Genomic DNA, 139,246 nt, shown 5'->3' on the forward strand with positions numbered 1-139,246 from the left:
TTTTTGTGACACCCTGCAGTAAAAACGTAAAAACGTTCAAATTCTCCACCAGGTGTCAAATTTAGATTTGTTGCGTCATTCATTTAAGTTACCGGTGAGGGAGATATTTTAAATTATTTTTGAAAGAAGGACCAACGAAATGCAACACTTCTATACCAATTTGTTTGGGGCCGAAGCAAAAAAAACATGTGTAACTCACGTCTTTATTCTTCTATGAAAATCCCAACATGGTAGTGGCCATTGAGATATTTTTTTACAATCAAAATCATTCATTTTCTAAACCGCTCTTTTTTCATCATTTGAGTGAAAAATCATTGTTTGGGCACCGATAAGTGCGTACTCCACAAGTAGGAGTATAAATTAGCACCATTCATAAAGCCGGGGTGGTGGCCCTTGCGAATCCCCTCAATGTAGTTCTGCCCCTACGACATAAGATCTGCCGTTACAGTTTTCCATGATATCATTTGAACCTTCTATGTTTGACTTTATAACTTTAACACCAAAAAAAAGCAAAACATGTATGCGGAATGGATTTTCATTAAATGTTTCGATTAACTTTACTCGTTGACATATATAATTGTAATTACTAGTTACACACTATTAGTAATCTTTGGCATGTGTGACATTTAGTTACACAAGAGCTTTAGAAAAATGAATGATTGAGATCATTAATGCAGATGTTAATGAATTGACAACTAGGACTCTAATAGTGATGAAGTGGGGCACTAGCATGACCCTAAATCCAGACTAAACACACAAGCCAACAGCATTGACAAACATAAATTCCCCAACATCTAACCCTCAAGCCAATGAAATGTATAGACGTATACACTCCAAAATTCACACAAGCCATATCACTGATATCTATATGAAAACCCGAAAGAAAGATGAGGCAAGATTGCAAAATAAATTGCCTCTTACAAGTGTCACTTCGATCCTCTTCTCACCAAAAAGAAAGATGATCATCATATGTTGTTTAGTCAGACTCGAAGCTCCAGGTTCATTAAATCATTTAGCAGATCGACGCTCAATTCTATTGACCATGCAAGTAGCACGAGGTAGCAAGCCTAGGTAGCATGTCGAAATTTGTTTGTATTATTGAACTTAACAACTGGTTCACTAATTCATCAACAACAAAAAAATTGAGATAAGTTTAGTTCCTGGAGACAAGTGGTGAATTTGCAGTCTGATCAATAATAAGCATCTCCTATAACGTTAGTTTTACAGCAAGTTCCAAGAACACAAGAACGTTAGTTTTACAGCAAGTTCCAAGAACACAAGAATAATTCGAAAGAACCAAAAGAAATAAAGTGCATGGTCAAATGTAGATATGATGTTCTTGATCATCTTTGTTGCTCCACTATTCAAGTCAGTATTTGCATCCACCGTAGCCTGGGAAAATTTACACAGAAAACCTTTCAGTCAATCTCAAACAGATCATAACATCAAGAATAAGATTACTGATGTCATGTAGGAAATACTCTTTTCATCCATATCGATCGTTTGTCTTTTTTGAGTTTCAAATTTCTGGGTGACACGTACTCAATCAATGGTACTATTATTATTCTTAGTATCAACCATTTGTTTCTGCATAAAGATATATTTAAAGCTAATGAGAGAATTTCAAAAACTCATGAAGTCTAGGATTTGAGACAAAAAAAAAAAAAAATAGAAGAGCCAGAGATCCGCTATACAAAAAATTTGGTATATCCTTATAAGAGCAAGTCCACCCACACATGCCAAAATGGCATAACCAAAGCCATTTTTTTTGGCTGTCTACAATGTCATTTTGCCAAAAAAAAAAATCAAAAAACGACAATGTTGCTCCACCAGTGCAATGCCAATGCCATTTTGGCAGCACCACCTATTTAATTCGTGCTTTTGGTTAAAAATCAGAAAATGTAATGATGAAATCCTTCATGTGTTCTTCACTCTTGGCATGAAACCAATTTTTGGGATTTGGTGTGGGAAGCTTGTGTTTTTTGTTTGTTGATCTCAAATTGGAGGTTGGGGCGAGGACTGGCTTTTGCCTAGAAGATGGTATTCCTTGGTGATTGAAGCTGATGTGGCGACATTTGACAACGCCAAACTTGCTGCCAATATGGCAGCTCAAACCAAAATTTGGCAGCAAATTTGGTTGCCAAGTGGAGATGGGTTTTGCCGAAACCTCAGCTAAAATTTGGCTTCGGTAGTGCATATGGGTGGACTTGCTCAGAACAAGTGAATTTTTGGGCACATGACGAAGAGGGCCAGAAAGAAGTTTCAAAGGTGACGAGCAACATACTTGGATCGATATTGGTGATGGCTCCAGTCTGCTCAAAATCGCAGTCGAATTTACTCCTTCCCATTGCTTGGTAATATGCATTCATGGCATATTCCGCATGCGCTCGAACGGTGTTAGGGAAAAAGCAATCACCCCCTTCTTGTATAGCTCTGCAGTATTCCCAACCCAACCCACATACATAGTCTATGTTCCGCTGCAACGCTGCAGCCTCAGCTCCTGATTTTGGAACACACCACTGTTTTCCTTTAGCTGCCGGAGAAGGTCCCACTGGCGGCGCAACTACCGGTGCTGGGTTTGAGGGAAGATCAGAGCTAACCTGACAACAAAGCAAATTTCACAAACTAAATCAACCACGTCTATAAAGGGGGTGTTTGTTGCGCTATTTTAGCCGCACTTAATGGTTTTTTTATTTCAATTTTGTCTCAGAAATTGTGTCAACTTATCTGCTTTGCTCTCCTTATCAGCAAAACACAACTTAAAAATGCTGAAAATAAAATAACTTTCTAGAAACTCTATGAAATTTTCCTAGCAAACTTTATGGTGAAATTTGCTCATTAAACTGCAGAAGTCAACGAAATCTGAAACTTCTAAAAACTGAGTGTTTTTTTGATAACTTATACTTCTGCTTCTAAATATTTTGTTTTCATCATCAAATAAACTAGCTGATCACTGAAGTACCACATTCAAAAAGTATGAAACACAGCTTCTAAAAAATCAACTCTTTTCAGTTACTTTTAAGTATTAAGTTGTTTTTACCTAGCAAAAAACAGAAGTTAAATAGGTTGACACACCTTTCAAGCCAAAAAATAGACATATTTTGTTGCTAAAATGCCGCAATAAACACCCCCATGATCATCAAGAAAAATGGAGTACGGTAGTCATCCGGGGCGGAAGCAACTACCCTTTGCCTCATTATCCCGACATCGTAAACGGGTTTCATGTCGGGCTCGAAAAGCCCGAAATTCCTCTCACTTGTTGGCCCTGGCTTTAGATCTTCATTGAAGAGCGCAAAAATGTACGTCTCAAACGTCCTGTTTGGCATTAACGGCGTGCCCAAACCAGACATAACATGTTGAATTAATTTTGAATTGAATTCAGCTGCACTCTCCGCATCAACACCGACCTGACCCGGATCGCCTTCCGATGGCCACCCTGTCTCGGCTATAACAATGTCGACGTCGGGAAAATCAAGGAGTTTCATTGCTGAGAAGACGGCGTCTAATTGCGCATCTAACATGTTTGTGTAAGTTTGTTGTGTCGTTTCATCGAACACCCCGGGGTTGGGCCGAAACAGGGCGTAATCGAGAGTGTTTTCGGAGCAACCGAAAAAGGGATACGGGTTGATCATGAATGGAGAGTTTGTGGCCCTTAAGAAGCTGAGTAATGGCTTGATCACATGTGTGTCGTACCTGTTGGGGATTTATCGAAAGATTGTCATTACAAGCATAAATCAAGTGAACAATCAATATCCATTAAACTACATTAGACCTTCAAATTTTCAATCATACCCTTGTCGGAATTTTCCGGAGGACGGTGGTGCTGAAGAGGAAAGTATGCCGAGGGAATTTGGTGTTGATACTTCAATCCGGCGATCGAGCGACTCTCCGACAAGGACCGTGTGGAGGGTTTGCATTGCAGGCACGAGGGTTGCGATTAGCAATTTGTTGGCTGTGGATATCACTTCGTTCCCGACCAAGACCCTGACTATATTGACGGCAGGGACGTGAGGGGTGATGTTGATTTCCACCCATTGCCGAGCAAAAGAACGATTGGTGAGGAGTGGTATTTGATCGTTTGGTATAGTAATTGAAAGGGCTATTCCGGTGTGAGCGAAGGCTTGGATTATTTCCGGGTTGGCGTCGAAGAGCCTCACGCGGTTGATAATGGTGGATTCTAGGAGGAAATGAGCGACTTGGGATGGCGGCGGAAGGTTGTCCGCCACCGTCCCGTAGTTCACCCCGAGCGTTGCTTCCACTCCTGACACAAAAGCAAAGCAAGATTGTATTCAGTTTTTCTTTTCCATATGATATGAAAGTAAAAAAAATACCGGTCATATAAATTTTTATACAGGAAGAATTGACATACAGTGACATTTTAGCAAATTTGATGAACTATATGAAGGACATTTTCGTAAGAGGAAAAAGTTCATGCAAGAACAAAATGAAACTCGTACATGATGATATGGCAGACTGCTATTTTAGCAAATTCACCTTTTTCTTTTCATGACAAGGCCATTGCCTGGATTTGGCTCGTATTTGATGCATTGCTAAGTTTGCTATTTTTCTTCGTTTGGAAATGTTGCTCTTTCGGTTCAATGTTGTCTCAGCGTAACATTTTTTTCGTTAGCTCAGAAGCATTAGAGATCAAAACATGACTGATTATGGGATAATTGGCAATGCCAAACTTACTGTCAAATTTAGCTCAAGAAAGGAAGTTGTATTTTGATACGAGATGTACCTGGAATAAGGATTGAAGCAAGGAGAAGTGCAATTGCTGCACTGAATATAGAAGCAGCGTTGGCAGCGGCCACAGCAGCATTGTTCTTCTCCATGAAGGTGGGTGGGAGTTGGTGAATGATTCTTGGCAGCCCCTTGATGAAGAAGAATACCCCAGAAAATTCCTTACTTTGTGCGTGGGAAATGTAAAAGGTTTGGAGTGCAGGTTGAGGAAGGTTTAGTTTGGACCTTTTGAAGTTTAGCCCTTTTTCTTTGAATCTGTTCTTTGTACTTCCTCTATATCTTGCCATAAAGAAATGCAGCCGATCAAAGAATTGGTAACCATTACAGACTGCTTTCTCCACTTCTCACTTTTTATATTTCATTGTTTCGTGTTGTTTTGTTTTGGGAGACGTTGAATCCTTGAATTAGTGGAGTCGACTGCATGTAGAACACAATCTAGAATAGATACCCTATTCAATAAGTACCACTACCCTGCATATAGTCGATGCGACTGCTAGTAATTGAGACAACGACGTGTCGTATTGATTCGGTTTGTTGATGCAACTGACCCCAAGATTCTGCGAACAAGCCACTGAACAGTTTTAGAAGCAATGTTCTGTGTACAGAGAGAGAATATAATCAGTGAAAACCTTACAAAAATACAGTACAAAACAGCGAAGGCCAAAACCAATCTCAATTCCCCTTCACCATATAGAGTTATTTCACTATATTAGTATAATTTCAGCAACTTATTGCAAAAACATTGCAGCCTAAATCTTCTATAGTTTAGAAAGTGCAACAGTTCATCGGCATCCCAGTTCAGCTCTTCCATCAGGACTGATAGTAGTGTTTAAACAGAGCTTTTTAAGGTCATCGTAGCCTATGATGGTGTCCTCGAACACGGCATCTTCAAGTTGAGCTTCGTCAAATGTGGAACCTGACAGAACAGCATTCCTAAACACGGCTCCTTGGAGGTTAGCTTTCGCGAAATTAACCCGATCCAAAACAGCATTTGAGAAGTCTACACCTGCAAAGAATTTTGTTCACCCCCATCATTTATAGTATATGATATAGAACTTAGAGTAAAGTAACTCCAATGAGAAACAGGCATTTCAGCTATTCATCTTTGGTTTGCTTCGGGATTTAAGACAACAGTTGGAGAAGCATAATTGGGTCTCCTCTAAACATGAAATGATAAACAATGCGTAATATCAACAGAGACTCAAACATATAAATGCCTACCAGCAATTAAAGAAATTAGAGCAGAACCCAATGATAAAATTGTTAGGAAAAGCTTTTCTCGGTTAGGCATCTAACCGGGTGGGCATTAAGTTTTGTTATCGTGAATAGTCAAAACTCGTTGGGAAAAACACCAAACGGCAAAGGCAAGTGTCCTAAGGCTGTGTTTAGATTTTGGATTTATGCAGGCATTGCGGAGCTAAAAGAAAAGGAAAGGGGAATTGTGAAGCTACTAAATTTTGCCATTCTACTATACTTTTCTTTTTCTTCTGCAAATCCATCCACATGTTGCAGATGAAGCCCTATTAAAACAAGTCCATAGATAATCATAATCGTCTGAGCCAGTGGGAATTCTAAACTAGGAAAAGAAAAGAAACAGATAAAGGAAAATGCAGGAACTCACCCTTGAAGCTAGCTTTAGCAGCATAAGCCTTTGACATTACAACTTCCGTCATGTCTGCACCATCAAACTTGGCCTCTGACATGAGTGCTGCAGAAAGAGACTTTCCCTTGAGATTGGATTTGTCATTTGTATAATCACAAAAGCGGAGATCAATTGCCTTGTCATAAACACCATTCGCTTGACCTATTGTGTTACCGACAAATGCACGCTCACACCGGTTGGGCTCATTTGATAGAGGAGGGAGCCTGACCTGCAAGGCAAACTCTCAATTTATTCTCTCATCTTATCATAAAACCAAAACCTATTGCTATTGTTAGTACGAGGAACCATAATTGAAAAGTAACCACATTTACCGAAACTTAGATGAAAAAATTCAACATTTAGGGAGTCAAAGTTGTTCCAGAGGGATCCAGACCATCCAGTTGATCTAGTAGCTAGCTCTGGATGCCTAAGTGTAGTGTAGTAAAATACAAAGTTCGGGCAGGAGGTTGCAAAAAAGTAGGTGGCACCATCAGAATATTGATAAGATCATTCGCATCTAAGGTATTATATAGGTTTGACATGAATATAAGAAGCTGGTCCGTATGTGGTACAGGAACTTTCAGCATATCAACATCTGAAACTAGTCCTTGAAGTTATTTTTCCCCTCACACAAGGTGTTTGACAAGAAGGAACTTGTTCAAAAGATAGAGTTTCTTGGCATATGCCCCATACCATGCACCAATTAGCTCTCGACTGTTCTTCAATCCACAATAAGTGAGAGCCTTTCTACAGTTAGGTAACTTAGGTCACTCATGAGTCATGATACTAGAACAGATTCCACAGTAGCTCATATTAACCTAGCGACTTTTGCTATGTTTAATCAGAACATGGAATAGGAGGTAGCCTTTTGCCGTTGTTAAGTCATTTACTGGTTAAGCTGTGTTCTTTTGCACATAAACTTAACTTAAATTGTTCACTTAAGTTGAGGTCATTCCTTTTAACTTAAACTTAAATTCTTGTCTTCCCAAACAGCCTCAACCCAAACCCAAAATGTCCAAAATACCCCTATGGGTAAAAAAACCCTACATGCCTCACTTATCCCCTTAAAGGGCAATATTGTCATTGTGTGTGAGTTTGGGAATTAAGTTTAAGTTAGAAGAACTCACCAAACTTAACTTATTTGCATTTAAGTTTGAAAAGGGTCAAAAATTTAAGTTAAGTTTAAGAGCAAAAGAACAAGGCCAAGCGATGTGCTTTTGTCCAAATATCATTTCTATCAACTTAAACCCAGAAGGAAGAAAGAGATTGATGGACCATAGTATCTAAATTGCAGTGAAATGTAAAATGAGGTGATTATATTTCGATGGAGTACAAAGAGCACATGCGATAGCGTATATGCTGAACATCACGAAATGATTGCAGGGCTGGCTCTGAATGATTGAATAGTGACAATCCTTGCACAACACCACCAATATTACAATATATAGTGAATTATATGGATTGTAGATTTTAATGCTGACTAAACAGACTCGCAAGCATATACCCAGATGGAAAGATAACCAAAAAAATTTAAAATGCTACAAGCCGAACAAAGGACTCGTATTTGACAAATTCCTGCTCCAAAAGTTTGGAGATAGAAATTGCAGCCGGTCAAAACACATAAGAGATTCCACTAAAACCCCAATCACCATACAAGCAACTAAACGCTTCCCTTAAATAGATGTGGATTTAAAATGCAGAGATGTCCCTTTAATTGAGATTTCCTTTTAATTTTAACGGGTTTCAAGTGGTATACCTGCAAGCAAGCAAGTGAAACTAGAGTGGATGATGATTAAGAGATGGAAGAGATGCATTTTCGAGGAACCCTTGTACATCTAAAATCTTTGATACAAAGGATTTCAAATCACTCCTACTAAATAGTTAAATCAACATTCATGATAAAGCTCCCAAAGTCAATGCTGATATCCACGTGTAACTTACATTCATGACGTAAGCTATTAGATCCAAATTTGAGCTACTCTCATTGAATAATAACATCATATCCCTTGGTTTCGAGTTCACTTCTATCCAAAGGGAGGTTCAGGCAAACAATAAATAAGGTCACAATGTGCATATGCTGATGAGTCCTTGGTAAGGAAATAGAGAATTTAAATTGAACGAGGCAAGGAAAGAAAGAATTAAATTGGATGAAGGGTTCAGTCATAACCTGATTAGCAGCAATTACAGGGGAGACAGTAGTCACGGCCCAAGCAGCAAGAATGCCACAAGCCACATTCCTCATTTCCCTCCAAGTAGCTGAACTTTCCTCTGTTTTTTCACCCTCCCTGGAAGCTGTTGTCACATAAAAGAAACATAGAAACCATTGATTAGCCCAAAGGTAGCCCATATTACTTGATAGACTGCTCAGTCAATCCAATTTGGATTTTTGGGAAAAGAAACGGACAAGGGAACCACGACTAATGCAAAATCCTCTCTTTCATCACTCCAAAGAGTCACATAACATAATTCAGCAGCTCAAACAACCATTGCAATCCATAACCGGAGGTATTGGTCGAGACAGCAAGTTATCACTGGTGGCGAAAAACCCTTAGGCTACTGGTGGTTTAGGTGATTTATCCGGTCATTAATTTCAGAATTTTCGTGCATACCGATGCTCTGGACTATCAATGAAAAAAGCATGGTAATGTGCACATAAATTGAATTGGGTCTCTAGGCATCCCCTCTAATGCCATTAGGCTTTGATTCGGGAGCATGATTCCGCAGCAAAACAAGTATAGATGGGCCACTGTTTCAGTAGTTTTTTGAGAGCAACTACATTGTTCATATTGCCAAAGGTTAGGTCTGTCTCCAATCCTCTCCACCCATACCCCAATGATTGGGAACTACATGGTTCTGTTGTTGTTGTTGTTGTTGGTGTATTAATTTCAGAATCTAGAATTAGTCCGAACCCAGAATTAGTCTGAGCTATAAAAAAAACACTAACATTGCAGTTCATAACAGATATATATTGTCGTGTGGAATTTTGTAAAGGGGAGTGGCATTATTACCGGAGCAATTGATTCGGATCGGCGGATGAGGCGGCCCAACACTTGAGTGGTGGTGTGAAGGTTGTCGCTGAGATAAAACGTTTTGAAAGCGAGGGAAGGTAAAGGTCGCCATTTTCTATTGTCTGTGTGCGTCTCTCTCTCTCTCTCTCTATGTCCTTCCAAATTCATCCATGTATATCAGTTGGAAAATCTTCCATTTTTGCGACTTATCCATAAGTAGCTGGCAAGACACGTAGGAGGACAGGAGAGATGTTTGGATGCGGGGCTGCATCAAAGGTTGGCGTGCTGTGAGCACTGTGCTGTGCATATCCAGATAGTTGATCTCGGCAATCAACGGTCTAATTTGCATGGTATTGTGTATAATCTCAACCGTTCAATAATTCTACAATTCAGAACATTAATTACCGAGATCAACAATTCAGATGTACACAGCACGGTGCGCACAATACCATCCCCAATCCACATTAAACTGCAAAAGATTCTTATGGTTTCTCTCCTCTCCCTATTTTGTTTTGTTTTTGTTTTATCAGAGTTTTTTTTTTCCATTTTTTTTTCAAAATTAATAACTTCGATAGATAAATAAAGCAATTTACAGAAGGAACAACGATACAACAAATATTGGCTACAAAGAGGTATTAGACTAAGCACTAGCTCTATCCGAAAAACATTGGCCTCCTCGAATTGGATGTTCATAATTCACGGGATTTTTTGTGACGGGACAATTCACTAGGTTGTGCTTGAGAAAAATGTTACTACGTACTAGTAAAATCAAAAAAACCAAATAAGACGCATTTGGTTGTCATTATTTAATTGTTTATTTTGTATCTAAATATTTGTATATTAGTTACAAGATTTTAGTACTTTCTCATGTGATTGTGAATTTGTCTTTCGGTCTCCTTTTGGTTTTTTACTCCTTTTCTCCCTCCAATGGTCACATTACAAAGCGCGTATGGGTTTTCATTTTGTAATTAATTATTTATATTTGATGTTGTTTTATGCTCTATATTATTTGATTTGGTATTTTGAAAACCTCGTACCCGCATGTAATTCATCATTTCTAAATGGGAAAGCATGCGCACTGACGTTGGAGCACAAATTTGAAATTTTGAAAGCAAATGCGTCTGAAAATCATCCGATGTACGGTGCGTCCAAAAAATAATAAATTTTTCTAGACCTAGGGTAATTTTCTGTTAGGTAAATTTGTGTTCGAATTTGAACACCAATGTCTGCGCACGAAAATTGTACTACATTTTTAATCCACCAATTCGGAGGTTATAAAAAAAAAATTCCACCAATCAGATGAGCCCATGGGTCACCATTTGGATTGGAGAGGGTTATGGTTGGGCGGCTTGGGCCCATGGTAAACGACCATGAGACTAGGCCAGCAGGTTTAGTCCAATGGGCCGGTTGAGTCCATTGTTTTGACTTTCTCTCTCCGGCCGCTTCGCTCTCTATTTCTCTCTCTCTCTCTCTCTCTAAAAATTCCTTGATCAGATCAGACTTCATCCCGTGAGTCCTCCGATTCTACCCAAAGAAGATGGATAACTCAAGCGGCGTCATGAACGACAAGATCGACGGCTGGGCAAGCTGGCTGGGCATGAGCGTCGCCTCTGCCTTCTTCGCATCGCTCGAGCGCTGCTCCTGCGTTAACCTATCCACTTCCGATTCCGACGACGAGAACGAGGAAGAGGCCAAAGATCGCCCTCTCATGTTCACCAACTACCAAATCAATCAAGATAACACCAAGAATCCTTCCTCCGTCAACGATCTCCCCGTCTGATCCCTCAAATCTCCTTCTTTTGGTACATCCTCTATGTCAAATCGAAAAAAAAAAAGTGTCGTGATTAGTCGTTAGGAAATGGAAGAATTCAGGAAATTGTGTTGTGTTTTTTCTGATTGCTTGCCTTCTTGATATGACTGTCTGTTGTTTGACAGGAATTTGAATCTGTTTGTTTTCGTGATTGCGCCTCTGAATTGATTTGTGATATAAAGTATTTTTTTTTGTGGACTTCATGTATCTTGAGGATCGAATGCGCTTGGAAATTTGTTTTTAGCGGTTAGTGTAAGGATTTGTTGATTGCTTTTCTGATGAGAATTTAAGAATTGTTTGGGGTAAAAGATTTCCCTTTTTTTCTTTTCGTTTTATTATGCATTGTTCTTCATCATGTCTCCCACTTGTAAATTCCATGTCCGTCAAAATGAGAATTTTTCTTAGCCATCTAAGATAAGAAAAGGGTAAGGAGATTCTATAGTAAGATCAATTGTCTGTATGATTAAGGGGGGAAATAGGGCATATGTTTGTTTAGGAATCATGACCATCCAAAAGGATAAAAATAGGAATCATGCTGGCGATGGTTAAGTAGTAGCTTGTGATATTTGGTTATCAATCGGGGAAGGAAGAATAGGGCCACTGACCGCTTCGTTCGGTGTCAAAAATAAATTTATAAAAACTTGGAGTTAACTACTATTCCGTAGAATAGTTGTCAAGACCGAGTGTCGATCCACAGGAACAGTATGGCTAAGTTACTATAATTTCGATTGATTTCTAGATTAATTCAGAGGAAAAAGATTTGGGTAGTTTAATTTCAGAAAACTAATTAATTAAGAAAGCTACTAATTATTTGATTGGAAAACTGATGAGAAAAAGACCTAGGGTTTCGAATCCACCCCGACCACGTAACAACGCTATGCATAGGCTAGGTTTAACATTCGAATCATTAAAGACTATCATTAGAGCTTGCAATCCCTTCCGATCATCGTCAAGAAGATAATTGAGTTGTTAAAAGGCATAGATTATCCCATAGCACAGACCGTCTCACTAGCCCGGTCTGGCCGCCTAACGGCACGATCCGTCTTACGAGTATAATCTATCTCAGAACTCCAACCACAATCAAAGAATACCATTGTTTAACTCCGTATTTGAAAACCGTGAATATAACTACGGAACAAATTGAAAGTATTAAAATCATTCCATATAACTGAAATGAGTTCTAGTTAAACAATCGATCCGAATATTGAAACCTAAACCTATATATATACAAAGTTACTCAGTACGGGGCTTCATCTTCCCCCTAGATAATGGAGTTAGCCACTCATGGTAACCGGGTGTTCCTCGCGAAGTCGTGATCATCCAGCCGAACTCCTCTTCTTCCCTTTATATCATTGATGCCGATTATTTTTTCCATGTCAAAAGAAAGACTTCTTTTCCTATTCCAACTCCCTCTTTTATGGTAGTACTTTCCAAACCAATCTATCCCTTCCTTTGGGTTTTCCAGCACAATTTTGGCAAGGCAATTACATTGGGATTAGTTTTTGATTGCCGAGATTCCTCCATAACCGAAATTGGATTTCACTAAACATCTTTTATTCATATAATACAGCTGGGGCCATCTCCTGAATTAAGTGATCGGCTCCACTTTGTTTGCACATCGCTTAAAATTGGACTTGTGCGCTTATTTTTGTACCAAATCCTCCAAATACCTACAATCACCACAAAACACTAAAACTCGTCAAGTAACAATGTAAACGGGCCAACAATGCATACTTTAGAAGGATTAAATGGGTGCTTTTGAGCACCTATCAGCCACTATAGATATACATTATCTGTTACCGTGCGATCAAAAGTAGGCAAACGATCATGTTTTAGAGTTGTGATTAGCTCAATGATTACATTGACCATCCTTTTTGCCAGCATCATTAATTTTCTGGCTAGGTTTTATTTGGTGGGTTTCCTAGTTGCAAGGCTAGTCAGTCATTCAAAGGTGTTTGGCTGTAAAATTATTGTGTAGCTTATCTTTGAAACGGTTGCTTGTAAGTAGCTTGTCATCAAGTTCCCTTGCGTGCCAATAAGTTGGCTATCTATAAGCTACAAGTCTCTATGTTGTTTGAGTGGCTAAATGCATGACAATTGGCACTTGAATTAAAAGTCTGTGTGCGCGCCACTTGTTGCCTTGTTTTTTTATCTTCTAGCTAGTTAGCTCCTTTGTAATCCCCCATGAAGTGATTGAATATCCTGTTTGGACTCATTTCTAATAGCTTAAGCCTTGGGGATAGAAATGATCTTAGTTCTCTGATGTGGTGTTAGAAATTTTGCTTATGCAAGGTATGGATTTTTTCCTCTTTTGTGTTGGCGTTTTACTTTTCAAGAAATGATCTTAGAGGCGTGATTAGCTTGATTATCATGTTGACTTTCCTTTTTGCCAGCATCATTAATTTTCTAGCTAGGTCGGATTGTGTTTAGTTTCCTAGTTGTAAGGCTAGTCATTCAAAGGTGTTCGGTTGTAAGATTGTGTGTGGCTATCTTTGAAACGGCAGCTTCTAAGCTTGTCACCTTGTTCCCTTGCATGTCAGTAAGTTGGCTATCTATAAGCTACACATCCGGATGTTGTTTGAGTAGCTATATGCATGACCTTTGGCACTTGAATTAAAAGTCTGTGTGCGCGCCACTTGTCTCCTTGGTTTTCTCTTCTAGCTCCTTTACAATTCACCATTAAGTGATTTTATATCCTGTTTTGGACTCATTTTTCTAATAGCTTAAGCCTTGGGGAAAGAAATGATCTTAGTCATCCGGCATTGGAAATTTTGTTTATAGGAGGTCTGTATTTGTTCCAAATTTCCTTTCTTCTTTTGTGTTGCATTTTGCTTCACCGAATGCATGCCAGAAGCGGTTGCTCATGGGGATTGTTAGATAATTGGGTACATTGCTTTAGCCTATTTTCCTTACAACTTAAGCTTTTCTGATAAATGGCTGTTTAGTGAGATTGTACTCTATCGTTTCAGGGAAACTAAAAATATGAATGCAGGATTATTTTGCTGCAACTTAAGAGTTTGATTTTGAGCACCGTGACTCGTGATCTTGTTTGCAAAAATAGCACCGTTACTGGAGTTGCAGCCATGATCCGGTTCTTGTTTAGGTCTAGCCCGTATTGTAAATTTGAGACTATTAGAACCTCCAATTGCCTTCATTATAATTTCATAGGTTTGACCCTCATCGAGTCTAGGTACGGGGGGCATGTGCACGTCCAAGATTTGAATTCTTACAGGTTCAGCTCATTTAACATTGTAAGGGCTTAAATGAGTTGGTTCTTAACAAGAACAAAGAAAAGAACAAATTAAGAAAAGTGAGATAATTGAGTGAATAACATCTTTGAATGACTGGTAAATTTATGTTTAGATGGTAGGATTCGTTCTAGAGGGGAATTTATGGAATAGGGGCAAAAATTTACTCTGCCCTTTTTGTCTGCTTGCGATTAATATTGTTAAAGTATTCTCTCGTCTTTTCTGTACCCAAAGAGCGTAGTTATTATTGCTGATGTCTTTTACATCTGGATCACCTTTCTATCGTTTGTTTTTACTTGAGTAGTAAACGAAAGTGAAGTTTGCGCTTTCCCATTTGCACTATTGTTGTGGAGTGAGAATTACAGCTACGAAGAAACTCTTAATAGGAATGCTCTGTGAAGATGTGCTGTTTTATGAATATGGAGAACAAAGTTCACGTACTTATAGACACTATTTGCTTGTGGGAAAAGAGCAGAAAGATTTTTTACGGGGTGTGAACCCTTTCTCGCACGACCCATACACCAGCTGAGGAAATTTTGTTAGACAGGTAGCGAAGAGCATGCTCTTACGGCTACTGGCTCTCCTCGTTTAGTTTTCCCAAAGGCAGTCTTTTGTGAGATTGAATTAGGGTTTGCTTTTTTGTGTGATTGTTCCTCTTGAATACGATTTTGTTCACACCCGTTTTTTGGATTTACGTTGTTCTTCTGAGAGAAGGAACTTGCATACAGTTTTATGAGTTATCAAGAATGCTACATACACAACTTCAAACACAACTTCTCACATACATGTGCTACCTACATATAGTAGTGTGTGTAGAGCCTACATGTATGTGAGAAATTGTGTTTGGTGTTGTGTTAGGATTATTATGTGAGTAGCATTTTTGCTAGAACTAAAAGCACTGAAGTACGAACTCAATTCCATTTTCGCAGCAAACAAGTACTTCAGCTTCTTTTTTTTTTTATTGGTGGGAGGGTTTGTTCTTGGAATCAATTGTCATTTGGTTCATGGATAAAAACGCTGAAGTACGAACTTAATCTTTTGTTTTTTTCTGCCCTGCTCTCATGGCGAGTTTGGCATATGCATATGTATGTAATCTCCCGTATTGTTGCGAGATCTGCAAGCGAATCACATCATATGCAAGAAAAGAAAAAAGTTGTGTCAGATGATAGTACTAGTAGTATAGTACTATAAAAGTAGATGCTCTTGTTTGGTAATTTCTGGAGGTTCACGGTACACCCATGGATCTCTAATGAAAAAGGTACGGAGTACCTCATTTTGCTCAACCACACAGGTAACAAGCATGTGAGTTAGCGGAGTAAAACAACTCTGGGAGCACCGAATGATCACTCGAACGGGAATGACATGACCATTAATCTCCAACTAATTGTCAAATTAATCTCTCGTTTCGACATGACAAAAGAAGACGGGAAGAGGAAGAAAATCAGCTAATTAAACCCTTCTATTTTTTGGTAAATTAGCTTGAAATTAAAAGAGGTTAATTAAACCCTTCATAAGAAGCAAGCCAATACAATTGCAAAAACAAAGCAGCAAGTTACTACTATATGAAAACAGCAAATAAGCAAGCCAAAAAATGGGTATTCTTCATGAAACCAAAACAGTACAAAGGCTAATGACATTCCTTTCTCTCTCTTTTTCCTCTTGGTACAAGTTATTGGCCTTCTAAGAGCAAGTTTACCGGTTATTATGTAAAAATGCTAGTGAACAGTGTAATTTTTTCATTTTACCTACTCACATATCTTTTAACATCACATCAATACTATCTATTTTACCTATTCTCTATTAAAATATCATTCTTTTTCTTTTTCTGTTTTCTTTTCTTGTTCTTCCTCCCACTTTGGGTTTGAAGCCCCAAAATATGCGCAAGATGCCCTAGAACAACACCACACCAGATCTGGATTTTTGGAATCAAATGGCCAACAAAAATTCCCCCTACTTGAGGAACCCCAAAAATTATACACAGGCTTATATGTCTATATATACATGTCTATATATGTATATACATGAACGAACCTATTTTTCATTTTCTCAGCCATTTTTTTGGCCGCCCATGTTGACTAGTGACTTGCTGAAATTGGGCGATTCTTGGTGGGGGAGATTAAAGGAGGATGTCTTGGTCGGCGAGATCGAAGTCGATCGATCGTTCCGGATCGAAGCCTTTCTTTGTTCGTTCTAGTACCATTTCTTTCTTCGGTGGAGAGAGAGAGAGAGAGAGAGAGAGGAAAAAGAATTAAAAAATGGGAACCGGGTGTACAATCGTTCGGTAGAATAAGCGAACAACTATAGCCGAAGGAATTCTACAGTGTGGTTGTCCTATGCTGCTGGTGAAAATTTCTCTCTTTGGTTAGCTAGAATAGCTTTTTCAGTTGTTTCCCTCCGCTGGTAAACTTGCTCTAATGTAGGAGTAGCATGCACAAGGAAAAATAGCTAAAGAAGAGATCTTTTTCCCCTTTTCCATTTTTCTTTGATGATGCAATAGAGAATCTGTACATAATAACAGAGATTACACATACATACTGGAATAGAGAATACATTTTCCTAGTAGAACCCTAATAACCCATTTACTTCTAGTCTGAACTCAGACTGCCAAATGTGAGAAACACATTTATGGACTTTGTTAGTGAAACAAAAAAGACTACCGCCACGCCGTCCGAGACTGCAAGAGCATTTGACTGGAAAAAAAGTGATCTGGAATCAAAGACGAGTCATCCACACTCGAGCAAATTAGAAGATGAACAACAACCCGATTCTGTCCAAAAAAAAAAAAAAATAGCCCCACCCACCAGCAGTGACTGGCTCCACCATCAAATGGCAGACAAAAAAGGCTCAATCATTCAGACCATCCAACATCCCATAAAAGGTCAAGTGTCCCATTTTTCCCACACCAAACGAATTCCAACCACCAGCTCAACTTTCTCTCTCATCCCATTTTCGAGAACCATATGAAAGGAGGTTAAACCAGGTCCCACAACCCACCTCTATCATGCAAGATATGGATCCCAAATAGGCCCTCCTCACACATGCCCCCTCCAACTATACTCTCTGGATCAGCAGACATTACTTCTCCAGCCAAATTAGAGAGATCCTAAATCAAAATGGCCATTCATGTTGCAGATAAGCCAACCTCAACCACATAATAACCACCACCCAAGAATTTATTTGTTGAAAAACCCAAATCCTAAGGTTCTGTTTGGCTCTTAAATTTTCGAACTATATCTGGAGAGAAGAAAGAAAAGGGAAGGAACTTGTGAAGCTAATTTTTGCCCGCCTTTAATTCCACCAAAAACACCCCAGAAGATCACCCCACATTGCAATGAGCCATCCCACCCCATAATGATATTGGTACCAAGAGCAGGTACTCCTAATTATTACGTGTGCTTAACCGAAGCGGCTATCCAATTCTTAACAAATCTACGATTTCAAACAGCCACTGGTAAGCCGTAATTGTGGAACGATCTAATCCGTCCATCCCAACCAGCAGTTACAATGACCAAATCCCACGCATGAGAACTTGATGCGCTCTGGCAATTTCTCAGAAAATTGTATTGTGATTTATGCATAGCGGATGCCACAGCCCGTGAGCTTGACTTAAGCAGCTTCTCCTCGGGCCAAGTTGCCGATCCTCTGGGGAAAGATTCTAGAATGAACTCTTGGCCCAGAGAGAAATAAGACGGAGAAGAGAAAGGCAATGGAACTTGACATACGTTTTCAGACTCTCCAGATTTTTTCAAGCCAGACCAAGGGACGGCGACCGATGCATTGGTAGAGAACCGTTCCCATGATCTTATCACTTTCTGTTGGGATGGAGAAAAATCTTCATGACAATTGCAGTTCCAAATGTATACATTAGAATCTTCAGATGTAGATACAATATGCTTTCCATCTGGCGTGAAAGATGCGTACGGTTGGCTTTTTGTACTACGAAGGCCTACAGAGAGACAGAAGGAGAAATTAGAATTAGAAATGTTCAAAGAGGCTGACATTCGTAATAGTATTGCAGAGGATCACTCATGTGGTTATTATATTGCTGATACAAAGTAAATAGGCCTTTTGGTCTCACAAAATTATCTCACAGTAAAGAGTGTATCAATGTTCAATTACAGAATCAAATCAGTGCCTATGGAAACAGTGCAGAAAGCGGGCATCGAAATGATTCATTTGTACAACAAAAATGGATTTTGGCTGCATTTGGAGCCGTTACCCTCCAATTTTTCTGTTTTCATTTCCTTTTTCTTACCTAAAGGCTAAAACCTTGATTCCAATACAGCCAAAGAAAAAAAAAACAAGTAGTCAAATATGCCAGCTACAAAGTATCTGAGGCAGGAGAGGATGATCGTACCCCTATATTTTCCCACCACATTAATCCCATGAAGGACTCTGACTTGTGAATCCGCACAGGTGACCATCAGTTTGCTCGGATCTTGTGGGAAGAACTGCACATAGAATTAAATGAAATCAGCGTGAATTGTGCACAATATAAGAATGAGTTCGGAAGAAATGTAGGCAACAAGAAAAGCATAAATGGGTGAGAGATGACCACCTGGAGGCCAGTTATCCTTTTGCATGGTGCCTTTTTCTTATTGTGCAAGTCTATATGAGCTTCTAGCTGGAAGTGATCACCTGATCCAAGCAAGCACAAAAAATTGGTTAATCTGAAGTTTCTTCACAACTCATGGGGTTTAAAATCATTATACAAACCTATAACAGAGAAGGACATTGTGTCAAAAGCATTCCAATCTACTGTCAAATCTTAGTAGTACTCTTCTAGTTTCCTTCCGAAATTGAAGACATTAAGTCAGCCGACTGTTGCCAAGGCCTACATTTCGAAATTCACAACTAGGTGTCAACATGGAATTGTGAATTTCGAAATGTAGGCCTTGGCAACAGTCGGGAAACATGTCCACTGCTTTTTAGCCAAAATCTGAAATGCATATCCAGAAATCTCCACGGGACTGACAATGCAAGTTCTCCATGGTCCACTACAAGACCTTAGTTACCAAAAGTGCGAACAAACCGAATTGCATGCCACAATAACATTTTTATTGGAGCTTACAACTCCCCATACCACAACCCTGCAACTTCTCACTTGCATTAAACTATATCCTTCCAAACCTAGAAACTAATCAAATGTATGTACACAACCTTCTAGGATTGCATCAAATAGCAAGTGATCAAGTCCATGAAATGCTCATCCACTTAGTATAGCACAATGAAAAGAGCAAAATCCATCAATGCAAAAAGCCTACATTATGACAAACTAAACAAGAAAATCATAAATTAAATCCACACATATTGAACGACCATTACACCTAAAAGGCTAAAACTGCTAAAAGAATCTCGAATTGATAAGCACGCAAATAAGCTGTCGTTGCAGTACACAGCATCACAATTCAACCACCATATGCATGCTGAAAAGAGTGCACACTTATTGCAATTTCCTTAGCATTGTAAACAAAAGCAGTGATAAATACAATAAAGAGTGGCTTACTGGATATGTCATAAAAACGGCAAGTCCCCGTAATGGAGCCAACAATCACACCCTGTACCAAAATGAGAAAATCCTTGATTAAACTCTCACAGTTTATTTTAATTACATTCACGCAAGCAAAATGAGAACATGAGACAATCATCAAACCTTTCCATTAGGGCGATAACACACAGCAGTGACAATATCTTTTATGTCTGTCCAATCAACAACTTGGCAACCAGTAATTTCCCAAATTCGAACTTTGCCATCGATTGAACCACTGACGAAGTGACTATCGTCCACAGGGTTAAACTGAATGCATGTCACTGAATGACACAAAAACATGAAAAACAAAGCTAATTTAATGCTATATAGAAAATTAGTAAATTCGTAACATGACCCGAAGTCATAACTAACCTAGTAAGTAGTAACAAACACACAAAAAGTAAGGTACGCACCGTAGTTACTATGTGAAAAAACTTTAAGGCAATGCTCGCATCCCACTTTCCACAAGCGAACAGTTTTATCAACAGAAGATGACAGCAAATACTGCATCAAGAACATGAACACTGAAAATGCTATTCAATTTCAGCCGCGTTTGGGAAACTTAACTAATTTTTCAAATTACTTACATTGTTCTTCGACCATGAGAGATCTAAGATCTCATTGCTGTGCCCATGGAGCTGATGCAGTGGCTTCTCCAATATCCGAAAGACCTTCGGTGGGAAAATGACACAAGCTGAGTCTGCTGTTTTCCTCAAACTCTTCAATTTACCCAATTTGTCTTTCGCCACAACAAGGGGTGCCAGCTCAGAAAGATGATTCACTGTAAAATAAACACACGAAGGATCAATTTCTGGAATGTCAATCTCATTTGATCTTGCATCCTCCACCACTTGCCATACACACACAATACCATCTTCGCCAGCAGTGGCAAGGTACTGCCCATCAAAGCTGAATTTCATGGTCAAAATTGAACCTTCATGGGCCTTTATATCTTGTCCCATAAATAAAGCAGAGAGTTCCTTCCACCGTTTTCTGCTATGGCGAACCTTAACCCTATGTACCCTAGCCCCCTGAATCGGTTTTGATGGAGTGCGTCTCAAACTACGACCTACCCCTTCCCTATCTACCATACATGTAAACGAACGTAATCTACTCAACCATTTTTTCTTAACCATATTCCTTGACCCCGCAAAACTGTCAGCAACCTCAGTTTCTCTGGGTTGCGAAACCAATGTAGATGAAGCAAAGTTGTTCTTAACCTTCTCAGGCATCACCAATCGGTCCAAACTAGATACCTGAAGTTTATTCAGCGTAGCTTCATTTCCCAATTCGTCTACATTGCTCTCTGTTCCACCACCCAAATTACCAGTTCCGCCTAATTTTGAGTGCAATTCTTCTTCGGACATGCCCGAAGCATCATTAGACCAACTTGACCAGGAAGACCTGCTTGAAGAAAACTCATCTTGAAATATTTGGGTCCTCAATACTGCCCCACTATTCCTCATTATTCTATCCATCTCCTTTGTTAGCAGATCACCACATTCATCTCCCGGATCATCCAACACTACCCTGTTTGAATTCAACCCCATCCGGTTCAAGAATTTACTACGGCGCTCTTGAACACTTTTTGGGCTTCTGGTCCATAGCTCATATTCAAAGCTGCTTGATACACTATTCTCAATTCTAACTCTACAGCTCAACGAATGAAAGGAGCTGCCTGGTGATGCAATGCCCTCGTGGGCATCAAAGAATTGATACTCTTCTTCTTGGTCAGGGAAGCTGCCCATCATCCCTTGAGTTCAACCCATGAATCCCAGGTAAAGAACCAACTTATTAAGCCGTGGGTAATGTGCTATATTCCTTCCTAAACAAAAACCCAGAAAGATAAAAGGAACAAAAACACAGAAACCAAGATCAGTATAACAGCAAAAGAAAACAGTCAATAAGCCATAGGAAATGTGTTAAATTGAATCCCACGCAAAGTCCCAGAATAACAATAGGAACAAAAATACAAAAACCCAGATCAGCATGATAGAAAAAAATTCATTGAATTAAACAAACTGCAACAATACAATAATAATACTAACAATGAACAAGGACACAATAGATCCAACATAGATCCCAATCCAACCCCACTGAACCTGGTCTCCAGTACAATAAAAACTCATACTTTATATCATCAACCCTAGCTTCTCTGACAAATTACTGGTACCCAAAACTTCACCAATAATTTTTCTTAAGAATTCAAACCCATTACCAGTATGACGTGTGCGAGGACGTAGGTGAACAAATTTGCTCTCAAAGCAATTAATTAGAAAAATAAAAAATAAAAACTTTTCAACGCATTCAACATTTGACACGGATATAAGATCGATTGTAAATTAGGTGGGGATGATTTGCTCACATGGGTATGTTGAAACGAGTGCGGGGAAGGCATCGTTCGATCAATCCATCGCAATCTCTCTCTTTCTCTCTCTATGTATCTCCTCCCAGTTTGAAGCAACGGGGAGAGAAGTAGCAGGAATTAGAAGTAAGGGAGTCGAATTAAGGAATTACTACGGGAAAGAAAGGAGGGTGGGGGGGGTGAAATTGGGAAAGAAATTTCATTGATAATGGTGAAGGGAAGGGGATGGCCCGAGAAACGAGGTTTCGAGAGAAGTACTGTATAGATTGTAGGATGTACTAATAGAGGGAGGGGAGGATACGATACGATACGATCACGATTAGCTGTGTTTTCGTATTTTTTTGTTTGTGCGCCAACGTATTGTCCTCGCTTCTCTCTCTCTCTCTCTCACTCTCTTTCTTTCTAATTTTATTCCGATTCTCTCTTGCTATAACCATTTCTCGTCAAGGAGACTGAGGGAAATGTACCTACCGTAAAATTTTATTTTATTTTTTATTTTTTTCTTAATTTCTGTATTAATCAAATAAGGGGTGCTAACTCTAACACCCTCATTAACTCCGCTGATGTATATCGCCATGGAAAAAAAAAGGGGAGCGATTTTTTTTTAAATTCTCCTTCCTTTCCTTTTTTATATATGTTCCAATTTTTTTTTTCCTTTCCTTTCATTTTCACAAGTTTCAAACAGACCTGTTGTAGGAGTACATTTTTGTAATTAGTGTGGTATTTTTGTCTTCTTTCATATAAATTTGTAAACAAATTTCTTTTACATATAAAATACTTACGCAAAAATAGTTAACATTGTAATTTGACAAGTTACTTCTACCTTGATTCAAATTTGAACATGTTAAATTCTTTTGAAAGTTTATGCGAGAATTTGTCATCTCTAAAAGCGCCGACTCCAACAAAAATATGTTTAATTTGTTATTTAATAGTATATTAATTTTGTCTTTAAAACTTGTTTTTATGTGTATTGAGTATTTTAAAGGAATGGGATTAAAGAAAAGATTTGAGATGTTACTTTTTCACACATCAAAGATTTGAGATCAGACAACATCAAATACTATTGAGGCAATTGACATCTTGGAACAAGTTGGTTCAATTGCAATCCCGTTCACTTGGCATATCATGTCGATTTTGACACATTTGATTGGAAGATAAAATGACCAAAAAAAATAGTGTAATCATAGAAGTGTCCTTCTAGTGGAAGTTCACATCATCAAAATTAAGAAAAAAAACACATACTGCAATAAACATTTTACATTGTTTAGTGTATTTTCGCAAATTTTAATCATTTTTCATACATTTCAATACGCTTTTTAAAACTTAATAACAATCGAGTGATATGTTTTTAGCATTTTCCATTAGTATAAAAAATGAGGGGGCCGGTCAAATCACTTCCATTCATATACTGTGCATAATCTGCTAAGAATTCCAAACGGAATGATGCCTTCTGAAAACAATCATGAATTCCAGATCAAATGAGATTTTTCGGGCAATCACTTGAACGGGCGGGGGATTGATTGATTCGGTCCGAGCAAGGGCGGAGCTAATATGAAGGGAGTGGGATGGGTCACCTACGATTTCTTATATAGTGTTATCTTATTTTGACCCATATCAGTATCAAAACAACATGATTTTTCTCACACACTATAAATAATAGCAATTGTAAAGATGAATGGTGTAGATATTTTTTTTTAAAAAAAGCCTTTAATTATTTGTTTTTAACAAAAAACAAAGATTATTCTACTCATGACTTTACACTTGACCTTTCTCTTCATCTTTTTACGAAAAATATTTAACAATATGAGTGGACTCCCATTAAATAACGCCATCTCCATCTTAACCATGGCTCCGCCATTGGGTTCGAGTATACCTTTTGTAAGAGATTAAGTGAAAAAATCAACTGCACTGGACATAGAAGTGCTTCTATTTTCTACTCTTAACAAATGGAACCGTCTAGAAGTTTCTAAAGGGTGGAGGGGTTTAGGACACCATGTGATTCTGATAGGAGCAACTCAGTTATAGAGGATTGAGAGTTGTTGTAGTGCGGCGGATCCGAGTGTTCATTTCAATATGAAGAACTCGGATTTAATCAGAGCTCCTACAAATTTGAGTCGTCCATTGTTCAGATGAAAAATCCAAGCTGTCCATTACCGAAATGGACGGTCGGATTGGCCACACTACACATGTAGTGCGGGGGTGCACTGCAGCACCCCCGGATATAGAAGCCTTAAAGGTCAAAACGGTCCTTTTACAAACTCCATACCTATATTCTATGTTGGTCAGCCAAGAATACTTTGAAGTTTGAACTCAAAAGAAGGCTTTGACGCAGTCCAAATTGAGGGCTACTCCGATAGATTATAGGGATCGGATCCTCTCCGGTTTAAGTTTCAAATTACAAGAAATAGTTCGAATTTAGATCATAAATTGAGAAATTAAATAAATAATTCGGATCTGCTTAAAGACTCTTAACGCGAAGAATCTTTGAGCATATCCGAATCATTGGCTGGAGTATTGGACAATTCGGATTTCGACTGTTTCCTCCGGTCCAAAACATGAACCGGAGATGATCCGCTTCCAAATTGCAATAAAATCAAGGAAATTGAATTCTACACTCCCTTTTTTGACATCTACACTTCTTTTTTTGTCTTCTAAGAAAAAAATTACATACACTTTTAACACTAAAATCCAAAAAAAAGAGTGTAGATGTCAAAAAAGGGAGCGTAGAATTCAATTTCCTAAAATCAAATGGAAAACAAACACTATAAATTGTTCTCTTGTGTCAGGCAAAATGAACTTTTTTGCGAGTATTTTTTTTGGAGGAAAGCAATTTTCGATCGATAAACTTAAGGAGGGAAATGGTCCAAAATAGGTTACTATTTCATACGACTGCAAATGCATATTTGTCGAAGTTGTTAAATTATTGATGTGATCATACTGTACTTATTTTGAATTTTTTTATTTTAAAAAGAAAAGAAAAGAAGGAGTCATGCACATGTTTGATTTATTTCGTTTTGGACAATGGAATTTTGTTTCTCTTCAACTTGTGGACCAACAAATATAAATGAAATCTAAACCCTTTTGAATCCGTACGTTCCTATCTTTGAAGTCAATTAAAAACGGCCCATTATAAATCAAGTAATAAGCTCATGATTTACCCAAAAAAAAGAAGTAATAAACTCATACAAGGTGTGAAATTTTTCTGTCTCCATAATCTTTTCTGGCACAAAAGGTAAGAACATACGAGTATAATATTTTACTTCAGTTTTAGTTAATTTTTTTGTTCCCTGAAAAAAGAGGTGTAGATGAAAAAAAATCAAAATAAAACTGCTTTGATAAAAGTGAACTTGAAGCCGGCTCACTTGATTTTTTGTTGTTGTCTCTATTCAATTTTTTCATCTTTATTAATTTTGTGTTAAGTTTTTGTGGATTATTAGTTCATACCGACGAGATGACTCTTCCTCGGATCCCAAAAGATCTTGAACGACCGATCCGGCAGAACAACTGAAAAGATAAAGAAGTCTCGTTAATTACTTCATGTTTGTTCAAAGTTGGAAAAATAGAATTATTATTCAAACCCGGATTTTTAGAATAAAGACAAAAATAAGTTAATAAGACAGATTTTTTAATCTTATATTTTTGTCTTTATTAAAAAAAAATTGAGTTTGGACCATAACTTTTTGTTTTTCGATTCAATCAATAATCCACAAAAAAAAAATGACGTTAAACTAACAAAGGCAAATAAAAAAAATTGAATAAGGGCAAAAAAAAAAAAAAAAGAAGCCAAGTGGCTTATATGCACATTAAGCCAAACCTAGAGTTTAGGGTGCCTTTGGACTAACTTTTTTGAAGTTTTTTTGATTAATTAGAGAAAGTTGTCTTTAAGGGGAAGACAACATGTTGCTAAAGGGTATGTATTTTGGACTCCTCAAAATACCCAAAAAAAAAACACAAAAAAACTTAGCCCAATGGTTTTATATTTTGGAATTTTTAAAAATACCAAAAAGACTCTAATACCAAAAATATCAAAAATACCAAAGCCCTACCTAAACATAGAACTCAGAGCATTATTTATCGGGAAAGTCTACAATACACACCCCTTAAAATGGTGTACTATATGCACCTATTTTATGGTTCATTCATAACATTTTAGCGTGTTTCGTAACTTTTGTTCTAGAATTCATAACTTTTCAGTAGTACGATTCATAACATTTTCAATATGATTCATAACATTTTGGTGTATCTTATAACATTTATACGATTACGATTCGTAACTTTTTAACGATACGATTCGTACCATTTTCTCTATAATTTATAACATTTTGAAGGGTGCATATGATACACACTCAAATAAGGGGTGTGTATTGTAGTCTTTCCATTATTTATCAAGTAAATAATTGCAGTAGTCATGATTATGTTTACACTGAAAAATTATACCAATAGATTATCCCTATGCCTCTAGAGTGTGGATTTTTCTATGAGCCTTTTCAACCATACCATAGAAGTATAAAAAATTAATAATGGTAATCAAATTGGGAAAATCTTTAATTACGGAGGTTTCGTAAATAAAGTTTACGAAGGCCAATCTCGGTCGTCCAAAAGTGTTTTGGACGATCTAGATTAAAAACAAACTATTAACGATAAGAGATATTTATTACCGATCAAAAATTAAAAACATATCTCAACCGTTGATTGTCAAAATAGACGACTGAGATTGCTCGTTTCTTTTGAATAACTTATTCACGACTTGTCCGTGACAAGGGATAAGTGTCGGCATAGGACAAAAGGCGTTGTTGGGTCGTTGGCAGTCACGGTCTCCAGTCGTATGTGTCTAGCTTTTTGTTGACCAAATATTTTTCTAGTATTTTTTTCAATGAATTAAATTAATTTATATATTTATAAGTGGTATGAGATTGATCGATGTCACTCCTGTTCTTGCTAATTTGACCCAGCAGGCCATGCTATTTTTCTGTCCTCGCAACTGTACCCTCAAGAGCTTCCGAATCGAGAATTGTTACTTATGCTCCGTTTCAGAACCACAAATAAGTACTTATTTTTTAATAAGATAATTTCAAGCTTAAAAATAATATATTTACGCAAATAATTTTCCTATCAATATAGATCTTGTTTGATAGATCTCATCAAGATCTTTTATACGGTGCAAAAAAAATAAAAAAATTATTTTTCATTTATATTATTTTTGAGTTTGAAAATGTGAAATAAGCTGCTTATTTTTTAAGAAGGTTTCTGGAACGGGGCCTTAGCTTACTACTACAGTAATAATGACCGATTAAAAAAAATACATTTAATTCCGGCTAATTACAAGTATGAAAATTTATTAGTAATAGGTACTCCATTTGCTATGGTTGTGTATCAACGTTTTTAAGTCTGTTAACAGCATAGGTGGAGGTATATAATGGGCCGAATGGGATCCTGACCCGGAATTTTAAATTTTCCAGTAATATATGTACTAATTTTGAGTATTTTCTATGTACTATTAGTATATTGACTAGTCTCTTATAATCCAAATAAGTTTTTATTAGTGGTCTTACATTATCATGTGAAATTTTTTCAATTTCTTTTGTAGATAAGAAATACTAAATGCAAAGGTGTTTTAGTTAGTTAAATGAAAAACTAAAAAAATTCCATCCAATTATTGTGTAATGGTCTGAAATTATCTGTGCGAATTTAAAATATTATACTAAAACACACAAACTACAAACTAATGCATTCGGCTATCGTCGAATTGAAATCCTAGCTCTTGTCAGCAAAATGAGTTTGAATATTACCCAACTTATCCGTGTGAAGGTCAAAAGTCCATTTATATATTAATATGACAAGCATGCCGTCTTTTTGACCTAGCTATAGAGATTTTGTCATAAACCATCGTTTTTGAATTTTATGAACTGTGTATTAAAGTCAGACGCTCATAACTAATTCATTTCGCTTGAAGTATATTCTTTTTGTTTGTTTACCAATATTCCGAATGGTCATGCTGTATGAAATTCATTTCGGAAAATTATATACTATATTATTTATATGCTCCTTTTTCGAGGTATGACCAATAATAATACCCATGATAAACTAAAAGCATCGCTAATAGTTGGAGTCAAAATAGATATTAATTATCCAATCAGTTTTTTACTTGCTACATAATTTGAGGCCCGTTTTGCCATAATCTATCATTTTCTTATGATAATACAAATTAAAATGTGTTGATTGTCTGTTAATTGCTTATGTATTCGGTTAAATACTAAAACCCACCAACTACAATAAAAGGAAATAATAAGCACATGAGTATTGCTCCCCCATGGTCGGTACTCATAGGTTTTCTGTTTGTGAGTATTGCTATATGGGCCGACCATGGGGGAGGGAAAATGTACCGACGGCCGCCGGCGGGCCATCTCCGGCCACCGGACGGCCGATCCGAACCGTCCAAAAATTTTAAAAAAAAAAACTGATGGGCCTTTCGCGGGAATCAACGGCATCCGAGCTGTGTAGGGTGCTTGATCCGAGCACCCATTTTTCGTGTATATACATACGTGTATATACACGAAAAATGGGTGCTCGGATCAAGCACCCTACACAGCTCGGATGCCGTTGATTCCCGCGGAAGGCCCATCAGTTTTTTTTTTTTTAAATTTTTGGACGGTTCGGATCGGCCGTCCGGTGGCCGGAGACGGCCCGCCGGCGGCCGGCGGTACGTTTTCCCTCCCCCATGGTCGGTACTCATAGGTTTTCTGTTTGTGTTTGGCTTTCATATTTGCACGTAAATAAACAAATAATTAAGCAAGATAAGCAAATAACAAGGTTTCTCAAATAGTGCTGGGGTTGAGCCATACCTCAACACATCGGTGGAAGAAGAGAGATCTAGACCACGCTCGTTCTTCAATTGTAGAGAAACTTTTGAATTGCGAGGCTCTTTATTTGCGGGGCTTATTTATGAATTAAAGCAGCCTCCAATTTAGTACTTTTATCCCATAATATAATCTCAGAAATATCGCTCACCAAAAAAAAAAAAAATCTCAGAATATCAATTCGGAATTTTAAAGGTTTAGCAAGAAAGGAAGATTTGTGTGAAGGGATTTACCGAATTAGGTTAAAATAGAGAGCGGAGCCTCGTTCCTGTCGCAGTCATTGTCGTTATCATTGCCACAATTAATTAAAAGCTTGGCTAGTACTACTAATTTAACAAAGTCTATGTTTGCATTAAAGCCCAACCAAGATTAAAAAGTCAAAAGGCAATTGTGGCCAATGTTTCCATTATTAACAGCAGCAATTACTACTACTTTAATTAATCTAACGTACGTCGACAACCCAAAAGAAGTAGTACTATTGTTTTTTCCACTTTACTAACCTTGTGTCATCATAATCTGAAGGGTTAAGTACAGACATTGCACATTAATCTAAGGATGTTGTCCAAAGAAAAAGGAACATGCTGTATGTTTTTTTTACCAAACTTGTGGTGGATTCATGAAATTGACAGTTGATGTCTTCAAACGTTGTCTCGTGTAATTATTATCACAGACTAATTAACTGGATTTATTAATTAATCACATATTCACATAGGAAGAAAAGAAGGGTTAATATGTGCCGACCTTTACTTTTGTGAGATAATAATGTATTTCCCTTAGTCTCCATCCTATGAGTGTGTGAAAGGAGAAAAAGAAAAAAAGGGGAATTGTTAAATTGGCCAACGAGCAATTGTCTGAGAATGAGCCGTCGAAATTAGTTGTCCGGTGACGAGATGATTGTGAGCCCGTGATGTTCGAGAGTTGATTTTCATATGGTTGTTGAAATGGTGGACCAAGAATATTGCCTCGTTCGGCGACTAACACCTTCGACGTCAATAGTCAACGTATCAAGGAGAACGCCATGCCATGGTTCGAAAAGGAGGAGGGCCTTCTTCTCGAACAGTTCTTCTCGGACAGAAAAACATAAAGTGATTACAATACGGCCACCAAGCTGTAGGGTTTAGACCTTCGAAATGGTAGCATCAAGTCACATTTTTCAATCAAGCATGGGGCCTAACGACGGGTGGCCATATGACCTACTAGAGCTAAAAAAGAACTTATAGTAATTGTTCTGTACGGTATAATGATTTTCATTATTACAATGAATTTTTTCATCATTAGCTCCAACCCTTCAAGGCTTCAACAGTCAGCAAATTAAAAGCTAAATGGACCTTTTCATTCTGGAGGACAAAATGATGATGTCTTTGTGTAATTAATGACTCAAATTTTCGGATCGGTTTATGTAGACTTTCTAATTAGGCCAACTACAAATGTGTATCATGTATGCATACGATAGATAGATAGTGATGAGATTGCCTTATTCTTAAGCAACAAATCGTTCTCTATGAAAAATAAAAAACAATACCCTCTGATAAGGATTCCAAAGAAAAGATATAAAATGGATGGTGCATGCTTTTTGTTCTTCTGAGAAACAAGCACCCAGATTCTCCCAAGGGTTGTGTTTTACTATTTCCACGTCACGTGACATGATTCCAGGTTTTTAGGTATTGGGTTCCCCCACGTTAATCAACCCATGGTTTGCCACCCCATTTTTACTATTTCCACGTCACGTGACATGATCCCAGGTTCTTACTTTGTAAAGTCGATGACTATTCTCTTTTCTGATTAATGATCAAAATAATGGGATGCGTTCCACTTGGACAAAAGAGAATCAGTGTTGTTTAGTATATCACCGTCGCCTGATAGATGATGATCAACGAGTAATTTAATGCTTTATCCAGACAGTTCCCTATCCCTTCTCCTGTGGGTGCTAGCTTCATCCTCCACACACATACAATGACACAAAGATGCTAATAAGAGAGGAACTGTTAGGATTGTCACACACACATACGATATACGAGTATAAACAGTAAAAAAATCAACACAGAAATATACGTGGTTATTTAAAATCGGGTACGTCTACGGGAACGAGAACGGTTGCTAGCTGTTGTATTACACAGTATGGAATAGGGTTTACAACATAAAATATTTATACCTACTCTGTTCTAACCCTAGCCGGATTTGGCCTGTATTCCAAAAATACCCTTGTACGATACCGTACCATACATTCAGATACAAATATAATAATTGGCCTGTATCCCTAGCTCTCATCTCTCTCTCTCTCTCTCCCTCTCTCTCGATCGATGTGCATATGCATATTCATATATTCAGATACAAATATAATAATTGAATTGTTAATTCTTGTAAAAAAGTGGACCTAAATGGTTATGTCACGTACTTTTGTGGTTGTGTCCCAATTAACTCACTTTCATTGTTGGTACCTAATGCATTTTAAAACTCTTAAAGACCATCAACCGTGCCAAAAAATTATGTTCATCGGTTGTGGATCAACACTTGATTTCAACACATTTATCTTGAGATAAGTGAGTTTTTACATTAGTGTGTCAGTTTTCTAATTATATAAAAATGTTACAATATCATATTTATCAATACTTGATTGAAATGATATTCAACAATGAGAATAAAACTCTTATTTCGCTGAGAACAAGAACATGATTTTCGACAAGATTGGAGAACACAACCAAGTCTAAACAGTGGATTTCCGTCATTTAGGATTTCATGAAAAGAGCCTAATAAGGCCCATAACTGGACCGTCCAGTTCAGATGGGCATAAACTAGCCCAAAAACCTGGTTATCAACAAAAAAGAGAGAGGAAGTGCTGATAAAATAAATAAATTGAACCGTCCGGTCCGAAAAGGTGAACAATTAGAATTTGACCTCCCTAAAAAATTGGAGCTCATTTTGTGTTGTCCAAATTAACACTCTCTCTCTCTCTCTCTCTCTCTCTCTCTCTCTCTCTCTCTCCACACGTATATATACATTTTTATACTCCAAAAGATATGGATTGAACCATGGTCCACGTGAATGGTTCCTTAATTGGCTCCACAAATTAGTAACCGACTTTATTTGGAGGGGCATTGGTGACTATGCATAGAGTACTTTATGTTACTCTTTCAATCCAAGTGACATTTACAGCTTAAACAATATTGGCTTGACGCTAAATTATGAAATAAAAGTGGAAATTTTTATAAGCCGTTGATGCGATATGTTTAATAAGCATTCGTCAAATCAAATCATGGTCCGCAATTCTAATATATATTCCTTTCTCTATCAACAATAATGCATCTAAATTATTGACTGGCTATCTTCTTTTCAAGTGCTACGATCGTCTTAGAGCATCCACAGTGGATGATCAAAAGTTGCCACATCAACTTTTGGTTATCCATTTAAAGGGTTGATAAAGTTACAATGTAGAGGTCCACAATGGTACAATCAAAATTGAATAACCAAAACTTCCCACATCATCTTTTTAACTTATAAAAATCTAGAAATTGTGACAGAGAAAATAATTTTTTAAAAATAGTTTTCAAACTAATAAAAATAGGTTATTAGAAAAAGAGAAAATAGTTTTTTGAAAATTTTGACTAAAAAAAAAGTTTTCGGGAAAAAGTTAAAAAAAACAGTTTTTGAATAGAAAAAGTTTTTTTTTTCTTCAAAAGAACAGTTTTTGAAAAAAAAAATTTAATAAAAAACTGTTTTGGAATAAAACTTTTCAAAAAAAAAAATGGGAAAAACAGTTTTAATTAAAAAAAAAAAACATGTAAAAACACTGTTTTTGCAAAAAAATAAAAAACTGTTTTTAAAAGTATTTTTGTTATAAACATGTTGGAAATGGAAGAAAGAATGTTTTTGTGTAATATTGATGGTGTACTTGATTGAGGAAATGTAAAGACAATTAAATTTGATTATTAGCAAAAGATTGGTAGTTTTGATTATTCAATGGCCAAAATTTGATGAGTTGCTAAGATGTTTCTAAGTTTTGTTATTCAATGTGAGCTCTTTTTGAGCAAATGTTGCTAACCTTATAAACCTTTTTGTTTTGATTATATCACTGTGGATGCTCTTATACGTATAATAACATCGTAGCAATTTTTTTGTTAACTCGGGAGTCCCAACCAACTTGTGCGCACCTCGATTAATTTTGGGGAACGAATTCTACCGCTCACTTGCGGGAATCTCAATTAAAGCCAAAGAAAAGCTCTATGTGAACTGGTCGAAGCTGATATCTTAGGTGGAAACAAACTCCTCCTAAGTTAATTACTAATTTAATTTTGTGCTCGATCGTGCTCTATCTGTGTATGTGGATCTAGTGATAGTTCAGACCTTATTGGTTTCTTCTGAAAACAAGATTGCTTCCCAAAGATAGGACGGAGTGGAGTACTTTGGACAGCAAGATTGACTCCGCTGAAATTAGTTAATGCGCGTGTATGTAGTTATGAACTTGTACGATTGAGCATAGGGATTCAGCAAGTTCAATTCCAGGTTCCCAAGAATCGACTCCTTTCCTAAGACATCATTTCTCTCCCTGTTCGAGATAACAAAAACACTCTTTTCGTTGATTCATATGATCGGAAGAAGGATTTCAGGCCAATGTCACCAAAAATCTTGCAAATGGGATAAATTCTTTCCCTTTCTTCAAAATCCAAACCAAATCCCTTTGGCTTTGAAAATTAGCTGTTTGCCTACTTCCAAACATGGTCAAAACCCACACTATTTGAGAATCTAAAAAGTTAAAATAGTTCATCGAGTTTTTTGTGTGCGGATAATGCAGGGTACCCCAGGCCAGTTTGCGCGCACCTCGGACTAATCCCTACAGCCCCTCCTACAGCCGTTTCACATGCTTACGCATGTAGGTGAGGTAACTCCAAGAGTTGTTGGCAAGGAGAATCGAACCTAAAATATTCTTCGGATGTAGCAACCACCTAAATCTCAAGCCAAGACCACTTGGCCAACCCCTTGGGGTAAATAGTTCAGCGAGTTGTTAGTAAGGTTCCAACACTAGTGTGGCGGTATTATGTGAGAATTAATATGTGCAATTAGTGTATGGAAATGTGTAAAGCTAGCTAGCCAGCTGTGTCTCGAGAATACAGAGAAGTAGAAAAACAGCTAACAAATCTGGTTATGGAATGGTAGGGGAAGCATTCATTAACACTAACTCATTAAAATGTCGGCAATCGTCCTCCTACCGGTTTGACTTTTGGGTTTTGAGGTTCTGATATCATCTATTTATATGTACAAATATCGATCGGAGTATCTTTGATCTGGATCGAGGAGCGTACGTACCTCATTCTTTCTGTTAGTAAACACACAACATTTGCACTTTTTTTCTTGGACTTTCACCTTCAGTGTTTCTTAAGCTTTCAACGTGGAGTAGTACTTCCGACTCCTTTTTTAAAACAAGGTAAAAAAAGCCATCTTTCTCAAAGAATCATGATAGCTGCAGACTCGTTAACTTCAAAACCGCGACATTAGTTGAGGTGCACACAAGTATGGCTCGGATATCAAATCATAAGAAAAAAAATGAACTATAATACTCTTTATGACCGAAGCTAACCAACAGAGAACTTGGGTTAGAGGAAAGATGGGCTAAATTGGAATCCACCATATATATCGAGCTGGTTCTTTTCATGTACTATTAGGTTAGGTGTGGACGTCTTTTACAAGACCGGCTTACTTGAAAAATACATCATTTGTATATCGTCTATTGGGAATGGTTTTAATCATGATCATTCGGAAAAATACATACAATGTTTCTTAAAAAAGCACTTCTGCTCGGAATTTAAATGGTGCGTTTCGGTAATCGTCATCCAAACAAGTGACTAATAAAATGCCTGCGAAACTAAAACAGAAATAACTAAATGGAACAAAAACATTTTGCATGTGCTGAGATGGGCCTCATCATCAGAAAATGGGTTGAATATCTTGGGAAATCTAAGTGCAGAATGGTCTGAGCGGAGGTGTACCACATTGCCAACAATCAAGCTAGCTGGTGGGTGGGAGGTGATCAAATAAAAATAAAAAACTGGTGGGTGGGCCTAATGATTGGAGCAACTCTATGAACCAGTTTTAATTGTAATTAAGATGGCCACCCCTCTATGAACCAGTTTTGTCCTTAAGCATGCATGGGCTGGCCCTTTTCCAACCTCTTCAAGCTAGCTCCTTTTCCCTTTCTCTCTTGGTTTTGGACAAATCTCCGAATTGATGTATTCTGCAGCTTAGCTAGCTAGAGTACCATATTATAAATCGATTCAAATTACATATGATGTATTCTGCAGCTTAGCTTAGCTGCAATATATTCCTTTTGATGCAAAATAATCCGTAAATGTTGTCTTACTTCTTATTGGGTTTTTTTTTTTTTTTTTTCATCTTTCAATCATGATCAAGATTTTCTGTTCCAATAATCCTTCTCCGGTGCCACATTATCGATCTCCCCAACATTGTGACAGGGAAAAAATGTAACGACAGTAAAGGAAGGAAGATGGGGAAGGGACCAATGATCAGTACTGCGTTTTTTTATTTGCATTAATGGTGTCTGGGATTGAAAATTAATTGGGTTGGCCCCAGAATAACAAGGTGGGCTTTTAGGTAGGCTTATGGGGATCCGAGGAGTCCTGATCAAAATCTCTTGTTACAGGCACTTGTGCTTGGCCTCATCATGTATATATAGTACAATGAGAAAGACTTATTCACGGAGCTCCGTGAATAAGTTTTTACGGAGGTAAATCCGTACCGTCTAAAAGTGTTTTGGACGGTCCGAATTTAAACAAACGCTTTCTTAGAAAAATTTCATTAAAATCCGGACCTTTCAATACCGAAACGGAAGAGCGAGATCGCGTGGCTCAGGGAATCACTGCCCCTCGGTGAATAAGTCAATCTCATAGTACATAACACGCGAAGATATACAAGTACTCTCCTACATGTTTTTTCCTGCACATCATTGGGGTGAGTGGGACCACAGTTTGTGGGGAAAAATATGATCCGGATCCGATCATGATGTAAAAATATGTTTGGGGCAGCAGAGTAAAAGTTATGTGTTTTGTGGGGGTGTATCTGATCTGATCCTAGCCTAGCCAGCCTCATCTCTGTGGTGTTTTGCATGAATGCTTCGCCAGCTACAGTAGTGATTATGGTACGTACCCTCTAATATGGACCACCCTATATGGTTTTATCTCTTTGTTTTCTGATTTTTAGGGTGGTCCTGTGTTTGATCATTAATCACAAGCTTTAGAATATTGTTTTTTTCTTCTTTTTTTTTCCCCCTGGGAATCTCTTCTGACCGATTTTGAGGTACTCGTGACATGAATTTATTCAGTGTAGCTACCCGCTTGAATGATTATTTACCACTTGTTTGGCGTGAGTAAGCAAATATTAGAAATTAATGTTAGAAACAATAATCGTACATACTATGTTACATGAATATTTTCACTGTGCTTTCGATGATTCAGAGATTGTGCTCTCTTACTATCCAAATTGAGGAAACAAAGTAAAATGAATAAAGTAAAATGGATATTTCTATCCTCACTGATATTTGTAAACCACAATTTCTTTATCTTTTCTTTTTTTATAACTCTCATTTTTTACAACATATATATAATTAAATTAGGTGAGTTTAACATTTGGACCAAGAACAGGCCCTTTTTTGTTGGGTTCCACAGATATGCTGAAAAGTATTGGACTGAAACAGGCCTCATTATGTAAGGGTTGGGTTATTTGAAAATAATTTCAAATCTTGAGGACTATCAGCGAACGTTTATTGCCTATTGCTTTTGGGTTGGGCTTTATAAGAAATTGGGCTGTTTTCTTCGGTCACTTTATTTTCTCTATCTATTTTAAGGGAAAATGACGGCTCATGACGTGTTTTGATAATTAATACCCACCAAGGACATGCTGAGAACAATTGTTAATGCTGAAAATGTTCTTGGCAGATATTAATTATCAAAACACGTCATTAACCGTCATTTTTCCCTATTTTTATGAGGTGTTTTCACTAAATTAATTGGACTAAAGCCCATATTTTCAGGAACTTTTAGGTAGGTCATTTCTCTAAAAAAACCATTTAGTGACTTCTTCTTCTTTTTATCAGCTTGAAACCCAAAAAAATTAGCTGAAATGCACCTTTAGTCATGTTTCAATCGAATAAGTTAAATAGACCAGAGCATCATATTTTTTTGTCTACGGTTAAATTTTATCGTATTATTTTTTGAGTACATATACTCTAGTCTAGAGACATTTTAAAAGCTAAGAATATCAAAATTTTATAAAATATGTGCTTGAAATGAATAAATTAGCAAATTTGAATTTGACATTTTGACTTCTTTTTGAATCTTTTTCACCGGCCACAGTGGTTGGATGTTATTCGGAATTGGAAAGGTCATGTAGGAGCAGATGGGGGACGTTATAATATGAGATTTTTTAGAGTAATAAATAGAGAATGATAACCAAATCAAACCAAACAATGTCTAAGAATTTTGAGACCTCAAAACGAACAATGCATGTGCTGGGAATTTGAACAAGTTCGGAGGAGTATGACCCATTCGGTTCCGAAGTAAGTACAATCCAGCTCCGATCCGACCCATTGCCATCCGTACTGCAGCTGCCGGAATCACTATTTCCTGCGTCTCTCTCCTCTCTTTTACGTAAGACCCAAATATTCTCCATGGCGTCTGCCGCTGCCTCTGTAAACGTTTCATCTTTTTATTGGCCTTCTGGGGGGCCCCCATGTCGCCTCTTACCACTTGTCAATATCCAATTCCCACTCCATAGCTTCAATTTCAAGCCACCGTCAACCCCCGCCAACACCTTTTACGGCCTACCTCTGTTCTGCGCATTGGATGGACGATATCTTTCCTCCCTCCGCATATCTTAGGACGCTGTTATTCGCAGCTTTTTATTTTTTTTCATAGTCCGTTAAAAATTTTCAATTATATTCAACAGTTAGTTACCGAAATTGAGATATATTTTCAACATTCAATTACCGAAATATAATATTTTTTTCAACAGCTATTTACTGAAAATGTATGTTCGGCAGTTATTTACCGAAAGTTGAATATATTTTCAACATGTAGTTATCGAAATATAATCTTGTTTTCAACAGCAATTTACCGAAATGTTATTTATGATTTTTAACAATCATTTACTGAAATGTAGCGGGCTATGGGAGAAAATAAAAGGTTGCGAATAGCGGCGCCTATATCTTATTTACATTCTCTCTCTATGACTCAATGGTAAAATTACATTGACCTCCCCAAGTACTCGTGAACTATGATACTCTATCTATACCTTTATAATTTTTGAAATGACACTAACTTCTCGTCTGCTTCATTTTCACATGGAATTTATTTAATAGTAGGTTGAACATCATCGTGTCGCTACTAAGGATGTTGAAGCGTTACGTAACTTTGCTGATCAAAAGGACCCATCAAATATCCTATGTTGTAAATCGTCTTTTGTTACTTTAGTTATCCTTTATCCCGTATGTTGCATATAGTGCATAAATGTCCGTTGACTCCCCGCATTCCCTCTTTTTTATCATAATCACACCAATGTATGACTATCACCATGCCCTTAAACCAATAGGTCATGAGAATAACCATGTCATGTACTATCAAAATTGAGACATATAGGTGGCATGCATGTTGGTAAAGTCAAATGTCAAGTGTAGCTATTTTCACAAAATGAATGGGCCCTTTTGATTTTGAAGATAATTAAATTACATGAAACAATTATTTGCAGATGTAATAATCTCAATTTTTTTTTCACTCAATTTTTTTTTCACTGATGTTCCAATGCGTTCTCTATCATAGAATCGCATGAGAATTAATGTAGCGGAGAAATGAGAACATTACACTTGATGATCCTATTAATATCGGAAACATTTTTTTCCCTAGTACCGGCGAAATGGGGTTCAATAGTACTACTTCAAATTTATTTATTTTTACTGTTTACTCCTTCAATTGTTTGAAACATAATTTCCCTTGTCGATTTGAACTGCAAAGGATTTAATGAGGAGTATGGAACAATATAACCTTACAAGAGATATGAAAGTCAAGAAAAAGGACAGGGAAAGGAGAAAAATATATATATAGATCCAAAAGAAACTTTTTTATGGACAAAAGGTGTAGCATCATTTTACTACACAATGTAGTTAGTTAGACATGAAAAAGGGATTCCCATCCATAGAAAATTTAATTAGAAGCATATTTAATCACACCTAATTCCTCCTCATAATTCCCTTGTAAGAAAAGAATCCACAACAGTCCACATTTCATACCCACAAACAACCCACTAAGATTTGGATTGACCAATAATTATTGGAGAATACTAGTATTAAAAAGGAATATGCAACATTCTCCAAAGAAGGGTACGAGAACAAGAACAGTAGGGCAAATATATATACGTACAACTAGTAAGTGATCGAAGTAGACGAAACTAACCCTCTCTCTCTCTCTCTCTCTCTCTCTCTCTCTCACACACACACACACACACACACATCATATACGTACTAAGCCACCACATGTATACCATCATCTTAAGTGGCCTCTCTTACTTTTAGACCCAGTTGCTGCAAAGTGGTTGATTTTCCTTTCTCTCTCTCTCTCTCTCTCTGAGAAGACTCATCAAATTGCTCTTTTAGCTTTCCCTTTTTTCCTTCCCTAGCTCTTTGATCTATGGATGCAGCTCAGTGGCCACAGGTAAAAGCATAATAACATAAGTACATGTTTTCTCCATTTGAAATCATGATATGCTTTCTTTTCTTGCTAGGTTCAACGTACAATAATCTGACTCCTATCTTTTACTACTTTGTAATTCTCTCTCTCTCTTTTTATGGAAATTTTCTTTTGCATATAGGTCTACTTTTAAAGGTAACTTTTGTAAAGAGTTGCTGATGTTGCTCACCCGCCACTAATCTTTGGATTTATGTTGCTTTCCTCTTGAGAACTTTCAATTTCAATCTTTGTGCCTGAAAGTACTGTCACTTTTCTTTTTCTTTCTTTTTCCACCATCTGATCATATCATAATTAAAGTAGCCGAAAAGAAATTATAATTTGTTTGGATGATGTAAATTGTTATCCTCCTCCAAAGTGTAAAGGAAGTTGGCCTAGCTCTTGTTTTTCTCTGCCTTAGCTTGTTTGATTGCTATTTTGCCTTGTAGGGTTTGTTTGGATGTTGTAAATTGTTTTCCTCCTCCAAACTGTAAAGGAAGTTGGCCTCTTGTTTTTCTTTGCCTTGTTTGATTGCTATTTTGCCTTGTAGGGTTTGTTTGGATGTTGTAAATTGTTTTCCTCCTCCAAACTGTAAAGGAAGCTGGCCTCTTGTTTTTCTTTGCCTTGTTTGATTGCTATTTTGCCTTGTAGGGTTTGTTTGGATGTTGTAAATTGTTTTCCTCCTCCAAACTGTAAAGGAAGCTGGCCTCTTGTTTTTCTCTGCCTTGTTTGTTTTCTATTTTGCTTTTTTCTAGGTTTTATGATCAGGTTAGAGTCATCTCTCTCTCTCTCTCTCTCTTCTTTTTTCTTTACTACTTTTCAGGGGATAGGAATGGAAGGATCAAGGGGTACTATAATAACAAGTGAAAGCAGGAGGCCAAGGCCAGAAAAAGATAGACAAGCTTTGAACTGTCCAAGGTGCAATTCTACCAACACCAAGTTTTGTTACTACAACAACTACTCACTCTCCCAGCCAAGGTACATATGCAAGACTTGTAGAAGGTACTGGACTGAAGGTGGGTCCCTCAGAAATGTTCCAGTTGGTGGAGGTTCAAGGAAGAACATCAACAACAAGAGTAGATCATCACCACTGCCACCATCTTCATCAAAAAAGCAGCTTCCTCATCACCACCATGATCTGACCGCACCTGTAAATAGTACTTTTCCGCAATCTTCTACCGCTTCTCAGACGTCTCAGAAGTACCCTAATAATAAAATCCATCAAGGCCAAGACCTAAACCTAGCTTACCCACCACCACCACCAACTACCGGTAGTTACAAATATACCCCTTGTTCTTCATCCCAGATTTCATCAATGGAGCTTTTCAATTTCAAGAAGTATGAAATTGCGTCAATTTACTCGTGTGGATTTCCAATGCAAGAATTGATCAAGCCGCCTAGCCTTAATTTTGGTGTTGATGGGTATGGTAATTTGCAAGGGGTACTTCAAGAGGGCGGTAGTACTAGTAGGAGTAGTGGTAGTACTAATAATTCTAGGATGTTTTTCCCTTTTGAGGATTTGAAGATTCAGCAGGCGGCACAAAGCAGTACTACAAGTACTAATATAGCTGATCATGAATTTTATGACCATGAGAAGAAAGATATTATTAGTGGGGAAGCCGGAGATGATCAGCAGGCAATTACTGGGTACTACTGGAGTAGTAGTGGGATGTTAGGTGGTGGTGGAGGGTCATGGTTGGCATAATAATATAAAAATGGAAAGCAAAAGCATGAGGAATATTTGAAGGGTACTTGTTTGTTTGTTTGTTTTTGTCTTTGTTTTTGCTTTCATTTGGTGAAAACTTGTTTGAGTTTTATGAGAAAACAGATAGATGCTCAGCAAATTAATGAATATTCTTTCTTTGTGTTTCTCTAATTCTCTCTTTGTTGATATTATTGGTAAATTTTTTTGGGAGAGTGATTTTCGCATTTACCAAATTTTTAACCGCATTGATTCCCAGTGGGAGTGCGAAAATTAATTATATATTGATTTTCGCACTCTTAAAAAGGGTGCAGTTAACAATTTAGAGAGTGCGAACCCCCCCTCCCGCGATTTGTACTTTCATTCTATGGTTTTAACTCGGTATTGAGTCATATATCAGTTAATATTATATGCATTTCCATTAAAATACGCAAACAATATTTTTATCGAGTGTTCCTTAAATGCAGGCTAATTAAAAAAATCTATAATTTTGTTTTGTCAATAAAAAAATTTCCTTCCAGTAAAAAAAAATGAAAAATGTCTTTTTTTCTACCCATTCCAACATGTTACTTTTTTGCTTTTTCTTTCTTTCTTGCAAAGATTGTCAGGTCAATAGGTCATACTCGAGAGAAACTTCTTTCCGGTTTACACCGCCGCCATGTACGGACCCTATCGGCACTTTATTGCAATAATCTGTATCGTTTATTTTGTAGGGTCCATAGAGTAATGTATATAGGAAAAAAATCAGCTTGACTTAACATCGATAAGTATATCAAAAATTAAATTTTAGTTTATAAAATCAACAGCCGGGATTCTATCAATAATTTTTAAGTTAAAATGATTCAAGCTGTTGATTTTATAAACCAAAATTTAATTTTGATATATCTATTGATGTTGAGTCAAACTGATTGTTGCATATATACACTACTCTGCAGGCCCTACAAAATGAACGATTCAGATTATTACGATAAAGTGTTGATGGGGCCCGCACGTTGCGACGGTGTAAACTCCTTGTTTCACCTCACCCGGAAAGAAATTTATCTCGTCTCGTCATTGCATATATCAGCACTAATATCTGTCTTGAGATTCTTCCAGCCATTAAAGCAGCTTCCCGAAGTATACACAGACAAAGCTATCTTTACCTAAAGTACTGTACGTAAGAAAAAAATCCGAATTTCTTGCAATGTTTAATTAGAATTGAGAATTTGTGATCTTACATCCTCAACTTTTCTACTACAATGTTTTTCTTTTCAGAACTTGACCTGATAAAAAAAAAAGATTTTATCGAAGATTTATCTTTAAACTGGTTAATTCCTTGCATTTTCGCAACATTTCTTGTATCAAATGAACATATACGAAAATATCGATTTTCTTACTTCACTGTACTTTTCTCTCTAGAATAATTCAATGGGAGAATAGTAGGAGAGTTTAATTTTATGAATACAGAAAATTAATTATGAGTAAGAACACTGGAGGAGACGTGAAGATTAAATGAGATTAACTTGCATAGTTAATTTATCTATGATAATTAGGTAATACGATGAACGCTATACTTCACAAATCCGTAATTTTCTTGAAAACAAGTTTAGTTGGATTACTAGCAGATTGGAGGTTGCTTTAGTGCAAGGGGGCACTATCATGGTCTAAAACAACGCAATTTGTTCCGTTCCACTAAAGTTTTTATTTTTTAAATACTACTTATTTTTCGCTTTATAAGACAGGTCATTCTTTCATAATACATTACATTTAATTTAAAAAATAAATAATTATTTTTCTTAGCGGAACGGGGCCTTAATCCCCATCAAAGCTGTTAATTAAGAACTAAATTAATAAGTTTTAATTTTATATAATGTCTAAATAAATAGGTGTTTATATAGCTAATCTTCCCAAAGGTTGATGGGTGCTGATTGCAATTTGTTTTGCATTTTCCGTGGCCCTGCCATTAATTTTACTTCCATTCAATTCAGGATTCCTTTCTTTATTTAATCAGTTATACTTTAATAAGTACCATAAATAATCTAAAGCATATATAGACCCTAGCTCAGACTATTAATAATCGGTAGTACTCCCTGATCTTTAATTAATTTATGGGTAGACCCACAAACATTCCCTTTGACAACAGTGCAAATTTATTTATCCACTTCTGACTACTCCATCGGTTTATTTGAAGTGGTTTACAGAGAGGTTCACTGTTGTTCTCCTCTCCACCCATAAAAAGGGGGTCCCTTTATTGCCAAACTTAGCCAATACTATATCTCCCATTTGGCCATCTCTCAGTGTCCTCTCCACTCAGTTCGTTAAGTGTAGGGACTAGGATGTCTCTGTTTAATCCAACTCCCCACTACTAGTAGATGGTAAGATTGGGTTCAAAAAAATCAGTCAAGAAGCGTAAGTTGGCCAGAATATCATGAGTTATCAAAAATAAAGTTGTTAGACACGAGGTCCATTACTTCTGGTTATTTGTTACACCCAAAGTTATTTTTTGACTATGAAATGTGAATGGCATTAAAAAGCTAAAAAGTGATCATGCCGAAACTACCTAGATCATTGACCTTGAGGTCCTTGAGAGAGTTGAGATCCTGCAAGTCTTGGATGTACACCCTGAGTCTTATGGCCCTATTCGGTATGACTTTTGAAAGTAATGAGTAGAGAAAAATAGAGAAAATTTGTTGAAGACTATGCCCAAGAATTTTGAGACCCTAAAACGAACAAGGCCAATGACGATATAGTTTTTGTGTGGAATATTTTGTCCTAGAATTTTGGACTATGAAACTAGTTGAGTAGCGTATTTACACGGAAAGACAATGATTTGGGTACAAGTTTGCCAAATTCAATTTTGGAGTCATAGTTGACCTAAAAATGACTTGGCAAAAGTTTGGCAAAGTATTTTTGTCTTTATACTAAATTTTGACTACTGGGGACTCCAACCCATCGCAAGTGACATTGACATATATGTAGCAATAACACTCTCAGAAAATACATTAAAATTTTGTACATCCTCATAATTGATGATCCATCGACAGATCTTGGGTGATAAACTTCCATTCAAGTGACAACAATTGTAACAAACTTTTCGTTTTAATTCTTTAAATTCTGATACTTGGTACAGTATCATTCGACGTCACGCTCGTAATAATCAAACAAAACAAACCTAGCTTACATATTTTGGAACTCATTAATAAGAGGAACTCCCATATACTCAAGTTGACGATTGACTTCATTGAAATTCGTTTGAGATCAAGTGAAAGTAAAACAATTTGTACAGTTTTTTGTTTTTCGAACAAACAAATTATTGAGCTAGTTATAAGAGAATTGATTTTGTCATTTTCTTTTTTGTTAATGGCACTTTTTTTTTCTCATAAAATAAATTATATAATGAGACACAAAGAAAAGTGACATTGAAAAAAAAAAATTGACAAAATCACTCTCCGTTAAATATTACTCCGTACTAACTCAGCAGCCCAAAGCATCGATTTGGACCACAAACGGAGTCTTCGAGAATTCACGCATCTCTCCACTAGCTCAACCTCCATCACCTCCCAAGATTCCGAGCCCACTAACCTCCCCTTTCATCAAACAAGACAAACTCTAAAACCAACTCAACTACGAAAACAAAACCAGAAACAATTCATCTCTCACTACCCATTCATTGATTTCCTCAGCGGCCCTGTAAATTCAAGAACTTATGCTTCCATTCTCGAACCCTGTGAATACCCTAGTCTTGGAAAACAAGTCCACGCCCTTAAAATGGGTTTTCACGGGCACGAGTTTGTGCAAACCAAGTTGCTTCAGATGTACGGAAGATGTGGTTGTCTTGATGATGCAACTCAACTGTTCGACAACATGCATGCTAGAAACTTATATTCATGGGCTGCCATTCTGAGTTTGTATGTGGGTCATGGGTTTTTTGAGGAAGCCTTTTTTTTTTTTTTTGATAAGCTGAGGAAGCCTTTTTTCTGTATAAAGAATCGTTGTTTGAGGACGTTGGCTGGATTGGAATTCTTTGTGTTTCCAGTGGTGTTGAAGATAAGTAATGGTTTTGGTAGGGGTGAATTGGGAAGGCAGTTACATGGGTTTGTCATAAAGAATGGGTTTGTTTGTAATATAAACGAGGGGAATCCTTTGATTGATATGTATGGTAAAAGTGGAAGTCTAAGCGAGGCCAGGAAAGTTTTCCATGGAATGCCAGAGAGGGATTGCGTGGGATTGCGTTTCGTGGCATTCTATTGTCACTGCTGTACTGCTAATGGAATGGTTTATGAGGCATTGCAGTTTTAAAAGAAAATGTCAGATAAATCAACACCAAATCTTATTTCATGAAGTGCTGTTATTGGTGGATTATCGCAAAACGGGTATGACGAAGAAGCGATTGAGGTGATTTATGAAATGCAAGCAGAGGGTTTTGAACCAGATGCTCAAATGCTAGCTAGTGTTCTTCCTGCTTGAGCAAGATTAGAAAAGCTAAGCCTGGGGAAAGAAATTCATGGGTATATCATGAGTGATGGATTTATGTCTAATCCTATTCTCGTCAATGGATTACTTGATGTGTATAGGAGGTGTACCAATATGGTAAGCGCTCTGAAGATCTTTAGAATATTTTCGGCAAAGCATGCAGTCTCTTTAAATACGATGATTGTTGGGTACTGCAAGAACTGGAATATTTCTAAGGCAAAGGAGTTGTTTATTCAAATGAAGCAGGGGATCGGGAATGACATAATTTTGTGCAACTCAATGATTTCGGGTTATGTAGATAACTCCATGTTCAATAAGGCTCTGAGTATGTACAAGAGTTACTAATGGAAGGAGGGGTTCAAGTTGATTCTTTTACTTTAGGGAGTGCCCTAACTGCTTGTATTGAAATGGGTTCTTTTAAGTATAGGAAAGGAGGTACATTCGCATGCCATTGTCAGAGGCCTGCAGTCAAACCCTTTTGTTGGTAGAGCAGTGGTAGAGATGTATTGCAAATATAAAGACCAAAACGCTGCTCGGAGGGCTTTTGATGAAATAGCAGAAAAGGATATTGTCACATGGAATGCACTGATCTCAGGCTATGCTGACTGCAATCAGATGGAAGTATTCCACATATTCTTCAAAGATGGAAGAAGATGGATTTGACCCAAACATATACACGTGGAATGGAATTATTTCACGTCTTATCGAAATGGTCATTACAAGTTAGCTATGCAAGTGTTATCTGAGATGCAGAGTTCAAAGATGGGACCTGACATTTCATTCTACCTGCTTGCTCAAAGTTGGCAACCATTGAACAAAGGAAGCAAGTTCGCGCACATGCGATAAGAACCAGGTTCGAATTCGATGTCCACATTGGCGCAGCCCTTGTGGATATGTATGCAAAATGCAGAAACATAAAACATACATTGGCGGCTTACAGTAGGTTCTCACACCCTAATTTGATTAGCCAAAATGCCATGCTTACTGCATATGCAGTGTGTGGATATGGAGAGGAAGGAATTGATTTCTTCCATAGGATGCTACAAGATGGTTTCAAACCAGACAGTGTAACTTTCTTATCTGTTCTTTCTTGTTGTGTTCGTGTAGGGTCTGTTGAGAGAGGAAGAGAGTTATTCAACATGATGGCGGATTACAGTGTGCGACCCACGTTGAAACACTACATGTGTATGGTAGACCTACTTAGCCGTGCAGGCCACATTCTCAAAGCATACGAGGTTTTTGGGTAAATGCCCATGGACCCTGATTTGGTGATATGGGTTGCCTTGCTTGGGGCATGTGTGATGTGGGGTAATGTTGATATAGGAGAAATTGCAGCAGAGAAGTTGATAAAACTGGAACCAGCAAACATGGGGAATTATGTGATGTTGACAAATTTGTATGTTTCTACAGGGGGTTTGAGTGATGTAAGTAGGACAAGACAGTTGATTAAGGAAAGGAAAATGCCGAGGAATCCAGGATGCATTGAAGATAGAAATCAAGTTCATGCATTTGTTGCATACTTGCATGAGACACATCTCGCTGGAGAACAGAGGATATCTACGAAACTCTGGATCTTTTAACATCTCATATGAGAATGGTGCAGTTCGAACAAATGTCATTAATTTGTGGGATTGGCATAAAGTTTCTGTTATACTGTACCAATTCAGAACAGAAGACGATATTGCCTCTCTAGAATTCTGAACCATTCCCTCCTAATAGCTCCGAGAACCTGTTGGATTTGATGATGCACCTCCAACGTGTATGGCCGTGTCCTGAACAATTTTATTGATTGCCTATTGGAGTAAATATTGGGTATTGGGCATAATTATGATACCAAGTCCTGTAATAATCAACCAATGGAAAATCTCACACTGTGGCAGTACCAAGTACTATTTTTATCTGATCAAAGCAATTGGTAGGTAGTTTGTCAATGGATATATTGTAAAGGAGGTTATTCTCGTGAGCAAGAAATAGAGGAACTTCTTGATAGTTGAGTTGGTTTCCTTGTGGAGATTAGGCTCAGTAGTTAGTTACAGCTGTGGTGTATAAGTCATATAGGGGTGAGAAAGAGAAGTCAGTCTTGTAATCCGAAAAATAGTTGTGAAATTTCTACCGTGACTTCGTGGAGAAAGCTTTGAGAGTTTCTTTTTCCTTCAACTCCATGTTCAATGACAGAGAAAGAAAGAAAGAATATGTGGTGGGATTTCTTACATTTTCTTGCATTCTCGATTCCCTCAATGAATCATATGTTTTTATTGCGTTTTTCTTTTATCCACAAATTGCGTGAATCTTGGATCCAAACCCAATTGAGGAATATTTTTCTTTCCACCTGAAACTTATCTTCGCCCTTAGAAGGATCCATACACGTTCATGCTACCTACCATACAGTCAAAGGCAAGTATACTGCCCACGATCTTAGGAAGCTCAAATGCAATGAGTTTAGACAGTGAAATTCCACATTTTCACTTGCTTAATGTGCTAGCCCACAAAGGAATGGAACAGAACGAGGCACAAATCAGACTAACCAAACTCCGAAAGTTAAGTTATTCATGTTGACTGAGGAAAGAAAACACAGTTGTGCAAATTGCAGAAAACTTTCATTCAAATCAGCTCTTTCTTTCCCCTGGTTTCCTTGTGCACGTCCAGCGTGTTGATTGAAAGAGGAAGGGAGACATACAGACCAAAATACTACATCACATTCCCCAAATGCAAAAGCAAGACAAGCGCGGGTAGTCCATATTCTTCCCTTCTCCCCTCTACAACCGTTTAACCAACAAACTCGCCTCAGCTGGGAATACCCCTTTTCCAGAAAGACTGCTCATGTTACCTCTAGCTTCAGGAGGATGGAGGAACGAACACATTATCAAATCTTAAAATGGCCAGCAAACCCACCAAGAAATAGTAAGACTCTAATTGGCAATCAAATTCATACAATGTCACGGTGGGAAGACATATCCATACATCAAGATGGCGCAAGCCTTAATTTGTCATCTATTTCAAAAAAGACTTCTAAAACGCATCGCAACACTCCCTTCAAACAAGCATCAAAGGAATTACGGGAGAGTATTCACTTCCTTGGGTGCGTCTGGTTTCGTTCAAGCGTCGTGTGTCCAGCTAGTCTTTCATTATTGCTTAAATTCGCAATATGTGAGTTTTGACCCCATAGTGCAGGGTGTACAAAAGATAGCTCCTAACCTTCTCCCCATTCCTCCAACTCGAGTTGGCCAGACCCCACTTCAGTTGCCAAAACAATCATAAGTAAATCTTTGGAGTGGCATTTCTTGGTACAACAGAGAGCTTTCGGCCACAAAATTGATATTCTGGTGGGATGGTTTCCTCCAAGGGAGAATTTGTAAAGCTCAACAATGATGGAGCTTTCAACCCGACAATGGGCATGACATAACATGTACAGGAGTGCTATTACATGATCACTTTGGAAGATGGTTAGGAGGTTTTCATTAAACCATGATAGCAAACTCAAGCCTGATGGTGGAAGTTTAGGCCTTACGAGGCAGACTCGTTTTCGGAAAGGCTGAAAATGTGAGGAATCTGGAATAGAGATGGATGCATTGGTTGTATTTCAGCTTCTGAATGATCAGCATACGATAATTCATCCACTTGATAGTATTTTACTTGACTGCAGGTCAATAATGGAGGCATTTGAAGCAATGTCTATCAAGCATGTCTACCGCAAAGCAAATCATTGTGTAAATGCATTGGCAGATGACCCGCTGATTCGGTGAAAGATTTAATCTACCCTTGTTAAGGGTTGTATGCCCTCAGCTTGGAAACTCTTAAGTTAAGTCTTTAATGCATCGTTCAGTTACCAAAAAGAAAAATGTAAAACCACATGGGAATTAAAATCTGCAATGACATTCAATCACACCTCTTTTACCAGGTAAGCAAACATAGAAAATAGACAGAAGAAATAAGCCAAAAATACATACTTACAGTAGCAAAAAAACAAAACTTCCCACTACAATGAGTTGAGTTTTGTTCACCCTCCACTTTAGAGGGTGAACATTACCCTCCTTCCTATTGGTTGAAATGATGTGGACCCCATTAAGCATGACATTACTTTGTGATGGGATCCACACCATTTCAACCAATAAGAGAAAGGGTAATGTTCACCCTCTTTTAAGAAGGGTGAACAAAATTGCACTCCACTACAATGGTTGAGAGAGAATCAAATGAGTAATAAAATGAATACCCACGAGAAGTAGCAGCAAGCATATTTCTAAAAAGGGCCCAACGGCCAAGAATAAGGTGAAAATTTCAAGAATAACCACCAGTTTGATCACATCTCAATGTTTTTACAGAACTACAGAAACTAAAGAAAATCCTCAACAACCGGAAGCAACTCAGCTTGCATTCTTGGAAATTTCTCCGGCAAAGCAAAGACAGGTTCTTCCCCGGATAAGCCCTGGGCTGCAATAGCTAGGGCATATCCCAATGCCCGAGAAACAGGAACTGCGACCGCATTCCCTACTTGAATGTACCTGGAGCATCCCCGAGTTAGATTATGTAAAGAACAATATTAAAATTAAAAAGGGAAATAAGGGAGGGGTGTTTTCCCCTAAAGCAATGGTAATTTCAAAAAAAATAAAGTTGAATTTATCCTGGGAAAAAAAACAATGGTAAATCGAAAAGCAAAGAGTCATTTATCATAAAGCACATACAAACAGGGACACAAAACGTGACAAACAAATGCTAATAATCGGAATTAGTAAAACAACCAAATAAGTACTTTCTAATAGACTAAGATCCATGGCTATTTTGACCTTGACATAACTTTTTAATATTACTATATTCTAATCTCCGATTGTGTCCCCAACTTGTCCTAGCATTTTCTAAACATGTTTTGACATGTCCCTAGTGCATCGACTAAAAGATACAATAAAAATAATCCAATGCACATTGAGACATATCTGGAGTGTGTATAATACATACATTTTGGCATTGATAAGTGAGGTCATATACGAGCGTCTGTTATTCTTCGCTTTCGATTTCCATTGCTACACTAACGTTCAAACGCACAACTTCAACATTTAAATGTAGTGGAATGTGTCACGTCACATGTTGGACAATTATCTATGCATAAATGTTCCATGCTTGTAAAAGACGTTTATTTCATATCATATGGAGTACAATAAAAGAATATACAGAACTTAAAAATTTTACAATATCCTCGTGCCTTAAGACAATGAGTTTGGCACTTATATAACATAATAGGTCTACAGTGCTTCAGGCAAGTAAAAAGAAAAAGCACGCATCAATTTTATAAAACTGTTGGACTGCTCGAAATCCATTCAAGCACTCATCTCGAATACATCTGATATTTGTCCAACATTTGAAGCAAAAAATTCTATAAGATGCATATTTATTAGATGAGCCTACCACGGTGACATATAAAAACTATACCAAAAAAAAGAACTCTCTTATTACGCATAAAATGACCTAACACCTTGTAAACGCTTTCTACCCTTGAAAACAATATATTATTGAGGAATATGAATGTTTCAGGCATGTCCTAGTGTTCTTGATAAGGGAAGTGGATGAATCCAACACCCATGTAACGCACCCAAATCTTATACCCAGCCTTGTGATATAGATCACATCAATTTCAACAATATCTTTCCTCGGATACAGTCCCATGTGAAACATCTCCATTCATCTCCCCTTATTTCATCTTTTCATTTTTTGTTACCAACTTTTCAATCTATTTCAGAACATATTTTTTTCCACAAATAATATACTACTTGCTAACTCATTTTGCAATTTAAAGAGTGACTTTATAGTGCACTTCAACGCTCAACAAAATTAGGTTCTACTACTTTTTCGCATTTTGCTACCTTAATTGTGTACTCTGATATACTCTTCTAATACCAAATCACATTTTGTAGCATGATTTGGTTTCTAAAATTTGGAGAGAGATTTTACCAAAAATAAAAAAATAAAAATTGGAGAGAGAGAGAGAGAGATTGATGATGATATGATGTATATTAAAGAGTATGTTAGAGCACCTTTTTTTTTTTTGACATTTGACATCCGATGCATCTGCTGCCTGCAGGAGACTCTCTTTTAGAGCATGAACACAGCACCATCCCAGTATAGGATTACAATTGCTTTCAGAGACGGACACAACAAAAGCCAAAACTGGCCGACCTTTAGCTGTGTCTTTTATCATGGTTCCCTATGCATCTCAGAGAAACATTTACCTCTCTCTTTTTTCATCTACCCTTTTCTCATCTTTTTTTAATTCAAGGAATCAGTCATCACATAAAACATGGATAGCATTGTTTTCAGACTAGAAAGAGATCAAAATACCAAACTTTTCAAGACCTTGTTACGGTGCAGTTATGATAAGTCTTATGTAATTATGCAAGGCAATGCAATTGGGCAATTAGTTTCGTTAGCCCTCCAGGACAGAGAATACCTTTCTTTGATAGTGCCAAATAGCTTGTAGTAGTCTGGAAAACCCTGTAGTCTAGCATTTTCACGCACTGTGAGAACCCTATCTTGTTCCGGATGCAATATAACCTGACAAAAAAATCAAGACAAGGTGTTGGGCTAGAAAAATGGAAAACGTACCTACATATTTCTTGCACGTTTGTATCCAGGATATGTGATGAAATATAAATGCAAAGAGAAAAGAAAGTGACTAGAAGAACTTAAATATCTTCTCACATATTCGGCTAAGTAGATGAACTTAAATATCTTCTCACAAGGTGTTGGGAAGTATCAGACTTTAGTTCAGTAATTAATCAGAAGAAATGATCTAGGTCATGGGATTGGACAGGTTACTCCGAGATGATAGTTCTATGTTCGTTAATGTTTATTGAGTCCCAGCCTCCCAAGGGAGAATTGGGAGTTCTAATACGGGAAATGGGATGATAGGATTACCATGGAAAAAGTTATACTTACTCTTCAAGATTTAATTTCATGTAGAAAATGTAGTAACATTAGTTTCTTTCTTTCTCTTCCTATCGTTTCAATTATCTTAACTCCATAAACAAACAAAAACTCCATAAACAAACAAGCAACAACATTAAATTGTTAATTAATCTTACTTTTTTAATTTAGCCATCTAAACACAGGTTGTCTTTCTCTCGAGTCTTCTAAATTAAACATGGGATACACCATTATACAAGATAAGACAAGGCCATCCATCTAATCCAATAAATTCCCAAACAATGACCATCCCCCTAATCTTATCCAATGAAACAAACGAGCTCCATCCGTTTCAAGGGGAGGAAAGTGACCTGATTGTGAGGTTCTGCCCTTGTAACAACCGTCGGCACCGTCTCATCCCACCATAACCGGCCAAATGGTCTGCATGATTTCGCACAATGAATATTCGAGAAACAAAAGGAAAAAGTGGGAAAAAAAATTAGAAACCCTTACTTAGATGATGTCCCACCGACAAAAGTCATTGCATAATTAGGGACCTGTGAATACCATCGACGCAGTCAAATCCAAGCATCAACTAGCAGAAATGTTAAGAATGACCACAAAAAAATAGCACTCTTACCAAAGGCTTTCCTGAAGCTAGATACACCCTTTCAACATCAGGGTCCCATTCAACTTTATTATTATCAACACAAACCCTAACACCTTTCAAATCCCTGAAGTTTGCACCCTGAAACAACAAAGAAATAAACCAATATGATGTTTCAAATGTATTGGGCAGGTTATGTATTACTGGATAGTATTTAGTATAGTTACAAAACCTTTCTCTTTGGAATTTGACGGACACGCTGATAATCATCAACATTCAATCGAAGAGGACGGTGATCAAAGAGAAAGCAGTTCAATGGTTCAGACCGTGCTGCCGAACAACTCAAAAGTTCTACAAAGGACAATAAGAAAACCAAGTAAAAATAAGCAAATAACCAAGAATACATATCAAAAGTATGGAATTTGCTCATGCAATTTAAATTAAGGAAACTATGCTGATAATGGAACTCCCCTTTGACCATTTCCATAAGATAAATAACAGGTCATTGCCAGAAGTGAATTGAACCGTGAAACTACAGGATTGTTTTTTGAATTGCTAATGAAAAACAACTAATGAGCAACTGAAACCACAAATATTAAGATAAACAACTGAAAGGTAAAAAGTGCAACACATGAAGCATTTTTCCGAACATCAAGTTGTTGAGAATGACTGAAAAAACACTCTTGACTAACAGAATGTTTAAAAATTAAACTAATATTCGTTAGCATAATTTAACCAAAAGTTATGCGAGCTCACCATCTTTCCCCAATCTAATAAATTGCTGAAATTCCGTCATAGCTTCACTCTGATATGGCATTTGATCCCTCGCTTCTTCATTCTCAACCTTAAGAACAAATTGAAGACGAACAAATTATAGAAAGCCTAGGCCATAACCAATAAAGGCATAAAAGCAAGAAATATCAATCGATTTGTTCGTATACAGGTGGGAGATCAGAAATAGCGTCTTTGAGCAAAAGTTCCTTTTTGAGATCAGCGCGTCGACCTTCTTCATAAGCAACAACATTCCCCTATACATAAAAGGTAAAACTTTAAGAGAAATCATCAACACATACTCTAAAATTGCTAGAAACACTTGGATATTCCAACATCTACCTCAAATTCAGTTGGACCACATCCCCTCAAAACAACATTGTGTGTCGGTAAGGGGTACTGAGGCAATTTCTGCACACCGAAACAAATAATTATTCAGTTTAAAAGCAAAAAATAAGGAGCAAGTATGTAATATGTTGGTGTCTTATTAAATCACCTCTGAAGAATGAGCACCCCACAAGAAGACCCGCATTCGAAATTGGGGCAGTCCATAAGCACCAGCTGCCATAATACCTAATCGTGCTTGATATTTCATGCCAACAAGACATCCTAAAGAGTATCGTCCAAGAAATCCACCAGCGAACTTTAACATGTCAACTACATTTTCCATCAAGATAAATCTTGGTTTCAAGTATTTTACAAAGTCCATGAAAACAGTAAGTTGCTTATTCTTCAGGTCTTGTAAGGGATCGTTTTTGTTCCTAAAACGATTAAATCCACTTATTCCCTGACATGGGGGACCTCCGCAAATCACATCAACATCACCCTACATGACATTCAGGAAAAAAACAGTTGAATGTTAGAATCAAATTTAAACCATGGAATCAATAGCAAGATTAATTACGACATCGAAACTTACAGGTAAAGGTAAAATCTTGAAGCGGTACCCATTAATTACAAACTTTTTCATCGCATCCTTGCAAGTACTGATGAAAACATTGATTCGTAAGATGACAAAAAATAACATAAAAATTAGCTAAGGCTGTTTTGCTTGTGGTGTCATACCCCAAACCATCTTGAGGTTCCCAAGTGTCTTCATCTGACCCATAGCCCTTCCAGTGGATCTGCAAATGCAAAAGCCAAAAAGTATCAATAAAAACAAACAAAAGAAAAAAAGAAAATCAAGAACTTAAGAGTAAAACAATTCAAAAATGGAACTAATACTTTTTCCTAAGAAAAGACAGTTACTAGAAACTAAGGGACCCGTAAACTGATAAACTGATTAGTTGCAAATCTGGTCGCATTTTGAAGTGACCTAATCAAGATTTTTGTCGGACGCAGGCACATTGCAAAAAACGTATGGGACATGCCATGTGATGTATCCATTACGTTAAATTGATTTTTTAGTGGGGCACAAACAGTGGGGACACGTAGTAGGACACATCAGTGGTTAAATATGCAAATTTTTTTAATTTTTCCGGGTAAAAGTGAATTACTTCAAATATTTTGGGTTAAAAGTGTAACATGATGTGTATATGATTCTTGTTCATATATTTTGATGCTTCTACATATAACTATGCTTCCACTATTATAGAATACATTTTACATCCATTTATTTATTTTTGTCGTGTCCCCTGCTGTGTACGTGTCCCCATTTTTTTGAAAAATCATGTGTCTGTCTATGTCCATATCAATGCTACATAGGTACTAAGGATAGTAGGATACAGACAACGTTCATTGATCAAAAGCAATTTTTTAGTTGACATTGCTTTTAACTGAGTTTCAGCATGCATAAGACATTATATCTACATAGTTCCAACACCTTTTGCATGGCTGGTACACAACCAAGCAAATCATAATAAATTAACACAAACATTGACAGCTTTTGTTCTATAGGTGAAAGAATGTACCTAATGTACCAAACATTGACAGCTTTTAGTGCAGTGCCACCGATCTAGAAATGCAAAATGTACCTAATATTGCATCTACTGAGCTTAATTTGTCTTGTCACATACACTTTTGGAATAAAAATTGTTTCTTTCTTCTATTTCGTAAGTAATGATAATGATATGTAAACTGTGTTTGGAAAATGGAAGTTTAACCACCTTAAAATGAAGTCCCCTCTTCTTACTCCCTTTTGGTTTCCCATAACAAATTGCTAGAATTTTTTCAACTTCAAATACTTCGGAATCATCAGATCCATCATCATCATCACTTTGTTCATTTGGACAGTCATCATCGTCTTGTTTTGAAGACTCATTATCTGTCAAGGGGAACAAGTCGCAGAGTTTCTTCCACTCTTTTAAAAGAGCCAGAAAATCTTCTGCATTTTCATTCCGCACCTGTGAAGTGACCATAATCAGTCAAGAAACAACCACTTAAAGTGACAAAAAGAACAAGATAAAAATCATTTCAGAGGATTATACCTCAGTCTCGGGATGATTGGATCTGAGGCTTTCACATGCATTTGAATTCTGATCAACTGCCCATTTCTACACAGATAAAGAAATGGCAGAAATTCAATAGGAAGAACAAAGCACAGCGTAGAAAGAAAATAAATGACCCCTAATTTAACCATAAAATGTGAATATGATGCACAAAGATTGAAAAACAGATACATTTTCCAGTTCAAAACATAAGTTACTAGTAAGCCCAAAAGGGGCAACAATTGTCCAAGAGTTACAACAGCAGGACAACACTTTCTTGGCATAAGAAGTGCAATGTTAAATAGTAATTCCACATTCTTGAACCAACAATGTTATGCAAAGGGATACATGTCACATTCTCGTGACAGCTTTTAGTCAACCTTCATATCACATTCAAATTGGAATTGAGCAAAATTCCATCAATGAGCAATATGATTGACTTCTTGCAGCACTAAAGCTTCAAGGATTCAACAAATCTTATGAGCTGCTGCAGCAGCATGTATGTCAAATCCACTCCCAATAATTCATCTTTATCCCAATTCGTTGTTGATGGCTACATCAACCATTCTTCTTTTTCCTATTTTGAAATGTGAGATTTTTACAACTAGCAAAAGAATACATATCATGGAGAAATTTTGCACCCATAAAAACAATGCAAAGAAAGATAGAACAACTCAAGACTGGTGGTGCGGAAAAAATTGGAGATGCGCCAATTATCACACAAAACAAGGGGAACATTTGTTGCTTCCACAAGTGAAAAATGCAGCTCTCCAACATAACGGCATGTTTAATTGGGACTAGAAAACAAATTTAGTGATCCATCCTTTGTCGGTTGTGAAGTTCTCATACAAAAGGGCAGACCGTGCAAGAGTTAGCCCAATTCTTTAGGCAATTGGAGAATTGTTTCCCACCAAATATCCCAAAGAAGTTAAATTGATTTCAGTATGCCAAGAATGCTGAGGTTTGGTAGCATTATAGAGCACCATTATGATCTAGGATAACAAGAAGTTAAACATAAATGCAGTGGACTCTCATCTGTTGCATGCAAAGAGAGCAAATCAAATTATCAATACTTACACAATCTCATAGGTTAGCCTTAATTATAAACTTCCCTTGATCATCATTCAAAAGTCGTGTTGATTTTAAGACACCAGGAAGTGATTGAATCAATCTCAAACTATATCTAAGTGCTAGATTATCGAGAGGAACAATTTGAAGAGAAAGTACAACTGTGTACAGCAATTAACTTAGAACTTACAGTAACGAGATTAACACCACCCATGTTGGCACCTAGGCAAAGGCCTGTTGACATTGCACCACAGCCACAATAGAGATCCAAAAGTGTCATTTCCACTTTCTTCTTCTCGTTATGTCTTGAAACCTCTGCAAAATCAATCTTGGCTGCGACATCAGAGTCACTAGAAATAGCTGAACTAGCATCACTTATTGAGGATGCATCACTATGTGCCTTCGAGTTTTCAGGAGCTACAAATACAAACAACATAAGTTAGAACGCTTTATCTAATACAAGATGACCGATCACAAAGCTACTACACAATTGGTTAACATGGATAAATGCCTATTACTTTTTTCAAATAGTTATCTCTCCAAAACAAAAACACAAGAACCAAGTATTCGATGATGATCAAAGAACTACATACTCCGATCTGTTGGAGAAACATACTAACCATTGGTTGCATTCAAAGTGGTGAATGAGAAGTAAGGCAATGAATATGCCATGTCACAATAGAAATCTGAAGATGAGATTAGGTTTTGTTTTTCAGCCAAATCCACCTGTCGCGTGGAAAAGCTAGTGATGAACATTGGAATAAATAGGACTAACATTACAAAAGAAGTAGATACTTGAAGGTGTGTTTGAAGATCATACATTGGCTGGAAGCTGAACAATTGTTATTTTTGAAACAATAGAGCCCAATGGATTATCATCTCTAATACCCGAGTAAAACACCCGTTTTTCGTCGATGAACTTGGATTGTTCCTTAATTGCCTAGAAACAACCAAATATGTGATGAGTAATGAATGAAACATTTTCAACATCAGCAATACCAAAATTAGTGAGTGAAGAACAAATTATCTCACAGTATCTGCGGCTCTATAGAACCACTGAGCAGAAAAATACAAATCCCCATTGACGGTTTCAAAGAACTCCACAATTTTGGCAATATAATCAGGTATACCTTCTTCCGCCGGCGCCTAGTAAAACCACCCAAACAAAAGAATAATAAGTTTGTATTTAATTACTATAAAATCACATACATCTTGTAGCTATTTCCTATGAAACCACGGCCCATTATAATAGACAAAACAAAGCATAATACACAAAAGTATACGGAATAATGATAGCCTATTGAAGTCTTAAATTGGATAAGGTTCCATCAATGTCCTTATAGCATGCCAACCTCTTCTTTACAATTCATCAAACTTTAAAGACTATGTTAAACTTAATATAGCTAGAGAATTAAAGACCTTTAAGATGTGGAAAATAACCTTGCTTGGTATGTACTAACTGCTAACAAAATTAACTAACAAATCATCCCAAGACTAGACCTTCTGCAAGGAGCTCTCACTAGACAAAAAAAAAAATTCCATTGACACAAGGAAGATTCTAAGGTACCACCCTCCTTGTTTGGGGATACCTTATCAAGGTTGACCTTCACAATAAGAAAGTATTACTTTAACCATATGAAGGCATTATTAAAATATCCCAAATGGCTTAACAAAAATCAAAAAACAACACCATAAAAGGGCATAACATTTTCAACATCACCATATTTACCATGCCTCCCATCATAACATTCACCACAAAATGATAATTCAATCACCATGAAAAGCATAACATTTTAAGGTTTGGTCAAACAATAAAGGATACTACAAAAGTTTCCTTAAGAATAAGAAAGGATTAGCAAAGCAGAAACAACATGCCATGAAAACTCCTATCCAAAAATGATATCTAAGTTTTGCTACAAAGTGACTGGCAATTGTAACATTTACTTTACAATCTATTTAGCTATAAACCAAAGTATAAGCAAGATATATGATATCTTCTAACCTGTAACTGATTGCATATAGAAGGAAAAAATAAGTGATAGTTGTACTGAAACAAAAAGGGTACTTGCAATGGAAATTAAACTAGTCAAGGGCTTGTTGCAACAGTTATAACAAGCTTACCTTTACACTATCACCACCATACCAATTTAAAATCCATATTTCCCACATTCATTCTCATATAAAAGGAAACAATAAGTGATACTTGTACTTGGTTACATAAGAAAACTTGAAATTATATATTGTCGAGGCTTATTCTTTTAGATGGTTTTGTAATTTCTCTTCAAATACCAGTTCTCCATCTTATATTTACTCTTGACAATGTAACATACAACACAACACAAATCCAAATTAAAATTGAAAAAAAAAAATACATTCAAAATGCAAACAAAAATATAAAGATGTAGCTATGCAATGTTGAAGTTGTAATTTGTAACAGAATTTGGCTAAGAAAAAATGTGTATCATGTTAAAACTTGGGCATTATTTTGATGTCATAATTATAAAATAAAATAAAAAAAACATATGGTGACATAATCATGACAACAGATTCGTACATCAAAACACACACTACCACCACACGTCTAGATATCATGAGAGATGTCTATGAGTGAGTATGCATATCCCGGTAATCGTTAGTAGAATGTCCAAAAAGTTACACAAGCACTTAGATAATTTTCAAACAAATAAAATAAAAATAAAAAACAATCACTTAGCTCACCTTTACGTGCACATAATCATAAAGGTTGAATATGCATCCATCAACAACAGCTTGAGTATAGTGAGACTTTGCTTGTAAAACTTTATTTACGCTTGAATCAGCACTACAATCAGATTAAGAAACCACAAAGACAGTCACATCTTTTCCTTTAACATGCTTGAGGTTTTAAATATCATTCTTTGGGTATTGTATCGGTGGTGGTTACTAAACGGTTTTTGAGCCATCTCACCGCTGCATCTCAATATATCCATGAGATCAAAAATCTCGTGCATATTGGCCTATTTCCTTTACGCATCAGTCCATTACTCATTCTTTCGGGTAAAAAAAGATTTTTAAAAATTCATGTTTGCGACAATCGATTCCCGTTACTTTTTTTTCAATACCACCATATCTTTACACTGGGACCGTTGGATTATTAAAACCTCGATTACATGTCAAATCCTTAGGTTATGTACATTGTAAAAATCTTTAAACATAAAAGAGAATAACTTACCCATATCGACTGGGCCATCTTTCCCTCGATTCGTCGGCCGGCACTGGTTTTCCGGCGAACCTGTCGTCCGGTTCCTGCGGCGTCGGCGGTGGGGGCAACTTGGCCTTTTTCGGTGAAGACGGGTTTGGGGGAGAGGTTTTCCCCACTCGCTTGGTTCCTCCCATTCTCGCACAGAGAGAGATGCGGGGAAGATGAAGAGATGAGAGAGAGAGGCGCGTAGTGTTGAATTTCAGCTACTTGCTTTTACTACTGACCGAAAGAGCTTGGAAGAGTTTTGAATAAATTCGACTTTTGACAGAAGCGGGAACTGGTGAGATAAAAAATTAGGTTATATGGTGGGCTTCCAAGGCCCAATAAGAATCATATACGTATGATAAAACAGGATGGGCTTGGGCTTCTGAGGACGTCCAGTAAAATTTTGAAGCAACTACAAGTCAAGTGAAGGAATATATGGGGTGAGTGAGTTAGGCCTTGTTCGTTTTGGGTCTTAAAATTTTTGGGCAAGTTGTTTTAGCTGGCAACCTTTTCCGTGGGCAAGTTGTTTCAACAGGCAACCTTTTTCCGTGGACGAGTTTGGCTAAGGAAATAACTGTGGCCGTTTGCGCTACATCAGATGTTCTCTCCAATTTCAACTACCAAATAAGAATCTTACCCTAGACACTATCCCAAATTACATTTGTGGGAAAATGTGAGAGCAATGAGAAGAGACCAAGTTATCGCGAAGCTTTCCAAGACAAACCAAAGGTTTTGATCAATTCAAAGGCTTTGATTCTTTGAAGATTATCCTAGGGATGTGATTACTTGAGATGATTCAATGGTTGTGATTGCGTAGGAAAGATAATTTTTGAAAAATAGTTGCAACGCCATTCGAGAAACTTAGCCAAAAGTTGAAAATAGCTCTAACTCAAGAAATATAGTTTGTTGGAGTTGAGCTTAAGAAAACAAGTTTTCCCAAAATCTTGTTGGGGAGGATTCGGCGAGTGCTCCTACTAGACTTACCATCAAGGCATCCGGTTGGAGTTTGGCCGGAATACCACCCCAATAAACTTTTAATCTAAGATAGGTTATCTGGGATACACTCTGGTCCCTATGCATTCGGAGCTTCGCCCTTATCTAGATACCATGTAATACTAATCAAGATAACTTTTTCCAAAGTGAATTGTCTTTTTACTCAATTAGGTCTCTTCTACCACTCTTAAGCATTTTCCAATTTGTCCTGGTCAACTAGTCCTACACATTAGTACGGGACCAAGGCGAATGCCGAAAGGATTATGGCACAATCTGATTCCACTAGAGTTGCCTCAGAAGCAAAGAATACATTGGAAATGGATTTGGTATCTAAAACTCCAATCTTTTGGCATGTGGGAGTATTTTTTCTCCTTTTTCTTGTGTGTGAATGAATGCCCGAATCAGGTTAGGTGGAAAAATAGAAAACAAAGAGACAACAAAATCATGGCGTTTGGAGCTTCGCCGCAAGCCTCTCTATACCATAAGCAAATGTCAAATAGCTCTATAAAACCTCCAAAGTATGAATAGGTTTTTTTTTTTATTTTTATTATCGATAGAAGAGATCATTTACAAAGTGTAAAACTGAGGCAATATATCAACATCAATGGTGAGAGTCCACGAGGCAACCAAGTTCCACAATTGAACTAACGCAAGAAATAACCCCATCACATGAAAGAAATAATTTGTAAAGTCACTCTAAGGGAATAACACTTATACGCATGTGTAAGAAGATTTTAACTATTGATCTCTGAGCGAGATGCATAAATCCTAACCAAGAGTATCCACAATGCTATAATTAAAAGTAAAAGATTTTTAAAGTTAACAACGTTAGTGCAAAATATGACTTATAATGCTATAATCAAACTTAACAACCTCCTTATAAATAATCAAATTTTTGGTTTTGAATAACTAAAACTAGCGATATTTTGACAATAATCAAATTTAATAGACCCTATATATTCTCAATCAAATACACCAATTATTATACAAAAATGTTCTATCTCTCTTCTCTCTTCCTCTCTCTCTTTCTTTTTGAAAAATATTTTTTTAGAAAATAGTTTTTTTCCAAAAAAAGTATCAAAAACTATTTTCTATTTCTAGTACTCTCTCCGTTCCTTTTTAAGTGTCCTGCTTCGTAACTCCAACTTATTAAAAAGACATCATCATTACACCTTTCACATCAACTTTTTCCACCACTTTCCCTACTTACCCATCATCATTACACTTTTACTCACTAACTTTTCAAAATGAAATCTATTTTTAGGGATAAAATAGATAATGCACCAACTTTTACCTTCCTAACTTTACAAAATGGACACTTATTAAGGAACAGGCCAAAATGGAATACTGGACACAAAAAAAGGGACGGAGGGAGTAAATAATTTTCTATTTTTAGAAAAATTATTTTCTACTGTTCACGGTTTTTAGTTTTTTGTAATTTGAAAAGATGATGTGACAAGTTCTGGTTATCCATTTTTTATTATGTTATTGTAGACATCAATATTGCTAATCTTAACAATCTCTTAAATGAATAATCAAAAACTGATGTGGCAACTTTTGGCTATCAATTTTTGATTATAGCATTGTGGATACCTTAAGTGAGCTACCCCAATTTGATAAAGTGTCAATAGTTTAACCTCCCAAAATTTTGAACCTATGTGGCAATCCTCCGTGGCTCAACTCACTTTCTTCTCTCCTATTTTCTATTCCTGATTTCAATCTAAAAAGAGAAAATTAACTTTCCACTATCGCCTATCCTTCACAAGTTCACGTCCCAATTTCTCTTGCGGCTTTTGTATCTTTCTTTCTATTTTTGTTGGTGTCAAACTCTAATGCACAAAAGGCTTGTATCATGTATAGTGTACAAATTTTTATGCACAGGAGTTTTAGCATTATTATTACCCTTTTCTCTACTCGTGTTGTGCCCCTTCAACACACAGAAAATTGAAAAAAATATCCATGCAAATTTTCATTCATTGTCTCGTGCATTGACGGGCACTACGCTAGTAAATCCGTTAGGTAATTGCAAAATCATCGGAACAATCAAAAAAAGTTGGGAAAGTCTACAATACACACTCCTTAAAAGGGTGTACTATATGCACCTATTTTATGGTTCATTCATAACATTTTAGCGTGTTTCGTAACTTTTGTTATAGAATTCATAACTTTTCAGCAGTACGATTCGTATCATTTTCATTATGATTCATAACATTTTGGTATATCTCGTAACCTTTATGCGATTTGTAACTTTTTAACAATACAATTTGTAACATTTTCTCTATAATTTATAACATTTTGAGTGGTACATATGATACACACCCAAATAAGGGGTGTGGATTGTAGTCACCTTGAATAACTTTAACAGAAGTTACAGATACAATAGTATGGAATAATAGTGATCCATATATGTTGCAAAATTAGAATCATATCCTTTGATTCAAAGGCATAATATCTGTATGATAATCAAATTAAGCGAATCAAATGCTAAACAGCGATTTGGAGAAGCCAATCCACTAAAGTACTTCTTTTCATTTCGAAGAACACGTTGGAGAACAATGCGACAAACAAAGTTCAGCCGGATCGTCAAAGAGAAGCACGAAAGCTAGGATGAACTGATTGAGCGTCCTTTAGACGGGGGAGAATCTGGTATACGATGCTGAATATATCGCCTAGAGTTGGATTGATATTTGTAATAGGAGGATTGATGTATAAGAGCTAGCATTGAGTAGGCGATGAACATCGTCCATTGATTCCTTGTATCTTGTTTTTCATATCTGTTATGGCTGCTGAGATGTTCAATGAAACAGATGGATTATAACTGGACAACAGAGTTTTTGAGAATTATGGTTATGTATAGGATTGTTTTAGCAAAGCCAGGGAGAAAAACAAGTCTCCAGGTCATCTGTCTCGTGTTATTCATTGTCTAGTACCGGTCTATAGTCACATTACCAGAACCCATGTACAAGAGAAGGGGATGAACGATTCAAATTTTGCTCTCGAGGAATAATGCAATGCTTTTTGATTCCGACGAAAATAGCAGAATCAATTTGGTGCTTATAAATGATGGTGTAGATGTGGGATTCAACAAAAATAACCTCTCTCTTGTCTCGCTATCATAGTCTTATGAGAGTTCCTATTTTTAAGGAGACGTGAATTTATGGCATTTATATTTGCATTGGAAGACAAAATTTCAACATTTTGTGCTTCATTCACTTTTGAATACGAAGAGAGCGCTTTCAAATGCTAAAAGTTACATACTTTTTAACCTTGCAAAAAAATCCAAATAATCACCAACTCTTGGAGTCGGGAGTGGAAGCAAATATCATGAAAGAATCGGAAGGATTCACGAAGGGCAATTGGCAACAAAGAATTCAATTAACACCAAATCCTATATATCTTTAGTAAGAGTGCCAGTCTATAGCAATTGATGTCGACTCGTTAACGGCATGTGGTCTGGTGATAAAATTCCCTCTCACAATTCTTTCTGGTACAAGACATTCCCATAGGCAAACCCAAATCGAAGCTCACAAATTTGAGTAAGCATTGTTGCAAAACTCGATTTGGTACATGTTTGAGTAAAGAGGTGGAGTGAATTTTTGGGGAGTTCTACTCAAATTTTGAGAGTGAAAAACGTGTAAACATTGGAGATGATCTTTAACGGCTTATGGTTGAAAATTGGAGTAGATTAGAAGGTGATGACGAACGAAGAGTAGAAACCATGGCTGCCAAATTGGCAAGTGGTTTCTCCGGCTCCTTAATTGATAAGAAAAACCAAAACTTTCAAGCTCAGAATCTAACCAAATTAAGATTCACCACCACCTAATCAATTTCGAGTTCTTTCGAAATGTTATCGAAAACTTATCCAAACAGTTGAGATTATTACTCCATAAAAGTATCGAGAGAGATTAGATAATTCTTGGACGACGACTGGTGTTGGGATTAGCTACTCCGACGTGGTGACGGTGTTGAAGCGGGGCAGAATGCGTGTTTGAGGCTTCGGAAAACGACGTCGCATAATGACCTCGCAACATGTTGAACACTGGAGGTTATTTGAAACGACGTCGTCTCGAATTAGTTAATACTTCGCATCTTCAGAGTGAGAAGTCTTTCAAACGCCATTCCCATTCGAAGTTCCCGACTTCAACGTGGAATTTGGTCGATTGTAAACTCATTCCATCTCGATCGGAAATGTTCAAGTTGTAGAGATTTTCAAGAAGATAAACCCAGTTAAAAATCATATAAATAAAATACTGATTAGTACATAATCGAAATTGATTTTGGTGATTTTATTTTTATTAAAGTAGATTTCACTACACTGGATCAAACCCAATATTTCGCATACACGACTTCTTTTTTCGATTTGGCTGAGGAGAGAGGGAGAGAGAGAGAGAGAGAGAGAATGTGGGTGTTCAGCAGAAAAGGACCGTCTGTCTGGATTTTCATCACGCTCTACAGCTGAGGAAGTTACTGAAGGAATCGATGGGACTGGTCTCACTGCCATAGTAACAGGTCTCTACTAATCTTCCTTCTCCCTAACTGATAACCAGTCCGCTAATTTCGATTTCGTATAGCTTTCATTGTTCTTTGGCAACATCAATTAGGAAATGTCAATACGTTTTACCAAAAAAAATTTAAAAATATCGCAATTAGGAGACAAAACACGAACGTCACTACTCCATCCTAGTTTGATAACAATTGTGTTCATATGAGGTTTCATGGTCTTGAGATGGTGTTTTTACACATATTAATCTGCAACAACACCAATTTTGCAGCGGTGAGGTAAATGATTGACGCGATGATGTTTTTGTCACCTCAATATTGGATATTTTGGTTAGAATTTTTGTACAATAGTAAAAATATCGAAGAAAAGTGTTGAATGTTTGTGATTTGGATTGAGTTTTTAGCAAATTAGAGTGTTTAGGTGGGAGTTAACATGAATCGTATGATTCTTTAAAATGACTTTTTTTTGTCTAAAATATAGTGTTTTGTGACGCTCTCCAACCAAAGAGGTCTTTAATAAAAATAAAAATAAAAAACCCAAAGAGGGCAAAAGTAGAGATGTCAAATCATTTTGAAGGCTTATGTGGTAATTTAAGTTTTGGGAGGTAAAGTAATGAAAGAAAACATTTGACATCACATGTCAAAGTTGACATGAGAGAGGAAAGGTCAAATTACACCTAAGCAATTGACATATGGGTGAAGTTGGTTCAAATGCCAATTCATCCACTTGGCATGCCATGTCACATTTGACCTCCGTGGTTGGAAATAACGAGCAATTGGAGGTAAAAATAGAGTATGGGGTTGGAGATGCTCTTAGAATGAAAATCATTGATTGCTGAAATTAGGATCTCAGAATGGAAAAGATTATTTTCAGGATCTTAGAATGGAAGTGATTGCGTTCACATTGAATTCCATCCCTTGGAGATACCTTCTTGGGTGAAGTTCTAGTTTCCCTTCTGTATAAGTAATGTAAACAATAGACTTCACATAAGAAAAAAGAGTGAGTAAAGCCTTCATGTGGATCATTACAAAAAACATCCAGTATAGAACTACATCGTCATTTTACTTACCAAAAAAGGAGGAGAATATCCTGAGTTGTCCAAAAAATTTCTGAAAGTATTTGTTTGTGCTCGCCTGCGCGGACTTGAGAAAATTTCCTGTTCTCTCAATTAGCCAAAAGTATGTATTACGATGGCAGCGTGGTCTGTTGGGAAAGACACCTTGCATAAAGTAGTAAGTTTAACTTCATTGAACCATTTTGCTTATACACTTCACAGACTACTTTTATAAGCAGTGGGAGCCACCAGAGAGCAAATCTCTCTAACTTCTGGAAATACCATTTGTAATCGAGAATAAGGCATGATATTGAATGTCCCTGAAGTTGGGTTCTGAGTTTTCCCTGTTGAATCTGTTGTTCATATTCTGCACTGCACAAAACAACTACTACATGAACTTTGTTGGCTGAAGTAATATATTGTTCTTAATCCTTCTTCTTTCTTTGCTCATTTGCATTTGGCACTTGAATTTTTGGCGAATACTTATCGTGTTGCTTTTATTCAGGAGCATCAAGTGGTATTGGCACCGAAACTGCGCGTGTTCTTGTGTTGCGTGGTGTCCATGTAGTAATGGGTGTCAGAAATATGACTTCTGGAAAAGAGGCTAAAGAAGCTATAGTTAAGGAAAGCCCAACTGCAAAAATTGAAGCAATGGAATTAGACCCTGGTTCATCGGAATCAGTGAGGAAGTTTGCATCGGAATTCAATTCATTGGGACTTCCTTTGAATATCCTAATGTAAGACATGTCGGGGATAAAGATTTAATTTTCTTCTCTCTCTCTCTCTCTCTCTCTCTCTCTCAGTCAGTTTACCTTTGTTCTTGAAGCTTGATTTTCGTAAGTTAGATGGGTTTATGCTTGCTCATGAGCCTAAAATGCCTTTCTATCATTTCAAGGAAACAATCAGCCAAGGGGTAAATACATTGCAAAAGCAGCTATAAGCTACTCCGCCTCTCTCTCTTAATAATGCTTGACTGCCCCTTGCAACTTTTTAAGCTTTGAATGCAAGGAAATACTTGATATTCTCCTGTACAAGGTTTGATTTTTTCAACTTATATGCGTAGACAATGCTATTTGCATTTGTCTTGGCTTTCTTTTAAGTTGCTATTTTCAGGTATAGCAGTCTATCTGCGTACGGTCAGTCAAAGCTTGCTAACGTTCTTCATGCCAATCAACTTGCGAGGGATTTGAAGGTCTGTGCCTTACTATGGTGGAATATCTGTTTAATTATTCTTTTAAATTTTCCACTTTTATTCCCTTCCTGCTTAACATGAATTCATAATGTGCTCTCATCCTCACTGGCTCTAAGATGCTTATATGGTGTTGTATGGCATTTCATCCATGGAGTATAAATCATATGAGACTATGAGAGTTATATGCATAGTTTTATTGTAAACTTGGATTACTAAATGTTACATAGATAAATATCCATTCACATCCTTAATCAAGTTCATACATTTGGAAGAGATCATGTAATATATGTGGGTATGGAAGTTTGTGTGGAGTGCATTTGACTATTTGAGGAATGGCCGTGTATAAGGGATTACATGTTTCTGTATTTTATTGTTCTTCTCATGGGTGATGTTGCCTATATTGTCGACTTGAAAAAGTTTTGGCTTCATTCCTAGCCGCTGTTCAACTATTTTTTAATAAGTTCCTCAGTTCCCTATGGGCTTCTTCAGCGCAAGTCAACATTAAAGGCAAAAGTGACTTGCATATATCCAAGAAGATCCCATATGCAAGAAAATTGGTCATCCTGAATGACTACCTGGAACAGTCTAAAAAGTGGAATTGTTAACAAGTTTTTTTCCCTTGTCAGTTGAGTAGTTAATTTGTAATGAATTTCTTTTTGAAATTAGTTACATGATGCATGGAAGTGGTGCATAACCTAATGTCCATGTTGCTTTTAGTACTACTTATGCATTTATCATTTTGTTTATGGACTTTTGCTTTGGGTGGATGTTTAGGTTCAAGTAGGAGGATCACCAATGTACAAAGTTGATAGGAAGTTGGGTAAAGGTGGGTTTGGTCGGGTATTTGTTGGTCGCCGTGTTTCCGGTGGACATGGCCGGAGCGGAGACCCAGGGGCTGCAGAGGTAAGTTTATTTTGAGTTCCCATACGTGACCAATTACATTCACCGAGTCAGTTATTTTCTTTTCCTTTTTTGGGTGGGCATTGTTTTTCTCTTATTACTCATGAGAAAAGAGGTCGGTTTCACTTTGTTTTGTTGTGATTTTAGGTCACTCTGAAATTTGAGCATAGAAATAGCAAGGGGTGTAACTACGGTCCTCCATATGAGTGGCAAGTGTACAGGTAAGGATGATAACCTCCTCAGTATGTTTCTATGTACGTTAGGATCTTATTTATGTTGATTTGAACTTTTCATTCTTTGGGTGAACAGTACTCTTGGTGGTAGTCATGGAGTGCCTGAGTACATTATAAAGGAAAGCAAGGAGACTATTACGTAATGGTACGTTGAACAACTTCATGCCCAATCGTGCAACGTTTTTCAAATAGCATAACTTGTTTACAAATGTAGGTCATGGACATGCTAGGGCCCTTCTTATGGGATGTATGGAATTCATCAGGACAATTGTGAGTATCCCATGCTTGTTAATTCAGCAGGCTTTGCTTTTGTGGCACATTGTATATTCATTGCATCATTGAGTGATCAAGTTATGCTTCAGTGTGTAAAATATTTGGTAGTTAGAGGTTTGGGTTCCCCTTTCATGTTTACAAAGTTTGTTTTGATTACTTCTTAGTCACTCATGCAACACTTTTATATACATCAAAAGGAAATAATCAATCTCACAGCTGGTTTGCTCAGTTATAATGCAAGCTCATTACTTTCTTTTTTAGAAAAAGAAAATTCTACAGATAGAGTTTCACTCCCTTTTTTCAAGTAATTATTTTTTTTCCAATCAGTTACGTTACTTATGTATGATTTTATACGCTTGTGCCCTACAGAATCATTTGGTGCTGGTGTCTGTTTCTGACGCATTAGATGATTATTTTGATAGAAAGCGGGCTTGTTGGCTCTGGGCATCATAGTCGTTTGAATTAACCTATTATCTGCACAGGATGTTGTCTGAAATGGTAGCGTGCGTTGCAGTCGAGTCATTATCTATCCTAGAGAAGATGCACTCTCGGGGGTATGATTTAGTAAATTTATCATTGTTTAACTCTATAATTTTACTGGTAAATATCCATAGTATACTACAAATGGGATGCAGATAACGGGGGTTTTTCCCGAAGTACTTTCTAGTTTTCATTTTGCTTTTTGTATGCCATATGTTTCCCATCATAACTTTTCTTTGTTATGGTTATGTGCACGGAGATGTAAAGCCATAAAACTTTTTACTTGGTCAGCCATCTACACTGCAAGCGAAGAAGTTGTTTCTCGTTGACCTTGGGTTAGGTAGGCAAATAAACATCACGACTTCATGTATTTTTTTCATTTAGGTACTTCCGTAGTCTTTCCTAACTTCTTATCACCACATGAATTGCAGCAACAAAGTGGAAAGGCTTTTGGGCAACCTTCTCAACAACCAAGAGATCTATTCGAGAAACATGGGGTCTAATTGAAGTAATGAGATAATGAAAAATCATTTCATCTTTTTAGTTAGAACTTTAAAGCTCAAGCAGCCAGCATGTTGATTATGACCAACGTCCTGATATGTTCAGGTGTACTATTACTTGAGCTCCTGGTCATGGCTTTGCAAATTTAACTCTTCTTCAATCATCTATAAGCCTTTATTGCATTTTCAGAGGAACCGTCCGATATGCTAGTGCTCATGCTCACTTGGGTAGAACTGCCAATAGAAGAGATGATCTAGAATCTATTGCGTATACACTCATTTTGCTTCACTGAGGCAGACTTCCATGGCAAGGGTATCAGGTAGTGCTGGGATTACCATTTTTAACTTGCATATTTCTAGGCCCATGTTACCGTTGCCAGTGTTGCTCTATAGATAGCTATTCAATTTTCCTTATGTTCACCTTGTTCTTGTTTTCCTTTTCCTGAAAGGGTGATAACAAATCATTCCTAGTTTGCAAGAAAAAGATGTCAACATCTCCTGAAGTGATGTGTTCCCTCTGTCCTGCTCCCCTAAAACAATTTCTTGAGGTTGTGGTGAACATGAAATTTGACGAAGAGCCAAACTATTCCAAGCTGATCTCTCTGTTTGAGGGACTGATTGGACCAAATCCTGCTATAAGGCCAATAAACACCGATGGTGCTCAAAAGGTAATTCTTTTAATATTTGAAGTTATGACATCAGGATCTTTTGTTGGTTTTTGTACTAACAGTTCGTTTGTGCAATCATTTGTAGATTATATGTCAAGTTGGTCAAAAACGAAGTAGATTGAATGTTGAGCAGGAGGAGGAGGATGGGGTGCCTACAAAGAAGGTTCGTTTAGGGGTTCCTGCAACGCAATGGATTTCAATTTACAATGCAAGACAACCTATGAAGCAGAGGTAGAGTTGTGTTTTATAATTTTTTGGTACATCTTATTTTCACTTTAAACTATTGATTTGTCTTATTTTGAAGTGGGTGTCTACAATAACTGGTGCTGTATTTTCCAAATATTAAAACGACCTGCTGATATCCATGTTGCTGGTGGAAAGCAGTGGCTTTGAGTCGTGTTTTAGTTGTAATGTTTTCACGAGGCTAGGGCTCTTTTGTGTGAAATGACACCTTTTAATCACGGGAATTGAATGTCTCTTAAGTAGTATTGATTTAGTGGCTTGAAGATGTATCTTAGATCCTCAGATCCTCACATAGTTGTGATCTAATTGTCAATCCTTCATTCTGATCTCTGTGACGCCGAGATGTTGGTAGTCTCACATGGAAGGAGTTTTTCCCTTGTTAATTTCACTGAGGGAATAAAACACCTAGTAAGAAAGGATTCTCGTTCAAATCAGCTCTTTCTTTCACCTGGTTTCCTTGTGCACGTCCAGCGTGGGTTGATTGAAAGAGGAAGGGAGAGACATACAGACCAAAATACTACGTAGTACATCACATTCCCCAAATGCAAAAGCAAGACAGGCGCGGGCAGTCCATATTCTTCCCTTCTCCCCTCTACAACCATTTAACCAAAAAACTCGCCTCAGCTGGGTATATGAACACCACTTTTCCCCAAAGACTGCTCATGTTACCTCTAGCTGCAGGAGGATGGAGGAACGAACACATTATCAAATCTTAAAATGGAGAGCAAACCCACCAAGAAATAGTAAGACTCTAATTGGCAATCAAATTCATACGATGTCACGGTGGGGAAGATATATCCATACATCAGGATGGCGCAAGCCTTAATTTGTCATCTATTTCAAAAAAAGACTTCTAAAACGCATCGCAACACTCCCTTCAAACACATCATCAAAGGAATTACGAAGAACACAATCATTATGTAAGGGAACTGGAGAACATCAATTGTAACACAATTAAAAAAATTTGTAATGCTGTGCGCTCTCTCTCTTCTTTCTCCCTCTAAAAACTTTCTCCAGTTAGAACCCCACCCATTTCCGAGACCGCTGGCCCTGGATCTGCCTTTCCTCCTCTCATCCGGCACCGTAGATTCCAGTTTGACCCACTCTGTTCGGCGTGGCTTTGCTTCTAGCGGCTCGTGCGGCGTGGTGTACCATCGACGGTCTTGGAGCTCGTTTTTTCGGTTTTTCTTTGTTAGCTTTCACCGGCTAGTCCAGTTTTTGCGGCTGGATCTTCCAGTTCGGCCGTGTATCAGCCTGTTTCTTCAGGTTTGATGGGTGCTGGAGGTGGGAGAATAATACTCCTGGGCTTGGCCCGTGGAGGGTTTGTCAGTTTTCAGCTGTTGGGATTGAATAGGTAAGCTGCGGTACCCCGTTTCATCGGCCACCGTGGTCACGTGTGGTTTGAAATTTTAGCCAGGAGGATTTCTTTTCCATTCGTCGTGCCCGGAGCCTGTCGTGCCAGCGAGGGCTCGCCGGAGTTTATAACTCCATTGCTTCGGCTTTGGTCCGTCCATGCATCAGGTGGCATCAGGCGTGCATCCAACGGTCGGAGCAGGCCAGCGTGCTTATTGGGGCTACCCAAGGCGGCGCAGCAACCGTCCTGCTTGTGTTCAGTCTGTTTCCATCGGAGCTTGGTTGCTGTCTTTGTTTGGGTTTCCACGCCTGCCCGAGGCAACTTGGTGGACAGATTACTACGCCACGTGACCCGACCCTTTGAGGCAGTGTGGTTTGAGCTTTGGCTCGGCATAGGATCTAGACACTAGCCTGTCTCTTTGTCCTTGTGTTTTCATGTATATTTTTCTGTGATGGGTTTGTAGATTCCTTTTCATTGCATTCGGATGGATTCCCTGTAAGTGCCGTTTGGCATTATTGAAATGAACTTGGGATAAATAAAAAAAATTGTAACACAATTTTATAAACAAGAGTTGCAATAAATTTAGTAAGCATCAAGATGAACCAGATATAGGTGTACCCAACAGACTGAGAACATGGCAAATTCAATTAGGTGACGACTTTATGTACATAATGAAACTCAGAAAGGTTGCACACTTACAAGTTACACATTCCAATCCGACGACAATGAGATAAATTAAGGGTTACCCTGTCAAAAGGCTACCAGTTCTCCTTCACAATTTTTGACTTCTCAATTATGAACTTCCCTTCCTTGTACTTCTGTGTTGCCACATAAGCTCTTTCATACTTCCACCCCAACACTTCACGGCAATCCCGGCAACAGATATCTGCAACCGTGTGAAGACCAGTCATGAGCTGCCTATCTTCTTTGGGGCCAACAACAATGTTCATCGCATGAGAGAACAAGAAGGCTCGACCATGTCTTCCCTAAAAAGCAAGATCATGGAAAAAGGTAAGAAACAAATAGCAATGAATACTAGAATCATACAACAGTAGAACAAGTGTTTCCACTTCTTTAGAAGCCATGCAACGCTTCTACTAATCCCGAATCATCCTGACACCCAATACAACTGCTAAGTTTTTAAACCTCATTTGCACAAATGCTTCAGCATCGATTGCGAAGTGTTTCCTCAATATCGATTGTGAAGCATCAAGGGTTTATATTTTGAGAAGTTCGTGTTACATCCATCAAGTGTATACATACAACTGCTAAGTTTTTAAACCCCATTCGCACAAATGCTTCAGTATCGATTGCCAAGTGTTTCCTCAATATCGATTGTGAAGCATCAAGGGTTTATATTTTGAGAAGTTCGTGTTACATCCATTGGGTGTATACACTTTCTCGAATCTCTATAAGAAATAGCCCAATCAAAAGTTGGTCATACACACACCAACAAAAGCATTACTTCAACTTGCTTTGTATCCATAAATTCAGGAAACAATACACAGTCCATTCAGAAATCGGTCACGAATTATTGTTCTCATTCTATGGAAAACCATTTGAGCATCCAAAAGTGTTTTTCCCCAGTTGCCTCATACCATATCATCATGTACCCAATACTTGGAAATCAATTAGAAACAAAATCACCGACCAAGAATCGCCAACCAATATCCTTAACTGAGAACGACAATAACGACACGGTTAACTTCATACTGTATACTATTTGAGTGATTCACCTGAAAAGCCTTGGACACAATATCATCGTGAAGCGAGACATGATTTCGACATTTATAACAGCTATACAAGCGAGGCCCAAACAATTCTGCCATTACAAGCCGTATAATTCAGCTCCAAACACCTTCCTGCTTCCGAAGCAAACAAGCAAGTGAAGTATATGTATACCAAAACAGAATCAGAACACAATCACACATCCAATTTGAGGACCACAGTTACTACAAACAGACATGACTATATAGAACCAAAAAAAAACAAAAAGTGGGAAAAGAGCTATAATTTCGCTTACCTTGCACCAAAGCTAGTAATTAGCCAAGATTCTGCACCAAAGATGAAGAAAATCTAGAGTTAGCGTGCAAGGTTAGACCAATTTGGAATAAAAAAAGCGACAAGGGTATTGCTTCATGGACAAAAATGTATTATATTATTAAATAACGAGACTGGATGAGGATCTGAGCTGTAAAATCAAAACCCACTAATTATCCGGGTGAGGGAATAAGAAACAATAGATATGAATTTCTCAACATATTGTATTTCTCCGGTTGGGGTCACCTACCACTATGAGAATTGGAAATGCATAAAGGTGATTGTGAGAGGAGAAAAAGGATCCATAAAAAGGAGAAGAGTCCATAAGTAAACAGTAGTATACCTTTGCCGTGTGGCCTAGAGGTTGTAGGTGCCATTATTGAGAGAGAGAGAGAGAGAGAGTATTTTCTGCCCACGGTTTCTTGAAGGGTGATGACGTCGGTGGACAAACCAGAGATTAGGCTTAGCAACCGAGCGCGTGTGCTTCAGTTCGACAGAAACGCTATTGTCGTGCGCTTCGGAGGTTAGGCCTCACTTTTGGTGGTCCTTTTTTGGCATTTTTTTCCTTTCAATTGTAGTACTTTACTACGCTGCGAATTGAGTTTTGAGTAAAGCTACAGTTTCCGACCGGGGAATTCCGATCGGAATTCCGACGCCCCGCCGGACCCATTCCGGCCACCGGAAGGCTGATCCGAGCCGTCCAAAAATTCTAAAAAAAAAATCCGAGTGGGCCTACAAAAAAAATGGAGTGTTCGGATCGGCCACCTAAACACGTCAGATGCCGTTGATTCTCGCGTAGGCCTATACACAAAAAATGGAGTGTTCGGATCGGCTATCTAAACACGTCGGATGCCGTTGATTCTTGCGTAAGCCCACTCGGATTTTTTTTATAGAATTTTTGGACGGCTCGGATCAGCCGTCCGGTGGCCGGAGTGGACCCGGCAGGACGTCCGGATTCCAATCGAGAAAATGGGTCGGGAAGTGTGTTTTATTCATACTCCCTGTCCCCTCCGTCCCCGTTTGTTGATCTGGGTTACGGAGTACCATTTTTTGTTGGGCGCCGCTATTCCCAGCCCTCTATTTACTCCCGTAGCCCACTAAATTTCGGTAAATGATTGTTGAAAATCATAAATAACATTTCGGTAAATTGCTGTTGAAAACAAAATTATATTTCGGTAACTACATGTCGAAAATATGTTCAACTTTCGGTAAATAACTGCCGAACATGCATTTTCGGTAAACATCTGTTGAAAAAAATATTATATTTCGGTAATTGGACGCTGAAAATATATCTCAATTTCGGTAACTAACTGTCGAGTATAATTGAAAATTTTTAACGGGCTATGGAAGTAAATAGAGGGTTGCGAATAGCAGCGCCCTTTTTTTTCACTTCAAAACTAGTCATTATTGAGCGGATGAAAAAAAGAGTCATTATTGAATTAAGGGCAAATTATAGTTACCCCCCTCTAACTAACCCTCGCGTACACTTACCCCCCTTTAATTTTTTTTTTGGCACTTAACCCCCTCAAACTAACTGAAATTCAAACGGTCATAACTTCAAATGGTCATAACTTCTTTGTCCAAAATCGAAAATATGCAAATTATATATCGATTTTGAGGTCTTGAAGTCAGCTTTCTAATGACACCAAAATCACATCACGATTCAAAGCACACAAAAAGTTATGATCAAAAGAGTAAGGGCTGGTAGACAGAAAGGCCGTTTTGATCATAACTTTATGTGTGCTTTGAATCATGATGTGATTTTGGTGTCATTAGAAAGCTGACTTCAAGACCTCGAAATCGATATATAATTTGCATATTTTCGATTTTGGACGAAGAAGTTATGACCGTTTGAAGTTATGACCGTTTGAGTTTCAGTTAGTTTGAGGGGGTTAAGTGCCAAAAAAAAAAAAGTTAAAGAGGGGTAAGTGTACGCGAGGGCTAGTTAGAGGGGGGTAACTATAATTTGCCCTTGAATTAAATTCTTACATCTTCTTCTTTTAGAGTTTTTTTCTTATAACTTGGTGTCCGGATCAACTTACGTGCCTCGACTAATTGCGGAGCCCTAAACTTAACTGTTAGACAAACCCTCCAATAGAATTTGAAATGTTTGGCCTCGATGAGATTTGAACATGAGAATTCATGGCGGACAAACACTTATATGCTTTCTATGTGTATTGGACCAAACCACTTAGGTTGTCTTGTAGCTCTTTTTGTTGGCTTTAGAGAATTTTTTTCAAGTTGGAGCTATATTTTTTATATTTTGCTGATTCTTTTCTTTGAGCAAAATAATGTCAAGCAAAAATAATTCAAATCTAATAAAAGTTTAAAGAAATAATAAAAAAAACCGTGCCAAAAATTGTCACGAAAGAGTTAGGCCAAACAGGCCGTTATTCACATAGTGTGCATGCTTGAGCAAGAGTCGCATGTGAGAAAACATATTTCAATAACATTCTAAATTATTAAAGTTTGCTAAAAAGCAAGCAAATGATCATATTGAAGGATCTAAGCACTTGAGCAGAGTTCAATTCTCATAAACACTCATCCCCATTCTCAAGTCCTTTAGGATATGGTATATTAAAATTAACAAATGATAAAAATAAAATAAAATCATATTAAAGGATCATATAACCAAGTTTTAGAATACGCGCTTGAACCCTTCAATCACGGTAATTTTTATGGGTAACTTCATAAAGATCTTGTTCATTTTTTGATTTTTGGATTTGGATGTGGGATTTTGGGTTTGAATTTGTAATGATTAGAGTAGGGATATAGGAGTAATGATTGAGGTAATGATTGGAAAGAGATAAAGATAAAAATGAAAATAATTATTGGAGATAAAGGAAATGAGTGGATTTTGGAGTAGGGTAATAATTAAGAGTTCAATTCCTAAAAACCCAACCAAACAAGCCCAAAATCATCCCCAAGATTTCTAAAATCACAAATTATCCCCTCGTATTTGGGAAATGGTAAAACACCCCATGTTGAATAACAAGTACTCTATTGCCGTGACATAGCCACTAAGAAATTCGACAAAATCTGTGTGAAACTATCAAATCCTAATTACAAATGGACCGATTTGCCTTTTGTAGCCTATGAAAGACTATTTTCACACATTTGCATCCTTTCACAAGCTATAACAGGATAGTGTGATCCATTGTAATTAATATTTAATGATGTCACACAAATTAGGTCAAGTTTTCTAGCAGCTACGTCGTTTATAGGGGTAATTTGTTATGCGACATGTGGTAATTTATAATTTCTCCGTCATGGGGGCAATCTATAATTTGTAAAAATCTTGGGGGTATTTTTGGTAATTCACCCGTTCATTTTGATTTTGGACGGCTTAGATTTGGAGAGGAAAATGAGAGAGAAAGAGGAGAGAGAGTGGTGGGATGAGAGGAGAGAAAGAGTTTCAATCTGAGTCGTTCAACACATTTTTTGATGGCCCGGATGCGCTGCTCGAGTATCACTACCCACCCGACGCCCAAAAATTTCTCCATTCTATGCTTTCGTGTTCAATCTTTGTTCTCGTGAGGTAGTTTGAAAATTTTCAGAACACTTTTCAGAAAGAGTTGAATTATATAAAGGGTAGTGATAATATAAGGGTAGTACTGATAATGCCAAAAAAAAAAATTCGCTAAAATTTCAGTGGATAAAAGTCTTGTATACTGCACATGGTATAATTTTTGTGCACTAGAGTTACAGTTTTGGCAAATACAAGCACTTGTATTCTTTCGAAAATCCTTGGTTTATAGTCATGGTCGTAGTGGTTCTGCTGGTGATCGATTTCCTTTTTCTTTTCTTTTCTTCTTTTTAAATCTTTCGATTGAATTTTCATCGAAACTTACGGTGAAGTGTGTGTTTCATCGGTGTGAGTTTTATTTTTTGTGCATTGGAGTGCAAATGAGATGACCCCTTATTTGCTTACGAGAGGTGGTAGTGGTCTGAGTGTTTGTATCTACTATCTAGGAATGCTATCTACCTTTGTAGGTTTATAGTCCTTTGATTAAAGACGAATGCCACTTTTAGGTGATTATCTTGCGTATCTTTATTTTTCATCAATTAAGTTATCTTATCATTTTGAGAAAAAATACAAGCACGTGATGCCCCGATTCAGAAAGATTACTCTTGTCACTTTCGATGAACAAAATTTTCTCTCTTGCCTGGTGTTTGACTAAAGTTTGGTGGAATTAAGTTAAATTACTTTAGTCTCTCAATATTCACAATAAAACTGTTTATAGACATCGTGTTAAAGTTTAGACCTAGTTTAGTACTCTCGCAGTGTTAAAATTTGCTTAATGCTGATTTTTTTTGGGGATTATAATTCATCATAAATTCAATACCGCTTGATTTGGATTATTTTAAAGGCATGTTCTACTCATCTTGCTCTACAATATACGCAATTGTATTAAATTTTTTTTCCTTCGAGATTGACTCCGTTATGAAAGCACAACAAGGTTATTTGTGGTCAAAGGGAGTTTGAGGTACAAAAAGGCCTCGCAATCCCTGAAGCCACGGGACAAATCCGTATCCTGAGGAATGGATTTTGTAAACGAAATTTTGCAAATTCAAAATCCAAACATGAAAATTATATTTCAGGCTTAAGGCAAACTTGTTAACTTTTTATTATCATAATGCACATTACATTTGTTATCAAATGTCGTACTGATTCATTAAGGCAAACACCAAGCACGCTGAGGGAAATTATTTAGCATCAAATGCAGAGTTTTCCCGATCATCGCTTCGACAAGAACTATAAAAACAGTAACGGTAGTAGTCTTAGTCTTCTTAGGTACTATATTCCTTGAGAATCCTAGCTTTCTCAATTATAAACCTCCCTTCCTTGAAGCTTTGTTTGGCATCATAAGCTCGAATGTATTTCCAACCCAATTCCTGCCCGCATTTGCTGCAGTAGATGTTGCCAACTGAGAAAAGACCAGTCATAAGTTTCTTGTCCTCCGTCTGCCCCAAAACGACATTCATCGCGTGAGCAAACATGTAAGCTTGCCCGGATTTCGCCTATGAAACAACCAACCCCAAGTCATAAACGAGTGTTGGACAGACACCGCAAAATATGTGTGTGTGGATAGATCATAAGATGTTAATTGAGTATATTCGATATCCATTTCTCCATTTATAAAAGCAATATAGCATGCTTTTGCCATGGATTGGTAATTATGGATCCTATGTCAGTAGCGGGGTATATATATATAATGAATTAAACAAGGATATAATATGACCCTATCAAGTCCCGGAAAATTATTTAATTTAATCTAGAGTGCAGGGTTGATGTCAAATTAAAACGAACCAATTTGAATCTGATCAAGTTGTTTGCCAATTAATATAATCTGACCCCATCAAGTCCCGGAAAATTATTTAATTTAATCTCCAGTGCAGGGTTGATATCAAATTAAACAGAACCAATTTGAATCTGATCAAGCTGTTTGTTACTCACTATAAAAGATTTAGAAAGAAGGTCATGGCGCAGCGCAATTGGATTTCTGCAGTTTCTGCAACTGAAAAGGGGAGCGTCGTTGAATTCTGCCATTGACCTGAAAACTCGACGCCGAAAACAGAGGAAAATTCGAAAGATGTCAAAGAAAAGAAAAGGAAAAAGGAAGGTTTATTAGTACTACATATGCTCTCACCAGAGAAGGGGATAGATTAGTTGTTGATGCAAAGCTGGCTCTGCTCCAGAAGATAACAAAACGCAGGGTGGGGATGGAAGATATATAGAGAGGGCCGGAGAAGTCAAAAATACCAACTTTTGATGCTTGATTGAGAAATATTTTCAGGTTTAATAAGGATGGAGATAACTTCACGATCTAAAACTCTCCTGCCACGGCAAAAACTATGAAATGCCTTATTTGCCCCTTTGAATGCCGTCGGCCAGTTTCACCAAACTCAACAACTCTATCACTCACCGCCCTCTAATTATCTTTTCTCTCTAAACTGAATCTTTTGAATCTCTATAATTATTGTCAACTTGATCATCGAATCACGGACATCAAGAAACAAACGCTATATCTATGAGTTTGAGTCCTCTTCGTTGCTCTGCTCTCAAGATTACCTTCTTCTGAAATGGAATTGTTGTCGGCTATAGCGGTGACTATAAATTAAATTTCTCTCGTTTCGGTCTGATTCTCTTATCTGAAAGTCCTTACTGTGTAAAAATTAGGTAGAATCTCAAGGCATTTGAGAACAAGACTCCGCATGGTTCTAGACTACTAGTGCAGTATCATTTGACACCCATCAGTGCATGCATTACGCAAGGAGTTGCAATGAGTGGCAATCAAATGGGTAAGAAAATTTTTAGGCGGAGATGCCAATTGTCGGTCTGGATCTGTAGAAATAGTAAAAAAAATGTAGAAATGGTAAAAAAAATGTAGAGTGAGAAAAAGGAAGTAGAAGAGAGGTGGGTTGGGTAGAAATGACGTGTAGAGAGAGTCAAATACAGAAGAAGAGAGGAAATTAAAAAGAGTGGTCACGTGGGAGAAAGGCATTTTTTCTCCATTGTACTACTGTAATTTGTTTGAGAGAAATAACAGACGGTGGAGAGAGAGGCGTGCCGACTGCTGGGTCAAAATGAGTGGAAGGGGTAAATAAGGCATTCAGTAATTTTTGTAGTGGCAGGAGAGTTTTAGATCGTGGCATTATCCCCTTCCAATAATAATTGAAAATGCTTGATTGCTAGAAGCCTAGAACTCGCAATGTATTGCAATCTTAGGCTTCGTTCCATTAAAGGAAATGGGTATTTATTTTTTCAATAATTATTTATTTATTAAATTAAATGTAATATATTATAAGAAAATAATCTATCTTGTAGATTAAGCAAATAAGTATACTTAAAAAACAAGAACCTTAACAGCTAGGAGAACGAGACCTAAGTACAAGCGCAAGTGCAAAGGACCCTAAAGAGTCTGAAAAGCGACAAACGGTAGGTGAGACTTGGTCAGAGGGTGTGTGCTGTGCAGCTTCGTGCTGCACAGCGTGCTGCACGGTATCTGGCGAAGCTTTTCCGGCATCGGTCCAACGATCGGAGACGTTCATCGCGTAGAGCTCGTCGAGTTGTACATGTGCACCAAAAATCAGCTCGATCAAATATCATTAAGGGCCTCATCTGAACATATATAACTTGAAAAAAAATGAATCCTAATGGATACGAAACACTAGATCAAAACCACTAAATCCATTTTTTTCAAGTTATATATGTTCGGATGAGGATCTTAACGATATTTGATCGAGCTGATTTTTGGTGCACATGTAGAACTCGACGAGCTCTACGCGGTGAACGTCTCCGATCATCGGACCGATGCCGGAAAAGCCTCGCCAGAAGCTGTGCAGCATGCTGTGCAGCACGAAGCTGCACAGCACACACCCCCTGTCCGAAAAAACATAGTACTTCTAGAGTAAAAGTATTGTTATTGTTTCAATAAAATAGGTTTCTTCACGAAATTAACCGCTTGTTTTTTAGAGTAAAAATTCATGTTTCTCACATCAGATCAGATGGGTGTTTAGTAGACTTTTGAGGGGTGGTAAAGGTTCATGAATCTACTCTTATTGGTCCCCCATTCGGTGGAAATTGCTGAGATGCTTCCGTAGGGTCCCCTACCAGTTAGAAATGGGATATCAATTATCTACCCTGTTTTACTTTTCTTTTCTTTTCCTTTCTTTTTAGAATATAAAAGGCTGACGTGAAGGAAGCATTTGTTTTTTTGAGTCTTTATTTTTATTTTTTTCAAATTAAAATAGCAATAAAAAATGTTAGTAGAAGATTCTGGAAAATTATCTATCTTAGGTGGAGCATTGGACCCGGGGTGCTATAGTGCACCCCCGGGCTACAAGTATAGTGCGGTTAATTCGGCCGTTCATTTTGGCAATGGACGGCTCGGATTTTCATCCGAACAATGGACGGCAAGGATTTGTGGGAGCTCGGATTAAATCTAAGTCATCCACACGGAGATGGACGGTCGAATTGACCGCACTACACCGTGTAGTGCGACGGATGCACTACTACAGCCCATTCCATTCCGCATTGGACCATCTTTGTTTCGAATTAAAATGCCCATAAAAAAGGCATTACTTCACAACTTTCAATTACGCATCATTCTCCTCATACGGAGTATATATTCTATAGAAAATTTATGGAGGAGTAGCATGTTTTTATCCACGACACACGTTTAAAATAGCCATGTGATTTTGTTTTTCCCCTCTTTTTCTAGGTAAAGACGAGAAATTGAGAGCACTGAATTAACTTCATAAGTATGTCGTGCCAATGAGGTTTATTTGGTTACGAAGAATATCACTACCAATGCAAATCCACTTTGAACAAATTTGTTTACGGCATTTATTCAAAGTTTGAAGAATTACCCCCAAAAAAAAGTTTGAAGATTTCAGTGAAAAAAATATTTAAATGCTCGGAGGTGTCTTCTCGATGCTTTGAGCTCTTTGGCAAGTTTCACTAAACCTAGATACTCAATCATTACACAACAAACACATAATTCACATGTTACCAGATAACCACACTACACAAAAATTTTAGATCAAGTTTAGCTGTATGAAAATGATTTGAGCCATTTTTTGCTATGGCAATTTTATCTTGAAATTTTCTAAAAAAAATTGCAAAAGATTGTCTTTGCTATTGGTGCCACATCATCAAACCCAATAATTAATTCCCGATGACACTGCACTATTGCACCATTGATGGAAGTTAGCTGAGAAAATAAATAGGAAAGGAAAATTTGCAACATATTGATGTTGCACCATTGTCCATTGCACCAACAATGTCATTCTTTGGCAAAAATATCACCATTCATTACTAAAGAATGACAATAACTATAGTCATTTTGTCCTAACATTGGACTTGCTCTTATACCTTGTTTGGATGATCTTTTAAAATTTTTTGAGTTTAATTTTTGAGTAATGAGTGGAGAGAGAAAATATGGTGATGAGTAGAAATAGATAGAGAGATAAATGAGAATAATGATTGGAGAAAGGAGAGAGAAATGAGATTAATGATTGAAAGTAAAAGTAATGAGTATTTTTTTGAGTTGAAATTGTTTTTCCAAAATGTCGTCCAAACAATGCATAAGTCACGGGAATGCGAATGTTGTTTCGGTGTGATAGCCAACTCTATCATGGGAGGTGAACGCAAGTTTTGTAAAATAAGGGGAACACGTACTAAAGAAAAAGTCTCAGGGGAAGTTGTTGTAATTTACCCTTACCTTAGCCCCATTGTGAAGGAGAAGTACGTACACGCCATCCCGCCGTTTGCTTTCCTTGCTCCGCCAAAGAGCTACTCTCTAACCCTCAAAGAATCAGACTTTCCGTTCGTCATTCTCTCTCTCTCTCTCTCTCTCTCTCCCTCTCCCTCCCTCCCTCCCTCCCCCTCTCTCTCTCTCTGTGAGTGTGTGTGAAAAATGGCGGATGCTTACTGGAGGTACGCAGACAGTAGGCAGCAGCAGCAACAGCAACAACCGACTCTTCCCCCTCTTGTCGGGAAACGCCCTCGCTCCGATTACGGTACCGTATATCTCTATCTGAATGTGTGAATACAAATGTTTGTGTTTTTGTGAGCGTATAGAGATATTAGTTGAGGACTAGGGTTCTTCCTTGAGATTATTAGGGTCTGGAATGATTCTTATTTTCTTTCCTTTGCTGAGTAATACGATCCATGATTTTCATTAAATGGGTTATGAGATAAAGATGACGGCCTTTTAAGTTACACTCTGTTTTGATGGTTGGGTTTTGGGGGGAACTGAAGGATGAGGAGTGGAGTGGTTAAATATCAAACTCAACCCCAAGGGGTTGGTCTGGTCAGGGCTCAGGGGTGTGCTCCCTCGTAAGGTCTCTGGTCTGGTTCGAAACCTTGCAGGTGCTGTCAACTCCCTGGGACAACTGGAGTTTTGCCCGGTTGCTAACTTCAGGGCCCTGGGATTAGTCTTAGGTTCGGACAAGCTGGTCCGGACACCATGTAATATAAAGGAAGAATAGTCGAACTTGAAAGCATATGGTATGAAGATTTGTGCTCTTCTCTTCCCATCCAAAAAACTATGAGGAAACATGGGGGAGAGTCCTACTAGTTATCGTATCTGGTGGTGCTTTCTTTTTTTGAATGATCAGTTATTTCACTTGCTTGAGTGAATTTGTTAGGAAAGGTTTCACATTCTTTCCTTGAAACTTGCTTGAGTGAATTTGTTAGGAAAGGTTTCCCATTGAAACTTGCTTGAGTGAATTTGTTAGGAAAGGTTTCACATTCTTTCCTTGAAAGAGGCAAAGGGTTCAAAAATTCTTTCATATTTACTAATTTGGTGTATCAATAAATCTATGGAAAACGTCGTCATCCTTTGCTTTTTGTATGATTCTGATTAAAACCATATACACTTGTCAAACCTTTCGCTCTTTTGTTTTTCTCCCTCTTGCGCCTCAACCTTGTGCCAAGCACCACTGCCTCCTCTCCTACTCCTTTCCGTAGGATTGCTTATATTTTGTTGCTTGATTTTTGTAGATGTGTCCGGTGGTCATGAGTTGGGTGGCTATTTTGCTCGTGATGTTGAAAGAACAGCGTACCCCGTACTTAGAGATACGGATTCCCTTGGAGCATCATACGATCGTTACTTGCGAAATGCGGTACATATTATTCAGCCTATACTTAATTCAGTGCCAATGTCTTTTTGTTTTAGGAAGATGTTGTTCATATGTAATCCTATGCCACATTTTATCAGCAAATTGCTTCTTATGGTGGGGGAGACTCTGCTAGACCCATTACTGGTGGATTAAGTGGTCACTCGGTTGATGACGCTCGAATGATTGGTGTTGGGGGCTCAGACTCAGCAGTGGCATTGAAGAGCCACTCCATGGGATTGGAAGGTGGTATGCATGAGCGTCCCCTTCCTCCTGGTGCTACCAATACGCTGTTTGTGGAGGGCTTGCCTGCTAACTGTACAAGCAGGGAAGTTTCTCGTATCCTTCAACGATGTGCTAATTGTTGGTCTATTATTTTTGTACTTTTTTAGTATGTAGGTGTGTTTCTTAATTTGGTTTGCAGATATCTTTCGCCCATTTGTAGGTTACAAAGAAGTAAGACTGGTGAGCAAGGAATCAAGACGTGTAAGTTCTCATTTTTTCAGTCTCTCTCTCCTTTATCATGATTTTCTTTGAACTTCTTTGTAGCTCTATACTGTGCGAGTCTTTATTTATAGTCCTTCACTCCTAAATCCTCTGACTGCAACTCTTGCAGCCTGATGGTGAGCCACTGGTACTTTGTTTTGTGGATTTTGTGAGTCCAGCCCATGCGGCCACTGCTATGGACGCGTTGCAAGGTTAGTTAGACTTGCGTATTCAATTTTGGTATAAGAGTGATGGCAATAACTGCTCCAGTGTCACTTCCTTTTTTTTGTCTGTAATCCCCAATCCCCTTGCGTCTTTTGCTTTAGTTGCATTAGCTCACGATGCTAAAAAAACCTTGGCTAACGAGTTATTCCTCATTGTGAGAACATAGTGATGGATAAAAGAAAGTAATGGAGAAGTTTATAGCTGAAATAGGATTGGTGTTTGCTAGAGTGGCCAAAGCCGCCATACATTTGTCAGGGGTTTTCCGTAATGCTGAAGCTAGAGTGAATTCCGGTTGTTGTTGATGCATAACTCAAGATACCAATTTTACTGATTGAATTCGATTTATGGTTCCTCATAAGGAACCGATATTGGAAATGATAAACTATGAGCTATGAGTTTGTTGACTTCCGTTTGGGGCATGATCGGTCAGTGCTGCTAGGACCATAGAAGCAATGTTGCAGAAACAGAGTCGTTGCAATGTAGCCCTATCGGAACAACAAAGAAGCATTTGACTTGCTATATAATTAATGGTGTTCTATTCTCTTTTCCCACCTCATCGTCAATAACTTACATGTGATGTGCCTGCTCCAATTGGATTCAAGTGGACCGCCGCTCAAATCCTCGACACATTACCTGTACATTTTTACTCGCTGGCGAATGCTATTCGAAGAGGGAGCAATGATTGACCTCTGAAAGTAGGTGGGCATAGATACGACGGTGGATAGAGTGAAATCAATCCTCATCCCATTTTACCTCTCACCAACTTTGAATGACTGTTGGCTTATTGGACATAGTAGTTTGCCGGCACGAAGCAAGCTCCTACGGAATGTGATGAAATTAGTTAAATCACAAGCCTTTAACATTGGCATATCAGAGTGGATTCTTGCGTGTTACGTCATTACGTGAATCCAGATCCAGTTAAGGGGCCTCTAGCCATGCTTCCGCTGCCTCTTGTTGCACATTCCTTTACATAAAAGTAGTGGCAAAATATGATAGAGTCTAGCAATTTGTTGAATATCTGCTGCCGTGGTAGGGGATTTTGGACCTCCGATATTGATACTTTCAGCTGATAGTGTTTGGTATTGGCCGGTACATGGTCATATGAACAGATACTGATACACATCTCGATAACTTGATTTGGAACCCTGATTGATGCTCAAAGGTCCTCTTAATCCTTCTTGTTTAAAAAATTGGCTCAACCTCTTATTCCCACTCTTGCTCCCACAGACACTAAATGAATTTGTGACCTAGACCAAGACCATCACATTGGTAGGTAATTCATTCGACATTACGAATTTTAAAAGTAGCTGCAAATTAGCCCCTTCGTGACTTTTAAGGTTCTCTGCAGCATATACCTAATTTCTTGTGCACGTGCATGTTGCAATCTGACACATGCTTTCAAGTCTTTGGATAGAATGAAATATGTGAAGAGTTAGTTCCTGTGATTCAACTAGGTTCAAAAACATTTATATACACTTGGGCAGTACTCCGTACAAAAGATTTACATAATGGGGTAAGAATAAACAGTGGTTTTTTCATGTTGTAACTCCCTGAGCTTCTATTATTTTCCAAAGAAAACCCAAAATCGTGAAGTACTCACTCTTCAATCCGGTGATGGTGACTAATATTTCTTGTTGAAGTGAACACTCAATGTGGAGAACTAGGAAAATGATTATCTCATCTATGCAGTAACTATTATGAACCAAGACAGTCTTGGGCCTTGGCCTGTTGAGGAGGCGTGTCAGATCTCTTGTTAGACATTCCGTGCTAAGTTTCTGAGAATTTTTTTTGGTCCTTATTTCGCATTTTTAGCAACACCTTTGCATATATTCTTTCCACGAAGTCCCCAACATTTTTGTTGGATCCTTATCTGGTAAAACCGTAAAACGCTCACAAAGAAACAGAGACCTTGAGAGGGCAGCAGTCTCTCTTTTACGTATATCCTTATATATAATTGGAAAATAAGGGGTGGACCTGCAATTGACTGTGGGATACTGGAAATGCTGACGAACATTTCAATCGAGTTAATTTGTGAGCTGAAGTGAGAATTGAACGCCCTTTCTGATTCCTAATTCCCGGGTAAAAGATGTGGTTAGTTGTGGGGCGTAAAATGGTCAAAACTCAATTTTGCAGGTTATAGATTCGATGAGCTTGACCGGGACTCGGTCAACTTAAGGCTGCAGTTTTCTCGCCACCCTGGTGCGAGGTCAGGTGGTGGGCATCGAGGCAAACGTTGAACTTATGTGATTTTACAGGTGACAGAGACGATCCCCCATCCCTTTGACTGCTTTTAATGGCCATCAGATTCTAACAAAGTTAATATATTCTGGAAATTCGCGCTAAATTGTGGAACAACGCCTTTTATGTAGGACCTACTCGAGTATGAGAGTGCGATAACGACGAGAGATTGATCGACAGCCTTGGAGTTTCGAGAGTGCATCTATCTGAGTTAGTGCTTTCGTTAGGAGAAGCTTGAACGAGTGGGATTTTTACTGTTGAGGGTTGGTTGATTGCGTGTTGGCTTTTTGTTTATTCCGAATTCCAAAGCATTTGCTTCGGTAGGATACCGGTACTGTTATGACACATTATATATGGTTGATTATTGTTTCATTTTGGTTCAAAGTTCATTTCACCTCCAACCAATCAATACAATGCAGACGTAATGTTGTTGCTTGCTTTATGTCTGCATTGGATCCAGTCATCATTGACTCTGCATTTCATTTTGTTCTTTTTTCGTCAAACTTGCTCTTTTAGTTTCTGTGCGGCATGATTGGGGACTTGAATATTTATGTGTTGATATGATGAATCGTATTGGAAGGATTTTTTGAATGTCCCGAGGGACTTACTATATTGGGTCTATATGACCTCTGTTATGAAGAGTCTGCAAATTATGTTATTTCTCCTTATCTACTGTTGATAATTCACCTTAATAGTGTCATTCACAATGTATGAAGTGAAAATTTCTCCTTGATTAATTAGGATACCAGTTGTTTAAATTGGTGTCATCATCTATGCTTACATTGTTAAGGCATCTGGTTACATATGAGATTGGTACAAGTTATGTCTGGTCTTTCATCATCATTATGAGGTTTTGGTTCACAACTGCCAATGTTCAGGGTTTACAGGTGTAATAGCTATAATTCCGTACAATTCTCGCTGTACAAAATGAGTTAGATTTGTTCTTCAATTGACCTGAAATTCGATTTCTGTGAAGCTTACAAGTCCTGTAGATAGTTTTGGAGGGGCGTACTGATAAGATCATATACTAGGTGTAAGTTATAGATTCCTTTTAGTTATTCTCTAGATGCACTTTGAATGTAGGGAGTAGGGGTGAGCCCGGGTCGGGTTTGACCCAGCACCTGACCCGACCATGTCAGGTAGAATATTTCCGCAACCGAACCAAGATACAGGGTAAACTGTCCGGGAAACCGACTATTTGTCACGGGTCAGATAGTTCGGGTTGGACATTTTCTCGCTTTTTCCTTATTCTCAACAACCAAACAGGGAACTAAGGAAAGATCCATATATCTCCAGTTTCAACACACAGAGAGAGAGAACCAGGTCTGTTCGCGATTCACACAGTGGACGCGAGAGGAAGAGATGGCTGGGCACGAGAACGAGAGAGAGAGAGATGGCTGGACGTGACGGTGTGCGGAGGAGGCGAGGGAGTGTGCGGCGGGCCGGCAAAATTTTCCAGATCTGCGTGGGAAAGGAACGGCTGCACTGCTGCTGCTGCTGCATGTGGAAGCCTGGAAGGCGAAAGGTAAGGAGTAGTTTTTTCTTTTTATACCTAGGGCTCTGGCTCATATACATGTATATACTATATTGTTGGGTCGGGTCCGACTGGTTGACTGGGTCCTGGCCCGAAAACCTAACCGAAAACAGATTTTTTTTTTTTACATATATGATATACCGACCTGTACCTGATCGATCTACCTGTTTGAAACCGCCCAAAACCCTTCGGGTCTGTTTGAGTCGGGTCGGACCCACGGGTTGGGCGGGTATTTGCTCACCCCTAGTAGGGAGGTTTGCCATTGACCAGAACCACTTAACTTTTTTATTCACATCTGCATTTACCGTAGACGAAAAAGGTATAAATGAGCATGAACTTTTATTCATATAAGAAGCATCTAACTTGGTTATGAAGAGTCCCTGGGCCAAATATGGCAGTCTGATTCTCTCTTTAGGTGCTGTGTGGATGGAGTCTCCTACTTCTTACTGTTATGGGCTCTGTTGGATCTTATCTATGAATAGTTTATATATACATCAAAACTTTTTGTCTTGTAACTGTGGCTGCATGTAAACGTTCGGAAGAGGAGTTGTTTGGTTACAAATTCAAACGCCAAGGTCTTAGTCCCAAGCGCTCTAGGGGGAGTGTAATAAGGGGTCAGGGGCGACTGTCAAAAAAGAAAAAAAGCAGACAGGAACAGTCACAATTACGAGTCACGAGTAAGAGCAATGTATGAGAAATGCGTTCCCCATACATGGAAGTGGTGATATGATGTTGGTGCCAATAAGAATAAGACGTGTGGTCATCTTGTCCATTTATTATTGTTTTTGAAGTCAACATTGTGGAGTACAAATGCAGTTGGGTTCCGGGCAAGATGATCACTCGAACTACTCCTAGTGGTCAGCAGCAAGACTTGCATCATACCCAGTCATGCTACTGCATTCAGAGTTTGGTCAAATAAATGAAAAGAAAAATGTACTTGAAATGGTAAAATTTTGAGGGAGAAAGGTTGAGGTCATTTATTTTGTTTAGTTAATACTCAGCTTATATACGCTTATCTATTTCCCGCTGGACATTGACAAGGTTCCCATTGCTCATCTCCCTGACTCATTAGATACTGAAAAACATGATTTTTTTTTTAGTGCAGAATGCTTTGACATGAATCAAACAAAACAATTCACATGTATTCTCCTGGATATGGCATCCTCAACCACAGTATAGGACTAATAATTCTCGGGATTCTTCACACTATCCAAGGATTCTTCATTACCACAGTATATATTGCACGTAGAATAGTATTGGATACCCAAACACATAATCAGAGAAACAACTGAGATTGGAGTGTATTTGTTTTGAAGTCTGGTATTCATGGCTAAAATTCATGAGGATGAGGCCAAGGTCCTGTCACGCTAAGTACAGGGTGTCAGGGTAGTATGAGGCCACAAATTATCACGACCTTTGCCTATTCTTGTGCTGATTATGTTTCTGCTACTCAAACATTTTGTGTTAAGGTTGATAAACTAGCCAAGCAGTGAATTGCTCATGTTTGCTTTGAAAACTCAACAAGGTTCATATAATGTTCACGTTTAGTTTGTTTATTGCACTAGTCAATCTCAAACGAGTTTCAGTCAAGCCGATTTCGAGTTTCAAAAAATGTTCAAGCTTGATTGTTTATCTAGTAAACCAATCCGAACGAGCCATTAACGAGCGAACACCAGCTCAAACTAGTATCTTACTTTGTTTGTCAGCCCTAAATAGTGCTTTTGAGATCTTCTACAGTTTTGGCATGTGACGGGTGTTACACGGTCTTTAGTTCCCTCACTATCTTGCATTGATTTGTTTTTAGAAATTGCAATCACCGCAGAGGTGCATCCCTCTCTCTGCGTGCGCAAAACATCCAAATTTAAAATGATGTTCAAGTGCTAAGAGCATTTTGTTTGTCGAATGTGCTCTATATCTTCTCCACATTAGTGTTTGGTTTCTTGGTCATAGTAGACTTCTTAATTTCCTCTTATTAAGTTGTAGGTGTTAGGGCTTAGCTGGGCTGGCTTTACATCAAGTTGAGCCAAAAGTAATGTGGTGGCTGAGTAATCTGCGAATCGGTTCTCATTATTCAGGTATCCTTATGATGATGATAGTTGAAATCCTACCTCTCATCTCATTGGCTTTATAAACTTAATGATCCTAGTTTGCAATGTATGCATATAACAGATGCAGGGATCTACAACCCCCAAGTGGTTAGGCAGGTGGTCAATATTTGAGATTTAGGGGTTTGCATCCTCTTAAGGTCTCAGATTCGAAATCTCCTAGGTGCTATCAACTATTTAGAGGCTAGTCTATTCGAAGCTTTGCTCCGGCTTTAATTGGACTCCCCACAAGTGGGCGATGTGATTGGGCTCTCAAGATTAGTCGAGATGTTCGTAAGCTGGCTCATACGTTTGAGTTATAAAAACAAAAACAGATGCATGGATCTAGATGAAAAGGAGAAGAGAGATCCATTTCAACTTCAACCGCTAGGCTCGTAATTGCTGAGTCAGAATCTTAGTTGAAAGTCATAATCCTACTATATTTTCTGTGTAATTTGTTAAGATAATAAATCTGTATCTTATACATTACTTATAAAATATAGATTCGGTTTACAAAAAACTCAGTCTTTTCTTGTTTTAAAAGTGATGCATGATATAGTCTCTTTTGAAATGTTATTGAAGATTTACCTAGCTATCATTTCGCCATTGATCCCAAATTCTTCTTCAATATCTTTAGAGAATGTTTTGTTCATGTGGAGTGCCTAGGGCAATGCTTCAACTTTGGTGGGTTAAATTGGAATTGGGTTGGTGTTGCCCTCTAATATGGTTGTCGCACCGATCCCTAATCCAGACCTCTATCTTGTAGACCTGTCGATACAAATGTTCTTCAAGATGATCCGGTATCGGTAGCTTTATGATCGAATCACATTTATATTTGCATATATAATGAAAATTATGTTTATTGTATACTTTTTTCATAATAAGTATTACTCAAACATATAGCTACAAGTGTTTAATTAGTAATATAATTTTTCTCTTTATGAGATATACAAAGTGAGCGGCTATGATCATTGCAAAACCAACCCCAATTCCACTTTCGTAAAGGGTTCTAAGCATTTATTTATTACAGTATCTCTTAAAAGAAAGCATTTATTTAGTAGTAATTTTAGAGTTAATTAAACTGAAATCTCATATTCTTTGGTGATAAGATTTACTAGGGGTGAGAAAAAAATTTGTCAAACCGCGAATCCAGTCCAAACCAACTCAAAGCGAAAGGTTTGGTTCAGTTTTTTAGTAGTATGGTTTGGTAATGGTTTAAAAAAATTAGAAACTGCTTTATATGGTTTGGTTTGTGGATTCACGTTTATGGTTATGGTTCTAAATCGATCCAAGCCGTATAATACATACATATATATATAGTTGTATGAATGTGTGTGTGTGTGTGTATATATATATAATATACTCGGGCCAGTTCCGGAAACTTATAAAAACATCTCATAATTTTTTCCGATTTCTTGCGTGGACCCTTAAAATCACGTTCTGAACATATTGAACGGCTCGGATCATCAAAATTTGATCGAAAAATAGGAGGTCCGCATTTTAGCAAGTTAAGGTCGCCCTTCCGTGAAGACTAGTGTTCTTTTTCAACCAAATTTTAATCCTAGCTATATATTATAGCGATAAGACAACTCCGATGCACTCGTGCTGAATTATCCAAATGTAATTCCTTCTATATGACTTAGTCCAACATATTTCTGTTTTAGGCTGGTGCAATTAGATTAGGATCTGAGGCCGTGCTGGGCGACTTCTCGTTCTTCCTCTTGGTAAAAATCTCGGATAAAAAAAGTACTGGTAAAAATCTCGTGTGCATGTGTAGTCCTTTCAGTTCCCAATCTTTGCGCTTGTCTTGTAATGTAATAAAGCACCCATAGTTTCCTGTTTTCCTTCGGCCTGGTTAAGATCAACTACATCGATTGGTGGTTCTGCTTCAGGTGAAACTGATCGTTGCTTCATTTGAGTTAAGGTTCTTGGTGTGCTTCAAAATTAGTAGCGGCATTTGTGCAAAAGCTCAATTTCCCATCTCGAAGGCTCTATAAATGCGAGCAGATAAAACTTGTTGCGATGAAAAGGAAGAATTTTCTTTTCTGTTCATGCAATTCAACAGGAACAAAAAGTTCTCTATGTAACTATACATATACAATTATGGAGAATTCACTTCATGTTCACTTTTCATTCCATATATATCACTTTCAATGTGTGCATGCCATTCTAAGGATTCTCTGAAGGATATCCCGCTAATACAGAACCAAGAACGAAGAACTTTCCCCGCTTCTACACACGATTCTTTGGGCTTAGTAAGCTGCAATATGTCTTTACACAACACCATAATGATTCAAAAGATTGCTGTTAAAGAATCAATAGTGCAGTTTCACACTTCCACTTAAGACAAGTAGGAAAAAACTGTCAAGAACAAAATTCGCAACACCTATATTTGAAAAGAAAAACATAAAAAACTACAAAAGACAACATGGAAGAATGCCCCAATGGTAACAGCTGAATAGAAGAATATTATAAACTAATCTACTCCCTGTTGCTTTGACAAAAGCCAAAAGTCGATAGATAACTTTTTCGTACCATCCTTTTTTTCATCCTTTGTTCGCTGGAGAGTTCATTATGTTTCCCTCCTATCACTTCTGTACTTCACCAATACAAGTGTAACCTGAATCAAACCAAGCCCGGCACAGTAAGTTTGTGGCGAGGATTAGGAGGCGTTTTTTGAACCTCCAATCTTTTTTTTGTTGGTTCTATTTTTTTATATCAAGCAACATTCAATGGCTCTGCTTCAGCATCCCTTTCTTTCATTGCATTCCAATCTTCACTCTCTGTAATCAACCCAAAAAGAAAAGACCCTCAGCATCAAGAAACTTTCACCTCATCGGAAAAAAATGTACTACAAATTGTTTTGGCTTTCACACAATTACATTCAAAAACCTGCAAGAAAGGTACTTACTTGGCTTATCAGCAATAACCAGGAGCCGCCTCTGCAAGATAGATGCCACAAAGAGGAAAATGGAGCACATACCGAACATAACAGTGATCGGGAATGCATTAACCTTCAAAGGCACAGGAAAGTTAAATTTTGTACGGCAGAAAGAAAAGATGGATAAAAAAGAAGAAACTAACACATGCACGCAAAGACAGTGTGTGTGTGTGTGTGAGAGAGAGAGAGAGAGAGATGAATGGTGTCAAATACCATACATAAATCCTGTTACCGATAGTGAGAGAGATGAATGGTGTCAAATACCATACATAAATCCTGTTACCGGTAGTTTACATGCAAAAAGCAACAGTAATATTATAAGGTCAAAGCAGTGAAACAAAGCAAATGAAGTTATACGTACATTGTACAGCACAATGCACACGAATATGTTGAGAGGAATGCGGAAGAAGTTCATGATGGTGCTTCTGGCTTCCTCTGGAATGTATTGGGACCTCATTTTCATGATAGATGGCCAGAATATTCCCACACAAGCCTCAAAGGTACAGAAGCCAAGTAGCTGGATACAACCTGAAAAACTGATGCTTCCACCTTTCACATTAGCAGCAGGGACCAAGAACTGTTCCAAAAAGGTAAAGTTAGAAATGGCCAAAAAAACAAGATTTCAATACTAACAGGTGAATAATGAGCTGACTACATACAGTTGTCATAATGGGAAGCAGGAGAGAGGCCGCAGAAACAACAAACACAATCTGCATGTAGCTCTCAACTTTGGGCGATGAGTGGGCCATCAAGCGAGATGCGATTGAGCTTCCCAACATAGAAGCCAACATGAAAGTTGCAAAAATGAAACCATGGGGAATATCCTCTTCATTTGGGCTCAAAGCAGGAGTCCAAAGGAACACAAAGGTATACATTGAACCTTCAAAGAGGGACTGTATTGCACCCAATAATGCAATCTTCTCATCTAAACCAAATGAGTCATTATTATAACCAAAGAGAAGGAATAACAGATGCAATAAAGACAAGAACAATGAAAAGGAGACGCTAATGGAAACATATAGATGAACATGAAGAAGGCAATTAACCAACAAAAAAAGGCACTAAACCATCCAAGGTTGGCAAACCACTGTTCAGAACATGCTGCCTGGTACATATTCAATGCTCCCTAACTCCCATATTCTACGATCATTAAATAATGTATTTTTGTGAAGAAAATCTATCGAAGATCAAAAGATCTCACTTGGCTTGTCAAAATCATCTGAAAGGGAACAAAACATAAATCTAGCAAAAGATTTAATATGTCCGGAGTAGTAAAAAAAGGACCAAAAATAGGTGATGGAGATGATAGAACATTGCATCAAGTAACAGGCAATGTATGAGATACAAGGTCCAGCCTCACAGAATTGCTTTGACAATTGATAAAGTCGTGATGAATGCGGCAGAATAATTGATAGGTGAGTGCACAATCACTGCATGTCACTTGATGCAGTTCCGAAGGTATACTCCATGAGCATCATATCCATATGCAATGATACTACCTACAAGGACTAACAACAATATATTGCGCATAAAGCAAGTGCAGGCAACTACCTGAAGCAATGGCCACAGCTGCACCCTTGAACTGGGTAAGCAAGTCCTTGTTCTCTGAAGGATCTCCATAGTTCTCAGTCCATGATGATAAAATAACGGCCATACCAATAGCAAGAAAGCATGCAGCAGCATCAAAAGGCGCCACAGGTCCAAGATTCATACTATCAACAAGAAAATTCCCAAATAACCCAGCTACAATAGCTACTAGACCATTTCCAAGGAATATTGCCTTTGAGAATGTAAGTGAGAGCCATTGTTGATCAAATCCTCTCTGAAACACAAAAAGGAAACGGTAAGGAAATATTATCCGAATGAGGATGGTGAAATGAAATCCACACAAGCTCTTTCTTAGGCTTCAGTTCACAATAAGTCAAAACAAACAAGAAATTGTAGAGACACACCCAAAATTGCAGATTCAGTAAGTAAGAAGTAAGACACAAGAGAATCGCAAACCTAGAATGTAAAATGCAGAACATGAAGGGAGCAAGTTTGGTGGACTATAGACTAGTTAAGATTTCATTACAAAGTAACTCAATATTTGCATGCATTCCCTTTTTGTATTCTTCAAGCATTTTATGGTCACAGACTCACATATCATCTGGCTTCAAGAACCTTGTAAGAGTACATTAGATACCTGGTGTAAAGAAGCTCATAATCAAGCTAAGGAAATTTTAACCTTTTCCTTCTTTTCCTCCAAGATATTGTGTTTTAAAAAGTTCCCACTAGTAAAAAGGTTTCTCTTGAAACCAAAAGATTTCCCATCCTATGTTCAAACCACTTTCCTGCATCTACAGGACGGGTGACCAACTAATGCACGCAAAATTATGGTTCCTTTTGGAACAGTGGGAGAGTGGAAACCACTCACCTTGAAGTGTTCTGCCACAAGCCATGACTCAAATGCAGAAAAGAGGAGAGAAGTTGCAATGCCGCCCAAAACACGACCCAACATCAGAACTTTGTACTGAGGAGAATGCTTGGTAATGCAGCTCAGTATGTATGTAATACAGTAAGTCACACATGCTCTCCTCCGACCTCTGGATTTGCATTGCAAGGTGTCAAAAATCAGTAAGTAACAGTTCCATCAAAACATACTGACGAATGCATGAAGTTTAAAGGGGAAATCTCACTGTTTGTCAGCTAAAGACCCCACAATTGTCCCAAACAACATGGAGGATCCAAACCCTGCAATGAAGAGTTGTCCAATCTCCCCTTTGCTGAACCCATACTGACTGTATAGAAAGTACACATAGGGGCCCTGCAACCAATCCCCGGCTGTTGCCACATAAACACTCAGAAGTCAGAAAAAAGTGCAAGGCATAGGCCCCAACAACGATGGGTAACTGCGGAAAACTCCAAATAATACACAGAAAGTAGACAATGAATCCAAAATAATCCGCAGAATTTACAGAATATTCACTGCAAACTTTCTAAATGTCCTTATATACCTCATTTTTCTTGTGTACCGGACGATTCAAACAATTCCAATCATCATAGTAGGCAAGAGAAGTTATTAACTAAATTCATAACAACTGAATGAAACTAATTCGCCTAACAAAAAGTAGCTAACCTCAAATAGCTTGCCAAGGAAAAAAGGGGCAAGGCAAAGAAAGAGAGCTTTAAATCTCGCTCATTATAAATTTTCCATGAGCTATAAGCACCTTACAAATGTTTCAGCTACCAAACCTAATGTCACTATCCATATGTTACTACCCAACCAAAGTTTGAGATTAGTCTTATTTAATGACAAGTTCCTTCACTTGAAATCCACATCTACAGAAACACAACCTAACAATCTGTGCGACCACCAAGAAAACTTGTTGAGAAACTAAATGAAAATAGTACGTTGAGTCTCAGATCATCTACTACATTACAAGAAATAAAAACAGATACATGTATTCTCCTATCGCTAGTAATCAACAGGTGGATCAAGCTCAATTAAAGTGCTTTTACATTTCGTACGTAACTAGATCCGATGATTTCAACCACATCAAAAGAGCCCAAAATCCCCAATGCAAACAAATCAAGAGCAAAATACCTCAGATCCAGATTCAAAAAACAACTTAATTTTCATAAATTGTTGCGCTCAGATCCGATCAAACGCGGTAAAACAAGACGCACTCAATGAATGAATTGCAGTAGTAAGTGAAGTTAAAATTGTGACACGTAGTGCAAATGCATAGACAAATAATGACATTGGAAGGGTGGGATCGGCGATTGGTTTACCCATCATGAGGGAATAGACGAGAAGGTAATTGTTCTTGAAGGAATTGAAGGGCTGAGATGTGTTGATCCGATCCTTGTTGTTCTTGCTTAGCTCCAGACCTGCCACTACGGCCGCGAGGAATCCGAACACCAGGTAATAGAACACCTCCATTGTTGCCAAATCTCAGAGAGAGAGAGAGAGAGAGAGAGTAGATTGGTGTTAAGTACGGTGGGGGGAGGAGAGGAGATGAGAGAGAGATAATTATAGGAGTATTATGCATCTCTGTCGATTGAAACATCAGCTACAGAAGGACGCGGTTCCGCAGTGCAATCGGGGCCTTTCGTTCACCTTAGTGACACGTGGCGACACAAAATTAGTCTGATGGGCGTCGGTGGTTCTGTGCTTTGATGGGGCAGTAGTGAGTAATTATTTAGTGCTCCAGGAGCAGCACCAAGTGATGCTCCCGACACACTTTTTTTTTCACTCGAGATAAATCGCCAACCTACCCCTAAGAGAATGAATATCACTGAGCGATGTACGGGTGGGGACCGCCACCTTAAATACTCGCGCATCTAGCGAGAATTAAATCCTCACTTTTCATTTGAAATAGATAACGAAATATCATTGAATTACAAACTCGTTGGCCACTTTTCAATACCACATTTTTTTGGAATTCATATATAATTATCAATGAGCCTACAGAAATGTGCGGTGAGGAGGAGTTTAAATACCGTCAAATCCCAATAACAACAAATAGTTTTGATGAGTGATTTTGACATTCTCCAAATTGATAATCGCACCTCAAAAGTGAGTACCAAAATCAATCACTATATAAAATTGAATTTATCTTATAGGGATTGATTTGACACTTTCTGAAGAATGCGATTATAAACTTGAGGAGTGCCAAAATCAATCCCTTTTGCAGTGAGTACTGCAACTTGAAGTTCCGCAATCTTGGATCTATTTTTTTTTTTTTTGGGTACTTAGCAATCTTGGATCTTGGTGATAAGATGAGGGCCCACTTACCAAACTGTCTGAACCGTCCGATCTTTGTTATCTTTAGGTTAGGAGAAGCGTGAGATCAAATTAAATGCATTTTCTATCCAAATCTATGCAATTAAACAAAGTCCGTGTCCTTGTGGCTTGATCATTTAAACAACGAGAAACCTATGGCCACCGACGGGGTGGCTACCCATTTTGCACCGACGCTTTGCAGGGCCCATTCTGAATCTGTACAAAAAATTCATACTAATCAATAATTTCTTTAAAAAAAAACTAAATGGGCTAGTGAAAATCTTATTATCTAAGTGAAAATAGAAAAATTGAATTGAGCACCTATACATATCGGATTAAGCTGATTTTCGTGAATCCACTTGATTTTTTTTTTAAATTATTAAACGGCTTGGATTTTTCATGCAAGATCCGGAATAGGTCCTGCAAAGCCGTTGGTGCAGAATCGGTAGCCACCCAATCGGTGGCTGTAGCAAAGTTGTATAAACACGGACATCGCTCTCCCATCGCTTTATGACCATGTTACTTTGATGAGGGGCAAGGCTTAGATCGTAGTGGAAAAGTTAATCAGTGATCTCAGAGAGCCCTACTTCAGGACCACTTTCCACACCCCAGACATCATCATGCTTTACATTCCAAAGTAGTAGGAGTACTACATACAACTTTCATACAAATATGTGATGAAAGACATTTAAAGTGTTGTGCTGCTCCATGAACACCGAATAATCTCTTGACCATATATTACAATAAATATTATCTTGTCCACAACCACAATTAACAATTAATGTTTTATGTACGGTATGAAATAGTACGAAAATGGTTTTGATATTTTAAAAAAACATGTTTGCATTGACAACGGCTATTCTGTTTGACATCAGTCAACATTTTGCATCGGTGGTGAGAACAACATGGAACTCCAAATTTCCACGTCAAAATTTATGGACAGTGCAGGTGTATTAAATTTGAAACGCCGATTTGATGGCAGGGATTCAGGGAACCCATTGGCCCGAGACTTATTTTAAATTCGTAATCTTATGGCATCCTTTATTACCAAAAAAACAAAATAAAACGCAGGACCATTGGTGAGGATCAATTTTTTATTTTATTGCCTCTGTTTGATGTACCCACTGTACGTGAAAATCATGTGTATAATAAGATTCCTTAGAAACACTTCAAACCTTTTTCTTTTCTTTCTTTTTAATTTTTTTTTTATCTTAAACACTTCAAACCTTGAGGCCATGGGAGTTTGAAAGGTTCACTCTAGATTAGTTGAAATGCGCGTAAGCACTTAGATTGTGGTGTTGGGATAACAATAACAATCCTAATCTAAGAGCCACTCGAGGATTTACCTGGTCATTAACTTTAGAGCCTCAGAATTAGATAAATTGTGCGCAAGCACTTAGATTATGGTATTAGAATGGCATTTAAAATCTTGGGATCATTGAAGGGTTTGCCCGGTCGTTAACTTTAGAATCCCAGAATTAGTCGAGGTGCTTGCAAACTGATCCGGACATCCGCTTATTTAAAAAGCACTTAGATTGTGGTATGGTCAACTTTATTATTCTATTAAGGTAATTCTATTAGGCTAACGAGAGTGCTAATACTATATTCGATTCTATAGGATTATACGATTACATTGGTCTAATAGCAAGGGATTTGTCAAAAAAATAAAATACAAAGAGAGTAAGGACTTGTCAAAACAAATATCTTTATCTCCTGAATCCTAGTGATAGTACATGTTATTCTTATTATATAACCCCATTTGACTTAGGTGTCCGGACCAACACATTCAATTAACCAGAAAACCTATCCGACGACTTTTCCACCCAAATCATACCATGGTCTCGTTAGGCCATCTCTGGCCACCGGACGGTCGATTCGAGCCATCCAAAAATTTTATAAAAAAAAAACGAGGGGGTCCGCACGGGAATAAACGGAATCCGATGTATGTAGGTGCTTGATCCAAACATCCTATTTTTCGTGTATATATGTATGTTTGGATCAAGCACCTACACACATCGGATTCCGTTTATTCTCGCATGGACCCCCCTCGCTTTTTTTTTTTAAAGAATTTTTGGACGGCCCGAATCGGCTGTCCGGTGGCTGAAGACAGCCCGGCGAAACCGTCGGTACGATTTCGGTGGAAAACTTGTCGGTCCTCGTAGATGGACTCTCAAATAACACCACTAGTTATGCTTATCAACTTGCACAAGACTCGAGAGACCACAAAGGGAAGAAAAATCTATGAAAGTAAGCTTCACCACTTCCTTTGTTTTGTTATACAGGTGTTTCGAGCCTGTAGCGCGCATCTCAGAAAAATCATTATAGCCACTCCCACGATCGTTTCACGCGCGTACACGTGGAAGTGAGACAGCCCAGGAGGAGTTGGCAATGAGAATTGAACTTGAAATCTTGAGCAAACACTAACTCCAAAAGCAAGATCACTTAGCCAACCCTTTGGGTTTAAGCTTCACCACTTGACCCCTAAAAGATATTGAACCGGTCCGTCACACTGTAAATTGGCGATACAGAGCGGAATTTTTTGAGTTGAGGGAGGTGGTGAAAAGGACTGGAGGGTGAACACTGAACAGACTACACTCTACTGGACTCTTCCAAGACTTCGATTGCAAATTTTGAGGATTAAACAAAACAATGAGATGAGGACGAAAGAAATCCAAACGCAACTATCCACTTTAAACCACCACCACAAACTCAGATTCTCTTCTGACAAAGCCTTAAATATCCACAATGTCCATGGCCCACGTAGAAACATTCAAAGAAAAAAGAGGCCCAAGATCAATCAAAAAGTAGAAATTATTTCTACTAGTGACAGAACACAATCTTTAACAGTATATATAACACTGATTCTGTTTATCCAGGCCTAATCCCCGATTTTCGATCTTCCAATGGCTGCTCTTACTTCAGTGACTCCACACTCCTCTACCTCTAGTTTACATCCGAAATTCCATTCTATCCATTTTGGTGTCTATTTCAATTCTACAACTGAAAGTAATAATAATTTGAAACAAGTCAGGTTTTCAAGCAGGAGACTATCCTTAGACTCCATCTCTTCATCAGGCCTCAGAATTCGGGCTGCAGCAACCAAGCCTGCAAAATCACCAGGTATTTCTGCTACATCAGGTTTAACTGAATTCCACTTTACTGAAAATAGGTGATTACCAAAGCAACTGTGATTCCAGTCTTTGGGTGTGCTGAGTTTCTTATTTCTTTTTGGAGGGATTAGCTGAAGAAGAGTGGAAGATTAAGCGTGAGGTTCTACTGCAGAAAAAGGTCTCTCTCTCTCTCTCTCTGTCAAAAAGTAGATAACCAAATACTGGACCTAAGACGATTACTGGAACGATTTAGGATTCTTGGTTAATTTTATTCATGTGTCAAGTTGCATCCAAGACTTGACAGAGCCATAAATTAACCCGTGAACACTAAAGAACAAGACGGGAGTACCAGGAAAACTCAATACGAAACCTCAAACTAGGTTTACAAGGCCTGTAATATGTCCAGAAAAGGCGGTTAAGATCCAGAGACATCTATTTCCCCTGCACTATGAAGGGACCTTTTCACTTACATCCAGCCCCTAACATGACATGGACGGAAGATCGAAATCCTCATTTTCTTAAGATTGTGGTTTGGGAAGGTCTAATGGGTGGACTCACACCCACATCTGCTAGACTGCTACTCATACCCTAGTCCACCAACCATAGTCAATACGTTTAATAGGCCTCTAAAAATGGTGGTGAAGGTCCAAACGATACACTACAACGAAACTACAAAGTAACTTGGTAAGAGTATTATCAAGGAAAATGGCTAATATTTGCAGGTAAGGAGTGTGGATGTGAAGGAAGCATTGCGCCTTCAGAAAGAAAACAATTTTGTTATTCTTGATGTAAGACCAGAAGCAGAATTCAAAGAGGTACGCCATGCAAGCTAACCCAGTTTTACTCAATTAGCAACGCTCTAGACTTATTGCTAGTGCAACCAAAGTCGCTCATAACCCGGCTTTAACTGAGCACTTTAAGTTCACATCGCTTTGTTCTATCCGATTTTGCCTCCTTTCATCACCTATTAAACTATGTGATGCTAAGTTACAACCATCTTTCTGTTGCCAAGGGTCATCCACCAGGTGCTATTAATGTCCAAATATATCGACTCATAAAGGAATGGACTGCGTGGGACATCGCTAGGCGTGCCGCATTTGCATTTTTCGGCATCTTTTCCGGAACGGAAGAAAATCCTGAGTTCATACAACGTATTATAGAGTGACCCTATCTTCTACGTATTTTTTGCTTTGTAGGCTTCCAACAACTCAGAACTTGGGACCAACTAATTGTTTGGGATGTGACGACAGTTGTGGAATCAAAATTAGATAAAAGCTCCAAGATAATAGTGGCTTGCTCATCTGGGGGGACAATGAGACCATCTCAAAATCTTCCAGAAGGCCAGCAGTCAAGGTAAGTGTCATCCATCTTTAGTTTTCCATGTTCTTTCATCCTATTATTTCATTCACTCTGACCACTTCATCGCAGTTTTTATATCTATTTGCATCTCCTAGCTGAAGAACAAACTTGATGTTCTGACATCACAATAATACGACTGTAAAATGCTCATTGAAACCCATAGGAATACGGGGTCAGCTGCCTCACTTATGGGGTCAAGTTTATAGTTAATCAGGAATTAATGACATAATCAAATTTTCAATACTAAGAACCTTTTTGGATACTTATTACTGTATTTGCTACAGGTCACTGATAGCAGCCTATTTGCTGGTCCTCAACGGTTATACCAATGTATTCCATTTGGAAGGTGGGCTCTATACCTGGTTCAAAGAAGGATTACCTTCAGAGGCTGACGTATGAAGGTCTATGTGAAGGATGATTTTTAGATAGACTCCACATTTCACCCTTATTTACATTCGGATTGGCTTTATCTACGTCGCTAGAGTTTCTTTAATTAGAAACGACCTTTGGAGGCTTCTATCAGTTAAGCTACAGTTTTATGTATCAAATAGTTCCTCTATATTCCCACGTTGAGATTAGATAGCTGCACTGATGATTCTGATTATTATCCAACGTTGCTTTAACAAAGATTATGGCATGAAATCATGATCGAACTTGAATGAGACTATCAGCAACATAGAGGGGACCTATGAAACCCTTCAATATGGGGACTATTCGTAATGCTTTTCGAGATTAAGCAAATTCTTTGTGCTTACTTATCTCACGAAAATTGGAGAGACGCATTTGAAATGAGTTTGGCTTGTCATTACGAAACATTAAACCAGTTTGACGTGTTCAAAAGGGCATAAAAACAATGTGTTTTTCTATTCTTCCATAACGCTGTCACAAATTGCGCATTTTGAGACTTCATGAATTGACGTTCTTAAAAGGTCACACCACCAAGGCTCCATTCTAGAGTGTGGATTCAGCCCTCTTCAATAGGAAGAAAAAGGTGAGGATTCAATTTCCAGGACATCTCCAATCATTCTTTATACGCATGGAAACAAAATAAGTGCCAAAATTATCAAACTAGAGTTCGATGATACCTACAGCACAGATACATAGTTACCTACAATACATGATGCTTATCGGTTACAAGAATACCAAAATGATAGGTACACACTCACCAACTACACCACCCCTCTCACATATGTATGGATCCCATCATGAATGAGCCCCACAATTATTTTATGTGGGCCCCATGCATATGTGAGAGGGGTGTGGTTGATAGGTGTGTACCTATCATTGCTCGAATCTCTATCTCTATTATAAAACAGGAAGGTGTGAGGACAAGTTGTTGCAACGGCTCAGATTTGTTTGATCCAAAGGTTGATATGTGCTCTCCAACTCTCTTAAGAAAGTGCCCACAATTTTTGAAATATTTTACAAAAATGTCATCTTTTCTTTTTACCCAACTTCTGTCATTAGCATAATAAAATAAATAAATTCCAGCTCCTATCGTTTGGGTTCCTCTCTCTCTCTCTCTCTCTCTCTCTCTCTCTCCTGCTCTCCTGTCATCTTTCGAATCCCCACCAAGGTCTACAAATCCAATCGAAAGTTAGGCTAAGAAACATTTCTTTCGATTATAAAAAAAAAAAAACATTCTTTTGGGATTTTTTATTCATTCTGGCGAAGTTGGTTGAAGAAAGTTGCGTAAAAGCTAAGCCAAGAAAGCTCCGTGAAAGCAAAAGTAATAGGTCTAACAAAGAAACTATTTTTTGAAAATCGTGTGAAACATTCCTTTGGGATTTTTTTTGGAATTTTTTGGTGTCTGTTTCTTTCTATGGTACAAATAGTGTTTAAATTTCAATCTAGCTGCTCTTTCAGGTGGAATTTGTGCCTGTTCTGAGTGTTCAAAAAATTTGGGTGATTTTTTTGGTGTGGGTGAGTAGGTGCATTATTAAATGTTACACATAATCGAGTTTTGTTATTTTGACTCCTTTTGACGTTCCGTTTTGAATGATAGTTTAATAGTGTAGTCCACGCCCAGATCCATGTGTTTTTAAACTCTTCTCTTTTTTTTTTCTCCCTTCCTTTTCTGTTATCATCGGATTGCCCGTGCCTACATAGGTAGAAATTGATGCAAGTCTTGGCAGAAATTGAACTTCTGAATAGTAACTCCATGGGCAATTTTCAGCAAATTGAGCCAATTCCAATCGGGATGGATAGTGCTATAGGCACACGCAAACACTATGCCTTCGGTGATTGCTTACACTGAGGTATTTCAACCAAAGCCTGAGTTCTTTGTAACTTTTTTCGATAGCCTATTTTTTTCTTGCAGTTCGAACTAATATTTTTTCACTCTTTATATGGTTAGTTTATGGCATTTGATAACTATTAGTGATTGAAGTTACATTGAGGTTTTTGATTTTTGGGTTCTAATATGTCCTTTCATTTCTGCAAATGGGTTTAAAGTATATAGTGGGGGATCCAGAGTAGTGTTATTTTAACTTTTTTACTTGGTATTTACTTGGATTCCATAAGCAAATTGTTATTATTTGTAACTAACTTAAAAGTTTAGTTGGGGGAGTGCCGTAAGCACGGATAATTCTCTTTCGTATCACTAAGAAGAGGATCACATACTACACACTAATGTATTGATTTAGTATTTGAGCCACTAGCTAACAAGTGCCATAGGCACCGGTAATTCCAACCGGGGTGCGCAGTGCCGTAGGCACGAGTAAACACTAGTATATATACAAACTACAACTGACAATCTAATTGGGCAAAGTTCACTTTCACCCCTCCTTTGGTTATCGCCATGTGCGGATACCCTCCTTATAGTTCAAAACTGACCACATAACCTACCTGTGGTTTTTAAAATGTGTGGATAGACCCCATATCGTCATGTTTTCCATCCATATTAACGGAGGTGTATCTCACACGCCTCTAGAATGTAATCTGAGTCATTCATAATGTATTAAATAAAGAATAGAGTATTTCTGTAAAAAAATCATATCGATTAGGCATCAATAACCCAGTGATATAATTTTTAGTAAATTCAAATTTGAAAATTTAATTTCATGACAAAATTGATTCGACCATGAGCTTTTCATTTTTTGATTGACTTGAATTTTGGCATAAATGTAGTACTCGTCAAAATTTACAATATCAACGGTTTGGATTCAATTTTTGGTATAGGGGATGGTGTGGTTAGATTTAAAAAAGAAGAAGAATCAAGGGATATGATGAGGGTATATCGGTCTTTTAATGTTGTGTCCGTTAATATGAATGGAAAACATGACGGCAGGGGGTCTATCCGCACATTTTTAAAACCACAGGTACGTTATGTAGTCAGTTTTGAACCATGAGGGGGTTATCCGCACATGGCGATAACCGTAGGGGATCAAAGTGGACTTTGCCCAATCTAATACATATATCAGAATTCAATACAGGTTCACTTCTAGGAAAATATAAGTGAGGGCCAGAAGTAAGAGATATAAGCATGGTTAGACTAGAAAACTAAAGAGAATAATGAAAAACCATAATGAAATTTGATAAATACCTCCTTTGCGAAAAAGATAATTAACACTCGGTCGATGTACTCTTTTAGAAGCCAAAATTATACTGCTCAAAGAGCAAGAGATCCTGCTAGTTGAACCAGGACCTGAGAATCAACTCTGATTATGGCCTAATTAGACAGGAATCTCATTATGTCGTCTGATAATTTAATTATAGTGGTCATTCACCTGAATCAGAAGCCAGCAAATTTCTCCCTTTTTAAGCCATCAAAGAAGTTTTTGCCATATCCAAAGCACCCTCATAACTTCTATTACCGCCTATGAACCCGCTGATATGAACAAAGGTACAGCCAGGGATTCCTGCCACCTTGGAGAGCTCTCCATCTGTTAAACCTCTCCAGGGAGATGGAAGAGGTTTACGGCTTTCAAATTTACCAGCTGAGATTGCCACTGCTTGCACTCGCCATTTTCCACTCCTTTCATCCTGCAAAATAGAATGTTTCGTATCCAATAGAGCCAAGTACAAATGTAAATTTGCTAGCCATAATTTACAGAGAAGAGACAGGTAGGTGCGGCAGAGTGCCCAGATTGTAGAAGGCGGAAAGACGAATCCTCAAATTAATTTATTTTTGCTTTCTAGTAGACTATTTCCAGAAATACTCTACTCAACCAAGCACAACATATTGCTCTAGGTTGAGTTTTTTTTTTCATCTGCTCGAAACAAAATCAACCACAACAGAAGAAATAAAATTCTGACATATTACTCATTTCAATTATTTTCCTAGAAAATTAACTAAGGGAATTTTGTTCAATTAGCTCATAAAGAATGGCTCCTAACACCAATACTGGTCCCTGTATACATAGTCGAAAACATATTAAACGACAAGAGGAGAAATAAACGAGTCAAATATGTGCAATTTAGTACCTGATAGATCACGTATTTGATGGTAGGATTAATCTTCATTTCCTCCTCCAGCTCAAATATGTGAAGCTTCCACTATTAAGCACATCAACAACATTAAAGGGTTTAACATGAAAGTTGAAATGAAACCCAGTCTAATTCTGCCATATGACAGAGATTCCTCCTCTTTATTTTTTCACTTGTGATGTAAATTCTGTGAGAATTTTCTACCTCTTTTATGTCAGTTCTCTCACATTGTTCAATAAAGAAAAGAGGTTGGTCTAAAAACATGTTGATTTACAACGAAAGAACTCTAGGACTAAGAGTAATAAAAGGCAACCGTTGAAATAAATCTTCCATGATTCCAAGAACTCACCTAATAAGATTTGATGCGTAGGGACCTACAGTCAGATTATCCAAGTGCTATGAAAAGGGGGAAGAAGTTGTTGTGCCAATAAGCTAGTTGCAGCTATGCATAAGCACACTAAGTATTTCAATTCATATATAAGACAAAACAGCAATCAAATCAAAAGATGTATCCTAGTTAGACTGATGGAAAACATGAAAGCAGTATACAGAGGCATCTATTTAGCAATTGTTGTCTTGTTGGGTAATCTATAGACCAAATCACATTGGTCAATATAAAGCATTATTGGTAAAGACATAGCAAGAGAGAGAACTAAGTTAATACGGCTAAGCAATTAACTAAAACAACCAAGTAGCACTTACGGGGCAGGATCTAGTCAGCACCATAATTTCACCACTGGAATCAATCTCTTGTCTTGCTGCAAGACACTCCTTAACAATTGATCGAGCTGGTAACCATGATATCGCATGCAAACGAACAGTCTATAAGAAATGTACAAAAAGTAAGTTTTCATTAGGTACTACCACAGTAGTTTATGCCTTCCACATAAACCAAACCGAGCCTTACGTCCCAATCACTTGGGGTTTAACCACAAGACTATCTATCAAATACCAGATGTTTTGAGAAACAATTTTGTAAAGGAAATCCCAACAAAAGTATACCTCCAGGAACTCACTTCCTGCCAGTGTCATTGCATGTTGAAAAGCCTCATTCTCTCTATCCTCTGATTGATCAGGATCCACCCAGTCCAGATTCAATCTTCCTATTCTTGACGTCAAGTTTGTGTTATCTACATATCGTGGCCGATGTGTGTCATATTGATTTAGTCCATTATCGATAGCATCAACTGCCTGTTACCAGAAGCAACATAACAAAACTAATTTGGTTTACATAAGGAACGATGATGTATAGTGACATGAAGAAGGACAACATAAAAAAATGTCAAATTACAACCTCATACAGATGAAAACATCTAACATTAAATTTAGCCACATCAAAGAAAGAAAGGTTTCTGTTACTAGCTCTTTCGGAGTACCTCTCAGTGGCAAGATGGACCTCCAAAAACGAGCCTTCTTATATAAACAACATGTGAAATAACTACAGAGAAAGGCCATTTCCTCAGCAGGTTTTAACTGTAGTTGCATTTGATGCCTTTTTAGTTCAAGTCCCACTTAAATCGACTACCAAAAATAAGCCACTCTTCATTTATTAGTAATGAGAAATGACATTCAGATAACTAAAACCTTATGGTAAGACGGCTCAAGGTATTGCCGTATGACCTTTTTGGCAGCGGTACAGCATGTCAATAGCGCATTTGCAACCCCCTATTTAATAAGCTGGTGAATGTATTGGTATATATTTTGTGCATACAGATGCTCTGGACTATCAATGAAGGAAGAATGGTAATGTGCACATATATTGAATTGGGTCTCTAGGCCTGCCCTCTCTGATGCCATTTGGCTTTGATTTGGGGGCATGGTTCTGCAGCAAAACAGGTATAGGGGCCACTGTTTCAATGGTATTCTGAGAGCAGTCACTTTGTGCACACTGCCAAAGGTTAGGTCTATCTCCAATCCTCCCCCGCCCATACCCCCAATGATTGGGGACTATATGGGTTCTGTTATTGTTGTAATGTATTGGCATAGAGAATCCCAAATTGAACTATAACAAATGGCACAAAAAAAACCTTGCAAATAGAAATATATACTTTCCGTCATTTCCGAATTCGATCAAAAATGAACACAGACAGGTGCTTCAAGAGTGACTGATAAGAAGATGATGGTAGCAGTAGAACTCTAAAGAACTGGCAGGACAATGCACTATCTAGTATCTTCTACCTCTACAAAGTTTTTGTAAACGGCAAGATAGAGTCGATACACATCTCTGTGTCCTTCTTCAAGGTGAAGCTCCTTTGCAATTATCTCCAATCCATAGTGCTAGCAAACAACACAACAAATAGACAACATAAATTTAGTAGCATAAATGTAAATGACATGTCGCCACTATCTGTCGATCTCCAATGTAATGGCCTCTCAATCACAATGGTAAAAGTGAAGTATCTTAAAAACATAGTTATTAACACTATTTGATCCTACTCAGAAGAAACAAAATACACAAATTGAAGAAAATCAAACTATTCTGTCTATACGCAAACCAAAATTCTTAATTGAATCAATATCATCTAGAAAGACTCTTCAAGTAAATATCAAGGCAAGAACCTTATAAACAAGGCCAGCACTACTGAGTTTGGTACTGAAGCCATGACCAAAAACCTCAACGAAACCTTTCTGGTGATGATCGAAGCGATCTCTGATCGGATCGTAGACGCCGCCTACGTCAAGCACCGCATCAAGCGTGTCCAAGACCTTCAAAAGTCCCAACAAAACGCCAATTCGATCATGAAACAAAGAAGCACAAAACTAACAGACAGGTATGCGTAAGTACTAATTAGGGACGCAACCTGTGGGTCCCTGCTTCGAACGATTCGAGCGGCGGAGAATTTGTTGGTGAGGCGAATTAGAAAGCAGGCGAGAGCTTCGTCGCAGTGGAAGCTGCCGTTGTGAGTGCCCACTCGCTTGGTGGAGAAAGAAGAAGAGAAAACCCTAGAGGTAGAGCTACTAGAGTTGCTCTGGCTCTTGGGGAGGATTATGGAGTTGAATGTCTGGAAAAAGGTGAGCCTCAGGCCATATCCGCTTCTGTACATTTTTCTGTGTTTTGGATTTCGAATTCGAACACTGTAAAAAGCCCTCTGCTTTCCCGGCTTTTTTTGGTTCTGCAGAAGAGCTCGCGGCGGCGCGAAGGTGTTTTACCGCGCGAAGGTGTTTTACCACGTGAAGGAGAAAGTGAAAAAATAAAAATAAATAATTTTCACCTCTTTTTTTTTTTTTTACTATGGCACTCCATTTTTTATCTTTTAGTGAAGTTTTTGTGTACATTTTTCATTAAAGGAGAAGAAAAAGAGTGTCATAATAAAAAAAAAGGGAGTGAAATTTATTTTCCAAAGAAATATACGAAAAATATATACTTTAAAAAACATTCTTTTTGTTTATAGTGTTATCAAATTTTTAACTTCAATAGATAATTAAATACTTTTTAGTTTCTCTGTCGAGATAAAATAATTAATTTCAAAAATAAAATTTTGAATTTAAAAGTATTTTGGATTTGATTTTCCTCTAGATGTTAGGGAGAATGGCTCTAAGAGCGGGAGCGAATGATTCCACCAAATGAATCCCACTCTTCCACCAAGTGACTCTTCGTTTTGGCATCACAACCTATGTAAGTTTATTCCACAAAAAAAATTATACGACAGATCATTTTGACATCGCAACTTTTAAAAGTATACAGTCATGTACAAGTTGAGTGATAAGTTATGAAGTTTGATTTGAAGATTTATCAAGACTTAAACATATGTGCTCTAAGTTAATTAATTTAATTAGTCAATTCAACATGATCAAACGAATTTTTAACAAACAAATTGCTCAAAATTGATATGATTTGTTTCCATAACAAGGCAATTTGAATGAGTTTTCAACAAGTCAAACAAAAGTACTAGTTTGGCATGTTTTGAGTCTATCTCCAAATTATCCTGTTTAGATATGACCCTTCATGATTTGGAGGTTTTTTTGTAAAAACTAAAGCACAGGAAGTGGAAGTTAGAATGTGTAGTCTGTGAGATTCGAAACTTGCATTTCACATCACAGAAGAATCTCTCTTCCACCAGAAAAGCTACTCATGAGCACCACTTTGACAATATTATGGTGCATACGACACAAAATTCAAATAAAAAGGACTAAAAAGGACTGCAGTATAGCATCCCATAAACTTGTCACCAGAACATGAAACGAAAGAAAGCAGACAACCATTACAAGGAACAAGGACATGGCAACCACCTTTGAGAGAAAGAGCCAGTGAAGAAACAAAATAGTCAATGCTGGGCTCATTGTGTTCCATGTCAGATAGGTTAACAAAAAGTTCACAAAGGTATTTAACTATCAACCAGAAGTCCCTTGGTGCCCATGTACAAAGATGATCCTCTATACAACCCTAATGAATTCATATCCAAGACAGGAATCGCCGAAAAGATAAAAATACAACGCAACTCTTATCAAGTAAATACCATGTTGATGAGTCTGTCGATCCTCCATGAGGAAACTATTTCAATTTCTTTGCTTTCCGATGGAAGGACAAGTGTGTAAAAGAACTAGGAAGTTTCATCGAGGCGGTATATCGTTATTTCCTGCTGCTTAAAGTACCGGCGGTCCTCTTCATCGACGAGGACAAGGTTCAAGTAATACTTCACACTGAATTTGTTGTTTATGTTACGATGTGTAGGAGTCAGTTCATACGGGCTAAGGAACAATCTGATGGGAATTGACTCGCCTGTAAAACAAGCACATCTTTTCATCACTATTAAAACGAAGAATGTGCGAGGTACAAGTACAACCATAAAAAACAAGTGAAACCTAAATGAGGATAATGAGGTACCTCTAACTGGAGCACCATCCATCAGCTCAAACTTTGCAAGTGTCTCTGTCTCAACATGGGTGTTGGCCCCCGAACCTGTTGATTCTCGACGCCTGATCTCAACGTCCATATTTTTAAGCTTGATTCTAACCATAAGGAAATATATCTTGCCTATGATTACGTCTTTCAGATGATACCTGAACAACGAAAACGGATGTCATCATCGCTGATTAGTCAGTAGCTAAGGCATATGAACGGACCATAACCTTTTTGGGGCTAGATATAAGTAGACAAAAGTCTCTTATATCCTATCAAAGTATCAAGGTGCAGGCAAGTTCGCAAAACAGTTTACAGTTCGGGGAATGTCTGTGGACGGGATCACCCTAAGCATAGCACCCTTTTGTAGCATTTTCCTTACAGACAAAGAACAACTAAACTCTGTCGGAAGCTAATCAAAAGAAAAAAAACTAAACTCTGTCAGACATGGGTAATTGGGTTTGTTTATCAGGTTTCAGCTTGTAGCACCTTTTGTTTTTTTCATGTTCCACTTATTGAATCAGATAGGCATAATCAAATAGAAACAATAAATTGCTGATCCTACTCAAGACAATTTTCATTCCTACTTACTTGCTTTTATTGTACTCAAACTCAATGTGAAGGCAATCTTCAATTCCCACTTCCATCTGCAAGATAGAACGGTAACAGATTGAGGACATCCTAATGGTATTTTGCAGTAGCAAGTGAGGTTTAGTAACAATAAATAATGTAATAAACTAAACGAGGTAATAGGAGTAATGACTCTTATATATAGTCCTTCCCGTCTACCAATCAGTGCCTAAAAACATGAAACATTGCATAATAGAGCCAAGATATGTTCTTTTAGTTCTTTTTCAGAGGGGCATGATTGGCCATGTAGAACAACATTTGAACCTAGGCTGGTGGAGAAGTACAATCTGCTCTAGACTGGTGGCAGTCAGCTAAGATCACCTACTGACAACCTGTAAAAGTAACTTCCACCAACCAATGAGGTTGCTACCAACTTCTTCCCTACCAATTTCTCAAAAATGTATGTACCTGCAATATGCCACGTGAACAAATGTAAACAATTTTAAGTACAGCACCAACCTTGATACTAGTGTTTATTGGTGGGGCTGGACTGTAATTCCGAACCTGATGCATAAAATTTTAAACAAATAGATCAGAAATATTAAATCCTACTTCGTAATGTTCATGAACAGCACATGTATTTGTATTCCAACTTATGGAGATTAAACATAATAGAAACATGATGAATAGGCAAACTACTCCTGGTACTACTTCAAGTGCTTTTGGATGAAAAGTTCAAAATCCACGTGTGCTCGCCTCTGTGTGTGTGTGTGTGTGTGTGTGTGTGTGTGTGTGAGAGAGAGAGAGAGAGAGAGAGAGAGAGAGAGGATCACAGCAAAATCTTGGTATTCCACAATGCTGCCGGCATAGCCACGATTGATTGTGACTTTCAAGACATACCTGTAAAAGGAAAAATTCAAGAAAAGTTTGATAAAAGTATTCAATACCCAGTTACCACACTGGAAGTATCAGTCTAAAGATTGGATAGCTGACAATACATTTGAAAATCTACAGTTTTTCTTTTCTACTTTTTATTGTTCAATAATCATCAATCAACAGAATAATTAATGGCCCCTTATGTGAAGCGAAGTCCCACATCGCCTGAGTACCATAACAATATAAAGTATATAAGCGCAAGGACACCTTCACTTCAATAGCTAGCTTTTGGGGTTGAGTTATACACAAGACCGTGTAACATAGTATCAGAGCTAGGTACCAAAGATGGGGTAGGGTGAGTGACTTTGGCCTACACGTGACAGGTGCTGCCAAGTGAGCACGCTGCGCGTGAGGGAGGGTGTGAAGCGAAGTCCCACATTGCCTGAGTACCAAAATAATGTGATGTATGTAAGCGCGATGACACCCTCACTTCAATAGCTAGCTTTTTGGGTTGATTTCTACCCAAGACCGTGTAACAATCTGATGCCAAAATATTACTAACAATGAAACTTTGAAGTTTATACAAGTTAAAACATTGGCATCTTTAGCATCATATAGGCAAGGGAGTGTTGGATGTGGGATAGAACTCATCCATTTCACAGATAGGCAAGCAGCATGGTAAATCTCCACTCCCCTCCCTCTATTTCATGCATTATGCCGGATTAAACTTTGTTAAAGCACCCAACTCAAAATTAATTGGCAATGAGTGAAGAGGCCGCCCAGGCTCATCTCCTAGTTGGAGGTATTATTAACGGATGTGGGACAAGCTTTAACACTCCCCCGAACGTGCAACCCTTGACTCGCACGTGGGGGGGTAAACAAATACTTTAACACGTACGACAACAATCAATTATCAACAACAAACAAAAAGTGGGAACCAACCATCAACACCATAGGGTCTTGTCCAAAAGCCTCCGAAAGCCTAGCTCTGATACCATGTTAAAGCATCCAACTCAAACCAATTGACAATGCAATTGACAATGAGTGGAGAGGTTGCTCAGACTCATATACTAGTTTTGGAGGTGATTATTAGCAGATGTGGGACAAGCTCTTAGAAACTTTCTGTGTATGTGGGGTTAGGGAGTGGGGATGTCATCCTAGTTCGCCCCCTGTACTCTTGAAACAAACAAAAGCTATAAGAAATCATATAGTCTTATGTCGGATGACCTAACCCCACATTGGTTTACAAACAACAAAGCCTGACCAATAAACCTACAAAGAAGACCGATGCATTCACTCAAAAGAGGCAGCTGAATCTCAAATCAAGCATTCTTCCCTAGATAAAAGACAAACCCTCAAAGGATAAATATTTTCTACTAAAAATGCATAAGTACTTGAACAAGGATAAAAATTGAATAGAAAAAGGATTTAGATATACTTGACACTGTTGAATATTAAACAAGGAGAAATCACGGCAACTATAATTCTTGGGAGGTTAAGATTCAAATTGCAAAAACCATGAAGCATACAGTTGCACAGAATAACGAATGAGACAGCAAAAATCTCTAAGAACTTGATGTCTCAACAATCTTTTAACTAGCAAACATAGGACAAAGCAATATGAAACAGCAGCATGTAGCAATCGTGGAAATTTATGCAATAGCAGTTGATTAATTTAGAGTTAATAGGTCTATAAAAGGCAGAACATATGTTAATAAGCAAGATAGGAAGTGGTAGTGCCGATTAGGAATGGACCAAATAGAAAGCCAACAAGAGACCTAATGACTAGACAGCTAGCATACCTGAGCCGCACATTCACCCCGTTATAAGTCTCGTATGGCATCTCAACCGTAGAAAATTCAAAGGGATATGTCTTCCTTTCGTAAATGTCGCCTGGAACATCCAGTTCACGAACTATACAAAACGAAGCAAAGGATGAGGGTGACGTACATGAAGCAATCCCTTATGAATACAGCACGTAAATTAAGTTATGAAAAAGCGCTTACAGATTCTGGAATTGTTGATAGAATACAGTAAGTTGGAATTCATAAAGCAATACCAACGAATGTTTTACCTACTTAAAGCAGGTGGGATAAAAAAACACCAAAGGTAAAGAGATCAAAATGCTAGAACACTCACCAAGGGAAGTGAAGTCATAGAAGTTGCCTCTGTCAAAATACATTTCTGCAAAAGCCAAAATTAACAACAACAAAAAAACGTTTAATCTTAATATGGCCCAGATGCTTAACAAAACCGTGCAGTCGAGAAAAATTAAAAAGAAACAGAAAGACGATGAAACAGCGTACTCCGCATAAGGTCCTGCCTTGAGTGTTTACAAGATAGATTTGTCTACTGCCCAAATTGGGTACCATAGAAGAGGGGAAGAAAGAACAGAAAAGGCAAGGAAAGGAAAACAAGTTCAAGGAGGAGTGCAGTTTCATTGTTGTACGGTATAATCTCAGACTGTCATCTAATTCCCCAAATTTCAGAAATAAGAAATTCCGGAGGACAGCACAAGTTGCACAACTGCACAACTGAACAACTAACCTCATGATGTTAAAAAAAAAAAAGCTAAATGGAATCATACATATTGTAAGCTTAGAACTATGACAACTGCACTTCATCTCTACTTTTGCTAAATAAATAACTGCATTTCTTCTCGACTCCTGTAACAACGTCTTTTTCCCTTTTCGTCATGTTGGTAGAATATAGAACTTCCGAGTGAGGGCCTAATAGAGTGGACAAATATAGGCTGAGAAAAAAGGAGGAGCCACCATATTTCTCCATAATGCAATTCCCCATGTCTACTTTTGCAGGGGATGTCTATACCAATAGCTTCAAGTAAAGCTCACCTATCTGACCAAGGAGCTCAATTTTAATGCCATTATGTTCAACCTTCTTCCCTTGAACTGGTTCAATGGAGATCTGAAAATGACAACATCGTGAAAGGTTTCGGAAAACTAGAAATTTTGCAGCAAATATGATGGTGAATAAAGCCAATGAAATCATAGCCATACTGCTTGCTGAATACCTTCCCGGAAATGTTTTCTTGACTTTGAAAGAGTGGGACCATAACAGATTGACCATTTTCCTTCTTCATTGGAACCTATAAAGAAACATGCACGAGAAATAATATGATCTGGGTGAAATTTGCCATATTGCCTGCTGATTGAAACAAACACCAACAGTTGATTATGACTAAAACCCGAACTTAGAGACTGAGCCAGTGTAGTTACAATTGCCAAAAAAAATCTTTATGCAATAAATAAAGCCATTAGAAAGCCATGAATACTAATTGGGCGAATAAATAGTCTCACAAACCAACGAATGTCCCATGTACTGTCCTTGAAGAGCACCAGAGGGGTTGTAGTTGTATTGTCTCATTTATCAGTGAGCACATATGTTACCCATCATGCATGACTCCAAACCACCAAATAAAAACAATCAAATCCCAATAATTCACTAAGGTTCCATATCAGGGACAGTGCTGTTACATGAGGCTGTGTTCAACAATGCCAACTTGCAGTTTTATGATCCCTACAGCATACTACTTTCTAAGCAATTGCACAGATATATTGTTTTTTTTTTTGAGGATGAGATTTATAGCTTCTTCGGTGAATGACGGGTTTATTACTGCTACTATAAAGAGTTAGATTACGGGAGAACATGAGTAAGCACGGCCTACCTTCTTGCGAGTTTTTTCATCAGAAAATGTGATTGAAATGTTACCGGCAGGCTTGAACGCTCCGATGATAAAATTCTGCCAAATAAAACAATCATTTTGGACTAAGTCAGATTATAATTTGACCACTATCAACCCTATTAAACAAACTACTGAAACACGCCTATCTTACCATCCTGTTCTGGATCAAACACCAATTCAAAAACCTCTTCTAAAACACCTGCAGAAGTCAAAGCCAAAACTTTCAAGGTCATAATAAATTATTTCAATTTTGAGATAATAAATAAATTATTCCAATGGATTCCCACTGTTGCCGTGAATCATCATAATATGCGGTAAATGCCTCTTCCCTGTGATTCTCACAGACAATTCGCAGGGCAACTAAACTTGAATATTTTGTTAATCCCATGATAAGGCATGCTACTGGGAATGGTCAAGAAACTTTCATGTGGCTAGGCAATTGGCATCCGCTTGTTCCTGTAAATAAGAAATGAGGGGATAATGTCGTGACTGATTTGGGAAATGGGACTGCCCGTATACAGAAGTGGCAGATATTGTGATGATTGGAGTTGGAGGTGGCCAAGGCAGTGGAGTAGAACTATCCAGCAAATAATGGCATCTTCTCTCAACTCTTCAAGCCTGTGTGATATGCCTGCTGTGGTGAGTAGCAGTGGCGGAGCCAAGAGTCGGATACGGGGGTGGCACCGTAACTTATTCATATAAATATGTAAATATGTAAAATGAGATGTTTGTGAATTCATTTTATATGTCAATACATACCAACCATAATTCGTAAAGAAACATGAAATAAAAATGGAGTACTAAACTTGTGGGAAAAAAATCTTAAGTCCAAATGGTAACGTTCCTCTCCAATTATTGAAAAAAAGATACGAGACTTGTGGGAATTTATGCAAAAACTTAAGATGAGAGAGAGCTGAAAGGAGTTTTAATTTTTAAAGATGAGAGAGAGAGAGAGAGAGAGAGAGAGAGAGAGAGAGAGAGAGAGAGAGAGAGAGAGAGCTAATAGGAAAGAGGAAAAACAAAATGGTTCCAGCAAGGTTCGAACTCATGTGACAGAGTTCCAACACGCCAATAAGGCACATGCCTGAACCACTCGGCTAGAGTGAACTTTGTGTACATCTAAGTCCAAATGGTAACGTTCCTCTCCAATTATTGAAAAAAAGATACGAGACTTGTGGGAATTTATGCAAAAACTTAAGATGAGAGAGAGCTGAAAGGAGTTTTAATTTTTAAAGATGAGAGAGAGAGAGAGAGAGAGAGAGAGAGAGAGAGAGAGAGAGAGAGAGAGAGAGAGAGAGCTAATAGGAAAGAGGAAAAACAAAATGGTTCCAGCAAGGTTCGAACTCATGTGACAGAGTTCCAACACGCCAATAAGGCACATGCCTGAACCACTCGGCTAGAGTGAACTTTGTGTACATCTTTTGAATTTTTGAATTTAAAGGTTTTTGGGTAACTTCTTTTTTTTTTGGTTGCTATTTTTAAAATTTCGTGCCCCCCCCCCCCCCCTGATGAGTAGGTTCATACTACCATAGGGAATTATACAACAAATTCTGCTTGTAATGGAGTGCTATAAGTTAGGGACAAAGTTCAATTGTATAACCAGATAAGGATATGCGGTTTAAGGAAAATGTGTGCCTAAATGGGAGTTTATAATGGCTTTAATGTTCTAAAAATGCTTGCTACTAAAGACGCACAATATCATCTCTTTTTTGGCGGTCATTTCTCTAGCTTCATCTGCAACTATTCATGGAGGAAGAATCAGCTTTCTAGGATGGGCAATGGATTAGTAAGATCGATTGGCAAGCTACTGTTTCTGCAGCGACTCTTTCAGAAACTGAATGTCAAGGAAGTATTTGGCTGCAGCTATCAACCACTTGATGTTGGAGAGAAGAACAAGGGCATTCAACCATAAAGCTAGAGATCCTAACACAGTTCTCAGGTTCACTGGAACAAATACCGGGAAAAAGTTGTATTCTTGGAAAATGGTGGACAATAGCCAACGAATTGGCTCTTTGTGGAACTTAGCATCTCTCCCACAGAATCCTTAAAAAAAAAAACTCCCCTAGTAGAGCTTGATTCCTGTTGTTTGTTGATGCTCTTTAGTATCCTCGTTTTGTAATATTGCTACCCTGTTGAACTGTTTTGCCGGCTATTTCCCTCAGTATGCGGGGTTTTTGTTCAAGTAAACGGGGGTACGCCTCTGGTCGATTCTGTGTTAGCTGACGATTCAATGAAATCACAACTTAACGAAACAAATCAATTCCAGAGCAATAGAAAGAGCTACAGATGCCAGTTTAGCAAAGAACCTGGGCACAAGCAAAGAAAACCACATTTTCAGGCCCCCAACACAATTGCTAAAAACAAAGGGTCCCTAATGTACAATACCAACTACATCTGCGTTGAATTGATTCACTCCTGGGGTGGATCGGGCATCCCCTTGCTCCTGACTGAAGGGGTGTATATTTACTAGACCGGATACGAAATTCTGTTTAAGCATCTAAATTAACCGGGTAAAAATCAACAACAAACAGATCGACTACCAGAGAGAAAGCGAGGGAGAATAGCGGAGAGAGAGAGAGAGAGAGAGGGGTACCTGATCGATTTAAGATCTCGGGCTGGTTCTGATCTGATGGAATTGAAATTTTGGGGGTACAAGTTTCTTTCAAAACATAAATAAATAATTTGAGGGCACAAATACAACTTCAAAAACTAGTGCTATAATCGTCAATGCATTTCTTGCTCTCTCTTTAAAAAAAAAAAACTAGTGCTATATATATATACTGTATAAAAGAAGAGATCGTGCACAACCATTTGAAATATAACACCAAATACAATCACTCACATACATGTGGATTCTGCGTAACACATGTATGTGAAGGTTTATGTGGTTGCGTACCCAGTATTTTTGTGACGCATAAAAAAATCTTTATCTTAGCTTAAAAAAAATGGCACACATTACCCTACGCATATGTAAAACTTCTAAATTAACAATTCCCCCCCCCCCCCAAAAAAAAAAAAAAAACTAGGAGTGCTTCTAAATTAACAACAGTGTAATGTAGGTTTAACTCTGTCAAAGAAGCCTAAAAAGTCGGGTATTTTAGATTATTTCCAAAAAGAAAAGGTTTGGGATCATAATTTTTATTTCCGTTTTTTCTCGTCAAGACAAATTAATAATTCATAAAAAAAAAAAAACTTGACATAAAACTAACAAATTCTAAAAAATATGTGAATAAAAATAAGCAAGGGCCCAAATTGAATTTCGTCTAGCTGTTCAAAAAAATTTGACCTCTGCCTGCGTTCGACTCTTTGTATGTCATTTTTACTCTTCTGAACAATATATGTCCTACTTACACATGTTTCGTTGGTTTTCTATGGTGTCTGTGTCGAAAATCGAAAGATAGAAGTAAAATGGTAAAAACGTAAAAATAACAAACGAGTATTGATGAGGTTGGCCAATGTGTGCCTAAACTTCAACAACATTGCACATTGTGAGGATGGCATAACAAAAAAGTTTGAGTCGAAGAAATAATTAAAACCAGACCAAGACTTAAAACACGACCAAAATAGATTACAAATACGAAAGTAACATGATATAAATAGTTTCTTTTTTTAATTCCAATGGGTGTACAAGAAGTACATTAAACTCGTAAAAAATCATTTGACGGGTATAAAAGACGTACATTAAAACTCGTAAAAAATCATTTGTCGACTATCGAACCTGGTGACATTAGATGCGACTACAACAAGCCTCAGTGAATGAGAAAATAAATAGATAAAATGGGTCAAAAGCTTCATTAATTACTCGTCTCCTTCAAAAATTAGAAACTTCAGTTTAATTTTACTCGTCGTGCATACAGATGTTCCCATAAAAGTAGGAGCCTTTCAAAAAATCTCAAAACAAGTTTCCGACTTCATAAAGCAAATGAGCTATCGGGAAAATATCCAGGGGAAACCATTCTTGAACCACCACGAAACCCGAATTATCAACTATCACTATCTACCTTACCAGTAACAAAAACGCAGACTATTGCACAGCAAACATACCGTACAATGCTAGCAGGAGAATAAAATGAAATGAGCACAGTGCTGAAATCTCACAGAAAAATCTCCACAAAGAATATTCTTTCCAAAGGAGAAACGTTAAGAATAACCAAACCAAATCGAGCCTTACGTCCCAATCACTTGGGGTCGGCTACATGAATCCGTTAAGAATGGTTTTTGAAATAGTAAACCATATGAAATGTGACTGCAAAAGTATACAGTTCGACTAAATCACAGCCACTCGACTTATCCTAGCAGGTCTCAAGCTAAAAAGACTGGAAGGAAGAGAGTGGCACATAACAAAACCATACACGTAAAATGTCAAAATGCCCAAAAAGTTCAAACGTAAATTTGACGTTATTACACAGAACGGATAACTACTAGGTGGGCTACGGTTATGATTTTTATGGATCTTGGGCATCTGACTGAAGGGTCAAAATTTGAGAAAGCACGAGCTTAGAAAGCTCATTGATTGTAGCTTGGACCTGATAATCCTCCGAATCTCTGTTCCTTGACCACCCTGCCAATTGGGAGTTTAACCTGGTGTATTCATTTGCAGCAACCCTTGTCTTTCTTGATGAGTTGAGAACGTTCTCAAGATCCAACTGCAACAATGGCCTTGGTTCCTGGAATAAAAAGGGAAAAAATTATTAAGTAGAGAAATATTCAGCAAGATCTCTTGAAGATGAGATCCCAAGTCTGGGACCATTTCTTTGGTCGAATTAGACAAGGGATTTGACTACAAATCCTAAAGACCGAGTTTCTAGTATTTGAATGCAACAATTAGAGGACGAATTACACATCTATTGAACACCTAATTCCACAAAACAGGGCATATTATTAAGATGGGATTCCTGAACCCATAGGATTTCGTATCCCTTCCTTGTTAGTCTTGTCGACCAAACATGCAGATTTATCTTCAACCTTAAGGGCCAGTTGGTATGAATGGACAAATACTGAAGAGATATAAAATCCAAGAGGATATGTAATCCCATCAGACAAGTGACTCCATCCTCCCTCCAAAAATAGTAATATTTACAAAAATACATCACCAAGGTACTATATCCATATGTAGGAATCCTAACTGCACCAGTTTCAACCAAACCTAGGATATGTGGCCTTTCTTAGATTTATAATCCAGCTCAAATCTGCTAATTGAACAGGCCCAAGTATAGGGAGCCCATTCAACAGCAATATAATACCAAAAGGAAAATAGAAAAATCGAAAACTAGATTCGTGGAAGGTAACAATGAAATCAATACTCACAGGAGATGACTTCCCATTCTTCTCATCATTAAGCAGGTCCCTGATTGGAAAATAGGCTGCTTTCTTGCACAATTCAAGAAGATCTGAACCAGTATAGCCATCACATAAACCAGATATGTGATTGAAGTCAATGTCCTCTTCTACCCTCTCATCCTTCAAAATCACCTTCAGTATCTCTACCCTCTCCCTGAGGTCAGGCATGCCGATCTCAAAGGCCTGAGGAAGACGCCGAAGAATTGCTTCATCAAGTTCTGATGGACGGTTAGTCGCAGCAAGAACCATTACCCTTGCATTCTCTGCAAAAACAATATACCATCATTACCAGAATCCTTGTCCAAAGCAAGCAAAGGAGTTGTGCCTAAAAAATAATAATGCAAGTATGCAACGCTTCAGGGGAAAATAAATGTCATTTCTAGAATGTCCAGTATTTCATGGATTAAGAAGTACAGAACCATAATGGTTAAATGGTGTGGCTAACAACCAGCCACTGAGCAATGGTTAAGGGGCAAATAATGACAAAAAATTCACAACTTCAACACACTTTTACATATTTCAAAACTTTTTCCACGTTCTCCAACACACTTTTTGAACCATAACCACCACCCAATGGCTGTGCTTAACATTTTCCATAATGGAACAAAAGTATGGGATGAGAGAACTTACGATCAGTGGTGAAACCATCCCATAAAGCCATGAACTCTGTCTTCATGTTGGTGAGGGCTTCATGGTCAGTTGTGCGACGCTGACCCAGAAAACTATCAACCTCATCAATGAATATAATAGCAGGTTGGAGCTTATGGGCCAAGCTGAAGACAGCAGCCACTGCAGAAGTTTGTAGTGTCAAACAAGGCAAGCTGATAACATAACATTTGGCAAAACGAAGACAAGGATATCAAGCTCTTTATAATCGCATTTGGTGCCCTCAAATCAACTTGCAACAACAAAGAACGGAGTTAGAGGACCCATCTCATTCCATTAACCCATAAAATTAAACTTTATCATAACTAAAGAAGAGTATGCACACTTGCAAACTTTCCAGATTCTTGCTCGCTTTCATCCAGGCACCTTGAAGGCTCTCGGACAAGATACTTATACTACATGTCTAACAGAGTCCACAGAGTTTGATAATGTGTCAAAATTTACATAAATTCCCTTCATGAGATAACTACCACAAACATTCATTACTCATATGTAAGATCACCAATTAAGATAAAATTAACTCCCAATATTGGTTCAGGAAAATAACCCGAAGAGCCCATAACTTATGGAAACAAATACTCCACCAGTCATTCCCAATACTCAAAGGTCTGGTAGATGCAGTGGGATGGTCCTTTTAAGAAGCCAGTACAGTAAGACCCCATCTTTTTTCTTGATACATACTTGCCTTGCCCCTTCAACAGTTCAACTAAGACCATAGTCACCATATTATGAGCTAAAATTGTGGCAGCTAACATGACTCAGATGTAATATAGCATTCTTTATTGACGAAACATCAATAAAACAGTGTTTTTAAACTTGACAGAGCAGTACCGAAGGCTGTGTGCATTGAATATAGTCTACGCTGCTAAATTTTAACAGTTCTCAAATGTCAGCAACTAACCAAGCAGTGATATATCACATATGCTTGAAGCTATCTCACGATCAGGACTCAACTGATTGTCCCCGTATTTTTTATTAAACTATCACACTTATGGCAGTTTCTTCATGGGACTGAATGAAGTACATAGAGTTGGGCCAAAATAGCCAAAGAACTAAGATTAAAAAAAAAAAAAAAACCCAGAATCCAGCCGATATAAGACGGATGCATTATGCAATATGTATCATATGGGTTTTTCCAGCCAGCAATATGTATCATAGAGTTACATATATCTACATCATATTGTATTGACAACTACTTTACATGGGCTCAGGGTTAAGTAATGGGTCTTGGTTTCCGAATTCTCAAAACCATCTAATTTGCAAATCCAAGGACACTTGAAGACGGCTAAATGTTCACAAATCTTCATATTCTGCCACAATTTCTTGTGTAAGTGATATTTGTAAGTAAGCACCAACCAATGATCAAGTTTGATTGTTCATATAATCTCTCATTACACTACATCTGCAGGCTGTAGAAAGTACATCCCCAAGAATGGGCGTTATGAAGAAGAACAAGAAGCTGTCCAATAGAAACTGAAGTAATATCTTCAATAACATAACAAGTACTTGTCAACAAGAAAGTAACATGAAAGTGAGCTAATAATATGGAAAACTACAATTGTCTACTGTGTGTCTAAAAAAAGACATGGTCTATTCATATCAACCTTCTTGAGCATTAAGAGTCGAACGTGGATACTTTGCAAATTCAGAAGAACACAAGTTGAATAGAATATTGACAGACAAAAGCCATACACAGAAACCATCAAGTCCACAACAATAAGCACATCTTCTAACTGACAAACAAAGTGAACAGGAAAACTGAAATACAATACGAGAACTGTGAACATGATCCAAACTTACCTAGTTTTTGTGCATCACCAAACCATTTACTCATTAGATTTGATATCCTAACATTGATGAAAACAGCTCCAGACTCCTTTGCAATGGCTTTGGCAAGCATGGTCTTTCCAGTGCCCGGTGGTCCATATAACAAGACCCCTTTTTGGGGACCAAGAAGCTTCCCATGTGAAAACAGTTGAGGCCTCCTTAATGGGAGAATCACCAGCTCGAATAAAGCTTGCTTAATGGATTCCAACCCTCCGATAGAGTCAAACTCCACATCTATGTGATCAGGATTTATTACGTCACAAGCAATTACGTCCTGTTAATGAGTGAATAACACGGGTCAAAGTTGAGCACAAAGCAGACTAAACAGCTCCTGTGCCATTTTACATTTGTAACACTTGCAAAGTTCAATGAGTCTATAAATTCGTTCAAAATGTCATCCAGTACCACATTTCAGCGCTTATACCGTATGTTTTTAAATGTCATCCAAATAACATTTTCGGGAACTAACGCTGTATGTTTTAACAAATTATAAGTCTATTTGGTAGTACCAATCTTGATCATATGCTGAGACATCTGGTGCTACAATTTACTCCAAAAATGGGACTTGGAAACCCACATCGTACAAGGGAGAAATCCATTTTCCTGCTAGAGGAACCATTTAAACAGCTGAAGTTGGTAACAAGCAAGCTTTAAGTATGAAAATACGGTGAACAGAAAAAGTGAAAACATGTCACTCCGTTTGCTATTATAGCTATTTGCCGCATCAGTAAAATCTGCCCAGAAAACAACAAAACTGACAGATCAAGTAGAAAAATTGCGACAGCTAGAAACTGCAACCCCATCCAAAACAATAGATCTGAATGCAGCAGGTATCCTGCGGACAGACAAGGCACGTCCACCTTAGAAGCCTGTACATTGTGTATTGGCCCCACACCAGACAAGAATACCCTACATTAGTTTGGTTCAAAGGGAAGTGTCTATGGTACTAGTTAGCGTCTGGCATCTTAACTGCTAGTTGCTTTTTAAAATTACTTTACACAGGTTGTGGTTTTGATAAATAGGACACATGGTTAAATAATTTTTAACATTTAGGTCCGGGATATGGTCAATAATAGATCTAGAACGACTGAAGTAGTCGAAATTTCTTAATTTCCTTGTTCGGAGAACTTTATCAGCCTGTAAATACCAGTATAATTCTTCAAGGCAAAGGAGTTGAGTTCTTAGAACTCCTATTCTGTTTGAGAGATTCTATACAGTACATCCCTTACGAGGATAAGCCCTTCTATTATTCTTCTCTTTATCTTTCTTCTTGGTAACCTAAGGAATCCCCAAACCATTCCCTATCAAGTCCTAACCAAGACTAAATCCCTCTGCTAACTATTGGCATTTATGCAAAAAATTGAATCTGTAAAACAGCGCTATACATACCCACTGCCCTCCCTTAATTTGACAAAAGGAATCCATCATATCCTCAAAAACCATTTACCCAAAACGAATGAGATGTGAACGATAAGTGCTTTTGCATTTTAAACAAGCTTTTGAAATGTATTATGAGGAAGTGATTCTGGATCGTTAAACTAACAAAAAATTTCAACCTTGAGTATTACAGTATGTCGTACTGGTAACTCCTAGTTATTTCGACTCCTGCATATTACTACATATGACGTGCCCCGTATGTCGACTCATATGATTTCAACTTTACTAACAAATTTGATTATAGCAATTCATGCACTGGCGGCTCTACAGCCAATTGGGGATGGTCAATTGGTCACATGAACCCCCCCCCCCCCCCCCCCCAAAAAAAAAAAAAAAAAAAAGTCTTATAGTACATGTAAAAATTTTAGTTTTGCCCTATGAATGAACACCCGGTCCAAATTTAAATGAACACCCAGCCAAATTTAAATGAACAATCCCGTTAACTAGAAAAATCTTCCTTCGAATTCAAAACTACGACAGAAAATCTCTATCACACTATCGGAAGAGGTTTCGTCCCAAACTACACAATTTCTTTCAAAAGGTTATTAGTAAATTAATATGTCGGTTTAACATTGGCATAAAATATGAAACCTTGTCCAAGAAACTATCAAATTGCATTCCCTCATCCCAAAAATATTGTCAACTATGCAAGGTGAGAACTTCAAAAAAAAGGTTTGAATTTTTTTTTTTTTGACAAAAACATATGTTATTAATTTTCTCATTTTGTGTAGTAGACAATTTCTTTTGAATTGAACTTATGCTTTTTGACCAATGAGATTGTAGCAGTTAGAGATTGAGCATAGCATATACCTCATAGGGATTAGTTTGAATGAGAGGTCTGCCCAAACGTTTGGCTATCTCCTTCTTATGTTCGAGAGCTTTTTTAGAGGACTCGCGATTAGGGTCTAGCTGTCGGAGCCCCACGAACAACACGAGGCAACTGAGAGCGGCGCTTGCTGCGTAGAGAACCAGGTCTTGCAAAAGCTTTGTCTCGGACGAAGAACCCTTCATTTGTTCAAATTTTTATCCACCAATATTGACTTTATCTGCAACTATCAGAAAACTAGGGTTTATACACACACGAGCGAGAGAGTCGGTAGTTATGTTCCTTTCCTTAGCCGAGCGGTACTTCTCTCCAAGTTACGTGTAAACACGAACAAAAGGAGTAGTTCTAATTTAATCCGTGTGTATTTGAGTAAAACTTTGAATAAAATTTTAAGTACTAATAATTAATAAAAGCATTCTACAAGATTAACTCAGTAATTCATTAATAGCTAATTTATAGAGGAAAAATACGACATTATAAATTTTGAATGATTATAGTCTCTTTTTATTTAATTATAAAAATTTGAGTACAACTCAAGTTTCTTCCGATCGTGAGTGAAACTCAACTTGATACTCCCTTCATTACTACATAAATGTTCAGTCCGCAAACTTAAACTTTTAAAAAGATGCATTTTTTTTGTTAAAAAAATTATTTTCTTCACTAATCAATAGATATCAATGAATACTTTTAAGTTGTGAAAAAGATTACTACAATTTTTAAATGAAAAAATACGTATTTTTAAAAGACCTAGGTTTGCAGGCCGAACACTTATTCAGAGAGCGATGGAGTATATAAAGTTTGAGCGAATTTTAAAGAGGTTTACCGAAATTAGATTTTGAGTTACCAATCAACTTAAGGACCGGAAATGCAAGTATTGAGGGGTGTAAAACATGATTCAACTTAGCGTTGTGCCAAACCAACCATCAAGGGTCCAAAAAAGAAGTATTTGCTAGCTCAGCTGTTGAGTTCATGAGTTGTACTATCATCGTAGGATGAAAAAGGTTAGCATGTATTACAATAAAGTTTGAATGCTCGTTGAAGTCTATGATTAGTGAGTAAATTTTTACTCCTGTGGACTATAAACTTGTTGCAAATATAAACATTGGGTTAAAAAGGTCTCATTCCCGTACTGGAGACGCAAGGATCGTAAATGCCCCAAGTTGTTTTTATCTTTCTTATTACTGCGTGGCTTCGCTCTGTTTCAAATAGAGTTCATTTCTCAGCTGTAACGGAAGTACGGAATAACTCTAAAGCGTGTGAAAACAGAAGGGCTCCAGCCGCAACCTTCTCAATTATCTAGCAGGTGAGGATCCTTCAAAACCAAGTCAAAGAACTACCACCAGTTGGTTACCATTTAGTACCATCCTACTTGTTTGCCCTTACCCACCAGAATCCAGATCCAAGAGCTTATAGAAGAAGATTTGGCATAGATTGTCATTAGTTATCCCGTTTCTGTCTCGTTCCTTTGTTTGAATTTAGACAGACTCACGGTTGGACACACACTAACACACTCGGGAGCAAGAACATGAAATGAAAGTAGCTGCACTGTATAAAGTAGGTGTTTTTGGTAACTCTGAGTAGTTGCAGGTTCAAATTCTATCGGTGCAACTACTTGGAAATATGTTGATAAAAAAAAAAAAGGCTTCTTGGGAATATAGTCTTCGTTCTTGAGTAATCAGGTCATCACCAAAACTAGGAAGAAAACCTAAATGCATCCTACAAACTCGATGCAGTTCAGACATTGTTTCATGTTTTTTCTAGCCAAAGTGCTTGGCATGTGATGTCAATTCACACCTACCAGTTTAGTTTCAGGATATGATTTTCAGCGGAAAGATACATTCTGTAGCGGTAAATTCTTATGAACTCCTGATGTAATAGATTTTGAAATTGTGTCATGACTCATGAGTGGCAAGCAAAGAGTTCACCAAAATGTCAGTCAGAACAACAAAATTGTCAGAAAGTTCTAGAACAGCTCTAGAATACAAGAATCATGAATCACAAAGAAAATACAATGTGACGGCATGCCAAAGCACACAGCCACTTTACAAGGACAGAATCCAGCGGTCCCAAGAATCACAGCTTTGGATATTAAACGCCTTGAATTTCCAACAGATCAGAATATATATCTCACCATGTATACCCATTGTCTGCTTTTCATCCTGACCATCATTCTCTATTTCCTTTTGTTTGGGCGGCTGGGGAATGAGTCAGAAATTTTACTAACAGTTAACCATAGAACTAGGTCCATGGAATCAGCATCAGCAAGTATAACAACCAACATACCAGGTTTTCCAGATCCAAATACAAAAAATGCAAGTTCCCAATTATTAAAAAAATTTGAATACTAGAGATGTACCTTTATCATTAGAGTTCACCACATTCCTGAACTGCAACTACTCCAACCACATGGATATATGAATAAACCCGTCTTACAACAATTAACAAGAAACCGCCCAACCAAAAAACCAAGAGATGGAAAATTCAGCCACAAGTCTATTCCAAAAACAAAAAGAAGCAATATACATGAAGCTTTTATTTGAATACATAAAATCTTGGCTATCTAATAACTGAAACACATTCCCAACATAAGACAAGCAGCAGGGGCAAAGCCTGACAACGCGACAAGAAACTAACCTCCATATCAGAAAATTATGTCCTCATCTTTCTGCATAGCAGCGGACAAGAAGTTATGTGCTGCATTAATTGAAATCCCTTTCTGCAAAGAAACTTTCTCTGCAGATTGATCCTCTGCAAACTGCTTGGCAGATGCGCGTTGTCTCTCCATTTCCCTCTTCTTATAACCTTGGATCTTTTTCAATCTGAAAAAATCTTCCCTCTCCAGCTCATCAAGTTCTCCCTTGATGTAACTTATTGTGTTCTCTATCCTTGGCTTCACAACATTCTCCAACGCATTGACCCTTCGGTTTGTGGTTTTGATTGCCACGTCAAGTGTCAAGAATGATGTTTGGAGAGAAGCTAGCTCAACTAGAACCTCAATGGATTTTATATAAGCAGCACGACAAGCTTGCACTTGCTGGCCACCTCTTGCCAGTCCAGTCAGGTCATTCTTTGTCTCACTTTCAGTGAAATATTCAAACTTGGGGAGTTTCACGCCAGCCACATTCTCCTGCCTAGATCGCACTTTAAGCGATGCGTTCTTGACATTTTCAAGGACAATGTGCTTAATGTTTTCTCCAGCAACATACTTGGCTTCGGTGAGGGCAAACGAGGATGTTTTCATGCTCTCTCCCATCAATTCTTTAGTAGAGACGATCTTTTTGAGGATCTGGCGGAACTGCACTGTTAAAGCATCACTTTTCTTTTTTAGGAGAGCATGACCTCTTGTAGCACCAACAAGGCGAGCCTTCATTACACCAAGCATTGTAACAGTTGGAACAACATTCAAACGTTGGGTTTGGCCAGACATCTTGTCAAAGATCTAGCTGAAAAGAGATAAGCAGCAGAGTGATCATTATTACAGAATTATCCTCACAATCAACTAGTGTGAAACTTCTTGAAATAATCAAGACCTAATCTTAAGCAAAAGATTCCAAAATCTACAAAAATGTCACTTTAACGGTTTAACCTGAAAATAAAGCATGCGGTTAAGGATCACTGATATTTCTATCTAAAATGTCCAACCAAAACAGGCTTGATATCCTTATTTCAAAAAACTTAACTCCACAACTTCCTTTAATGCACCGGCAGGTCCGGCACTACACAATTTGTGTCAGACTTTAGTGTTCCAAACACAAAAGCTAATATATACAAATCCCTTCGAAGTAATTCACTCTACACTAAACGGTCAAATGGTATTTTCAAAGCTAACAAAAAAAGAGAGAGGGTAAAGTTCACTTTACCTCCCTATGGTTTGGGGCTTGTGCGGATTACCTCCCTATGGTTTGACGCTTGTGCGGATTACCTCCCTATGGTTTGGGGCTTGTCAACAACGCACAGGCACTACACAATTTGTGTCAGACTTTTCATTAATCTAGTGTTCCAAACACAAAAGCTAATATATACAAATCCCTTCGAAGGAATTCACGCCACACACTAAACTGTCAAATGGTATTTTCAAAGCTAACAATAAAAAATAGGGTAAAGTCCACTTTACCTCCCTATGGTTTGGGGCTTGTGCGGATTACCTCCCAAACTTTTACAGTTATTGTCACTCCCAAATCAGAAAAATAGATTATACCTGATTTAGACGCAAGAAGATGATTTCGAATACAGTGACTGTGAGTCACTATACTTGACCACAGAACCCCCCTTATGGTTTGTGGAGTGATCTGCACAGTTTCTTTTCCTGTCTAAACTAACTGATGGTAGAGTGCACACACCCCTTGTGAGGTTGGGGATGAAAATAAATAATTTACACTAATAACTTGTCCTCATATTTTCTTCTTACGCTCCGTTTATTTCGGGCAGAAAATATTTTTTTGGAAAACCTTTTCTGTGAAAAACTTTATTTAGAAAACATCTCTGGTGTTTGGTTGTGATAGGAAAACATTTTCTATTGTTTGGTTGACACGGAAAATCACTAATTAACAAACTAACCAAACATCCTTTTTGTAACAATGTGTATTGAAAAATATTAACAAATAATACCCAATAACCAGTCCAATTGAGATTCCCACTCCAAATCCAAGACAAACAAAGGCATTAAAGAACTAAATATCTCTGATTCTTCTTCCATATCTCCACAAATCACCACTCCCATTCTCACATAATTCAGTAAAATGAAATTGATAAACAGACACACTAATCACATGCGGAAACAAAATCGCATCACTGAATTGGGAAAACCAAAGAACAAGGCAATACACAATCAGTCATAGAATCAAACTCAAACCAAAGCACTGGACTCAAAAAAATAGCTAGATGCATCAAATGAATTGGGAAACCACTGACCATAATCACACAATACATACATACGTACCTAAAATTATGTATGAATTGGGACAAAAAACGTAGCAAAGAAAACCCTAATCATACGATCTTGAAGCTCAAATCCGCATCAGAAGTGTCCTTTCACAGATCGCAGTTCACTTCACTTTCAGTTGATCGAAGGAAAAAACTACCAATAGCATAACTATGGATACATGTATGTGGGTGTGCGCACGCGCGCAGAGAGAGACGGTGAGAGAGGGAGACGAGAGAAGTCCTGTTTCCTTGGGGAGATGCGTGATTCTCAGATCGTCAGGTGAGATGCACAGTGTTGCAGAAAAAAATCCCGCCTCTTTATTTTGGAAGACGTTTTAACGTTTTCAAGGCTAACTGGTTCATTATCTTTTGACTTTTCTTACATTGGAAAAAGTTCTCCATTGACTTTTATATTTTGTTGTACCCAAACACCGAAAAATGTTTTCACAGATAATATTTTCCCAAAAATGATTTCCGCCCGAAACAAACGGAGCGTTAATTATAAAATGGTATTATCTTCTGGTCCCTCTAACCCAAAGCGACCCTACCCTCTAACACTACCACCATTACCTCTCAGAACTCCCTCCCCGACCAATACAGTACAAAAAAGGTGTCTTGCTCTGAAGTTTCTCAGAAATAGTAAATTTTGTTTTCCTTCAAAAAAGAAAGCTTTCAAGCTACAAATATAACATAATTATCAAAAACAACTCTCTCTTTTTCGAAATATAGTGAGAAGAATGTTTTTTGACACACCAAGGACATGAATTCTATATGAACCAATGGATCATAACAAGTCTTTCCTACTAGCAATGACTTCCTCTACAACAATTTTGAAACTTCAAATAATGGCAGCACCGCAGCACATAAATTACTGATCATCATACTGTAATTCAAGGTGTTTACATAGCCAATACTTTGGGAAAATCAAACCAATTTATTTATCAAAGTATCTCGCGCGTGGTGCTTCGCAATCCACAAGGAAGAGAAGAGATTTAGAGTAAGTCCAATCTGGATCATTTCGAAGGCTACTTTAGCCCACTCAGGACGCCAAACCTATCTTTCCAAGTCAGATATGAAGATATCCTCGAGACTGAACCCAATTATAAGTTCATTACTGAACAAAATGACTTTTCTGTAGAATTAGGAATCAAGTGATGTTGAAATTACACTAGGAACAGAAAAATTGCGCAGATGAGAAGGCATTAAACCCAAATTCACGTAAATATCCATACAAAAGAATCAAATAAAAACAAAAAGCACTTCGGGAGCATGAGTACCAAAGGTAACGAGAATTTCACGGGGATTCCATCGATGATCTAACGTGGTAACCAATTTTAGAAGAATAACACTAATCGTGATTAAAAAGCGAGGGAACTGAGTGCCGATGGTCGACAGTTTTCAGATCTATTTAGGGTTTGAACGCGAGAGCGAGTCGGACTGACCTGAGCACGTATGAATACGCAATTCGGCGGCGGAGAAGAACGGGGTGGTCCGATGAAAGACGGGAAGTCGGAGGGGTTTGGAGAGGATTGTGCTGTCTGTGATCTCGCATGTGCTGCTGAAGCCTGAAGGTGAGGAAATAATTGAGAAGAGGACAACGCAAATTTCATCAGAAGGGAAATTGCTAGTTTGGGCTATCCGGTGTCCGGTTTCCGGAAAAAACCCACTACTTTTTGAGTGTGTTTTTTTTTAATTCTTATTCAAATTTTTTTTTTTATCCTTATTCAATCTTTTTGGCATTTAGTAGTTTTGAGTTAAATTTTTTTAGGTTATTGAATCGAGGAAAACTGAAACAGTCAATAACTATAAATATTGCTCAGTTTATTTTGAAAAAAAAGTGTAGGAAAAAGCCTAAAAAGTACATAAAGTTGGACTTTTTGGTCTTTTTTTAATATTTCAAAGAAAAATGGGTAAAAGTAACAATAATTATTTACTTTTGCGATTTCTTTCGTTGCGAGAAATTAATAATCTACAAAAGTTTGATGCAAATTTATTAAATGCAAAAAAAAAATGGATAAAGACAAAACAACAAGCCAAGTTTTATTTTTTGAAACTAGGGTTTTTTTTTTTTATCAGCGAAACCAGGCTTTTGTTAGAGGGTGAGTTACAAATGCACGCACGGATCTTAGTGTTAAGCGACACTCGACGGTGGTCAACGTGTGCATGGGGTAAATGCATGACTTTCGCGTCTGGAAATAAGTAGCGGCCACTTGCAAAAGATCTAATTTCACAAATGCAATTTAACATCATTATATACACGTCATGACTTTTGCTAGTTATGACAAAGATTTTTTTTATTCTTTTTGGATCCGCAAACACGCCTTAAAGGCATGAGAAGGATTCAATGCTGAAAATTTTGCATCTAAAAATTTGAGTGTATATATGGATCACTAAAAACATATTTGTAAATTTGAGAGGGAGAAAATAGTCTTCAATAAAACTTGAATAGAATTTAATCTACTACATGTTTGAGTCATGGGCTGGAGTTGAATCTTAGAAAGTTTTATTCAACTTTTGATACAAGAGTAAAAAAAAAAGGGGTAAGAAATGAAGATGTTATAAGCCAAGTAAGATGTGTTTCCATTTAGCATTCTTGGTTTGGCAAAAAAACGCATTTACCACACTTGCAAGTTTTCACCCCGAGACAGATAGAAACGTTATCTATCTTAAGAAATGGATGGTTATTGAGGTAAGGCCTTCTACTTTTCTTTTCTTTTTTGGTGAAGAGAGATTTTATAATCAAAAGAGACGAGAATACAAGAAACAAGGGGCATACCCCGGAGAAAAGTCCAGCTCCCTACTGGAAACAAGACAGGAACACCAAACTAAAAACAAGAGCCTAACTACAGCTAGTTACAAAATATGTTTTGAAATATTCCAAGCTCTACACAAAGCTCTATTAATAGTGCTACGACCATAATTCCGCCAAGAAGATGCCCTATCCCGCACATCCTTGACAATAATATCATAGATGGCATCCGAAGTGTACTGCTTGTTGCCAAAAACAATATCATTCCTCGCCTTCCAAATGTAGTACACTGTACCCGCCATTGCTAACTTGTAGAGGGCAGATAAAAGACATTTCTTCTTGAGGTGCTGAATAACCCAACCTATTTCTTGCCCCCATTCTGTTGGACTTCTAGAAATGCTAAACATATGAAGAACTTTACCCCAAATGCATGTTGAGAAAGAACAATAAAAAAGAAGAAGATGCTTATGGGACTCATGCACATTAGAACATAGGACACATAGGGGATCCACCATCATTCCCCAAGAGAGAAGTCTATCCTTTGTCAAAAGTCGACCCCGACAAACAAGCCACGTAATAAAAGCCCATCTAGGAATACCTTGCTTGAACCAAACAACCGGAGCCAACGGAACTTTAGGGAGAGGAGTCCTAAGAGTCTCCCAAGCAATTTTAACAAAGAACGTACTCATTGCTACCTAGCAGAAGTCATAAGCTATTGAGGTAAATTTTGCCAGAAGTCAAAGTAGAATTTACCAATTAAAATCAAGATCATCACCTCCTCTTTCATCCCTCAAAAGTGAGGCACCTTTAAAACCAAGTCATAAGAAGAACTATCACCGCATCCTTCACACAACCCATGCACATAGAGAAGCAAGAACATGAAATGAAAGAAGTTGCATGCACACAACTAAGTAAACTAGTTGTTTTTGGTAACTGTAAGTAGTTGCAGGTCCAAATTCTATTTGGGACAATTACAAGGGAATTGCCCTAGTTCTTAAGTCATCCGGTGATTTGTCTCACCAAAATCAAGAAGAAAAACCTATAGGCATCGTACAAACTTGATGCAGTTCCGACATTGTCATAGTTTTTTCTAGCAAGATTGCTTGACATGTGATGTCAATTCATATCAGTATAGTTTCACGATATGATTTTTTATGAGGAAAGGTACATTCTGTAGCCGCAAATTCTTATGACCTACTATGATACGTCGAATTACTGATATTCTCCTGGGCAACCATAGAGTTGAAATTTTCCTTCATTATTGTGTTTCCGATAAATAAATATAAAAACTGAGCTCAAAAATGTGTCATGCGTGGCAAGCAAAGAGTTCACCAAAATGTCAGTCAGAACAACAAAATCATCAGAAAGTTATGGAGCAGCTCTAGAATACAAGAATCATGCATTACCAAGAGATACAGTGCAACGGAATGTCATAGCACATAGCTCAGATTCCATTACTTTACAAGGAAAGAATCCAAGTCATAGCTTAGCAGTCCCAAGAATCTCAACTTTGGCTATTAAACGCTTCGAGTTTACAATGGATACGAATGCTCCTCACCATATATCCCCATTGTCTGTTTTTCAAACTGACCATCGTTTGGGCGGCTGGGGCTTGAGTCAGGCATTTTACTAACAGGCATGCAGTTTTGCCATCAAAAGACATATGAAGAAAGAAAAAATCTTAATTGCTTGTAAAATCACGTTGGCCCCAAAAGAGGAACTCTAGTTTGCAGAACAAATTTGCCAAACCTCAGTACAAACTGGGAACGAGAATAATTTACAAAAATATGATCAATAACATTGTCCAGAAGAAAAGGAATATTGGAACTGATCGTCTCTAGGAATGCAAAGTACCCTGATACAAGTTGTATGAGAGACGGTTTGATAATTTCATTGTCTGGGTGATCTCCTATCTTGTCACCAAATCCCATGTGAAATGACTTGTTGAGCTCCTAATACAAAGGAGAGTTATCCCAAGTAGTATTCGTTTACAAAGTTATAGTTGATGTTAAGCAGCAGCTCTTGAGGTACCTAGTGTAGTAGGACATACTATAGCGTGATGTATATACCACATCTCTTTCTTGCTTTAATTCGGTTACTTACCAAAAAAGGTTGTTTTAAATATGTTCGATGTTGATCTATGAGTATAAGAATGTGCGTAGTAAGTTCATACAAATTCTATACGTCCTAGA

The 139,246-nt window shown here is 37.7% G+C and overlaps 16 protein-coding genes, 2 non-coding genes and 2 pseudogenes across 44 annotated transcripts; 8 read left to right on the plus strand and 12 right to left on the minus strand.

The window, feature by feature from the left end:
* Positions 1-1,077: 1,077 nt before the first annotated feature.
* LOC131301269 (glucan endo-1,3-beta-glucosidase) lies at positions 1,078-5,283 on the minus strand. 4 transcript variants are annotated; one of them, XM_058327453.1, is made up of 5 exons: positions 4,742-5,188; positions 3,793-4,261; positions 3,186-3,693; positions 2,285-2,600; positions 1,078-1,392 (listed from the first exon to the last, which is right to left on the minus strand). In XM_058327453.1, exons 1-5 carry the CDS (start codon positions 5,028-5,030, stop codon positions 1,370-1,372), a joined length of 1,605 nt encoding a protein of 534 aa, XP_058183436.1. In that variant the 5' UTR covers positions 5,031-5,188; the 3' UTR covers positions 1,078-1,369. The 4 variants fall into 4 exon arrangements, with proteins under 4 accessions (XP_058183436.1, XP_058183438.1, XP_058183439.1 ...); XM_058327455.1 differs by lacking the exon at positions 1,078-1,392 and having other exon boundaries at positions 2,462-2,600; positions 3,076-3,693; positions 4,742-5,283; XM_058327456.1 differs by lacking the exon at positions 1,078-1,392 and having other exon boundaries at positions 2,489-2,595; positions 4,742-5,198.
* Positions 5,284-5,298: 15 nt separating this feature from the next.
* LOC131301270 (thylakoid lumenal 17.4 kDa protein, chloroplastic) lies at positions 5,299-9,633 on the minus strand. The gene is made up of 4 exons (XM_058327457.1): positions 9,394-9,633; positions 8,553-8,677; positions 6,365-6,614; positions 5,299-5,749 (listed from the first exon to the last, which is right to left on the minus strand). The coding sequence occupies exons 1-4, from the start codon at positions 9,503-9,505 to the stop codon at positions 5,526-5,528; spliced, it is 711 nt and encodes a 236-aa protein (XP_058183440.1). The 5' UTR covers positions 9,506-9,633; the 3' UTR covers positions 5,299-5,525.
* On the plus strand, positions 9,011-9,116 carry LOC131302169 (small nucleolar RNA snoR100). Its single transcript, XR_009191641.1, has one exon. It is a non-coding gene; the product is annotated as a small nucleolar RNA snoR100 (small nucleolar RNA).
* Positions 9,634-10,851: 1,218 nt separating the features above from the next.
* LOC131300450 (uncharacterized) lies at positions 10,852-11,401 on the plus strand. Its single transcript, XM_058326303.1, has one exon. The coding sequence runs from the start codon at positions 10,931-10,933 to the stop codon at positions 11,171-11,173; it is 243 nt and encodes an 80-aa protein (XP_058182286.1). The 5' UTR covers positions 10,852-10,930; the 3' UTR covers positions 11,174-11,401.
* A 5,492-nt stretch (positions 11,402-16,893) lies between these two features.
* On the minus strand, positions 16,894-22,737 carry LOC131300451 (uncharacterized WD repeat-containing protein C18H10.05-like). Of its 2 annotated transcripts, none has more exons than XM_058326305.1 (8): positions 22,347-22,737; positions 20,569-21,802; positions 20,395-20,485; positions 20,105-20,262; positions 19,958-20,009; positions 19,010-19,089; positions 18,809-18,902; positions 16,894-18,397 (listed from the first exon to the last, which is right to left on the minus strand). In XM_058326305.1, exons 2-8 carry the CDS (start codon positions 21,730-21,732, stop codon positions 17,889-17,891), a joined length of 2,148 nt encoding a protein of 715 aa, XP_058182288.1. In that variant the 5' UTR covers positions 21,733-21,802; positions 22,347-22,737; the 3' UTR covers positions 16,894-17,888. The 2 variants fall into 2 exon arrangements, with proteins under 2 accessions (XP_058182288.1, XP_058182287.1); XM_058326304.1 differs by having other exon boundaries at positions 20,569-21,806.
* A 16,902-nt stretch (positions 22,738-39,639) lies between these two features.
* On the plus strand, positions 39,640-41,800 carry LOC131300452 (dof zinc finger protein DOF4.6-like). The gene is made up of 2 exons (XM_058326306.1): positions 39,640-39,912; positions 40,748-41,800. The coding sequence occupies exons 1-2, from the start codon at positions 39,889-39,891 to the stop codon at positions 41,627-41,629; spliced, it is 906 nt and encodes a 301-aa protein (XP_058182289.1). The 5' UTR covers positions 39,640-39,888; the 3' UTR covers positions 41,630-41,800.
* A 2,436-nt stretch (positions 41,801-44,236) lies between these two features.
* On the plus strand, positions 44,237-48,190 carry LOC131299907 (pentatricopeptide repeat-containing protein At2g20540-like; annotated as a pseudogene).
* A 2,079-nt stretch (positions 48,191-50,269) lies between these two features.
* LOC131300453 (DNA (cytosine-5)-methyltransferase CMT3-like) lies at positions 50,270-58,252 on the minus strand. The gene is made up of 15 exons (XM_058326307.1): positions 58,032-58,252; positions 56,774-56,839; positions 56,453-56,689; positions 55,413-55,471; positions 55,267-55,333; positions 54,844-55,173; positions 54,690-54,758; positions 54,518-54,604; positions 54,333-54,420; positions 53,809-53,927; positions 53,610-53,717; positions 53,483-53,526; positions 53,341-53,410; positions 52,515-52,618; positions 50,270-50,577 (listed from the first exon to the last, which is right to left on the minus strand). Exons 1-15 carry the CDS (start codon positions 58,119-58,121, stop codon positions 50,409-50,411), a joined length of 1,707 nt encoding a protein of 568 aa, XP_058182290.1. The 5' UTR covers positions 58,122-58,252; the 3' UTR covers positions 50,270-50,408.
* Positions 58,253-60,436: 2,184 nt separating this feature from the next.
* Positions 60,437-61,299, minus strand: LOC131300457 (DNA (cytosine-5)-methyltransferase CMT1-like). The gene is made up of 2 exons (XM_058326311.1): positions 61,053-61,299; positions 60,437-60,662 (listed from the first exon to the last, which is right to left on the minus strand). The coding sequence occupies exons 1-2, from the start codon at positions 61,214-61,216 to the stop codon at positions 60,551-60,553; spliced, it is 276 nt and encodes a 91-aa protein (XP_058182294.1). The 5' UTR covers positions 61,217-61,299; the 3' UTR covers positions 60,437-60,550.
* Positions 61,300-66,277: 4,978 nt separating this feature from the next.
* Positions 66,278-74,337, plus strand: LOC131300454 (casein kinase 1-like protein HD16; annotated as a pseudogene).
* Positions 73,026-75,990, minus strand: LOC131300455 (protein yippee-like At4g27745). Of its 4 annotated transcripts, none has more exons than XR_009190965.1 (4): positions 75,482-75,634; positions 75,195-75,320; positions 74,158-74,444; positions 73,026-73,951 (listed from the first exon to the last, which is right to left on the minus strand). XR_009190965.1 is itself a non-coding variant. In XM_058326308.1 (4 exons), exons 3-4 carry the CDS (start codon positions 75,285-75,287, stop codon positions 74,217-74,219), a joined length of 321 nt encoding a protein of 106 aa, XP_058182291.1. In that variant the 5' UTR covers positions 75,288-75,320; positions 75,482-75,512; positions 75,842-75,990; the 3' UTR covers positions 74,015-74,216. The 4 variants fall into 4 exon arrangements, 3 of the variants coding, with proteins under 3 accessions (XP_058182291.1, XP_058182292.1, XP_058182293.1); XM_058326308.1 differs by lacking the exon at positions 73,026-73,951 and adding an exon at positions 75,842-75,990 and having other exon boundaries at positions 74,015-74,444; positions 75,482-75,512; XM_058326309.1 differs by lacking the exon at positions 73,026-73,951 and adding an exon at positions 75,749-75,981 and having other exon boundaries at positions 74,015-74,444; positions 75,482-75,512.
* A 4,112-nt stretch (positions 75,991-80,102) lies between these two features.
* Positions 80,103-81,299, minus strand: LOC131300458 (protein yippee-like At4g27740). 3 transcript variants are annotated; one of them, XM_058326315.1, is made up of 3 exons: positions 81,150-81,299; positions 80,957-81,067; positions 80,103-80,520 (listed from the first exon to the last, which is right to left on the minus strand). In XM_058326315.1, the coding sequence occupies exons 2-3, from the start codon at positions 81,047-81,049 to the stop codon at positions 80,290-80,292; spliced, it is 324 nt and encodes a 107-aa protein (XP_058182298.1). In that variant the 5' UTR covers positions 81,050-81,067; positions 81,150-81,299; the 3' UTR covers positions 80,103-80,289. The 3 variants fall into 3 exon arrangements, with proteins under 3 accessions (XP_058182298.1, XP_058182297.1, XP_058182296.1); XM_058326314.1 differs by having other exon boundaries at positions 80,957-81,053; positions 81,150-81,291; XM_058326313.1 differs by having other exon boundaries at positions 80,957-81,053; positions 81,138-81,165.
* A 3,566-nt stretch (positions 81,300-84,865) lies between these two features.
* On the plus strand, positions 84,866-93,302 carry LOC131300459 (RNA-binding protein 2-like). Of its 10 annotated transcripts, none has more exons than XR_009190966.1 (8): positions 84,866-85,023; positions 86,009-86,130; positions 86,226-86,463; positions 86,549-86,610; positions 86,741-86,822; positions 90,370-90,598; positions 92,585-92,682; positions 92,754-93,302. XR_009190966.1 is itself a non-coding variant. In XM_058326317.1 (7 exons), exons 1-6 carry the CDS (start codon positions 84,921-84,923, stop codon positions 89,070-89,072), a joined length of 711 nt encoding a protein of 236 aa, XP_058182300.1. In that variant the 5' UTR covers positions 84,866-84,920; the 3' UTR covers positions 89,073-89,090; positions 89,205-89,457. The 10 variants fall into 10 exon arrangements, 3 of the variants coding, with proteins under 3 accessions (XP_058182300.1, XP_058182301.1, XP_058182302.1); XR_009190968.1 differs by having other exon boundaries at positions 92,591-92,682; XR_009190967.1 differs by having other exon boundaries at positions 92,591-92,682; positions 92,777-93,302.
* Positions 93,303-94,980: 1,678 nt separating this feature from the next.
* Positions 94,981-99,694, minus strand: LOC131300463 (uncharacterized). The gene is made up of 8 exons (XM_058326320.1): positions 99,407-99,694; positions 98,311-98,455; positions 98,049-98,217; positions 97,184-97,454; positions 96,292-96,557; positions 95,994-96,209; positions 95,603-95,705; positions 94,981-95,474 (listed from the first exon to the last, which is right to left on the minus strand). The coding sequence occupies exons 1-8, from the start codon at positions 99,555-99,557 to the stop codon at positions 95,410-95,412; spliced, it is 1,386 nt and encodes a 461-aa protein (XP_058182303.1). The 5' UTR covers positions 99,558-99,694; the 3' UTR covers positions 94,981-95,409.
* A 3,473-nt stretch (positions 99,695-103,167) lies between these two features.
* On the plus strand, positions 103,168-105,496 carry LOC131300465 (rhodanese-like domain-containing protein 14, chloroplastic). Its single transcript, XM_058326327.1, has 6 exons — positions 103,168-103,520; positions 103,642-103,688; positions 104,233-104,325; positions 104,523-104,661; positions 104,761-104,863; positions 105,154-105,496. The coding sequence occupies exons 1-6, from the start codon at positions 103,304-103,306 to the stop codon at positions 105,266-105,268; spliced, it is 714 nt and encodes a 237-aa protein (XP_058182310.1). The 5' UTR covers positions 103,168-103,303; the 3' UTR covers positions 105,269-105,496.
* Positions 105,497-108,417: 2,921 nt separating this feature from the next.
* On the minus strand, positions 108,418-112,442 carry LOC131300464 (uncharacterized). 5 transcript variants are annotated; one of them, XM_058326323.1, is made up of 8 exons: positions 112,099-112,442; positions 111,857-112,003; positions 111,476-111,574; positions 110,300-110,488; positions 110,000-110,119; positions 109,295-109,366; positions 108,598-108,853; positions 108,418-108,496 (listed from the first exon to the last, which is right to left on the minus strand). In XM_058326323.1, the coding sequence occupies exons 1-7, from the start codon at positions 112,339-112,341 to the stop codon at positions 108,629-108,631; spliced, it is 1,095 nt and encodes a 364-aa protein (XP_058182306.1). In that variant the 5' UTR covers positions 112,342-112,442; the 3' UTR covers positions 108,418-108,496; positions 108,598-108,628. The 5 variants fall into 5 exon arrangements, with proteins under 5 accessions (XP_058182306.1, XP_058182304.1, XP_058182305.1 ...); XM_058326321.1 differs by having other exon boundaries at positions 108,418-108,515; XM_058326322.1 differs by having other exon boundaries at positions 108,418-108,528.
* Positions 111,025-111,132, plus strand: LOC131302140 (small nucleolar RNA snoR100). Its single transcript, XR_009191615.1, has one exon. It is a non-coding gene; the product is annotated as a small nucleolar RNA snoR100 (small nucleolar RNA).
* Positions 112,443-113,546: 1,104 nt separating the features above from the next.
* On the minus strand, positions 113,547-122,006 carry LOC131300466 (vacuolar protein sorting-associated protein 26A-like). 4 transcript variants are annotated; one of them, XM_058326328.1, is made up of 12 exons: positions 121,880-122,006; positions 119,438-119,485; positions 119,269-119,343; positions 118,615-118,689; positions 118,436-118,508; positions 117,723-117,767; positions 117,386-117,497; positions 115,541-115,607; positions 115,227-115,271; positions 114,729-114,784; positions 114,123-114,298; positions 113,547-114,017 (listed from the first exon to the last, which is right to left on the minus strand). In XM_058326328.1, exons 2-12 carry the CDS (start codon positions 119,438-119,440, stop codon positions 113,839-113,841), a joined length of 906 nt encoding a protein of 301 aa, XP_058182311.1. In that variant the 5' UTR covers positions 119,441-119,485; positions 121,880-122,006; the 3' UTR covers positions 113,547-113,838. The 4 variants fall into 4 exon arrangements, with proteins under 4 accessions (XP_058182311.1, XP_058182314.1, XP_058182312.1 ...); XM_058326331.1 differs by having other exon boundaries at positions 119,438-119,473; positions 121,880-121,963; XM_058326329.1 differs by having other exon boundaries at positions 119,438-119,742; positions 121,880-121,956.
* A 1,400-nt stretch (positions 122,007-123,406) lies between these two features.
* LOC131300467 (uncharacterized) lies at positions 123,407-131,620 on the minus strand. Its single transcript, XM_058326332.1, has 5 exons — positions 129,367-131,620; positions 127,093-127,393; positions 125,257-125,415; positions 124,594-124,889; positions 123,407-123,953 (listed from the first exon to the last, which is right to left on the minus strand). Exons 1-5 carry the CDS (start codon positions 129,565-129,567, stop codon positions 123,732-123,734), a joined length of 1,179 nt encoding a protein of 392 aa, XP_058182315.1. The 5' UTR covers positions 129,568-131,620; the 3' UTR covers positions 123,407-123,731.
* Positions 131,621-131,765: 145 nt separating this feature from the next.
* Positions 131,766-135,947, minus strand: LOC131300469 (V-type proton ATPase subunit D). 2 transcript variants are annotated; one of them, XM_058326333.1, is made up of 2 exons: positions 135,748-135,947; positions 131,766-132,825 (listed from the first exon to the last, which is right to left on the minus strand). In XM_058326333.1, the coding sequence occupies exon 2, from the start codon at positions 132,807-132,809 to the stop codon at positions 132,024-132,026; it is 786 nt and encodes a 261-aa protein (XP_058182316.1). In that variant the 5' UTR covers positions 132,810-132,825; positions 135,748-135,947; the 3' UTR covers positions 131,766-132,023. The 2 variants fall into 2 exon arrangements, with proteins under 2 accessions (XP_058182316.1, XP_058182317.1); XM_058326334.1 differs by lacking the exon at positions 135,748-135,947 and adding an exon at positions 133,243-134,404.
* Positions 135,948-139,246: the final 3,299 nt, after the last annotated feature.

Source organism: Rhododendron vialii, chromosome 9a (genome assembly GCF_030253575.1).
Source record: "Rhododendron vialii isolate Sample 1 chromosome 9a, ASM3025357v1".
NCBI classification, from domain to species: Eukaryota; Viridiplantae; Streptophyta; class Magnoliopsida; order Ericales; family Ericaceae; genus Rhododendron; species Rhododendron vialii.

Bases quoted from the DNA above. Each gene is read 5' to 3' on its own strand.
- LOC131300464 (XM_058326323.1), bottom strand. From the start codon at position 112,341: ATGTACAGAAGCGGATATGGCCTGAGGCTCACCTTTTTCCAGACATTC. The intron at 110,120-110,299 runs GTATACTTTTGT...CATTTCTTATAG, and splicing joins CAGGAAGTGAGTTCCTGGAG to ACTGTTCGTTTGCATGCGAT. The intron at 109,367-109,999 runs GTAAGTGCTACT...TGTGCTTAATAG, and splicing joins TGCTGACTAGATCCTGCCCC to TGGAAGCTTCACATATTTGA.
- LOC131300467 (XM_058326332.1), bottom strand. From the start codon at position 129,567: ATGAAGGGTTCTTCGTCCGAGACAAAGCTTTTGCAAGACCTGGTTCTC. The intron at 127,394-129,366 runs GTATATGCTATG...ACTCATTAACAG, and splicing joins TTCAAACTAATCCCTATGAG to GACGTAATTGCTTGTGACGT. The intron at 124,890-125,256 runs GTAAGTTCTCTC...TTGTTTTTGCAG, and splicing joins GGATGGTTTCACCACTGATC to AGAATGCAAGGGTAATGGTT.
- LOC131301270 (XM_058327457.1), bottom strand. From the start codon at position 9,505: ATGGCGACCTTTACCTTCCCTCGCTTTCAAAACGTTTTATCTCAGCGA. The intron at 8,678-9,393 runs GTAATAATGCCA...ATGTGACAACAG, and splicing joins GATCCGAATCAATTGCTCCG to CTTCCAGGGAGGGTGAAAAA. The intron at 5,750-6,364 runs GTGAGTTCCTGC...AATTCTTTGCAG, and splicing joins TGCTAAAGCTAGCTTCAAGG to GTGTAGACTTCTCAAATGCT.
- LOC131300466 (XM_058326328.1), bottom strand. The intron at 117,768-118,435 runs GTGAGCTTTACT...TGGCTTTTGCAG, and splicing joins TGAGCTCCTTGGTCAGATAG to AAATGTATTTTGACAGAGGC. The intron at 114,018-114,122 runs GTACCTCATTAT...CTTGTTTTACAG, and splicing joins GGATGGTGCTCCAGTTAGAG to GCGAGTCAATTCCCATCAGA.
- LOC131300465 (XM_058326327.1), top strand. From the start codon at position 103,304: ATGGCTGCTCTTACTTCAGTGACTCCACACTCCTCTACCTCTAGTTTA. The intron at 104,326-104,522 runs GTACGCCATGCA...TCTGTTGCCAAG, and splicing joins CAGAAGCAGAATTCAAAGAG to GGTCATCCACCAGGTGCTAT. The intron at 104,864-105,153 runs GTAAGTGTCATC...TATTTGCTACAG, and splicing joins CCAGAAGGCCAGCAGTCAAG to GTCACTGATAGCAGCCTATT.
- LOC131300455 (XM_058326308.1), bottom strand. From the start codon at position 75,287: ATGGCAGAATTGTTTGGGCCTCGCTTGTATAGCTGTTATAAATGTCGA. The intron at 74,445-75,194 runs GTGAATCACTCA...CTTGCTTTTTAG, and splicing joins TTGTGTCCAAGGCTTTTCAG to GGAAGACATGGTCGAGCCTT.
- LOC131300450 (XM_058326303.1), top strand. From the start codon at position 10,931: ATGGATAACTCAAGCGGCGTCATGAACGACAAGATCGACGGCTGGGCA.
- LOC131300458 (XM_058326313.1), bottom strand. The intron at 80,521-80,956 runs GTGAGTAACAAA...GTTGTTTCATAG, and splicing joins TTCTTTCTAAATCTTTTATA to GCGAAATCCGGGCAAGCTTA.
- LOC131300452 (XM_058326306.1), top strand. From the start codon at position 39,889: ATGGATGCAGCTCAGTGGCCACAG. The intron at 39,913-40,747 runs GTAAAAGCATAA...ACTACTTTTCAG, and splicing joins ATGCAGCTCAGTGGCCACAG to GGGATAGGAATGGAAGGATC.
- LOC131301269 (XM_058327453.1), bottom strand. From the start codon at position 5,030: ATGGCAAGATATAGAGGAAGTACAAAGAACAGATTCAAAGAAAAAGGG. The intron at 3,694-3,792 runs GTATGATTGAAA...AATCCCCAACAG, and splicing joins TCCGGAAAATTCCGACAAGG to GTACGACACACATGTGATCA. The intron at 1,393-2,284 runs GTATGTTGCTCG...AAATTTTCCCAG, and splicing joins CATCACCAATATCGATCCAA to GCTACGGTGGATGCAAATAC.
- LOC131300469 (XM_058326333.1), bottom strand. From the start codon at position 132,809: ATGTCTGGCCAAACCCAACGTTTGAATGTTGTTCCAACTGTTACAATG.
- LOC131300457 (XM_058326311.1), bottom strand. From the start codon at position 61,216: ATGGGAGGAACCAAGCGAGTGGGGAAAACCTCTCCCCCAAACCCGTCT. The intron at 60,663-61,052 runs GTAAGTTATTCT...ATCTGATTGTAG, and splicing joins AGATGGCCCAGTCGATATGG to TGCTGATTCAAGCGTAAATA.
- LOC131300451 (XM_058326305.1), bottom strand. From the start codon at position 21,732: ATGATGGGCAGCTTCCCTGACCAAGAAGAAGAGTATCAATTCTTTGAT. The intron at 20,263-20,394 runs GTGCGTACCTTA...TGTGTCATTCAG, and splicing joins TTTTTCACATAGTAACTACG to TGACATGCATTCAGTTTAAC. The intron at 19,090-19,957 runs GTAAGCCACTCT...TGCTTGGATCAG, and splicing joins CCGTTTTTATGACATATCCA to GTGATCACTTCCAGCTAGAA.
- LOC131300459 (XM_058326317.1), top strand. From the start codon at position 84,921: ATGGCGGATGCTTACTGGAGGTACGCAGACAGTAGGCAGCAGCAGCAA. The intron at 85,024-86,008 runs GTACCGTATATC...TGATTTTTGTAG, and splicing joins ACGCCCTCGCTCCGATTACG to ATGTGTCCGGTGGTCATGAG. The intron at 86,611-86,740 runs GTAAGTTCTCAT...CAACTCTTGCAG, and splicing joins TGAGCAAGGAATCAAGACGT to CCTGATGGTGAGCCACTGGT.
- LOC131300463 (XM_058326320.1), bottom strand. From the start codon at position 99,557: ATGGAGGTGTTCTATTACCTGGTGTTCGGATTCCTCGCGGCCGTAGTG. The intron at 98,218-98,310 runs GTGAGATTTCCC...ATGCAAATCCAG, and splicing joins GGGTCTTTAGCTGACAAACA to AGGTCGGAGGAGAGCATGTG. The intron at 95,706-95,993 runs GTACGTATAACT...GTGCCTTTGAAG, and splicing joins TGTGCATTGTGCTGTACAAT to GTTAATGCATTCCCGATCAC.
- LOC131300453 (XM_058326307.1), bottom strand. From the start codon at position 58,121: ATGACACTTTTGGATCTCTATTGTGGCTGTGGTGCAATGTCAACAGGC. The intron at 55,334-55,412 runs GTATGACACCAC...TGTTTTCATCAG, and splicing joins GAACCTCAAGATGGTTTGGG to TACTTGCAAGGATGCGATGA. The intron at 53,527-53,609 runs GTAAGAGTGCTA...TGGTATTCACAG, and splicing joins TAGCTTCAGGAAAGCCTTTG to GTCCCTAATTATGCAATGAC.